General features: G+C 40.5%; 3 protein-coding genes across 6 annotated transcripts; 1 reads left to right on the forward strand and 2 right to left on the reverse strand.

Moving 5' to 3' along the window:
• Nucleotides 1–1345: 1345 nt before the first annotated feature.
• On the reverse strand, nucleotides 1346–16909 carry ACADM (acyl-CoA dehydrogenase medium chain). Its single transcript, XM_039703660.1, has 12 exons — nucleotides 16592–16909; nucleotides 13217–13316; nucleotides 12304–12401; nucleotides 12112–12181; nucleotides 10093–10193; nucleotides 9926–10006; nucleotides 8969–9099; nucleotides 7767–7875; nucleotides 6771–6911; nucleotides 6597–6692; nucleotides 5671–5919; nucleotides 1346–1647 (listed from the first exon to the last, which is right to left on the reverse strand). Exons 1-12 carry the CDS (start codon nucleotides 16892–16894, stop codon nucleotides 1576–1578), a joined length of 1551 nt encoding a protein of 516 aa, XP_039559594.1. The 5' UTR covers nucleotides 16895–16909; the 3' UTR covers nucleotides 1346–1575.
• Nucleotides 16910–27814: 10905 nt separating this feature from the next.
• Nucleotides 27815–95114, forward strand: SLC44A5 (solute carrier family 44 member 5). Of its 2 annotated transcripts, none has more exons than XM_039703665.1 (22): nucleotides 27815–28026; nucleotides 57636–57684; nucleotides 59134–59207; nucleotides 60997–61081; nucleotides 65003–65087; nucleotides 67465–67593; nucleotides 68355–68415; nucleotides 70032–70155; nucleotides 71044–71127; nucleotides 73696–73808; nucleotides 74622–74753; nucleotides 77509–77608; nucleotides 80272–80364; nucleotides 81308–81395; nucleotides 83031–83293; nucleotides 84327–84421; nucleotides 84797–84900; nucleotides 86135–86208; nucleotides 88014–88084; nucleotides 89169–89257; nucleotides 89889–89973; nucleotides 91565–95114. In XM_039703665.1, the coding sequence occupies exons 1-22, from the start codon at nucleotides 27990–27992 to the stop codon at nucleotides 91675–91677; spliced, it is 2148 nt and encodes a 715-aa protein (XP_039559599.1). In that variant the 5' UTR covers nucleotides 27815–27989; the 3' UTR covers nucleotides 91678–95114. The 2 variants fall into 2 exon arrangements, with proteins under 2 accessions (XP_039559599.1, XP_039559598.1); XM_039703664.1 differs by lacking the exon at nucleotides 27815–28026 and adding an exon at nucleotides 28037–28337.
• A 6854-nt stretch (nucleotides 95115–101968) lies between these two features.
• LHX8 (LIM homeobox 8) lies at nucleotides 101969–115067 on the reverse strand. Of its 3 annotated transcripts, none has more exons than XM_039703643.1 (9): nucleotides 114558–115067; nucleotides 112654–112815; nucleotides 112282–112440; nucleotides 109406–109527; nucleotides 107783–108003; nucleotides 107141–107244; nucleotides 104577–104672; nucleotides 103295–103478; nucleotides 101969–102566 (listed from the first exon to the last, which is right to left on the reverse strand). In XM_039703643.1, the coding sequence occupies exons 2-9, from the start codon at nucleotides 112732–112734 to the stop codon at nucleotides 102490–102492; spliced, it is 1044 nt and encodes a 347-aa protein (XP_039559577.1). In that variant the 5' UTR covers nucleotides 112735–112815; nucleotides 114558–115067; the 3' UTR covers nucleotides 101969–102489. The 3 variants fall into 3 exon arrangements, with proteins under 3 accessions (XP_039559577.1, XP_039559578.1, XP_039559576.1); XM_039703644.1 differs by lacking the exon at nucleotides 114558–115067 and adding an exon at nucleotides 113638–113669; XM_039703642.1 differs by lacking the exon at nucleotides 114558–115067 and adding an exon at nucleotides 113187–113220.
• Nucleotides 115068–144179: the final 29112 nt, after the last annotated feature.

The following is a 144179-nucleotide window of genomic DNA, read 5'->3' on the forward strand; positions in this document are numbered from 1 at the left end:
CTACTGCCTGTTGAGTTTTGAGTGTCAAATGGAGACTCTGCCATCTCTGCCAGCATATGACATCCCTCACAGTAAAAAAATAAGTTGTGTTTCACTGGAATCTCATGTATTTTAATTTGTCCCCATTGCCTCTTGTCTTGTTAATGGGTCCTGTGAGGCTGGCTCCCTCCTCTTCATTATGTCCCATCAGGTATTAATGCACATAGATAAAATTACCCAAGCTTTCTCTTGTCCAGGTTAAAAAGTTAACCTCTTCTCACATGACAGATGCTTCAGGTCCTTATATATTTGTGTGGCCATGTGCTAGATCCCCTCCTTTAAGTCCCCATCTTTCTTATACAGGGGAGCCTAGAACTGGATGCAATACAGCCTCACATAGCCAGTAATTTGTCCAAGAACTCCAGGGAATGTCCATTCTGCCAGCATTGCCAAGAAAGGTCTATCCAAGGTTAAAAAATAAATAATCTCCTAATTCCTTCTTGGCTGTTCTCGCTGCAGGCATAGTTAAGTATATACATTGATGGAAAGGAATAATAGGTTTACATATACAAGACATTAAGCTATTAGACAGCATCCAAAGGAGGTTAATGAGAATGGTGAAAGACCTTGTGGGGAAGCTGTATGAGGAGCAGCAGAGGTCACTTGGTCTGTTCAACCTGAAGAAGAGTTGGAGGGGACACTAATCACAGTCTACAACTTCCTTGTGAGGGGAAGAGGGGCAGACACTGATCTCATCTCTGGTGCTCAGTGACAGAACCTGAAGGAATGGTTGGAACTGAGTCAGGAGGTTTAGGCTTGGTATTATGGGAAGGTTTTTCCCCCAGAGGATGATCAGGCACTGAACAGGCTCACCAGGGCAATGGTCACAGCTCTAAGGCAGCCAGAGCTCAAGCAACATTTGGACCATGCTCTTGGGCACAGAGTGGGATTTTTGTGCAGGGCCAGGAGCTGGACTTAATAATTCTTGCAGGTGCCTCCCAACTTAGCATACTCTCTGATTCTGTGTTTAAATATACTGGATTTTAAATAAAAAACATATTGTAAGTCATTGTTAAGGGAAAGCTACACATTCTCACTTGAAGTGACTCATCCTCATTTAAAATGTACATGCTTCAGAGTGTAAAGGCCAGACTCTACTGCTGACTAGTATATAAATCCCCAGCACAGACGCACACAGACAACAGCAATGCAGGCCTTCCTGCTGCTCAGCTGGAATGGCTGTTCAGCTGCTTGGGGCAAGAGCATAGAGAAACTGAAATACAGCTCTTAACGTACTTCAGAAATAGTATTTTGGCTTAGTTGTCCAGTGAAAGTGATATGACAAAATTAATACAAACAAACCACACCTGTCATAAAAATATTTTATTCAAATGCAGTATTGACTGTCAAAAATTACACTCTTGATTATCTTATTTTATAATGAGAACAGAATCAGTGCTTAATAATGAACAGAATAAAAATATTTTGAAGGAATTTTTTTCATCCCTTTTTAATTCTATTCAGAAACACACTAAAATCTTCTTCTATAAGAACACAGAGCACTACAGCAGCACCAGACACACTTTATACATTTCTTTAAGCCTTAAATTTGCCAACATGTTCACGAGCTATGATCATCCTTTGAATCTGAGCAGTTCCCTCATAAATCTGAAAAGAAGAATTGCAATAATGTTACTGGGTGATTTTTAAAAAGGTTTTAACAGGTATACATTTGTACACCTCCCTGGCACTAATCCAGTGTGGATTAGGAAATGCAGGAAGACAGAAAAAAATAGAGAACATTCCAGTGTGCCAGAGTAATTACAGTGGGCTAAATTAAATGTAACTCATACAAGATATTGAGAAAGTCTTGTTCTCTCGGCTGCTCCTATCTAAAGTCAGTAGGGCTCTCATGAAAATAGGTGACAACATTCCTCTTATTCCCTATAGAAGAAAATACATTATTTAGATTTTTCAAAGCAGGATCTGAAATCATGGGTAGAAGGGAAGAGATGACTTGTCCTTAAGTGTTTTCTTTAAGTAGCCTTTCAAGGTCCTACCATATGTTGTCTTTGATCCATTTCTTTCCATTGCTTCTTGTTAACTAGTACTGTCTCCCACACAGTTTTGTTTGTGGTTTTCTTTATTCTTGTATTTTCTTCTAAAAACAGCCTGCATCATGCCTCTGTTCTGTTTGTTTGCTAGCAGCAAAGTCAAAAATAAACAAAAAAGCACCTATGAAGTTCTAATGCCAAAGCAGGATGTATGCTCCACAGGCATACTGCAATGTAATGCAGGGGCTGAGGCAACATAGTCTAGAGGTTTTTATGTTTCAGCTCCCAGTTCTGCCAGAACGTGGCTTGGCAAAACACTGAAAATCATGCAAATTCACTTATAGGAATAATCTTCCTAGGAACCTTAAAGAGCATTTTAAAATTAAGAACTCTATAAACTGTGTTCATATTAGTGTTCTGGTTCAGAACAGGCTGTTGATTCCCAAAGTGAATTCTCTGCTGCTGCTTATCCCATGTTGATCCAGTCCACAGAGCAGACTGTGTTTTGTGAGTACTAGGTGCCTTCTGAAACCAACTGAAACAGAAGCTTTGCTTTCTCTCTATACTAAACATTCATCGATCCCTAGAAAAGCCATAATGGTACAAGCCTACACCTGGACCCTGACAGTTGGATGCCTATCAGGGACATATATTCCAAGGGACTAAACAGGCTTGCTATGAACTCAGCCTGCTCAAACTGCTTAGAGTGTAGCTCTCAGAGTCTCAGCAGCCGTTCCTGAAATCTACCAAACTGCTCCTATTGCACTAAATTTGCACTTGCTGATGAACACAGCCATGGAAATCAAGTGTAAAGACATCACAACTCACAATCTCATTAAGTAATTGCAGGAAAGGTTTTGGTTTATAAGCTGATGGAAATAGTTTCAAGACTCTCTGACAATTAAAGAAAGGAAGTTTTCCAAATTTAAGAGTTTCAAAACCTAAGAGTTTCTACCAAAGTAGCCAAGATTTCTAGCCAGACAAAACTAGGGCACAGTAAGGACATGTAAAAATGTTATCAGTAAACACAATAAAAGGATTGTGGAATACCAAAAAAGATCAAACATATGAAAGATAATTTGAAAAATCAAGTTTTTCTGCATGCAACATATGGCCAAAAGTATCTACCATCTGGAATTGAACAGTAATACAGTAAAGCACAGTGAAGTGTAAGATATAATCAAGAGATATGGACAAAATAATTGCAAGACAAAACCCTCTCTTGAATTCTTTTGGGGATGAAATGGAACAGACATTTATCAAAAATTTAATACTAAATCCGATTAATTGTGGGAACTCAGTACATCACTCCGGATGTCCAGAGCTACCGAGACAACCCTTGGGGGGCTCGGAGGCCCTGGAATTTTGCCAAAAGTACCTGGTGGCTTGACTTTGATCCTTTTAAAGAAAGGACACCTGAAGGTGAGGAAATGAGAGAATTTCAGGTCTGAATGGTGAGGGGATGTTATTCACTTGTTAGAACTTAGAATGCACTGTACAGGAGGGTTTTATGTGTTGTACAGGGGGGTCTAGAATTCTGTGCATGGATCAGGAGTCCCAAGATGGAGGAATTTGGGCGTGCCCTGTCCTTCTTCTTTCTTCTCCTTGGCATCCATGTTCAGGATGATGTTGGCATGTGTGGATTGGTTCATAGAAAGAGTACACTTGCCAACAAGGGCAGAAAGTATTGGGAAGTAAAGGTAAATATCTAATACGTAATTTTCATTATAAAAGAGACAACCGCCTCGTGGGCGGGGGAGAGTGCCTTTGGCTGTCTTGCTGATCAGACCTCGGCTGGACAGACAGAAAATCTTTGGAAATAAGAAATAATAAACTCGACTGAAGACCTAAAAGCAAGAGTCCAGACTCCTTCTTCGAGAGCGCGGCCTGCCCAGAACCACTTTTTCCCGTGCTGGGGCAGAGACAAGTAACAGCCGACCCCGGCAATTAATGACAAAAACAAGCCTACTTAGCCATGCATTTGGATCACTGTAATGAAAAAACTACGTAAAGATGGAATTTTTTCAAATCAATCTCAGTTTTAACCCTTGCACCATCATTCTCTAAAAAGCATGCAGTCTGACAGGAAAAAAATCCCAATCATAAATTTCAATTAGTCATTCATTTCCTCACTCACAGAAGTGAAGTTAGTTATAGGGACCTTTAGATTCCAGCATAGAAGTTGTCTTTCCTTAAACTGAGAAAAATAAATTCTTGGCTAGTGGCAATAATAGTTTGCATTTTGAAGTCAGCTGTGAGACAAATATTAACTGCCTAGAATCTTGGATTGACAGCTATTATAGCTAACAATCATTAGAGGTCATGGTCTATGTACGTTTATTGATATCATCTACTTTGTTATGTTTTGTCTAGTCACTGTTAGTGTTAGATATCAATAAGGATTACTGGTTTTGCTGAATGAAATGAAAATATTCTTGTTGAACAAAGAACTGCAGTATAGTATATGCCAATATACTAATTACAACACAACATGGAATAATTTCTTGACAGTAACACTGCAATAAAAAACCTGGGGATATATGAGTACAAAAGGGTCTTGTTAAAAAAGTGGATAATCACTCTAGGTTGTGTCAAACTTCTGTTGATACAACACATGCAAAGTAATCATTTTACATGCCATGGTGCCAGCTAGGACAGGGTTAATAGTTTTCTTAGTAGCTGGTCCAGTGCTGTGTTTTGTGAGAATAGCGTTGGTAACACATTCATGTTTCAGACCAGGTGGTGAACAACTTTATTGTGCGTCACTTGTTCTTCCTGGGTTCTATTGCTATCTGCCTCTCTCTTTTATTATAATTTACTTTCTTTCAATTATTAAACTTATTATTATTAAACTTATTTCAATTTTCTCAATACACGAGGTTTACCTTTTTTTTCCAATTCTCTCCACCATCCCTCAGGAGCAGGGAGGAGAAGGGAGTGAGCAGCTTCCTTGTGTGGCAACTTAGTCGCCAGCTGGGTTTAAACTACAATACTGTGATACTCAATACTGTTGATACACATTCTATGCAGCTTATAATACCAAAGTTTCAAACAGAAAGTTTAATGGAGAAGTAAAACAAAAACTCCAACCAAACAAAAAACATTTCTTCCCTCATAAGTCATTGGGGTAAGAAACTGCTTTAGTGTTCAGGCTAAGAAGACAGCTGAACTATAAGCAGACATCAATCCAGGATACAGACCAATGGTCAAAAGTTTTGCATCTCTGGAGATTTTTAAGAACGGTATGATATGTAAACCACCTCTACTTACAGAATACCAAAGCAAGCATTGGTATTTTGATAAAGATTTTTTTCCTAAGAATTCAAAGACTTCAAAATTGACAATCCAAGAATTGCAATGAGTTATCACATTAGAGGGAAAAAAAACCAAAACCCACACAATATAATTTTTTTTTATTATGTGGTTTCAGTTTTTGTCAAGTGCAATGACTGTAGTATGAAGTAATTTCCTGATTTGAACTAATTTCCTGATTTGAATCCCTGTTTCTTTAAATGGAAGGATTACTGCTTTCATTCTAAAATTAGTTTTTTAATATGTGTGCATCATGATTTGAAGTAAGTAACCATTACTTCATTCTGTATAAAATCTATGCATTATCACTTTCTCTTTTACTTACCTGGTAGATTTTAGCATCTCTCATTAGTTTTTCTACAGGATATTCAGTATTAAATCCATTTCCTCCAAATATCTGTACTGCGTCTGCAGCTACTTGGTTTGCAATGTCACCAGCAAATGCCTTCGCAATGGAAGCATAGTAGGTATTCCTGCGACCAGCATCAACTTCCCAGGCAGCTCTCTGGTAAGCCATCCTAGCGAGTTCAACTTTCATTGCCATTTCAGCAAGCAAGAAAGACACTGCTTGGTGCTGTGATGAAATAAACTAGGTTAATATTGCCTGCTTAAAATTCTATGGCATGCAGGAAAGATAAAAGCTTCTTAATGCAGTGATTTTTTTCAAAAAACTCATTAAGTCGTGAGAGAGAAGTTACACAGAACATGCATTGCGCTCTCATATATGTATGTTGAATTATACTCTTTAAGTTTTCGATTTCATTTAGTCATAGGGATTAAATACTGATGAAACAATAGTTGTTCTTTCCTATTTGTTGGTATTTAGCTTGTTGCTTATTCATATTTTTTCAAAACTGATAAGCAGCATGATGGGCAATGTATTCTGTTGGTGTTAATACTATATATCTTGTTTCACATACCTCAGATGTTTTCTTCTTTCCTGAAAATCCCTCTTTATTAGCGCTGAAGAACTTAAGTATGTCCAGGTGTTATGTAAGTTCTGAGCTTTGGGACAGAGGTTTTTTTTCTGCTTTTCCTACTATCATTGATAAATTACCAAAAATTCTTGAAGATACCACACAGCTAAGTTTACTTATAGTGCACCTATATACTTGGAAACCACAAAATGTCAGAGGTATAATATAAAAACTAAGGAAATATAAATATCAAGGAATAACCTTGAAAAATCAGTACCAGTACATCTGGTGTGAAAACATAAGCTTTTATTACATTGTCTGCCCCCACACTTACTTCAACAATTGGTTTCCCAAAGGTTTTTCTCTCCAAAGCGTACCTAGTAGCTTCATCAAGGGCTCTTTTTGCTAATCCAACAGCACCAGCTGCTACCTAAATTGAATACAGGCCAGAATAAAAAAATCAGAAATTCCTGCTATATTTTATAACCTCATTTTTTCTGATACTTACGGGTGGTCTGGTCTTATCAAAAGCTCCCATTGCGATTTTAAAGCCAGCTCCTTCAGCTATCAATACATTTTCTGTTGGGACTCTCACATCTTCAAAGACAATGCCTCTTGTATCTGAGCAGCGTTGACCCATATTCATTTCCTGAAGTGGGAAATTTACAGATGTGCTACTAATTTGGATTATTCAAAGGTACATTATGTTTTCATTCTTTTGTTGACTCAAAGCATAGGTTTTTTTTCCCCAAAACACTTAATCTAAAAATTACCACATGCAAGACAAATACTAGTTTTGTATTTTCAGACCAGCATGCCCTTAACTTGTCTAAGCTGGGCAGCTTACTTTCTCCTCATATGAAATTAGTTCTATCACTGTAATCAGTCTTCTTGTGTTCTTCTAGTTCAACTATCTTTGAGATGCAAGTGGAAAAAGAAAAGCATCTAATATGCAGGAAGTACAGGTATACGATATATACAAGTGAATAAATAAATGAGATTTTCAAGTTTTCAGATTTCTTGCCTAATGTTCCACATTTAGTTTTACCTACTATTAAAAATAGTGCTTTCTGTAAAGAGAGAAGTAGCCTCAGTATCACCAAGGCCTCTTCTTTGACCAGCACTAGCTAAAATTAAAACTCACTATTGTGTGTATTTGTGGTCAAAATTATCCAGCTTGCTTCTTATTTTTTCAAGGCATACTACTTCTCATTTATTGGCACCTACCAATATAGTCGTTCTCAAAGACTCTTTCCAGATGGTCAAAGTAGTCATCTTAACTTTAGACCATTCTGAATAATTCCTTTTCTGAAGTAATAGCTTTAAAATTATGTTTCATGAATAGTTCCTCTATGTTGTGAAAATGAAAAGATGGTTGTACATAAGCATATGAAACTGTTCAATTGTGTAACAGTCTTTTTTCTTTAGTGGTACATTTGTTTTATTATTGGTTTAGAGCTGCACAACAATTCCTGGCTTGTCAAACAAGAAATACAGTCTTCACCTTTCTTCCAATTTGGATCCCTGGGCTATCTGCTTCCACAATGAATCCAGTAAAGGCTTTGCTTGCAGGAGCTTTTGGATCTGGATTTGTACGTGCTAGCAAAAAATACCTAGCATAAAACAAAGTAGATGGATGCAGTTAATCTTCACAATTAACAAGATATATTTATCTAGCACTTTAAATATTTTTATGTGCATTTCTACCATATAATAAGTTCTGTCTATGAGTTCACAACCTTTCTTTCCTGCCCATCCTGAAAATAAAATAAGAGGGAGAAAGAGAGTAGAAGTTTCAAAGATTCAAGATTTCATAAAGTTACTCAGATCAACATGCAAATATTCCCTACCTTTTCCATGTATTGTAAGTCTTTATGATATTAACAGCTTCCCAAATAGTACAAAAGAAACCTATTCATAGCATGTACATAAAAATTAATGCTTAGGACATACTTTCTTGGATGTAAAAGTTATAACCTGATTTCAAAGATCTTGATTTTATTTTTCTAAGTGTAAGTTATAACTAAGTATTTCTCTTAAAAATTAAATAGCTGTAAATCACTTCTATGGTATTCAGTAAGGTCAAAAGAAATCTGATAGATTGTCTTTGGTGGGTCTGCCTTCAACAAGAAAGTAACTAGAAAATTCAGCTTTTGGGTAAGTCTAGGAAGTTTCTTCCACTTGAATTCAGGGAAATGTTGTGTGTCTATGTTGTGAATCAGTGTGATGTAAGACATGATTTCAGAGGTTTACATTGTAAAAGCATACTCCAGACAACACAGCCATATCTGCAATCTTTGACAGATGGAAAATGTCTTCTTTTCAGAAAAGAAAAAGTAACACTACAATCTAACAGTGTTTCTAGCTTCACTAGGAGTCAGAGGTGTTTCTAGTAGAATCACATTTAATTTTGATAGCTGAAAGATTCAAGAGGCTATTATTGAGTGTGGAGTCATAATGTCATCACTCATTTTTCTTTTTAGGCTTTGCATAGCACTCAAGACTGCATTTGTATATGCTATCCTGATAGCTATCCTCATAAACTGGGCAGAGATTAAAATGTAGTCTGCTGAAACAGAGAACATTCAGATTTGTGTCTAAGAATAGGTTTTTAAAGGATTGATCTTTAAAGACTTTAACTGAGGTTGGAGGGGTGGGGTAAAGCTACTACATGACAGTATAAACCTATGACGCCAGTTAACATACCAGTTTGCTTTCCCCCCATTTGTGATCCACATCTTCTGACCATTAATAACATATTCATCTCCTTTCTTCTCAGCCTTTGTTTTTATACCAGCCACATCAGAGCCTGCTCCAGGCTCTGTTACACAGTAAGCCTAAAAGAAATTAAGATGCAAAATCTTGCAGAATAAAAGTTCTGTCTTTAGTCAACTACAAATTCATGCAGATTATGTGCATCAAACTAGTTGTTGAAGGTTTAAGTGAACTGCATGGTAATATCCAAACACCAAATAAACAAAACTCCCCAATAAAACCCCAAAACAACCCTACACATGGCCCTCTCCCCCCTGCAAACAGCTGGCCGAGTAAGGGTTAATTTTCTTTATAAATCCATAATAATACATAAAATTGACTTTTAATCAAACAGAAACATTCTATAAACATTCTATAATCCTTAAGTTAGTACTTCCAGGATTCAAAAATTCTGATGTGAAAGCTGAGGATCTTTAAAGTCTGAAAACAGGAGCACTGAGTCCTTCAATTTAGGAGGCTAAGTTGTAAATTTACATACACTGCACATGAATCTTTACTGCTTTCTATGTAACCAGTACTGTTTATGTAATATTTGAGATCACAAATAAGAGTGTCATTCCCATTTAAGTTTGTTACATAAACCTTGTATTTTTCTTAAACATCTACAACCCCTCTTGAAAGGGAAAAAACCCTATAATTTTTGGTAAGTGACTTAGGATGAGGATAATTTTCCAAGTAATATCTTCTGGTTACTTACAGGATATATCTCATTAGGTATTTGCTAACTTTCAGTAAATGTCACTGTTTACATATAAATCAAAGAGAGCTAAGTTGTGAGTACATATAAGTGTTCAGGGGAAAAAAAAATCACAAAAAAGGAAGGAAAAAAAAGGAGTAATACAATTAATGTGGTTTAGAAACATTCTGCAGTATAGCAGTTATACTTACACACATTATTGGTTCTTCTGTCATTCTTCCTAAGTATTTTTTCTGCTGATGCTCATTTCCCGCAATGATAACTGGCATTTGCTGAAAAAAAATATTTAGACCATTAATCCAGCTCTTTCAAGGGCAGAGATTGTAGTTTAAGGGATGTAAGAAAAGGCAGAACTTACCCCTAGGGAGTTGGCTTCAATGGCAGTTTGAACCCCTGTACACCCATAAGCTAACTCTTCTGTAATAAGGCACGCTTCAAAACTGCCAAGGCCAAGGCCACCTATGGTTCAAGTATTTAAGTTACTCAAGGGGATATAAATTATAATGTATTAATATTAATGATGTACACAACATAATTAACAAAAATGTATTATTCCACATACATTTAATTGTGTACTGTGTTTGGTTAGGCATTCTCAGGCAAACTTTTTAAATAAATCTTCATCAGAAGAGTAACAGGTGATTTGAAAATTACGTATCATGTGCCCAGAGTTATTGTTTGATTAATGAGAGATAACTTGCACAAAGTGGCAAGAACGTACCACTCACATTTTTTTACTACTGTACATTCAAGAATTAAGAGTTCATAGGAAGCAGAGAAAAGAGCCAAAAGCATTTGAGAACAAAAAAAGTCTGCATATTAGTAGACAGCCAACACAGTAATCTGTTTCTGACAGAAGCCAACACTATGCTTCCCAACAGTACAAGTTGTAAGTACAATAACAACTACCTCAAAAATATTTTCCTGAACTTTCAGGTGACTTTCTTGGTCAAAGAAATAATTCTCTTTGGTATCTTTGATATGCCAACCCCTGACAGACATCTATTACATGAATTTATCCGGTGTCTTTTTGAATCTGTGTCAGATTTTAGCACGTATATTGTACAGAGGCAATAAGTTGCAAATTAACTCCACAATGCATGCAGAACCATCTCATTCACTTGTTTTGAATCTAGCATCTGCTGACATAATTTGATACCTTCTAGTTATATTGAAAGGGACAGTGAACCATCAATCCCTTTTCACACTCTCTCATGACACTGACATTTTAGTAATTTCTTCTATAGAATTTACATCTCACACAGAAGATAAAACTTCTATATTCTGGGCAGGTTTTAGAAACCTTCTCTATTTCCCTAATACCCTCTTGAGATAGAAGGATCTGACTATACAATGAGTTAAAGAGGCAAGTGCAATTTGGATTCAAGAGGCAGCATAATTATGCCTTCTGCTTTCTAATTCTTTCCCTTAAGAGTCCCTCTTGACCTTAGATTTTACAGTTTTGACCACTTCTGAGCATTATGCTCATGTTCACAGGATCCAAAGATGTCTTTCCTGAGAGGCAGTATCTAGAGCATACCTTTCCTCTGTGAAGTTCAGATTGATTCTTTCCCTTCACATGTGCATCACTTTTCTTTTTGAATCACATTGCCATTTTAACTCTCGCTCTCTTCTGTGATCTTTTCCTGCAGCTCTCTGAACCAGATCATCTTTTCTATGCCAAATAACTTAGTATTATCAGCAAACTCTATCACCTTTGCATTTACGCCCTTCTCCGTTTATTTACAGACATCCCAAATAACACAAGACCTAGCAAGGCTGTGCTGCTAATTTTGCCAGTATGAAAGCTGATGATTTTTAAAACTAATTTTGGAAATTCAGACATTCTCTATCCCCTGCTCACACATTTAGTAGCTACTTCAGAGAACTTCAGTGATTTTATGAGGCATAAGTTCCTTTCATTAAAACCCTTTTCTAGCATATCATGTTTGTCTGTATCACTCATACATCTTATGAGTCAAGACTTTGCTGTACTGCACTTAATCTAAACTGAAAAACAGTCCTTCTGGGATAAGCTCTTAAATTGCTCCAGCCTGTGTCAGAGACTAGAACAAAACATGACCTTCTAATTTCTCTGCCTAATCAGCTGACACTGCACCAGGGAAACATTATCAGCTGTAATCATGGTGGAAAAATCTGGTCATAAATTACTAAACCATAATCTACGTAATTTGTCTCCTGATTACACCCACACTTAGTACCACCTGTATGTGTCAACCTGCCTACTAATTAAATTTAGATTATGCAAGTATGTGACTATTTATGCAACGGTACAGAATCCATAATTACACAGAGGATTATCATCTAATGTCTTTTTGTTGTTTCATTTTACAGATTAAAAAGAATATTTACTTACCACAGCTTTCTGGTATGTGTGAATTCATAAGACCAAGCTCCCAAGCTCTCTTTATAAGTGGAACAGGATACTGAAACAGACATGGAAAAATCACCTTCTGATGCATCACAACCAAAACTTTAAATTTTATGCAGGTTAAGATTAAAAGTCTGTTTTTTCCCAATTTTTCTCTTACACTATGGTAGAATTTACCTCTCCAGTTTTGTCATATTGTGCAGCAACAGGAATAATTTCCTCCACAGCAAATTTACGAGCAGTAGCTTGAAACTCTTTCTGTTCATCAGTAAGTTCTGTTTTAGAAAAGGAAGAGAAAAAGATCATAAATCCTCTGCTATCTTTTATTTTGCTAATTGTCAAGACTGCGATAAAAAAGAAAACAAGAGCATCCTTCCAGGACAATCCAAACCACCACTATTTGGGGCTCTCCAGGAAGCAAAAATGTTCAGGTTCCTCTTCCTCCTGGGAGAAAACTTCTATTGTTCTCTGATCAACCCCTACGTGCACTTATGTCTGATGAGATTTTCCACGAAATATTGAAAACTAAGCAGAAAGGACTGTGTAACATAAAATGTATTACCAAAAGAAATAAGAAGAATGCTGTGCTAATTAAAAGCATAAAAAGACAGAGGTTGCCCAAAGATCCTGACTCTTCAATTTCAAACATCTAGCTCTGATCCTCTCAATTTGCTTGTATATGTATATATTATATATAATATGTCAAAATGAAGACAAATTTCTTTTTTTACATTTCTTGATAACCTAGTTCAACTATGACTACATTTAGGTACTGTAACATTGAAAACAGCAATATGAGGTAAGTATTCAAAGCTAAGACACTCTGGCAATAAAAATAAAAAAAGCCAAACTTATCATAGACATGAGTTAAAAAAAGAAGAAAATCTTAAGAACACTATACAAATATCTGCCTTGTCTCAGTTACAGATAAAGTTACTTTGGTTTTCAAACTATTTTTTTACTAGAAATATATTTGGAAAAACACCTTCATTTTAAAATCATGGTGAACTACAATATAGGATATGATTTCTTTTTAACTCTACAATTTGTCCATTATTGTTACATTTCTTTCAAAAACTGTACTACTTACCAAAGCTAAAGCCAGCTCCAGGTTTGCCTACATGTAAGTTTTGAGCAGGTTTACCAGAATAGGACCTCCATCCATTCCCTGTGATGGTCTGAAGCATTTGCTAAAGAGGAAAAGAACATGAGGTGTAAGATCTTTACAGTTCAAGCCTCCTAAAGCTTGTAACCTATCTGCAGCACAACTCTAGACTCCCTCTCTGGAAACCGTGTCACATCAAGTATAATACAATTACTACAGTGATAAAAGAATTACTGGCTACATTGTGTTTTCCTCCTGTGGCAAGCAGCACTTACATGAACTGACACCTCTACCAGGAATCTCAGGCTTTAACAGGACCAAGGGCAAGTGAACTGCTGTATGCACTTTTAAGTATTGTGCAATTGAGTATTTTAAAATTATTAAGCATAATTAAAATTTATGTTCACAGAGACACAATAATATATATTTCTTTCCTTTATACACACACGCTTCAAACTTCATTTTCTGGCCCTGTAGTGAATATCCTATTACTCAATGCTTACCTACATGCAGATTTAGCAAGATTTTAAAAACAACCTACCTATTAGCCAATATATCAGAATATTCTGATAATGTCCTACACTAATCTCTGCTTTCTTTTAATAAGCTGCTGTCACTGACACTTGGTGATTATTATTGTCTTCCAATAGGAGAGACAGCAGACTATCTTGAGTTTAGTTTTCCTCCTAATACTTGCCACAAATTTATTCTTTTTCATTGTAAATACTTTCTCTGCTTTTCAAGTTTAGAGCCCCAATACTGTTGCTACAGGTATTTTCAGAATGTCTTAATACTGTGAAAAAACATGTCTGAATTTGTTTTAAGAGGATGGTTTACTCTCTTCAAGAGCTATGAATCTCTGAAATGTTTGAAAATTAGTGAAAAATATGAAATTGGATAATTTTTTAGGATGACCCAAATCAATATTGCAAAACCAAATTTGCCTGAACACTAAGGAAAGGCTTCTTCTTGATTTTCTTCTGTGAAAATGTAGACTTCTTTTTTTTAATTGTGATCAGAGCAGTCACTTAGTTCCTAGCATTAAAAAAAAATTAATTATTAATAGTAATGGAGAAAATATTACAGACATTTTACTGGGAACTCTAGAAGACAAGGACATTACAGAAAGTTACACAGCTAGGGAGGCAACAAGTACCTTCAAAAAAGTTATGGTAGATAAACTGTGATATTAATAATAATGCTACATGATAGATGGTTATAACACAGCACAAGAAGCATGATGAATACTGCCAATAATAAGTATCAACATAGTGGAAAAAGTATTTCCAGAGGATACTGAAACCATCTATAAAGTTCAAAGGTGAAGAAATGCAGAAGGACCTCTTCTAGGCAGGGAAGAGGGGCAGGTTATGACATATTTGCATACTGTGCTGGTAATGTCAATTTATTAATTGTTCATTATTGCATTTTGTTGTAGGTAATATATTATTAATTTCAAGTTTTTAGAAACAATAGACATTGCGAAAGAGTATCTTGGTAAGTTTTCTGTTACTGCTACCTCTCATATTAAAAGCCAAAACAATATCACAAAAATCTAGATAGACCTTGATTCTTCAGCATTATTTATGCCTTATTTTATCTGGAAAAAAGACAGGATGAGGTTGAAAAAAAGTCACATTACTGAATTTGGGTTTTTTTTTTCTTTTTTTAAGGACTAGCCCTTAAATAGGGCTAGACTAATATCCCTAATTAGTCTATTAGGAATAGACTAATGCATAGCTTTGCAACCAAAAGTTTTTGCCCACACTTGGAAAAGTACTGGATTCAAACTAATGCTAGAAGTGATACCCTATTTGGAAGAAGCTGTAAAATTTAAACAAGTGAAATTATGTCTATTGTGGTATAGTATGCAAGGTAACACTGAAGATTACTCTGGAAAAACTCAACAATATCCCCACAAGGAAATATGGACAGATGGGACTCATACCTGGAAGATGCATGACTGATCAGATGACATAGGATGAGGGTTTGCTACATGTAAAAATTTGGATGACCATCTATCTACTTGTCAGCTTTCCTGCTTCTTAACTCTGAGGAACAGTTGGATTCAGTGACAAACTACTGCTAGTGATGTTCAGATACAACTCCTACTGCGTTTCCTTGCACTACTGTATAAACTCTCTCGCAATTAAAAATATGACCATCAGTGTAGTGAGACTAATTCCAGGAAAAGGGTATGACAAGGCTACTCACAAAAGTGATGCGATCTCTTTATTACCTTGATGACGAAAGAACTATAGAACCTGTTTGAAAAGATGCACGTGTTGTCCCATGTTTCTGATCACAGAAAACGGTGGGACAACAATAAGCTAAGGGTTACTATCCTTGATTCTGCCTCACATATCTCAGAGCAAAAAGGAAAAGAATTATCAAGAGCATTTTGTTGCTGGGGTAACATGTCAAGAGGCTGAACTTGAAAGAATAATTTCCTCCCTATGGGCTTCCTTTGCCTAAAGCATTACTTTTGAGCCATAAGATACCAACTTCAGATGGAGACTTCTTCCCTCACTGACTTCCCTCACTCTCACAGCCACACTTAGGACCTGCGGCCAAGTTGCATCAAATTGGGGCAAACTAATACTGCTGCTAGGAGGCTGTGAAGGGCCTTTCAAATAATTCACTCATGAATGCCTCTGGAAATGGGGAATCCAGAAAAAGCCATGTGTAATGGTGGATGTGTTTTGAATAGTTTCTATTTCCTAGTTTGAAGCTGTGAGGTTATTGGTGGTTCAATACAGTAGAAAGTTTGTACTTTAGAAAAGCAACTATTATATTTTGCACATATTTTTTTTTTTAAATTCTCATAGGTAGTACAGCTACATACGCTAAAGGAAATGCATTGGATAAAATACCCTGAACACTAATCCCGGTGTTTTGAGCAGTCTCCACCATTAAAGTGAGAGGTGCCAGTCACACCTGGCACGACGCGGCCTTTGCCACATGAGGAACCCCAGGGCTGTGCATTATCTCCAGTGAAGAACATCAAATGGCGATTCCCATTCGAACCTTGAGGATTACGGCCATAAACTCAGGAAATACTGCGAGGCAGGAAAAGCAGCACGGCGGGTGGATTCCAGCCTCGCCGGCTCTCCCCACCGGGGTAGCCCCTATGCCTGCAGCTGTCCGGACGGTCACGGCAGGCGGAACGCGGGCTGGCCCTGCCTCTTCCGCCCTTCGCCCTCTGCGATCCCGCGGCCCTTCCCCGCCGCCCGGGCTCCCCCGGCCGCCAGCACCGGCAGCGCCTCGGTTCGGTTCGCTTCAGTCCGGTCTGGTCCGGTCCGTCCCGTGCCTCTCCCTGGCTCTTGTGTCCCCCAAGCGTTCACCCCCCCGGCCGCTCACCCGCGTTGCCCTCAGCGCAGCCATCTCTGCGGGAAAGCCCGGCAGGCACAGCCGCTTCAGCGGGGCGGTGCTCGGGCGCCCGGGGCGGTGCCACGCGGGCCGCCCGTTGAGCCGAGGGGCTGGGGAAGCCCTGGGTTCCACCGCCCCGCCCCGCCTTGCTCTGCTGCCGCGAGGCAGCCTCCGGCGCGCTGCTGTTCGGCCGCTGGGGCAGGCCGGCCCGTGCGCCCAACCCGGGCAGTGTGCGTGGCCGCTTCGCTGCCTGTTTGCTGAGTGTCCTAGGCTGGCTCCAGTCGCGTACACCATTCATCTGTTAGCAGAAAAGCCCGTGTAGGCAGTTCTACTGTAATTTGCGCCTCAGGGAGTCGTAAACTCATGTTTCGGAGGTGTGCCGGGAGCTGGAGAGTGACTGGGCCTGGCGCGCGGGAGTTGTAACTATCAACTGTGTTGATACTTACATAAAATGTACTTATAAGTGCTCTTAATTCCGGTTGCATTTTAAAGGAAAACAATGCTTTTGGAAATTATCTGTGGTGCATAAAATATATGCTTTTGAACAGTACTGGTTCACTGTTTCACAGCAGTGTTATTTAGGGGTTTATTAAAACAAGGATTCCAAAAAAAATGGCAGCCATTGACTTCTCTGTGAATTTGTTATTTGGTGTGAAATTTCAATAAAATTAACAAAATGAAGTATTTTTCTGGAAGCTAGATTTTGAATAACATTTTATTTTGCATAATAATACAAAATAGTATGCAACAAATCTTTTTGCATCATTATTGCCTTTTTATATTTGGCTCTTAGTTGCTTGTTTTGTTTCTGACAGTTGAGAGTATTGATTTTGTAGTTAATACCAAAGAAACAGTTTGATAGAAAATTAGCAATATAAAAGTTATTTACAGACATATTTATCAACTGTCTGAAAGGAGATGATTGTAATGTTTTATGGACTTCATACTGTTGTGATTGAAGTTGATTACCTAAGGGAGGCATGTGGGCAACTTTGATTCAGTGCATAGGCTGCTGCTTTTTCACTCTAATATTGGGAGATTTTTTTTTCCCTGTACCTTAAGGGCAATGGAGTAAAAGACATAAGCATAATTTAAAACTCTGTGCTGCTTAGGTATTTTTGAAGATTTTGTATGTTCCTGTTTCAAGTACACCATATTTTTTGAATGTAAAGCTGCAGTGAGTCTTTAAAATACCAGCACTCAAAGTCTGCATTTTGTGTTCCATTTTATATAGGGTTCTCTTCCATAGATCATGGTTCTGAATATAGTGAGGGAATTTCATTACTGAGCAGTACATTTTCTGTCTATATATTATTTAACTATTTGTGTGGTTTGTGTGTATGCAATATCTTTGCATTCCTCAGTTTATTTATCATCGCAACACTGTGTTGGGATAATATATAAGGAAATGCACTAATCTCATTTGAAAGCTTTAAAGTTTTAATTTTTTATTTGTGGCATGGATTATACTGTGTGTATTCTAAAATGGCACATATCAAAATTCTTAAGATGCATAGATGGGTTCAGAGTATGTATAAAAAACTGATGTTGTATGTAATACATCCTGTCATGTAACAAGCAACTTCAGCTGACTGATCATGATTAAACACCTGTAAGAATGCTATATACTAAACATAATTGCTAGCTGCAGGAAGTGGCTCAAATCTTACAGTGATCAGAAATGAAATATTTTTCTAGATGCTTTTGAGATGCTTTAGGATCCATAGCCCTTCAGTAGTAAATAAGGTCTTTTTTGAGGTGAAGAGACAGCTTTGAATGGGGTTGAGGACATCCCTAAGGCAGGGAGATTGAATACATTAGTACACTGAGAGAATGTTGACATCAGGAAGTAATGCAGAACAATGCTGTTTGGTTTATAAAGTGAAATGTTGTATTCAAGACCTCAAGAACATTTTACAGTGTTTTTACTTCTGGCTTGACTGAGTGTTCCCTAGTAAGGGGTTGGAATACTTTAGGTGCACTGAGACCATGTCTTCGAGTAAATTTCATCCAAAAATCAGTTCATGTGCTTTGAGATCTCTCTGAATCAAGTAAGACACTGTAAGTAGGGACAATTTGGAAACTCCCCTCAAAACTACACTCCTCACCTGAACTGAACTGTTCATGTAGACAAAGACTGAGAAGGTTGTTGTCTGAAACTGTCAAATTGAAGAAATTGAGTCATCAATACATCATGACATTTGATGTCATCCTGGTTTGCCTTACACTAGAAACATCTTTGCATATGAAATTTGCTACTTGCTTCTGAAGACAGATGTCAGTACTTCCTGGAAGCAAGCTTCTGTAGTAAAAAGCTGCTAACCATCTGTGATCTCCTGCAGGGTTGTAGACGTTAAAGAACAGAAATTGTTCTAGAAAAAGAAAGGAAAGAGTGCATAGAGCCAAGACAAAGGTATTCCAGGACATTTCCACTAAATGAAGGAACAAGTAGATTAGGGTTTTAAAATCAGCTGCTCAGTATGCAGCTTTCACTTACCCTTGCTTACCTTCCTCCTCTCCTTCTCTCCTTCTTGCTACCTCTCTTCACATCTCCTTGGATAAACAAATGAGAATTCTTTTAACAATATGTTGTCAACATAGTTTTCCCAAAGCCAATCTGGAGGAGAAAATTTAAAGCCCAGATAGTCCATGTCTACTAAGTGCTTGGGATTAGGGGGGTATGAAGGATGGCAAAGTTATTGTCAAAGCCTGAAATAGTAGAACTTTGAGGTTCAAACTTACTTACATAAGGAGTGAGAATAGATAGAAATTTCCGCAAGGTGTACTTAGAGTTTTTTGCATGTCTCTCTGAAGCAGGAAATACAGCATCTGCCTTTCATTTTTCAAATGCTTAATACTGTGTCATATTTCTTAATTAATATTCCTCTGATAACTTTTACTACAGTAAGAATTTTATACTGCGCAGTATGTTGCTTTATTAACCTAGAATACTCTCTTATATATTAACCAGCAGAATGCATGGTGCTTATTTCTGAAATGCATAACTTAGCATTTCAGTAAGTAAATGTAAGCACAGTAAGTGTTTACAGTAAACACAGTAAGATTATTACATTACAAACTACTGCTCATCATCATGGTTTGGGAATGGTATTCCCCAATATATTGCTGATGCTGAGACTCTCCAAACTATGCTGCCACTCACTAGTTCCTTCTTCCCCTCCTCCTATTGGCAGGCTGAAGAGAAGAATTCAGCATCTGTTTCATGGAAGGGTATTCAGGGCTATAAATCCAATGATGAAACGTGGAGGGAGACACATTCTTACAGGAGCAAGCTAAATGGATTATGTGCACAAGATTTGACCCTGCTTAGTTGTAATCTGAGTTTGTGCAGTCAGTTAATAACGTGATCTCTGAATTTCATTTCTGCAAATTAATATTTTTCCATGCTCCTCCACTAAACATACAAAAGTATAAATAAACATTATGTAATGTTAGATAGAGGGTTGTTTTGTAATGTTGTAGTTTAGAAATGGTACTCCCTGATTTAGAGTTCCCACTGTGACTCTTCAAATCACTCTCACTCCCCCTATAGTAGGCTGGAGAGGAGAACTGGAGACACAAAAGGTCATGAGTTGAGATAAGAACAATTTACTGGAAACAGCAATGAGATAAGAAAAAATAACCAATAACTGTAACAATAATAATAAAAGTATGCAAAAGAGAGTGATTCATATGCAAAATGCTTATTTATCCTGACTACTCCAACCAGAAGCAGCCCCTTCCTCCCACCCTAACAAAGGTGAGGTGATAAAGAATAACCTCTGGGTCCTGGCCATGTGCCTTCTGGCAACTGCAAAAATTAACCTGGTCCTGGCCAGAGCCAGGATGCTTATCCCTTAAAGTTAGCAACTGTATTCTAGGCTGAATTGTTATTTTTTATTAGTAATTTTAAGTGTTTTACAGGTTTGGGGTTTCTTAAATTGTTAACAACAAACAGGATTTTACCATTTGTTAATGAACTTTTGCTTTAGAAATGGAAAGCAAAGGAAATTTTCTGCAGTGATTTATGTATTAAGAGTTACTGAAGTTACTGCACAAAACAAACATAGTAAAATTTAGTGTGTAGGTCCTGAATTCACAATCTCTAAAGGAGAATAATTTTTGATGTAGTGCAATATAACAAGCATGGCAACTTCGTAGTAGAATTATGACCTGTTTTGCTTTTCTTTGATCCCTGATACAACAGTAACTTAAAACATTTTAAACCCAACACTTTTTTTTCTAAATTTCTGTTGCAAGCTCCTGTGATTTTTTTAGTTTGTCTTGGGTTGTCTTAGGATTTAGTTGGGGGGCTCAGGGTGGGTGGTTAGGTTTTTTTCCCAGATTTTTCATGGTTTTTAAAACAATAAATTTATTGAAAGGAAAAAAAAATAAAAAAGGAAAGCAGCATCTCTATGGAAAACTCTGAATGACTTAAAATCAAGATAATGTGATACTTGAAATAAAATATTTTCAATTATATTTTTAGATTGTTTAATTCCTGGGTATCACAAACAGTACTTAATGTCAAATTTTCAGTCTTATTTAATCACAAAGTCATAGCTGCTCTAAGTCTTGAAAATTTTTTATTTAACTATTATATGTATACAAACCAAATATTTTTTCCTTAATGGCATCAAAACACACTGGATTACATTTATGCGACTATCAAACTTGAATTGTAAGGAAGGAGAAGGGACAGATGTACAGAGCTTGAGAAAAAAAACAATCAGTGGCATCGTGTAATAATTTTGCTCTCTGTTGACTTTCTGAAGAAACAGAAAGTCAGTAGAAACCAGAGAAGAACAGTTTTGAATCTTGCCTTAATGTAAAAATCACCTGTCCTGATTTTTTTTTAAAGTATGGTGAGACTTTTTCAGGACTGTTTTAATAAACAAGTGCTTAGTTAGACAAGCATGGATTTTGCTTGCATGAAATATGAAAACAGGTTGAACATTAAGAAAGAGAGGTAGGCCTAGTCATGTGTAAAGGAAGTAACTAGGACATTTTTGCACTAAACATGCTGCAGCTGGCACTTTAGTAGCCTAAAAATCTTCAAGATATACTGTTTGGTACATTTCTTCTTGTAGAATCAGATATTAATAAAAGTCCAGTTGTAGTGAACATACCTCTCGCAAATGAATTTAACTCTTGTAGGTTAGAGCCCAGAACAGTGAAGGTACAACTCTGCTAGCCCAAGCTGACTAAAGGTGAGGTACCACATAAGCACCACCGTGATACTATGGTGGGTGGGATTTTAAGAAACATTTATATTGTAAAACTCCGTTTGTGGCTCTGCAAGACCATACCAATGCTAACATTTAATAGTATACAAGAACCTAACCATGTAAATGTGTATTGATACAATGTAGAGACTAATTTTATAGTAAGACTTTAGTAAGTGCAGCAAATGACAAAACATGAAGCAAAACATGCCTTAAATCACAAGAGTTCAGTTTTCATAACAGCTGACAGAATTTATGCCTGCGTAATAAAGACAGAATTCAATAATGATTGTAACTGTTGCTTGTTGTTGAATTGTATAAGGTAGAGTTTAGAAACACTAGCTGAGATAATAGCCCTATTGAGGCACATGCAGTGCAAAAGTAAAGAGGGGGAGACTTCTTGGGTTGGAGATTCTGGAAGAAGAATAGTGGGATTGAGAATACGAGCACAAGAAGGTGGCAATTGAGATTTTCAACTAATATTCATGTGACAGTGACGCCGTTTGCAACATGAATAGCTGAAGCTCATTTTGCCATGGGATTAACAAGACTTGTCAGGCCAAAGATCCATTTTGCATAGTATCCAGTTTATGGTAGTGCAATGTAGAATGGTAAGGAAATGGTTTCAGGTCATTTACCAATAATGTAGTGATCTTACAAATTCTTTTTCTAAATTTTTTCTACCCTCCAAAAATTTTTCGATTTATAAGTTTCCTGAGCTGGAGGTGATGCCCTTGTGTTTAATAATCCTTCATAGATGTCTCTTCCATTAACTTGACTGATTTCTTTTTGAATGCGTTGGGAACCACAGCTTAGTTTCTACAGTATGAAGAACTACTTCAAGTTGCTTCTTTTTAATCAGACATCTGATAAATTCATTTGTGGTCCCTACTACTTGAATTCAAACAGGCACATTCAAGCATAACATCTTTGGGGCAGTCATCCTCTTTGGGTCTAAGATTTGATAAAAAATGTGTTGATATCCAAAGAGCAATTCCTTTTCCAAGGTGAATAACATCTTTGAGTACTTTCCACAATGTCTTAGCTTTGTGTCAAAGAATCAGAATCATGAAGTCACTCATGTTCTTGCAAAAAGATAGAGAGTATAACTTCTGTGGTCTTTTTGTGTGATTTCCTGTTACCCTTTTTTTTAAAATTCCTCTGAACACCAAAGTGAAAAATTTCATGTATTATCTGTGATAAGAGGATGTGGAATGTAATGGTCAACTCAAAGCTCATCTTTGTATGTACCTATTTCTCTGCACCCCTTGTCCATGCCATTTTACTTTTTTTTTTTCCCTGAGCTTATCTGAAATTCTTTCAGCCCCATAACCATTGGCATCAGATTTTCCCACTTCAGTATTCCTCTCCTTTTTTAAATCTTTGACGGGTATCTGGAACAAGAGTCTCAACATACAAGCCTTCGAGAGTCTATGGGTGACCTCACCAATTAAAAATATTTTGATTAGTTTTCAGATTTAAAAAAAATATATTTTTCATAAGGTTATGTGGAAGGAAAATGTGTGCTTCTTTAAGGATATCTGGTCATGAACCTTTTCAGTGCTGAAATGGAGGAAGCCATAAACAAGAACATGAAAAACCTGACTGACAAATGGTAAGGGTGTCAGGGATGACACACAAATCAGTTGTACTAACTGATGAGGAATGTTTATTTCAGTACGACTATCTGATCAAAGGTCTTGACAAGTGAGATAACAAGAAAAGATGGAAAGCAATAAACAAAATATGTAGACACACACTTGACAGTCAAAGATAACAGTGACAAAGACAAGAAACAAACTGCCTCTCAATAAACTGCAGGCAAACTGGGACTTTGCACCTGATAAGATGCAAATGTGAGGGTCCATAATGTTGGAAATGGACATATGGAGCTATTGAAACTAATGAAGGAATGTGCAGGGGAAGTGCACCTGGAAGAACAGAGGAGAAAATAAAGAATGGACCATTAAATGGACCAGTCAATACTAAAAAGGGCAGTAGGTACACTTGTCTGACTGAGCCCAATCTCACTCTCCCATGTGTATGTGTGTTGTAAGGATAAAGTGGTAACTAAGGGTCCTCCATGAGTGGATTTAGTACCAAGGTTACATTTGGGAATGTAAGGTGCCCACTGGTGCTGCTGGTGTTGGGGAGGTCTCATTATCTGCTACTGGAGCGATTGGAGATCTTAGCTGCCAGCTGCTGAGGTGGGTACAGTGAGTGTGTGTCCTGAAAATCTTCTACTGGGAGGGACTGCTGTGGGTGAGGTGAGAGAGGGGTTCAGCACCAGTAACTGGAGCATGACCACAAGTCACAGCTTGTGTGCCTAGTGCTGGATGCTGAGGGTGCCATTATCTTCTGCGTATGTGTTCCTCATTTCCTGGCAAACTTCAAGCTGGACTTGCCAATGAGTAGGAGACATCAGGTAGGCAGGGATCCATCCTTTCCTCCATGGCAACCTGTGAGTGTTGAGTGCCTATGGGATATGTGAATGCAATATGTTTGCAGCAAGCATCAAGCTGAACTAGCCTGGAAATAGGCACTCCTGAGGCAGGTAAGGAGGCTGGGATCTGGCCAGGGGTACCAGGTGAATGTGCTTGGGCATGTGCTTGGGCATCCAGGGAGTGTGTGCCTGCACTAGTGACCTTTTGTCTCTGCCAGCCCAGGAAAAGGAGAGGACATGTCTGCCCGTGCTCTGTGCTGGAGCTGAGGGTGAGTTCTGCATGTAGGTGCTGTTGAAAACTGTGCACCACAAACAGGAAGGCAGCAGCAGCCATGTCACTCTGCCTGGCAGGGACCCTGCATTCCCAGGCACCAGCATGGGCTCCAGTGGCAGGGCAGGACAGGAAGGGTCCTGGAGCTGCAAGAAATGATAGACCATTCTAACACCCTTTAACAATTTTCAGCCATAAAAGAAGTTTTCCCTCTATGGTGGCTTATTTTGTTTAAAACTTTTTTCATGAGGAGCCTTGTGGAATGTTTTCAGAAATCCAAATAACTTGAAAATCAGCTGTATGCCCTCCTTTTCATGTTTTCTGGCTCCTTGGGAAGTCTTCAGTAGTTCTCTGAGCCTTGACTTCTCTTCACAAAAATTATACTTTCCAATATATCACATATTCCAAATCTGTCTGCATTATTGTAGTTTTCAGTATTTGCAACATTCAGAGGCAAGGTCAACAGTTTTATGGATTTTCATCGGAAGTATTTTCAAAAAATTGTGAAAATGCTTATCACCTTCAAGTCTATATGTGCATAGAAGACTTAAGGAAAATATCCTATTAACTCTACCTATTCTGTTCCTCCTCTTGGCCTTTAGACAAAATATTCTTTTTGGCATCCATTTTGCAAATTAATGGTCAAACTCTTTTTTTGGCCTGCCTTACTGTTCTTTCACACTTAACATGCCAAATTTTGTGATCCTTTATGATTTACTCACTTGAACACAATTGTTCCCTATTTTGATAGGTTATAGGAATACAGGAATATTACTCCTTGTTTGTAGCTACTGTCCTTTTCATTCTATCTAGTCCTGGTGACTTCCTTCTGCTATATCTCAGGCCCTTCAGAGAAACATGAATATACAAAAATTATCTGCTCTGTCTCAAAGTGGCCTCCTTACATGGCCTTCTATCTATCTGAATAGCTATCTTGTAGTTTTTAGCACTATTCTAACCTTTTGAATGCTTTTTAGCAAGTTTTCTCTTTCATTTTAGTGTATTTTTAAGTTGTTCCTTGGTTCTGGTAGTCAGTAGCAGTAGAAGCTCAGTAGTAGAAGTAAAAAGGTACTTCTCCTGGAGGATATAAACACTATATTATATAAACTGTATAGTATAGACACAATATAGACATTGTGTAAGCTCTGTATTATATATATTTAACATATATATATGCAATATACAATATGTGAAACTCATGTATCTTAGATATTTATTTGTAGAAGAGGCTATATTACCTATGTTTTTTATTGTTGAGATTCCAATATTCATTCTTGAATGTAGGCTATTGTTGTGGTTTGACAGTGGCCCAATGCCAGGCACACACGAGGCCATGCCAAACCAATACAGCTATAAATAGATACATTCCCCTGCACAAGGAGAACAGAAGAACACTGAAGAATAATATCTGAAACTTCCTCAAGCATGCTACTTAAGCTCTGACTATCAAATCTGGTCATGCCCTGCTACCTTTAGGTTGCCATGCCTTATCAGAATGAGCCAAAAGACATTAATACACCTCCTTCCTTCTTACAAAGCTGTCCTACGCCGCTTTTCTCATGTTTGACTCAGTCTTTGACACAAGATCTTTCTTCTGCAGGTGAGATTGTCTGAATTGTTTTCCCAGTCAACATCAGAGATGAAATAATTTCTTCTTAGATAGCAAAGTATGTCAACCCTTTTCCATATCAGGTATTTACTTGAGGTCCATTTCCTGGAACACAGACAGGCATCTCAGGTAGCTAGGCTAGGTAAATGGCCTAGAGGATAGGAAGATGAGGTTAAGAAGGAACTCTCATTAAATTTGTAGTCCATGAGCAGTGCACAGAATCATAAACCTCTGCCCAGGTTTATGATCATAAATCGGGATCATAAATCTCTGCCCACTCTGATAAAGTGGAATGACTGAAGGAAGCAAGTACTCATTTTAAAATATAATATTTAAAAGTATAAATTCTAACAATTCAATATATAGGGGGGGATGGGGGGAAGAGGAGTGACTGCCCCCAGTATTTCCACTACTACCAGACAAAACTACATATGTGAAATTCAGTAATTATTGGAGTGAGTGGCCTGAACTGAGACTGCTAGGAGGGTGGATAACATTGTAAATATGATTTAGTTTTCTTGAAACTAGCCAAGGCAGCTACCTCTACAAGACCTGATGATGCACAGACCATGTATGTAAGAGACATGTACCCTCACTAATGCACAGATGATTGGTTTACATTTCCATACAAGCAGAGCAACAGCTTCCATGATCTGTGGACATCAATTTACTCATAAATAAATGAGCCATGTGCTTTTGAGGTCTTAAGCCATTTTTTTAAAGGGTACTTTTATTTGCAATCCTTGGAAAAATACCTTTTCCTCCAAAGCTTATGTATGAAAATATAAGTAATGGCTGATAGGTGCACTTCAGTCATTTCAAAACGTTTTCTCATAGAAAATACTCTGTATCTTGGACTTAGTGACAACAGACTAATAACATCATGACATCTGTGTATAGTGGCCTTTTGCTGTAGTGATTTGTGCTGCCATGACTGTAAAAGACTCTCAGCAATCAGACTAATTGCTCGTAAGTGGCCTTTGTACCATTCAGATAAAACGCATGGAGGAGGATGTCAACTGAAGCAAATTTTATGACCAGAAATGCGTATTTCTCAGCATTGAGGACGTTTTTTGACTGAATCATGAACATGCCCCAACCCAGGACCACCACACTTCCCCCGTGGGGGACAGACGGACGGCTGTCGGTGAGCTCGTAAGAACGCTTCGCCCTCCTACAGCCCCGGGAGCCCGTGCCGGCTGCTGGGCACGAGACTGCTGCCCGAGGGCGGCCCGGCCGGCCCGGCGCTCAGCACGGGCGGCACGGACAGCTCCGCCAAGGGAAGTGCTTCCCGGCGGGCCCGGGCGGGCGGCGAGCGGCTTCAGGGCCGGCCGGCCGCTTCCCACCAGCGGCAACACCTCCGGCCTCTGCGCAGGGCACGGGCACAGACGGGCAGCGCACCCGGCTGCGGTCAGCGGCGGTTGGTGCGGGAGGATGGAAACCGCCCTGCCAGGTACGGCCCGCCGGGTCCGGCCCCGCTCTCCCCGATGCCGAAGTTGCCGCCGGGCCCACGCGAAGTTGGCGACGCGCGACCCGTCCCGGCACGCCTCGCCGGCCCTCGGCGCGGCCGCTCCGCCCGCACTCCCCCTCCTCGCGACCCGGGCACCGGCACCGCCCCCGCGGGTCGGCGCAGGCGTCGCCGCGGAGCCGGCGGGACGGGAGGGTGGGCGTGGGGTGCGGGCGGTGCTGCGGGCGGCCGCGGCTGAGCGGAGCGGGAGGCTGCCCGGCCGCCGCCGCCTCTCATGCCTTCACGACAACAAAGAACGCTCTGAGCGGCGGGGGAAGGCGCCGGGCCCCTGGCTGTACCCCGGCAGTGCCGGCGCGGAGGGCACCGAGAGACGATGGCGAGGAAGGGCGAAGCCTCCACACATCTCTACGGTGAGCGCGGGGCACGGCGGGGCGAGCGCCGGTGCTGGGGCGGGGGCGGTCGGCGCCTGTACTGCCCTCCGGCCTGCTTACAGCCCGGCCGGACAGCGGCGACCAGAGGAGACGGAGTTTGTGTCCCTTGGCGAATGTGGGGGTGCGGTGGCCGCAGGGTTCCCTGTGTCGGAGGTAGACCCCGGGACGCCGGAGCGCCTGGCTCGGCCTGGAGCAGAGCAGGACGATGGGTTCAGGGAAAGAGCCGGTGGGCGCAGAGATGGGGGCGGGCAGACCTGGAGCTTCCGCCGCCGCCCTCGCCGCGGGAGCAGGTGCGTTGTGGCCGCTTTGTCCGCGTTCTGGGGCAGAGAGGGACCGGGCGGCAGGTGCACACGCCGGGCCGAGCTGAGCCGACTCGACCGTGGGATGCCTGAAGCGTTGTGTGGGGCCGGGGGGTGCCCGGAGCGGTGTGCGGGGGCGGAGCCCGTTGAGCGGTGGTACCTATGGGCTGTCGGTGTTCGCGGCGCGTGCAGCGGGAGCTTCCCGCTGGTCCTGCTAACCGGCGCCGCGGGAAGGTCACCGGGGGCAGAGCTTCATCTGGGTATTTGGGCTCTGCTTTAACTGCTCCTTGGAAGGCGATGTATTTGCGATGGGGGACACGGGGTTTGCAAAGCTGCTTAGCTTCTTTGAAGGTGTTGCTACAAAGCTGATTTCCTCTTCCAGTGTGCGCGATATTTCCTGGGCAAAACAAACATGCAGAATGAGCAAACCCCTTTAGGACTAGTCTGCTGCTCCAGGAGCCCCGAAGGCCTCCAGCAATGAGCCGAGTTACGCAAAAGCGTAAACGTGGCTTGGTAAAGCAGCCTTTGCCTCAGTACCACAGGCATGCTGTGTGACATGTTTACACCTTGGAAAAATCTTTTTTTTTAATTCACTGCCATGGTCTGAACCTTGATCTGACTAAACGGAAATCCATGGCTTGGCTTCCTTTGAAAAGGGAAATGAAAAAAAAAAAGCCTTTAGGGAGGGAAGACAAGCCACAAAGCTAAGGTGAAATAAAAATTGGTGAGTCTGAAATAATTTAACTTAGGAGAGAACCTTTTTCTACTCCTATGGAATTCAAATGGTTTTGCAGATTACTGCAGAGAGAGTGTAGGCCTAGGATCATAGATACTCAGCACTGATGGCAGAAAGAGTGGAAGTATTATTCTGGAAGAAGAGTGGGAACACAGTATTCAGGAAGGGAAAAATAGCTTTTAAATAGAGTTCAATAAGTGCTATGTATGCTTCCTAATTTGCTGTCTGTAAGCAAGAACCCTCTAGTAAAGTCATGATGAGTGATACCAGGTGTTTTACTGTCATAATACAGTAATCTTTTAAACTTCATTTTGAAATCATGTTACATGGGTAAGAAAGGTTGAATCTTTTCATTCACCTTTAGGGAGGAAGGCAGCATTCTGAAGAATTGTAGATTTTTTGCTATTTGAGCTGTTTCCTCAGTGGGTTTACTTCGTTTTAGTTCATTTACATGTATGGATATTAATAGTAGTAATGCTTATTGTGTTACTACATTTGCATAAATTCTCAGCAATTACTATACTCTTGTGTTGGGAAGCAAGGTTCTTTCCCTTATTAGATACCATAATGTTCAGGATCTAACGGAAAGTGTAGCATTTTCAAATTGAGGATATGTAATATAGTTTTCCTTTTAAATTAGATTGCTGTAATAGTTACTCTCTTGACTTTGTTGTCTTTGTCTGCAGCTAGTTATTTATTAGCCTGCATTTGTTTCAGAGGAATAGATGTGCTAAACTTCTTTCCTTGGAATCTCAAGGATTCCTCACAGCATTTATAAATCACAAAGGCAAATATTTCTCATATAAAGTTTTTTAACTTGTGTCATCAATCTGATTCTTTAGAAGAGATTAGTCAAGTGCATGGTTTAGGAGTGAGTGGAGTTTTATTTTCTAAGGGAAGCAGTACTATTCTTTCATGTGACTGCAGTATTAAATGCTGTCATGTGACTGTTGAAATGAATGTTGAAATTATTGTTTACTTAATTGTAGAATCAGTGATTGTCCCTTAAACAATTTCCTGTATCAGTGAACTGCAGTTCAGTTTTACCTTACAAATGGACACTGAAGACCAAAGGGATGATGACATCTTTAACAAAAACTTTTATCACTATTTTAAGAAACATTGAGACGGCCAAATTTATTATTTCCATCTCAGATTCATCAAGCTTTTTTATATCTGTGTTTTTAGATCTTCCCTAGGAAGAACTACCCCTGATTTTTTTTTTGGCAGTAATGGATGCAACCAAAACTTGAGTTTTTAATTGTGATTTCCTAGTTACTGCTGTGAAGTGATCATGTTAGGTTTCTCCTGAGAAGAATTATATTTTTTATGTTTCCAAGCTGAGGAAGTTCTGTTTCACTTGGGACAGGTTTTGAGGAACTGTGACACTATCAAGATGTCATTCTTGTCACTTGGCCTGCATTTACTGTTCTTAATTTCCTCCAGTTATGTATGTGTGCCATACAGGAAGGGCATCCTCAAACTGAGGAAAATGGGCTATTTAGCCACAGCAGTGTTGTACTCTGTGGAAGCTATTGGCTGTGACACTACTGCAAATAAAGCTTCCCTAGCTACTGCTGGTAAATCCTTGTGCATGTGGTATGTAATTCATTTTGCCTTCTGAGGTTCAAATTTCATACCAGTGGGGTAGGTTCATATTAAAAATGAAACTCAATTTAATACTTTATTAATATTTTAATATACTCAGAAGTGTTGCAAATGGTGAAGTGCAGATTCATATGGCTTATACCTTTCTTCTCTGACATAAGTTTGGTTGACTTCATCTAGGCTTTGTTGTGCATGTTTTAGGTGGGATAAATCATTTACTCTTTGGGTGGATCTACTGAACGTAGTTAGAGAGCTTCAGACATACCTGATTTTGCCAGCATCCTAGCTTTACATAAAATTATTCACTGTGGAATAAACTTGGGAGGCTGGGCAGAATTTTAAGAATTTTAAACACTTTGTAGTATATTCTCTATTGTTTTTTACTGCAGACAGGTCATTTTGAGTGAAATTTCTCTCTCAGCATGCTGCTTCATTTTTTGTCTGGTTCTGTGGTAATGTTCTCCACAACATCCTTGTCCCAGGAGTTACAGTCACTAGTTCAGTATCCATGTGAGAATCAGTAATGAGTGGTGTTCATATTGAAACCAGTGCTATTCAGTATGTACATCAACGAAATAAATGAGATCAAGTGCACCCTCAGCACAGCTGCAGATGACACCAAGGTGAGTGGTTCAGTTGATACACTAAAAGGAAGGGATGCCATTTGTGGTGGGGAGCATGACAAGCTTGAGGATCTGCAAGCTGCTTGAAGTCAAGCAAGGCCAAGTGCAAGGTCCTACACCTGGGTGAGGTGATCCCCATTTTCAGCACAAGCTGGGGGATGAATGGTTTGAGAGCAAGGCTGCAGAAGAAGGACTTGGGATGCTGGACTGGCAATGTGCACCTGCAACCCAGAAAGCCAGTTGTGTCCTGGGCTGCATGAAAAGAAGTGGTACACCAGGATGAGGGAGGTAATTCTGCCCATCTACTCCACTCTGGTGAGACGCCACCTGAAGGTACTGCATCTGTCTCCAGCATTCCCAATGCAAGCAAGGCAGGGATCTTGGAGCAGGTCCATAGGTGGGCCACAAAGATGGTTAACAGGCTGGAGTACCTCTCCTATGAGGAAAGGCCAAAAGAGTTGAGATTGTTCAGTTTTTTTTAACTGAAAGAGGATTTTGGTTGGATGTAAGGAAGAAGTTTTTTATTCCAAGGGTGATTAGGTGCTGAAACAGGTTGCCTAGAAAAGCTGTGGCTGCGCCATCACTGGAAGTGTCTAAGGCCAGGTTGAAAGGGACTCTGAGTAACCTGGTCAAGTGGAAGGTGTCCATTCCCATGACAAAGGGTTGGAATGAGATGAGCTTTAAGGTCACTTCCAACTCAAACCATTTTGTGGTTCTGTGAAAATATGAAAAGTACTCCATACCAGAGATGGTTTGTTCAGTAAGTGAATAGGCAATAAAACTGGTAGGATTTAGGTAATACATTTTTTCCTCACCTAGTGGTCTAGCACTTTTTTGTATTTCTTGAGCCAAATTAATTACTGCATTTTCAAGTCCAATTAAGATTCTAGAGTATCTGAAAGTATCCAGGTTCTACACTGAGTAGAACTGAACACTTGAGCTTTGTACATCTTTTAGTTTTTTGACTTAAGCTGAGCCATTCTTGGTAGGAAGGTATTGGCTCAGCCATGAAGAAGGATGATACAATCAGAACACCTAAATTAAGGAGATTAATGGAACTGTTATGCATAGTTATACTCTATTGAATGGGTTATGTATAACTGTCACTGAACATTATCTAGAAAGGGTTTAATAAGCTAGGCTTCTTGTTGACTAATTAAACTTGGTTATATATTTTAACAACAGGATACTAATACATAGTTGAGGACAAATTCTCTCTACTACCATCCCAAGCCTGTATAGTGTATTATCATCCAATCTGGCATCTCTGCTTCTCTGTCTCTCCTGTTCTACTAGGCCTGTATTTCTCTATGCTGTATCCTTATATTAGAGTCATAAATATCTCATTCTGCAAAGGTTAATTAGTTGTTACTGTTATATAATAAGCAAAAATAAAATAAATTGGCCATAATCATCTGGTCAGAAGAAAAAATGTTGTTAGAGTTAAACACACAGAAATGTGGAGGTGATTTAGTAAATTCAGTAACTGATCTTCACTTGGATATGAGAAAATGTGTTTGCATTCACTCCTGAAATGTAAAGGCACGTCGCATTCACAGTTGCTTAACTGTGTTTATTTGAATTTCCTGTGACTAGTATCTGGCTCAGAGGCAGTCAGACTTACAAAATCTGCTAATGTGATTCCTTAGCATTTGGATATTATGTCAGGGAGTCTGACATAATATTATTGTCTAATAAAATAATACAGAAGCATCTAGGGGTAGTGTAAATTACATTAACTTAGGACTATTAAAGCACATAAATGTAAGAGCTTTCCTATGAGGTTAGGAACAAGGTGTGTTTTATGGAATAATACTCTGATTTGTTTAATACAGGGAAGATAAATACCCAAATTTGTTAACAACCTTACTTTGTTACAGTGAAGGTAAGGAAAATATGATGTCTATGCACTGTACAACATATAAGTGAACCTGAATGTTTAGATTTCCATATGTGGAACTTGTACTGAATCATTTGGGACTTTGAAGAAGGTGTTTCAGTCAGAGGTTGAAGAAACAGTGAAGAAGTACCCAAGAAATCCTGGAAGAAGACTATCAGAAGAACCTTTCAAAGTTCCTTTCAACTTTATTTTCTGTGAGCACTTACTTGGGAGGTGGTGTGATACACAGGACTCAAAGTCCATGAAGATGGTGTGGGAAAGTGGTGACAAGTCTAATAAGTAACTGCGGGGGAAAAAAAGTTTATAATAAACCTGTGTTTTATTTTTGCTAGGATGACAAGAAATAAATGCCTGGTGACTGTTAGAGTTAAGTGGATGTCTTTGATATCTAAGTATTCTTAGGCAGCAGATCCCAGCAGTGACTGAGTATAATTTTGGACAAAAGACCTGTGTAACTTAAACTTTATGTGAATGCTTCTGCTTTTTTTCCCCCCCTTTTCATATTGTCAGTCTAAATTTGTTGATACCAAGCTTTTATGGTACTGGAATTCCAGTCTCTGGAATTCAGTTCTCTCCAGGTATAGATATAAATAGCTTCATACCTGCCATTCCAAATAATAGAGCTGCAATACATATGAAGCATCAAGAGTTTTTATCAAATTAATCTGCTGTGGCACTTTGCAGCAGCTGGGATGCTATAAGCACCCAGAAATAAAAGTAGCCAGGAGGGAATCTCTCTCTTGTGGGATAATCCCACAGAGTCTACTGCTGATGTAGAAATTCAGTGCTGTCCACATGTCCATACAAATTATGGGCAACTTTTCATGGGCAGAGATGGGATACATCTGACTGTTCCTTCTAACTAAGGGATATTTGCATTTTTCCAGCCTAATTTCACCTAAATGAAATAATCCTTTCCCTCCTAGATTGTGCCGAATAGAGCTGCAGAAGTGACTGTACTCTTTGAAGGTACTCTGTTGAGCCTTCACTTTGATGTCAAAGGTCTTCTGTTTTACTAAAACCTGTAATGATGTCTTTGCTTGACCTCTGACATCTGCCAAGAAAAAGAAGTTTTGCTTAAAATGATCCTCTCCATAAAGAGCACTACTTATTAAGCTTCCCAAAAGATGTTTGGTGGGTTACTTCTTCAGCAGGAAGTCCCATGCTTGTACCTCCTTTAAATCAATAGATAATCTGTTAAAATAGATTATTTAGTGTGTACTTCTGATGTGGTAAGAGTGGGAACCCATTTGTACTTTAGGAATATGTTTCACCAGAAAGAGGAGCTCTAACATGAGTGGGTGGGGATACCACATAATTATCTCTTCTGCGCAGTTGATTGTATAGAGAAGAAAGTGAGTATCTATTGCATGCAGATGATCTGGACTTGTACATGCTGATGTGCTGTGAAATTTGGTAGCTGAGTAAGTGTCCTTTATAGTCAGTATACTTTGAAATAAATGAATATGTGGAATAATAACTCTCGTATTTATTATATAAGATTATTTTAGGGGATATTACATTAAAATTAACTTTTTTCATAATTAATATTTTTCTATAAGAGTAATGATTTCTTGGATGTGATCAGGTTGCTAAAAACTAGCTAAGTGTAGCAAAATACAGTATTTATTTTTAGATTCCCCCCGCCCCCCCTGGCAGAATGAGAAATAATTCCTATGCTGTGTTGCTTTATTCTATCAGACAAAAGGCAATAAGCTGTATCTATGAATGTGCCTTTTTGTTGGTTTCAGTACAATGCAATATCTGTGCTAGCATCTAAGCAACTGCTATAAACAGGGAAGTGATGTGCCCTGTGACCAATACTCTTGAACTCTTATAATATTTACCCCCATAAGTAATTTAAAGGTTTGTGTAGGGTTTGTGAGATAATACAGTTCTTTCACACACATATATATGTGTGTGTGTGTGTGTGTGTATTTAAGTAAATATGTATATAATATGTATATATATATTGCTAACAGAATTATTATAACTAGGAATACATAATTTCATTTGGAAAGCAAGTAACATAATGTTACATTATATTCTCTTTGTAGTTATGCAGTTCATGCAGAGCAGATCCTTTCTAATTTATACTGATAGGTTTTTCCCAAATGACTGAGTGTTGTGGCAAGAGCCATGTAACACCAGTCCACAAGCTTGAGGTTAGCCATCATTTTGGTCTCCAGTCTGAGGGAAAACAACCATCTTGGCAGCTGTCTGGAAGCTTAGTTTGGAAATGTAGAGAGGATAATAAAGAGAGCTCAGCTACTGGAAACTTGGCCTTTTCTTCCAATCCTTTTATAATGAAAGGTTTTCCTTTCAACTGAGGGAATCAAAAATCTGTTGGTAGTGAATGAGTGGTTAGGGATACTGACAAGCAGAATAGGAAGAGAAAATTTCTTAACAAAGTGAAAGTAACCCCAAATCAAGTGAATCTATAAGTGGAGATGGAAAACAAATAAACAAGTGCACTAGAATTCTGAGCCAATGACAATCAATGAAGTTGTATAGTACACCTGGAATTGTGGCTCTGCAAGCAGAAAACAATAAACCCCCCCCAACTTTTTTTCCAAGATTCCTCCCTGTTTTGTACACTGTAACCACTGGCAGAATAAGATATATGAGAAATCCTACAAATCTTGTTTATTTATGTTCTGTCTCCCTCAAAAGTGTAAGAAAAATATTGTAAGAAAGGATGGCATGATAAAGCAACTGTGTGGGGAAGTGTTTCTTTTTTTTCCCCACAGAGTGACTCTTGGGGGATGTGGATGGTCAATTAATGTATTTTTGGTCACTGTTTTTTGACTTGTTTTAAGCTGTTGGGTCAGTTCAGTTAGTGGGATCAGTTAATGATAGTATTACACTTAATGTGGGAATTAAAGTTTGTTACATTTTGACTAGTCTTAATGGGCTTGCGCTAAAATGTGTTGTCTAACCATTTTCTGTCATACTTTAAGACAAAGTATCATACTTTTATGTCTGTACCAAGGATTATCTTTAAAAGGCATCCTGCAGTGAATTTGCTTTAAAGAATTGAATTGGCCTGTATTGATTTTGCCTTTAAAATAATAAGTTGTAGTTGCTCGACCAAACAAGGGCAACTGAATGACAGTGGTCCTTAATACAGACTGCTCTGCATTTGGAAAGATTCACTTATTTATGGGTAACATTCTGCTTGTAGCCTGCATAATAAATGAAAGAGGAAGTAGCTTCTGTTCTCACTGTGTGACCCCAAGAGCACTTGGGGAAGGGTAGGACTCTAGTCGGTATAGCTGTGCTTTTTTTGACCTTTCAGAAAAGCTTGCACTGTCTTGGCCTGTCTGCTCATCCTCTCACCCAGACATGATGAGCATTTGCAAACCCTTGGCATAGCTGGGCACTATCTTAAAACATGTTTTCCTGATGGTAGGGCATTTTAACTTTGATATCAGTCATGATTAGTGTAATAAAGGGCAAAGCCATATGTGTTTGCTTTTCCTTGCCATGGTCTTGTACAGGATTTCCACTTACAGGGAAGTAAGCGGAGTAAACTGGGATTGGTTTACTTTTCACATGTCCTTACCTTTTCTTTTCCAAAGATAGATTAAAGCTAAATATTTGATCAGAAGATCAAATTATGTGCTTTTATTTTTGTGGGCTATGTTTATATTTGATGACAGCTATATATTACGTTGTCTTTCTCTGCTGCTTTGGCTGCACTACAAAAGATGTGGTAAGTTGTTATGTTGTGGCTACTCACAGCTTCCTCCTGACCATTTCACACAATCCCTCAACCAAATGCTGCTAATGTTGCTAATGTAGATGCCTCTGAGGGTAAAGAAAGTTTATGCACATTATTAGTATAGATGTCGAGTTCTTGTAGTATAGTTGTTGTCACCACATGCATCAGTTTTGACATCATCCCTGCATCTGGAGTATCTGCTTTGTCTTTCATTATTGCTGTCTTTCTCTCTGTTCTATCAATCTGTCTTCTTGTTACAAAAATACAGTTTTAGTTTATCACATGCTTCTTCATTGTTGTTCTCTGTTTTAGAGGAATTTTATGGTTTTCCTGTTCTCACTCTGTTGGTTTCAATTCTACGTCAAAATAAATATGAGTAAAAAGCAAGGAATCTGAAGCTTTTTTCTGTGTTATATTTGCAGCATATTTCACCATTGGAACTTTTTTTTTTTTTAGGTGATTGCAGATTGCCAAAATATAATCTTATGTAGAACATAAGATTTCTCTCAGGAGGAGTTTGTACTTGACTTGCAGCTGTGAATCCTCTGTAATGCATGACGGACCCCTGAAGCAAACCTGCCATTTTCTTTGACAACACCTCAGTAGAGATAAACATTGATCAATAAGTTGTTGGAGGTGATTCTGTTAATTTGTTTTGCAGGTTTTATAGAACTAGGTAGAAAGTAGTTTGCAGCAGATTTTCTGTACAGCTGAAAGTTGTTTGCAAATTTTTTCCAAATCTTATGCTGAGTTAACGTACTGAATCTGTAATAAAAGAAATATTTTGGCCATAAGAAAATCTTCTGTGGGAAGTACTGAGTAAGAAAAATGTTGCCAGGTACTATCACATTAGAAAAAGATGAGGAAATGTTAATAGGGTAAAGGAAGCATCTTGTTTGTTAGGATTTAATGCTTGTGTGTTGCTCAAGATGAGAGACTTGCAGAATGTGTGAGAAGTTGTTCATGCTTCAGGACCATTTCCCAGTAGCACTCAAAGCAATTGAAAATGTAATTGTATTGATATTGTGACAAAATGTCAGAGTATCCCAGAAATAATAGGTCTTAATACCTAATGCAAGCTCTGGTTGGCTTGATGTATTTATTCCTGGTGATGCACTGTGCCAAACAATTGAAACACTTCTATTCTGGGAATACCAGTAGGATGGAATGTGCACTGTAGAACAGTTTTTTTGTTTGAATTCTCTAGTGGGTGGGAAGTATTTGAAGAGTGGGGGGCCAATCCACTGCCATATTTTCTTTTTCTTTAAGTCTGAATGATGGCTTTTGTATGTTCTGTGAAGACACATAGCTGCTTCAGTGTTCCAGCACAAGTTGCTTATCAAAGTAGGGCTTAGTAGGGTAGGTATCCAAATCAGAGTGAGGGAAATGGGGACTTATTTTATGTCTTGGCACAAAATAATATCAAAAGCGTTTTGCAAGACTGTAGAGTCACTGGCAAACTGATTTAATTTTCAGATTTTTAGGACAGTAATCCGCAAGTCAAGCATTTTTTTACTTCTTTTCCTAGCCTGTAGTGAAGCAGGAAGAGAGGCTGAGGATAACTATTGGTATGTCAAAAAAAGCCTGGGATTGAAAAGCATTGGCTTCCATCCTTAGAATAGAATAGCAATTTGGAGCAGCCTTCTGGCATGTGAGACTAGAAAGTCAGTCTTCTGTGTCCTAGTATTCCCAACTTGTCCCATTTAATCTGTATTAATCCCTTCAGTTTTTATAGAAGCTTTGATTAGGTTTAGTGATTGAGATCTCTTACAAAAGGTACTCCAAGAAGAAAAGTATTTGTTAACCTTCATTTTGTCTATTAATAATAGGAAAACACATGGTTGTGTTTCAGGTAATTTTCTTTTGTTCAAGTTCCTTATTGCATTTCCTAAAGCATTCAGGGTATATATGTACTGTCATCTCATTCTGCACTTTACCAGTACATGCTCATTATCTTCAGGGTTTTGTCTTTGTTGTTAGCACTCAGGAATAATTTCATTAGTGTATTATCCAGAAATCAAGACCAAGTAATAACTTATTGTGACTATCAAATTCTCATTTATGCACAGTTTACTACAGTTATAGTTTGACTTAAATAGATTCAATGGACGGGAGTGTACTATTAACTAGAAAATGTTTAGGTGCATTAAAAGAAATTATTGCTGATGGTTAAGATTCAAGAAACAACTCTTTGTAAGTCATAATATTAATTATATCTTGAAAACGTGCTAGGATTTGAACTTCTTTCAGTTCACGCTTCTTAATTACAAAAGTGCTGTGCTTTAGATTCAAAATTTTGATTCAGAAATTGATTTTTTGAATAGTTTATTCAATTTTGCAGCTGTCAGGATAACCAAAGTCCCATTTTAACTCAGTGCTTTTAGATTGCCTACTAAATGCAACTTGTGGTGGACCTGTCTTCAGTGAAGGACATATGGGTAATTTGTTGCTGTTCTTGGATACTTGATCAGGCTTATAAACTCTCCTACACTTATGCTACAGATTGTTCTTCAGTTTATCCTTCTGCATCATCTTGTTCCTGTTTCCCTTGCTTACCTGATTGTTTCCATTTCCACTTGCCTTCTATTCAGTTTTTTTCATGACTTCATTTTTTCTCCTCCAGAGGATTTTTTTAATTCCACTGAATCATTAATCAAGCCCCAGTAATCACAGTTTAGATGGACATCTGGTATTGTGCCTTTTAAGCTGAAGAACAAATATTGCTATTGCTGCATTGACAGGGAAGGAAGTCTGAGAAGTTGTAAACATTAGCATTCTAAAACATTTGATCAGCCCTGTTTTAATACCCAAGACACCAAAAAAAACAGCACCAAACAAAAAAAAAAAAAAAAACCAAAAAAACACCAGTCCTGCCATCCTGGAAGTAGCACTCACAAAAAAAATAAACACTGCCATTGCACAGACCACATACTGTCTTGGCAATAACATGTCTTGTTTAGGTGACTGGGGAGTCTGAACAGGCAAACATTCGGAAGAGCTCTACTGCTGTAAAAATTTCAACAGAGTGGTTCCTGTATGAGGATGCTCTGGCTAAGAGGCCAAGGAAAGTCCTGAATAAGTTGGTTTTGGTTTTTTTTTGTTTTGTTTTGTTTGTTTGTTTGGGTTTTTGTGTGGGGTTTTTTGTTTATTTGATTGTTTTGTTTTTTCTGAGAGCTCTTTAGCATGAAGTCAGTACTCTGAGATTGGAAACCGAGCTTCTCCCACCAGGCAAGTGTATCTGTCAACCAGTCCTGTTTTCCTCTTGGCTTATTGACAGTGATCTCAACTTTTAAATTACTGTCCATGTGGTTTGCTTGTAACAGGATCCCATACAACTGCTTCTTTTCATTTTATTTACGCCTCTAGTCCAGTTTATAGATTACTCTCTTCACCTTAGGTGAGCCCAAACTGGTTTACTAGAGTAAAGAAAACCTTCTAGAAAATAGTAAAAGGGCAGTAAAAAAACTTCTGATACTTTGGCATCAGTTTCTCTGGCATGAGGTGAATGCATGAGAGAATTTCTCTGCTTAAAGCATGAGAAAACTTCAAAATTTCTTGCTATTTTTAATGCATATATTTGCTGCTTTTCTTGGAATTCTGTAGTAATTGCCACACGAATTTAGGTTGCTCTTTAAGAACCCCATCTGTCTTATAAAAAAAAAAGAGAAGGTACAATTTAGAAGCAGTAGAGAAAGATGGAGTTTCTGAACCATTATTTCAGACTAGTTCAAGTCTCATTCGACTTACAGGAAAAACATAACCTGGGCCCTTTCCTGTGGAATACATGCAGATACCTGTCTTTAATTGTGGAAGTTAAAAAAGATTTGCAAGATTTAGAATCTCAAGTTTCAAATTCGTAATGCTGTATTATACACAGGAAAGGAATGTATATCGAGTATTTTTCTTCTTGTAACATAAAGTCTTTTTTTTTTTGGCATTTCCCTTTATTGATCTCTCTGTCAACATAGGGTTCTTTCTATAAAATATCTCTTTTTTCAAATTAGTTTCTGGTTGGTTTATAATTTACAGTATTGTTGGAATGTTGATGTCACTCTTCATAGTTATTTTTTGTGACAGGCTTCAAAACACATTGATTCTTGGCTGGCAAAATGTTTTAGGGGACATGAAGAGCTGATTTTGTTTTAATGGGCAATGGTGTAGTGTAAATGACACCACTTCAGAGGAGGCTAGCCAAATGCTTCTGCTCACTGAGATATTTAATTAGTGCTATGTATTCAGATATAGAAAGCAGATATAGTATGCAGCAGTCCCTTTATTTGATTGGTCTTTATGTACCTTTTTATATGGCCTTTTGATTTTGGACCAGCTCTTCACATTAAAAATGTATAAAACATTTTTATCTCTAAGGGTGAACAGAATGGAGCAGTCTCATTTCATATATGGCAGCAGAATGGTAATAAAAATGTGGTTAGAAAGAGAAAGGAGAATAATTTGGGATTCAGGATGGAGAATTACTTAAGAATGTGAACTAGGAAATGAGGGTTGAAGGACATTGACAGAACAGAAGGAAACAGATTACAGGACCTGGAACATTGGAGGTTACAGATAGTGGAAATAGCACTTACAAATCCTTGAACGTATTCTACTTATTTTTTAGCCAGAATAATTCCAGGAAGATGTCCCTATTACAAAGGGATTGCTCTCTTAGCAGAACAGTCACTTCTGCTCAACTGGAAAGGATATGTGTAGCCTGCTGGCTAAATATAGGTGACAAAAAGTGTTATTATGCAATAGCATGTGGACACATGTCACCTTGGAGTGTTAAAATCTTGCATTTTAGAGTCACAGAGAAAAAAATCCTTCCAATTAAAATTTAAAATCTATGTATGTGTATGCTCACAGTCCACACATGGAAACAAACAGGAGGTAAAATTAAATTGTTGCAAAATTGCTAGTTAATAATTTGGGGTGTTTTAGCATCTCTAGAGATCTGGAATATTTAGTGAGTGCTCATAATAAATTCACATATTTTGCATTTATACATAATATAGTACAGCTATAATGTCTTTCTCCTCACTTTCCATTCTTTAAAGAGATGGGTGGATTAACGAAACATAGGAAAAAGTCGGGTACAAGCATGCACTGTGAGATCTTCCCTCTACAAACTGTCACTTCGGTTTTGTAATACCTTTTGTTTGCATCAACCAGAGGTTCATCACAATGAATACTATGGTGTGGTGTCTCATTGGAGAAAGAAAATTCAGACTGCAGACCATAACATTTCTGTTGATGTGCAATTCCCTCAAGGTCTCAAGAGGTGAGATTAGGTGTCCTGTGGTGATGCCTTCTGTAGGCATTACCTACATAGTTTAAGCACGGTATCTGAAGGCCATAAAAAGAGTGCTGTGACCTGCACTGGCTCCAGGTACATGGCATCCTGAGGGCATTTGCTTAGAATACCATTGGGAAAGACAGAGTAGCACCAAGAGCACTAGCCACAGAAACCTTACTGCTATAAATTCCATGTGGCAAAAGCATGTTAGCAGTACCTTCATAGCTGAGTGTTAAGCTTACGTCTTTTCAGTCCATCTCTTTAGTATCTGTGTACTAGCAACTGGCTTCATACATTGAAGAGAAAAGTGTAAGTAACTTGGGTGTTAATGTGTGCCACTTCAAAAATTGCAGTTTTAATGGAGATGTGTAACAACAACAGCAATAATAACAATGTATTAGTTGTTTATTAGTAGCATACTATTTCTTGATTATTCTTTACAGTGCCAGATGACCCTAAGAAAAAAGCACTGGAGTTGATTCAGCAATAAAATTGTAATGCTAAAAGCTCAATTTTCAAAATTTACTTTGCTTCCAGTTCCTAGGATTTCACAGTTTTCACAGGATATTGCAATCTTGTTACATACATAAGAGCAGAAACTAATTTCCAGTTAAAATTTATGTGATTATTAATATTTACCAAATATAAGACATCAATTTCTAGGAATGAGTGGGAGATTAAACCATCGATTAACTTCTAGGAATCTGGGCCTAATATTAAGCCGTTTTAGCTGAGAAAATAGTACCAGAACTTCCAGTCAGCAAGTTCTTGTATACATTATGATTTTATTGCTTACTGTTATTCTCAAGATGTTAAGGTACATCTGCAGTGCATAAAGCTGAGTCTAGGACTGTAAAATGCTCGCGTTTGTGAGACTTTATGACTTTTTGTAAGGAGGTGAGACTTGTTCTACTTCTGAGACTGGGAAGGAATTTTCTGATCTTTCATCAGAGTAAACCAAATTCTTATTCATACGGCTTCCATCTTCTCATATTTTTTCACAACTCTAATTTTTGCCTCCTATTTTGGTCTGGTTTTGATTTGTCTGAGATGTTTCTTCTACACAAGTTACTTGTCAGTCTATTAAATATTCATGTGTTAAACATTCACATTAAATGTTTGTATCTACAGTGGGCTGTGATTCTCTCCTTCCTTCCTCCCTCTCTCTCCCTCCAGCAGGTGGAATACACTTTTCATGTTGTTTATGTATAACAAGTGTGTCGTATTCTGGAGCTGCTGTGAAGTCTGTAAGAATATCTCCTCCCTCTTAGAAAACAGTGAGGGTCTGATTCAGCATCTGTATTTAACCAAATGCCCAGTTTTTAGATTCTGAGCACTTGTTAAGATGCAAAGAAGGCCCATGGTCCATTCCTATAATGAAGCAGATAGTGGGCTGGGTTATCACTGAGTACCCTTTCTTTTGAACAACAAGAAGCGTTCCCAGAGGATTTTGTCTTTTGTGGTCACATCTTCATTAATTCTGCATATAGCTGGTACACATCTAATGATTCACATATCTATGGGCTTTAGTCCTATAATAATTTCAGTCTAGACTGAGCATTCAGGACTGTTATTTATGCTACTATGTCTGTGGATTTACATCTAGGATTATACTTTCAGTTGTTTTGTTCTAAATTGATACACCAACAGCAATAGAAGACAAGTTCCAAATTAGGTTTAGGTTACCCATCACAAAATGGAAAATCTTCAAACAAGTTATAATAAATCTAGTCTTATTAAATGAGCATATAATGTATTTTTCTGTTGAAATGGAGGGGAAATCTGAGCTAGTTCTGTGCTTTAGACACTCACTTGACACCTGCTTCTGCAAGAAATGGGTTGTTTCCTAGAAAGACTTTTCTCATAATGCATAGTGCTTGGTATAGTAGCATTGCAAGTCAGTCTGTGTACAAGTTTAGAAGTCGCTGTGTATCAGTTTTTACAGATATCTAGCTAATTTGAAATTTTCCAGACTTAGTTCTCTTACATACAAAATTATTCAAACAGTTTTCAGATCAGCATTCAATTAGTAATGTCTTTGTTGTAATACCTAATAAGGAAATGTATGGAGATGTTGTTTTCTGCTTTAGTGTGTAAAAATCTCTCATTAATTGTGTATGTTGGAAATGGCAAGAAGTCCCTTTGTGGAATAAAAGCCTGTAACTTATAGTGGATTGTTTATTTGCTAACAGTCCTAGGAATAGAACCTGGCTCCAAAGATGCAGATCAACTTAGCATAATATGTTGTTCCTTTAGAAGCCTATAGAAACAGAAAACATGAATAGTCACAGTCCTCTTCTTTTGTCTAAGAACACAGTAGGCTTTGTGTAAAGTCAAGCTTTTGATTCCAGAGTATTTTCTTTATGAAGTATTATCTTTTATGAAGACAAAATAGAGAATACAGTAGAAGTCTGTTTCTATTAATAAGTGAAAAAATTGGAATAAAGGGTGGCTTCTGACCCTTTCTAAGCAACTTTATTTGCTCAAATATATTATTAAATTGCGTCTGCCTGTATTATAATTTAGAGAATATATTCACTGTTCCAGACACACAGCCATTGTTAACACTGCTAAGACTACAGAGCACATCCTACAGTAAGTGGCAGAAGTCTCAGAAATGAAGGAAAAATAAATGAAAATGTGTCTGCATGTTAAAATACTGCATCTAATTAACATAGCCTTACAAACTCTTAATTGTCAGTGCATATCTAATGGTTCAGAAACAACCAGGGAGAGCTGGTGCTTTGTTCATTATATCAGACAGTATGCTGTACAGAGACTGTACAAAAAGACAGGCATTCATAATAGTAATCCATTTTATGTACAATGTTAAATAAACATAAAATTTAACCTGTTACAGTAGCAATAGTCATGAGTCACCAAATCCCCATTTTATTTCTGTATTCTAATATCATACTGAATACTAGTAACGAAGTGCAAAAGTTGGTCACATTTGAGCAGCGGGACTTTGAGTGAAACTGTGGGTGCTTGCTTCAAAGAATGCCCTTTTTAAAGGCAAAATAAGACATTTTCAAGCTTTGGAAATGCCTTGAACTATCCACATGTCATATGTTAAATTGTGCAGCTTTATGTAGTGTAATTTACCAGACACTGCTTTGCAGACATGATCTATTGGTATTCAGTAATGTTTGGGTGAAACAACCCTTCAGCTGTTGTGGAGAATATTCTTTTGAGGTAAAATATTTTACTAATGTTAAATATGCTTGGACTTGTGTGACATTGTTGTTTAATAAATATGAATTGTTCACTCTCTATGTAACCGTCCTGCTGCCAGATCAAGGTTTGCCTTGGGAGCTAGGCCGCCAGTGCCGGGGCTGGACTGGCAGGCAGGGCCTGTCGTATGGTGCTCACCAACGCCAGCAGGTCCGAGCGAGCCCGGGGCTGCGCCAGCCCGAGGCCGGCACGCAGAGCTGGGGCTGGGCCGGTGCTGCGGGCAGAGCAGTCAGGGGCCGCGTGGGCTGAGTAGGGTCAGACGGCTCCGTGGCCTCGGAGCGCGAAGCGGCCGAGCTGCGGCTCGGGGATCAGCTCCGGCTGAGGCCTCCGCGGCGCTGCTCCGGAGCTTCTCCAGAGACGGCTAACGGAGGACGTCCCGCGGCCGTGCTGAGCCCAGGCCTGGGGCAGAACAGAGAGCTCGTAGCGCTTGGCATTAGCGCTTCTCTCACTTCGGATGTGCACCAAAAGGGGATGCCTGAGGCGTAGACCTGAACTAGGGCAGAAAATGTCTTGGTTTACTTCCAGTTTTTCAATCTCTCTAAGCAAAAGGATGGTTTTATTTCAAATACGGGATGTAAGGAGAATGGTGGTGACACCCACAGAAAACGTGTTGCAACAGCTTGTCATACAATAATGGCATCTAGGGACTTGTTAAAGAAACTGATTAAAATTTTACTAATTCGCCAAGCTATATGTGGGATATTTTCTTGATGGTTTTCTGTCTTCTCTAGTAATCAGCCATCATAGCTGGGTGCAGTTCCCATGCCAGATTCTCATAGACCATAGGGCTAAGAGTTTCTGAAAGCTGTGCATTTAAATGTTGGGACAATTTTTCCAGAGACTTTGTGCTACTTTGTAAGACCATGCTTCGTAAATTTGTGGCCCCCTTTCCCTCAGAATAAAGGACTGTGGGAGTGGATATATTGTATATTCTATTGAAAAACAAATGGTGAGAGACAGTAGTTTGTCTTGAGTGGATCAGTATGTCTGGCTTACAATTTAAAAAAAAAGTAATTTCTTAATGTTATATTTAAAACCAGAACTTTGTGTATATACTTCTTTTACAGAATACTCTCATTTAATTTTTTTTTGGTTTTGAACTGACCTATGCTACAAAGCTCATACTCAAATGCTTCTATTTCACTAGAAGGAAAAACATAATTTGTAATGCCACTTCCAGTATTCTGTTCGCATCTAAAAGAAATCTAAATTTGCAATATAAGTTTTAAATTGAAGGTTCTAAATAGATTGTTGTCTAAATAGATTGTTAGAATAGTTGTTTTCTAGTAAAAGCTTCTTAGTATAAGAATCAATAGGAAGAAAAAGAACAATTTAAAATTGTTATTTGTTTTTAGTTCTTAATGGAAAATATTGACAAATCTATGAATAGTCTGCACTTTGGAGTAATTAATGATGTAGGACCAAGAGTCCATCTTACCAAAAATTATAGTTACCAAAGGCCAAAGTCCATGAGATGTAAACTTTTTGTGGAATTTGAACCTTGTGCTAAAGGTTTAGTGGTATAAATTTTCTTAGTCCCAAAAATGAATTGTGAAAGGCTATTAATAGTCTGCTTTACCCTTAACAATAAATCATAACTGGTACTGGAGCAAAATGTTATCTTACTTATTTTACACCTTCCATTTGATTGTGGTACCAGACTCATTAAATTTTGTAATAGTAGTGATGGGGGTTTTGTTGTTGTTAATGAAAAACCAGAAGACAAGCTAGAGGACTGGACAATCACCAACCATATGAAGTTTGACAAGGGCAAGTGCCGGATTCTGCGCCAGGAATGGGCAACCCTGGGTGTAGGGACAGACTAGGGAATGAGATGCTAGAAAGCAGTGCTATGGAAAGCATCCTGGGATCCTGATTGACAGAAAGTTGAAGTATGAGTCAGCAGTGCCCTGGAGCCAGGGAGGCCAGCAGTGCCTGGGGCACATCAGGCCCAGCATCACCAGCTGAGCAAGGGAAGGGATTGTACTATTCTGCTTTGCACTTGGTCGGCTTCACCTTGACTATTGTGTGTTTAGATCACCACAATATGAGAAAGATATTAAGCTCTTAGAGAGCATACAAAGGGCATCAGAGATGGTGAAGCTGTATGAAGGGCTGCTGAGGTCACTTGGTCTGTTCAGCCTGGAGAAGAGGAGAGTGAGGGGAGATTTCATTGCAGTCTACAACTTCCTCGTGCAGGGAAGATGAGGGGCAGACACTGATCTCTTCTCTTTGATATCCAGTGACAGGATCTGAAAGAATGGTCTGAAGTCGTGTTAGGGGAGGTTTAGGGTGGGTATTAGGAAAAGGTTCACAGCACCAAGCCTGACAAAGTTCATGAAACATTTGTACAATACTCTTGGGCACGTGATATGACCCTTGGGGGTGGTGCTATGTAGGACTGGGTGTTGGACTCGATGATCCTTGAGGGTCCCTTCCAATACATTTTTTAATTGTGTACAGAATTTGAAAAATTATGTTCAAATTCCTATGTTTACCTGCAGGAATACAGTTCCTTAAAAGTGGGGTCCTAATTGTAAAAGTGAATTTGCCAGTTTCTGAATGTGCTCAGCAGGCACTTCCTGCTGAAGTAGAAGTGTCGTACATCCGTGCTACATCAGTAACAGGGTACACACCAGGCAGAGAGTCCCCGAGATATGGAGAACCATAAGGGGAAATAAAACAGAGGAAATTGTCTTTAAAATTTGGACACTTGACAATTCATTGTCTTCAAGACACAAGCTGCATTTTTAAATGTTTAAAAAGGCCGTGCAGGGAGGAGGGAAGGGAAAGAATAGAACCTTATCTTAGCATTCTGAGAATTGTGTCAGTAATACTGACTGGCAAATTTTGGAATTATGGAACAACTTGAGACATGTGACAGCTATGTTAATTTTATATTGGACATTTCACTAACATGTTGCATTAGGATTTTGATATCTAGCTTTCAAAAAAAAAAGCCAGCTCATTAAACTACTATAGGCAACCACTGACCATTCTTGGTTTAATACGCAGCTATTAGAAAAGGCCTGGTATACAGAGAAAGACACATCTTCAAAATTATGCATTGCGGTCAAGGCTCTGATTACAGCAGTTTCAACATGGCTTTTGTGAATTAGACACTAGTTTATTCATAAGGTTGTGAGTCTGGCTGTTCTCTTCCTTCCAAAGTAGTTGAATGCATTTGTACAAATAAAATAGTGGCAGATAGATGGTGTACACAAAGTCCAGAATAATCCAGCTCTTGTTTCATCCACCTGGCATTTTTATATGTAAAAAAACCATGTATAGTTGCACTTCTTTTCCCAGTAGCAACAGTGCTGTGTTGTGATTATAAATGGTAGATGCTGACGTTAACACCCTCCCTCTGAGATTATAAAAGTGCTATTTTAATGTTTTATAGAAAAAGTCTTGGTATGGTATCTGCATGCAGCATTTTACTGCATAAGAATAACTAGAAAAGTTTGCAATGATATGTCATGGTATAAAGTATTTGGGGTTAGAGACTCTGCTTGGAGAAATTATCGTAAACTGCCATCTGTCATTCTAGATCAGCTGGAGTAAAGCAGACTAGAAACAGAAAACTGGCATTTTCTGATCCTTGGTAGGAAGCATCTGATTATTTCAAAAGACTCCTTTTTCTGGGTAAAGCATCATCAAGGCTGTATTTTAGGTGCTGTTTTTTCTAAAGCATGAGAGTGTGTTGCAAGATCGAGAGCCCTTTCTAGCTGGATTAATACATCAAAGCATGGGGGAAAGGAAATATTTAACAAAACAGTTACATCAAACATAACTAACAGACAGAACTTGCTTTGTTCTAGAGTTCACCCAGTCTCCTGGGCCCAGCCTCACTTTGAAAAAAATATTTTGCAGAATAGTTGAGTTTGCAGACAAGTACTCTTCCCACACATCATACCATTTCAGAAGTATCTTGGTAGCTGTGTCTTTGCTTGGATATTCCATGAAACTTGTTGCTGCATTAGCTGCAGAACAAGAAAAAGAAATGGAAGTTGGGGAAAAAAAAACAAACAAACGGACATTTTCAGCTCCAGAGAAGAATTTGGGGGAACAGCTAATAAACACATTGAAATGGAAACCGTAATAAAACTCTGTATGTGACCCAAACTGCTGGGAATATTTTGTTTGTTGTTCAGAGAACTGTAAAAGTTCCACTAGCTGTTAGTGTTTTTGATTGCATGGCAGAATTGTAGTTCATTGATAATTTGCTTGTCATACATTAACTGTATACATTTTCAGTCCCCTTTCTGAGGATAATTGTTTGACAAGTTGTATGTTTCAATACTAGCCTAATAGTCTATGCTGTCACTAATATTAGGAGAATGTTAGATGTGGATCTTTGGCATGAGATTATATCATGCTGATGATGTTTTTTTCTAATGTTAAATGAACATGCTAACAGCATGCTAATTGTACAGTCACCATCAGGAAAAAATATTGCACAGTCTTTGGACTGATAGTCATCTGGGAATATGATGTGTTGTTGTTCACTTTGTCTTGTGCTATGACATGGAATACATCATACTTTTTCAGCTACATGGCTAATTAGGAGACTGCAGTGATAATTTTATTATTAGAGTTTGATTTTTTAGTGCTTGGTTTTTGAACCACAGTAGAAAAACGGTCAGCCTTCTCCACTGAACAGTCAAGATGCCTGAGCAATTCTCTGTATGTTGTGCACATGCCCTGAACTTCTTGGGAAACAAAGCAGTCTGAATGATGGGTAAAACTAAATAGTACACTGTGGTTTGGTCTGCTTGAAACCTTAAACCCTTGCCTTTCACTGTGTTGTGTTTTTTACCCCCTCTTCCTTTATTCTGTCGTGTGGTAAGACTTGCAAGCAGTGGCACTTGGTTTGTGAGCAGTGCTGAATGCCCTCAGCTTCTCCATAAGTCAGCAGCAGTCACTTTTGAAATTTGGACTAAGTGTGGGTGGAAACTGACTTGCACGTTGAGATCTGTGTCTTTGCAGCTTTGTAAAGAAAAGGACACCTAAGTGATGAGGTGACTTGTTTATCTTGTCTACCACTCTTCTTCCCTCTTCACCTTTCCATTTTTTGCAAGTGATGAGGCAGTATCAGTAGTATAATGGCAGTCCAGAAACTTATACTGGCATATAAAAGATATTTCAAAGGCAGCTACCATTTAGTGTGATTTGTTACACAGGAGAGGAATCATAAGTGTGTTTTTATTATAGTTGCAATTTATGTGTGCGGGATCATATGAAGCAAAGCGACGCAGGGTCCCCAGGCAGGTGCAAAGGAGTCTCTTTATTGCAAAAACCAGGCCTTTTTAAGCAGTTACCCCATTGTCAGTTACATAGTTTTCAAATGTAACAAACATAATCCAACCAACTGCTATAAACCGTGATGTGAACACATAATGGTTATATAACTTATTTTTCTACCTCCATTTCAGCTGAGTCACTTTCCTGTAGTCCTTTGTTTCTTAGCCAAAATAGCAGGCCTGAGCCATGATTTTACAAAGGTAACAGGGCCCTTATTTTATAAGGTTTTACCTATATGCAACACATGATATTATAAGAAATGTTATACCTGTATCTTTCAAAGAGGAAAAAAGCCCCAGTATGCCAGTAAATCAGGTACAAGACTTACTGAAAGAATTGGTTTTGTATTAATGTCAACCTTTTGACTTATTAGACTACTTCAATGCTTGTATGTCTTACAGTAAAAATGTATTATTTTACATTACTAGGATTATTAGGCTGTGTCTGCATAAGGAGTATTGCATTGAGCTTAAAGTGTACCTTAAGTTTGCCTTAAAAAATCTTCTAAGTACAATTAAATTGACTACCACTAAACAGCAGTACATTTCAAATATTTATTTGGATTCTTTGCAAAATTAAGACTTTGAAAATTTTAGGCTTTTATGTATGTTCAAGAAGTTTCTGCTTCTGAAAGGGATAGATCAGTTTTGCAGGAACTTGCGTTGGGATTTTTTTATAATCCTATTGAGAACAGATTGGCAGAAACATCAAAATCTTCATGTGATTTTTTTTTGGAGAAACATAAATGGGATGAACCTCTTTCAGTCCTGCTACATTCCATGCATTTGTTAGCAGCCTAATTGCTTGTCTTGTGCACTTGCATCTTTGAGCGTTCAATTAGCAGCTTGAGTACGCGGAGGTCTTACTGTTGCTGAGGCCTTTTCTAGCAATATTTTGAATTACTTGAACTGACTAATGTGCCCCAGTAGAGGGGAGCAGTGCCTACACAAGCAGATCCAACAGCTTGCTGATAAAAACACTGTTCTCTTTAAAAGTGGTAGCAATTCTAGTCACTGGCACGTGTAATTGTTGACCAAACACTAGGGAAGAAACCTGAAGAAACTAATAGTTATCAAACCAGAAATAGCATTTTATTGGAGTTGAGTAACATATTGCTGACCAAATGCATGCTAGTTAGTGTACATTTTTGCTTGCACTGAACACTGTCTGTTCAGTGCCTTCTCTTCCTTTACTATATTGAGATTTAGTGAAGCAGCCTTTCACAGAGGTGCAAACTTGAATAGGAGCACAGTAAAATCAGTCATTTAGCCTCACTTAGTTTCTTTTTTTTTTTTCTATATGCCTAAGAATGACAGGAGGTCTTGGGAAGTGGTTAAGTACCAGGGTTCAGTCAACAGTTAATATTTTGCAGGAGATCAATCTACATCTTCAGCATGTTACTGGTTATGCTAAATATCTAATTCGGTAAACATTAGAACATTGCTGCTGAGTTCTCTAATAACAAAATGGGCTTTGACTTCATATCACAGGCATCATTGGTTAAACATCATATGAGATTATTCTTTGTCATTGTGTACTATGCAGTGACAGGGCTGACTTAAAAGTGTTGTTTTTGTCGTTCCAGCATGTAGTTCAGCCGTGTCTTGTACAGTATCTTAGGAGTGCGTATACAAGAGTACACATTTCTCATTGCAAAATTCTGCAATTGGTGTTTTAATCATATTCCACAGAGAGTGGAAATTTCATTCTGCTCAGGATCACCCCATATAGATTCTGTTCCTTTGTGGCTTCAAAGGAGAGATTGCCTCAGGCTTTCAGATTCACCTACTGAGTATAATGCCTTGTGCTTCGTTTCACTATAAAAACATTACAGTATCAATGTAACAATGCTGAGACCTTCTAGCGGTACCTCTTCTGTTCTGCACTTTTGTGCTGTGCAGAAATACAAAAAGTACATTCTACTAAGAAATAATTGAGTAAATGATGACTGCTTCTCCAGATCGATTTCTACTTGACAAGATTGGAAATGCAGTATACAGCAGACAGTTTACATTTTAGACTTATATGACTTGAACTTTGGGGAGCTAGTCATATGTATAGAGGAGGAAAGATGTGGCCATCTGTTGCATGTAAAGACGATTTACTGTCACAGTAGCACAGGTTACAGAAATGCAGCTAAGAGTGTTTAACCTTATTTTCAATTCGCAAATCATCAGGAATTTTTTTTAGGTTTTATTGACTTCCATATGTTTATTTCATTAATGGTATTCAGGTGCAGCTGTTTCCCTTTCTGCATGTGCAGTGTAGGTTAATACAAGCTGATAAGAGTCATTCCTCTTTGTACAGACTGGCTTGGGTAGGTGGACAAGGCACTGAGTGATAACTTTCTATTCACAGAAAGGCCTGCCTACTTTGTGAATTTCTGTTCTGGTTGGAGAAGTCCTTGACAATCATCTTTATTTTTAATTCTATTTAGATAGTATTTTTATGTATCTTTGCTTGCTGGGGAAAGTGTGCTAGCCAGCAACACAGAAGTACACGGTTGGTATCTCACACAGACAGCTTACTCAATTCATCCAGGTACAGTAACATGGATAGAGATGAGGAAAACTACTATGGAAAACACGGTAATTTACTTGCTTTCTTAGAACAATTCAAAACACCCAATCTAAATCTCACTTATTTCAACAGTGTTATTTCAGTTGACTTAAATGGGCTTGAATGCAGACTCAAATGGTTTCCTGTAACTTCTTCAATTATTAGCAATATTATAATTATTTCCTGCATGTCATTTGCTAGTTTATTTAAACTGCACATCAAAGGTAAGTTTTACATGTGTATATTGTCGATTTTTACTTTAGGTAAGTTGCTCTTCAAAATTATTATAGTGATAAAGTGTAACAATTAACGTAATATGCTGTTTGGAGTCAGAATTTGTAAATAACTTGTCAGTTATTTCCGGTAATGATGTTTTACTTCAACATACACAAGTTTCGTATTATAAGGCAGCCTGTAAAATAGATCTGTCTCATCTGCAAAGAAAAAATATAATCCCAGTTTGTAATCTTAGCAAAAGGTGCAAGTCCCCCCTCACCACTGCTTTCTTCATTATGCCTACCAAACTCCTAAAGCTTGGAATTTGCTTTCTAAATATATTTGGGCTTTTATAGCTGAGGAAGTGGTTTGCTTTTACCAGGAGCAATGTAGATATTAGAAACATAAATAATTCCCACCTCACCCCCCAAAAAAATCTTCTGAATTTTTAAAGAATAGTAGTAATAAAGTAGGGAGTTTGAATTTAATTTAGAATTAAGTTAGAAAAATTAGATTAAACAAAAGGCATTTTTCTTTTTTTTTTTCTGTTGTTCCATAAAACTGATCACAGTTGTGATCAGCTGTAATGAGTGTTCCAGGGATCCAGACTACTTCTGACAGTGAATTCTAGTGTATTTTGAACTTAGAATGTTATTACTTTTTCTTACCATATTCTGTAATGAATTTATACCAAGAACTCAGTGACAGAGGGGGTAATTTGAGCCATGTTGCCCTGTACCGTGCCACCGTAAGCATACAGACTTCTGGTATGAGGAACAGTTCTTGGAAGTAGTTTGCAGTACTGCAATAATTTTACAGCTGTTAGAGGCTGTTACTTCTATTTCACAGCATCTGTCTTCTGGCTTGTTGGAGATGAGAGTCTCCATTTGAATTAGAGCTCCCTTTCTCTAGTGCTTTGTTTTTATCATCTTATTTATTAGATTTGTTTGGCTCTCTGTGTGCTGAGATGTTACGTTTTCCTGTTGTCTTCTCAAGTGATATTTGTATAATCTTTTCATGAAAACCTAGTGTGATGAAAATTCCAGTGTGTGTTTCAGTATATAATTGTGTCCTGAAAGATTTCCTGATGCCTAATCTAAACCATCCTTGTTGCAAATGAGGTTAGCTTATTGAACTGGGAGAGGAAACAGAACTACTGATCATTGTAAATTTTGTATGGTGATTGCAGACTCTTACTTTGTGCTCCTTTGCTTATCACAGGCATTGAAGTTGCATTCATTTATTTCTTTCTGTAAACCGTCTAGTATCTTCTTATTAATAAGTCCCTCTACTCTCTCTAATTTGTTTGTATCTTTTGAAATTCTAGTGCCATGATCTAGAAATAGTTATTCATTTGGGACCTCATGTGTCCCCAAGCACAAGGAACAGTGACTTTTTCAGTCATGCTTGTACAGCTTGAAAGAGTGGTGCTTTTTTTGCAGACATGGCTTGACTGACTCATTCTCTCTTTGTAGTGTGCTGTAATCCTTTAGGATTCTTCTCAACACTGTTTTTGAAATCAGTTGTTCTGTATGGATTCCTGAATAGAGTTTGTTTTTACAACTTTTGTTACTTTACAAAAATCACTTTGAAGTGTTTATAAAAATCCTTTTTGATAGATACTTCTATCTACAGAAGTATTTTAGCACTTGTCACCTGCACAGTTTCAAAGTGTTCATTCTACTTCATTGTACTAATTTTTAAGGAGAACATTGAATAGCTTTGGAGACTAGGCTCCTCCAATAGTGGGATTGAGCTAACTACTAAAATTCAAGAGTGAGAACTTGGGGTCTTAATGGGTGACTCAGTAAAAATGTTTGCCCATAAAAGCAAGTAGACCATTAGAATTGTTAGGAATGGACTGAAGTCAGATAGAAAGAGTCATTATGGGATTATATAAATCACGTCCAATGTTTGTGGTGAATATCCTGTGCCGTTCTGGCCCCTCCTTTCCTAGACATCTGTAGTAGCACTGTAAAGGCTAAGAAAAGGAATATAAGCATGACCAAAACGATGAAATGGCTTGTGTACAAGAAACATTTGAGCAGATGAGGACATTTGAGTATAATAATTTGTAACATTTTTGTTAGCATAACATGCTGCCATGTTACACAGTACAGTAATAAAGTGATTGATTGCAAGCTTAAAACAGATAAAAGGACGTAATACTTCAATGTTTGATTGACTTGTACTCTGTGATGTAGAGCATTGCAGATTGTTAAAGTATATGCAAGATAAATATAGATTCCTTGAATCTCAGTTTTTCAATGAATGAAAAAAATTCACTCACAGCTATTAAATGCAAAGTCAGTACTTTTAGTTAATAAAAATGCAGTTGAAAATCTCTGTAATATCAGTGTTGGGGAAATACTACAGAGTTTGCTATGGTGTTGCATTGCTCCTCAGATGTGGCCCCTTACAACATTCAGGGTGTGCATTCAGTAGATTGTTTTGTGTGATCTGGTGTGGCTGTTCTTATATGCTCAATAGGTCCTGTAAGGGCAAAGAACAGAAGTTCTGCTTCAGTGTGCCTCAAAGCCAGAACTTGTGTATAGGGCATGATGTTACATATGGTTTTGTTCTGGTGGTAAATTATTTTGTGGTAGAAATATTTATTTTGTAGGAATTTCTGTTCAAAAAGGTTCATTCATTATTCAGGGCTTGGCCCAACATTATGTATTGTGTATGGTACATTTGCTTTCCTGACCACATATCACAGCATAGCTTCTTCCCCTCCCCAGCATTGATGTCATACATCACTTCTCTAAAGATGTAATTTTTTGGTCTCTTCTGTATTAAGATATTTTTGTTGCAGGAGCTTGCTAAGGTGGATCTGAGTACCTCAGATGAAGGACAAATAGGCTTTTATTAGCTGCTGTGTTTGTTGTACTGGTATGTGTGTATTTTGATAAGGGTTTTCTGATACAAACCAAGAACAAAGTCTGGCATGTAGTTAATAAGCAAGTTCTGCTTTTGAGAAGTTGCTGAATTGTTCTCTAATTGACAAAAATAAGTATTTTTCTTTGGGGCCCAGGGGAGGAAATTTAGGCTGGTAGCACCATGTAATACCAGGGATATTCAGAGGAGGAGATCCTTAAGAAAGCAGTGAAAAAGCACTCTAAAGCAGTAATTTGTATTGTAGCTTTGACATTTGAATGAGGGAGTAATTTTTCATTGCACAGAGTTTTGTTCAGTAAATTTTCATAATCACTGAACTTTGTAAGGAAAAAGTCCCCTAAAGCTGAATAGCTAGCTTAAACAGGAAAAATCCAAATTCTGGTCTGCTGAATGAAAAGCTGCTTGTTTCTCTTCATACAGTAACCTAAACTTGAAAATTTTAATTTGACCATATTTTTTTATTACTCTTTGCCAAGTGAGATCATACTTTAATTTTTCTTATTCAGGTCCACATGGGAAGCACAGGTTGGTGGGCTAGTATTTGGTAGGCTTTTAATATAGGGGTTTTTTAATGTGTAGAGTGATTCAGTTGGAACTGTGCTAACCAGGATAGTCACATGAAAAACAGATTGCCCATAGAGGCTGTGGGTGCCCCAACCCTTGCAGTGTTGAAGGGGGGGTTGGATGAGGCTCTGAACAACCTGGTGTAGGAGGAGGTGTCTCTGCCTATGGCACTAGATTATATTTAAGGTCCCTTGTAACTTTTAACATTCTGTGATTCTGGAGAAAAATCAGAAGCACATAGTCTGTAGCTGCAGAGAGGTGGGTTCATTTACTCGCTGTCAGACACACTTAGCCTGTGACTGGGAGGCATAATCCTTGTCTCTCAAATACATTGTGAACCTGTGCATAGGCATAGTCATAGGATATACATTAAAGGTAACTTATTATGTGGTAAATGTGGGGCCCTCAATATTTTTAAGTTAGAAGAAAAAAAGCTTTAATCTCATACACAAAACCTAGGTAATTTTATTGGTGAATTACTGGTATTGCCCATATGAAATGATTTTAACAAAACTGATTAAATATGAATACATGGAAGATGCTCTTCAAAAGCTGGTGTTAACACCCCTCTCTGGACAAATTTTATTTTAAATAAGAACATGCTTTTATACTGTCTTATTTTAAATGCAGGTGAACCAAGGAAATTTGACCCGAAGTTCAGAGGACCTATTCATAACAGGTAAATATCATAACTTACTCTGTTAAATTTTTTGGTGAACAGGGGTTAAAAATTTTTGTTAGCAAAACTTGTGAATTTGATTCTGCAAGTCTTCTAAATCCAGGCCACCATCTTTGCTACCCTTGAGGATGGATGATTACTAGAGAGTATGAAGCTGTGTTCTCTTAAGTCCTTTTAGTTTGAATGCCAATTCTGTGTGCCTTGCATTGGCTAGTATCTGCCGTCTAACATGTGTAGTAGTTCTGATACACCTCTTTGCAACAGAGCCACCTAACAGAACAATCTGGCTTGACTCCACTTAGTTTTATGAAATGCAGATGAAAGCATGTTACCACTTAGAAGGTTCATTTGTTTACAAGCAGAGTGAAATTACTCAGAAAGCATCTAAGAAAATCATAGAATCATTAAGGTTGAAAAATACCTCCAAGATCATTAAGTCCAACTTTTAATCATGGACAATTTTTCAGTGTTTTTTCCAGATGTAGATAGTTAAGTTCTAAACTAGCATTTACTGCCCTTACTGAGAAGAAGCAATTAGAGAACCACAAGTTATTTCAGGTTTACCATTCTCAGGAGAAAATTCATGACCGAGAAGAGCACTGCAGACTTGTCATACTATCATTTGAACACAAACACACTATCCTTTTCTATGCAGGATGTAGTTCTTCCTCTCTGAAAGCTAATCATTTTAGAAATAAATAGAAATACTTGTTTAGGGAGTTTGTCCTAATTTGTGAAGTATCTTTATGATATTGCCAGTGTATCAAGCCAAGCTTGAGTGGTGTCAGAACTGCTTCTGAATGGAGGATGAGAAAATGAGAAGCAATGTTTTAGCATTGCTTCTTCAATTTTGAGCAATTGTGCTATCTTAGGTTACTGTCATATTGACCGTGGATCCTGTACCACCTTGGCCTCACAAAAAGTTTATTTCAGTGAGATGATAAAGCTGTTCCTCTGTAAAGAAGTGTCCACGCTTGGAAATACATTTCAAGTACTCCAGTTGTTGAAGAAATCTGCTACCTTTGTCTCTTTTATGTTAAAAATCTTTCTATGTAAGAGGAAACATAGATTGGAAAACAGAGAGAATGGCAGATGTTAAAAATAAATTCTGAGGCAGATGTCCTGTAGTATGTCTTGCCCCACTTATATGATCACTTGTATGATAAGCGATCTCATGGGTTCAGTGTTGTAAGGTATTACTTGTTTCAAAAATGTTTAAATCTGTTCCTCAATATGTTCCATTGTCTACAGTGAAAAAAAGCATACACATTTATTTGATGGTCTTGCTGCAAAACAGGACCTTACACCTCAAATGTGAGTTTGTGACTAAAACTTCTGCAAAGTGCTGGTTGTTATTATTCAGATGTTAAAATACCATATAACAGCCAGTGGTTTTGAAGGATCATATTAAACACCTTATTTTTAAAAAGAATTTCTTCTTGCCCCTAGGCACTGCACAGACATTATTTGCTGTGTGATCTTCATAGTTGTCATTCTGGGTTACATTGCATTAGGAGTTGTGGGTAAGTAAATAGAGGTATAGTAATGCCTTTTCATATAGAGGGGAAGCAGCTTTATGAATGTTAGAATTTTTGATTGAAATGTCCCTTTTGCTTATATTAGTGCAAAGCTTTCCAATCAATAAGTAATGCCTTTCATAGAAGCAAATAATGAATTCACATAACCACAGACTGGGTAAGGCTGGAAGAGACCGCAGTGGGTTATCTGGTTCAACATCCTTGCACGGAAGGGTCATCTCAGAGCATATGGCACAGGATTGTGTCCAGATGGTTCTGAATATCCCCTGTGAAGGAGACTCCACCCCTATCTGGGCAATCTGTTCAAGTGCACAATCACTGCACAGGGAAGAAGTTCTTCCTCATGTTCAGGTGGAACTTCCTAGGCTCAGTCCCTGCCCATGGCTCTGGTGCCATTGCTGGGCCCCGGAGCAGAGCCTGGTTCATCCTCTTCCCCCTCCCTGCAGATGCTGACAGACAGGGCCGAGGGGCCCTCTCAGCTGGGGCTCCTGTCCACGTTGAATAGCCCTAGCTCCTTCAGCCTTTCCTGGGCACAGAGATGCTCCAGGCCATTCCCCAGCTCCACTGACCCCGCTCCAGGAGTTCCATGTTCCTCTTGTCCTTATGAGCCCAGAGCCCGCACTCTAGAGGTGCCTCACAGGACTAAACAGAGGGGCAGGATCCCTCCCTGACCTGCTGGAAATGCTCTTCCTGATGCACCGCAGGATACCATTGGCCTCTTGGTCCCAAGGATAAACTGCTGGCTCAGGGAAAGCTTGTTGTCCCCTAGGGCCCCAAGGTCTTTCTCTGAAGAGCTGCTGTTCTGCAGGTAATTAGGGAGAAATTCAAAGCCATGTGTTTACTGATAAAAAAAAATCCTCAAAATTAAGTGTGTTCAAAAAAATTAAACTGTTTGAAAAGTTTGCAATCCTAAAGTAACTGTGATGGAAAATTTCAGGTAGCAGAAGTTAGAGAAAAACAATTTGCGTTGAGAGGAATCCTGAGGAGAAGGAATTGGCAATGTGGATTGATACGGTTTGGGCATGAGCCAGCCATGTACACTTGCAGCCCACAAAGCTAAACATATCCTCGGCTGTGTTGAAAGAAGTGTGGTCAGCAGGTCAAAGGAGGGGATTCTGCTGCTCTGCTCCGCTCTTGTCAGACCCCATCTGCACTCCTGCATCCAGCTCTGGAGCCCCTAGCACAAGAAGGACATTGACATATTGGAGTGACTCCAGAGGAGAAGTGCTCTGAGGGCTGGAGCACCTCTGCTGTGGAGGCAGGCTGACAAGTTGGGGTTCTTCAGTGTAGAGAAGGGAAGGCTCTGAGAGACCTTAGAGCTCCTTCCAGTGCCTACATGGTCTCCAAGAGAGCTGGAGAGGGACTTTGTACAAGGACCGGAATGACAGGACATGGGGAAATGGCTTCTAAACTGACAGAGGGCAGAGTTAGGTTAGAGATTAGGAAGAAATTTTTTCCTGTGAGAGTGGTGAGGCCCTGGCCCTGGTTGCCCAGAGAGGCTGTGGCTACCCCATCCCTGGGAGTGTTCAAGGTCAGGCTGGAAGGGACTTGGAGCATTGGATTGCTTTCTTACAGTTTAATCCATATCTCAGTAGAACTTACTGTGCTTTGCATTTTAATATTTCATTAGGAAATCTACTAATCAGTACTCTTCAGTGTTATCTGCAAAGTATAAAATGGTACTTTAGAAGTGATGCATTTTCATGGTAGCTAATTTTAATCATTAACTGTGATCACTTGACTAATATCTTAAGAGGTATTGTATATTTTGCAGCTTGGGTGCACGGGGACCCCAGGAAAGTGATTTATCCAACTGACAGCTATGGGCAGTTCTGTGGTCAGAGAGATACCCTCAATCAGTGAGTACTAAATCCATTCACATATCTTTATTACTGATGCACTGTGAATAAGATGTGAGGTTTCAAATCTCTGTCAAAGAGACAGTGACACTCTTACTGTATTTATTCCAAATAAAGCTCAGAAATGTATTCGTTTCCCAGTGCAAATCCAGATCCAAATTATTACTGTAATGCAGTTGTTTATGTCATGTAGAGAATGTTTTTTGTAAGGTATCAATATAACTTAAAGATTGTGTCAGCAGTTGCATAGAAAGTGACTAGCTGGCACCGCTTCTAGCTGCCAAAGTTTGGGTAGTTCATAACCTGTTGAGTAATTCTTCATCCACCTTGGGATAAGAGAAGTCTTAAGGCATTGTAGCCTGGTCTATAGTTTTTCTCAACGTGCACCACATAACAGAAAATTCTGTAGTGAAAGGCTCTTGTTTTTTTCCTGTGCCAGTAGAAAGGAGACTAAGTAGTCTGGGAGACAGGCAGCTGTAACTACATCCTCCTTGAATAAACAGGAGGTAGTGGCTCCATTTACTTGTCTCTGTTTTTCAGTCATTTTACATTTTGAATTGTAAGAGTTAAATTAGTTAGTTGATACCAACAGAGTACTTACACATGAAAATAGTTGCTCAGGGAAGAAAGATGTTGCATCTATGTTTTCTTTGAAAATCTAAATGGTTTATGAAACAGAATTTTAAAAAGGTTTGCTTTTTCACTCACCGTCTTCCTTTCAAAAGGTAAGTTTTAGGCATGCTTTATGCCCTTGTTCCTGTCAAGAAGCTGGATGCTATGCTAGTGTTTGATAACAACTCTTTGCTGCTTCTTTCTTTCTCCATTTAGTTTTCTGTGGAAAAAAAATTAGGAAGCCACTGTCCAAAGGGCAGTTCAGAAGGGGAGGAGCAGGAAATAGAGACTGGAACAGAAGTAGAGCTAGGGCTGTATATCCTCTCAAGTTTTTTTTACTGGGGAAACAGGCTAGTGAAAGAAAACCTGTTCTACCCTGTTCAGACTACTCTTCACAGCAATTGTTGGAGAGTCAAACTTCCTGAAGAGGAAAAACAAGGAGGAAAAAATTGTAGTGGCATGTGTGCTCCCCTCACTGCACCACTTCTCTGCTCCCTGCCTCACTGCCAATTTGTCCTTGTCCCCTCCGTTGCCAGTAGGAGGTAGTGGACAAATGGCTTTGGGGGTCTCAGACACACAGCTTCAATATCCTGTGTAGTGTGAAGCCAGGTGTTTCTCTCTGCTTCTTACCATTCACTCCCATTCCATCTTTCTGTTTGTTACTTGAGTCTTTAGTTATTTCTTACACTGTGATTTTCGGTTTGTAATTACAAATGACCCTCCCTATATAGGATTGCTGGAAAATAATACAGCTACCAAGACTGCATTTTGGCATTTATTTGGTACATTGAGGAGATTCTTATAAAAATATAAATCAGAAGACACATAATACAATCTACCAGAAAAGCAAGAGTGTTTATGTCAGTAGGCCAGGATACCCCTCTGAAAGAGTACCCTCTAGTCCCTGGAGTGGGGCTGAGGATGTGCTTGTGATGCTTTTGTCAATGCCATTGTTTTTCAGATTCCCTGAAAGTAAGCAGTGTGAAAGACTAACACAGAGCTGTGGTATTCCAAAGTCCCCAAGGGTTTAGTCTGAGACATTTTTCTTGGAAAGTAATCACAATCTTCGTGTTTTGAATCTTGTCCTTGTAACAAGTATTTTCAGCAATCTCACTGAGGAGTAGAAAAGGCAAGTTAGAAACAAAGCTAACACTCACAGCTTGTGCAAAAACCCATTTGAACTCCAGTGAATGCCATGCAGTCAAATAAATTCTTCTTGTATCATCATGAAGGTCTCTGTTAGACCTCTTCATGTCTTCTTGTAATCTGTCCATTAGTTGATGTGTAATCTCTGAACTTGTTTTGCATGCTACAGCTCATAATGTACTAATGGAATAAACACAGTTTCATTATACAGAATACAGACCTAATTCTCCGTGGGTGTTTTCGTGTGTTATGTATATATTTAAACTTTCTTTTCTGTCGTCAATACCAGCAAGTGGCCTAAGGAAAAAAAAAAAAATTCATTAATGTTTTTGAGCAGCTCACAGATCCTAAATATCATCAAGAAACTATTGAATGATGACATTTCAGTCCAAAATTGTATTCTACTAATTTAAAGAAAGAACAACTAGTGGTGGTGAATTGGTTTTGCCAGGATGCATCTTTTCTTAAACAGTGCATAGCAGAATATACCTCAGTGAAAACAACCTTGTAAAAAATGTCAGGCTGTTGAGTTAATCCCAGTCTTAAATGGAGTTTGAATGTGCAGTGGTGCTGTATAGTGTCTTTGGTGGTATAGCCCTATTCAGCAATTGGTGGGAGCCACATGCTGGTGGGAGAACAGAGGATACGTCCCCAGACTGGGGATACAGTGAGATGTAGAAGCGGGACTGATGTTGAAGCAGGACAGATAGAAGAGGGGCAGCCTTGTTAGCCCAACCACCCTTCATTGTTAGTATTGCCATCCTGCTCACAAGACAGAGCTCCCACTGTGCTGCAGTGCCATGGTGAAGGTCAGTGGGGGCTCAAACACTGCTTTGTGGAGTCTCTTGCACATCACAGAAGCATAGAATAGCCTGTGTTGGAAGGGACTTTAAAGCTCATCTCGTTCCAACCCTCATTCCATGGCCAGGGACACCTTCCACTAGACCAGGTTGCCCTGTTCAGCCTGGCCTTGAAGACTTCCAGGGATGGGGTAGCCACAGCTGCTCTGGGCAGCCTGTGTCAGGGCCTCACCACCCTCACAGCCAAGAATTTCTTCCCAATATTCCATATGAACCTACTCTCTGTCAGTGGGAAGCATTCCCTGTTGTCCTATCTCTCCAGGCCCTTGTAAGTAGCAACTCCATATTTTTTGTAGGTTCCCTTCAGGTTTAAGGTTTTGTAGGCTCCCTTCAGGGAAAGTCACAGTTGGGACACCACTGAAGCCTTCTCTTCTTCTCCAGGCTGGACAATCCCAAATCTCTCAGTCATTCCTCATAGGAGAGGTGCTCCATCTCTGATCAGCTTGGTAGCCCTTCATAGTGCATAGGGGGGGCACATGCACTATTTCATGGGGTGCATATGCAGGGATACTGCATAACCCTGACTAGCTGGCTTTGAAGTCTTGTTTAAAAAGAGCAGGTCTACTGCCATATTATCTTCACTAGAGCTATCTGATAATTTTCTGACATCGCAAAGACTAACATCACTTTTTGCTGTCTTCAAAACCCAAGCCTTAAAATCAAGAAATCTTGGGGTCCTAAGTTTCCAACAAATCCAGACTTAAGTGACAGCTGCCACAAGGCTCCAAGTTCCAGTAGATGTCAAATATGTGGGACTGACTGACCCTTATTTATATCAAGGGGCATCTTGTCAGTGTTACTAGTAGATGCTATTATATCCTGTTTTCTGGACAACTGCTTTTGGTTTCCAACCATAAAAAGCTTCTGATTGATTTTAGTGCCACCTTCTGATCAACAAGAATTAGGCAGCTTTTACACTGAAGCATTTGCTGATGGTGAGTTTGCATGCACTGCCTACACAGGATGTTGGTGGCACAGAGACTGATGTTTTTGCAGGGTTATTTTACAAAGCTTATCCTCTCAAGGCAGGACTACAGGTACATGGATTGTTTCAGCTTAAAATCATGCTGCGGAGAAAAACTTGTCCAAATTATCATTCTTTAGAACAAATACTTCTGGTTTCATAGATGTCTTGATGTGAAACATTCAAGGTCTACTTGGGATACTTTTTTGTCTTGTGTTTGCAATATGGATGTTCACAGTAATATAACTTAAATATCAATGTATGCTACAAATTTTGGAATGGTAGGATGTATAAGCACCTATATTTATGATTATTATTATCTAATATCCATTTCCATAGGAACAAGACCATTTTGTTTTACTTCAACATTCTGAAATGTGCCAGCCCTGCAGTGTTAATAAACCTACAGTGCCCTACAACACAGGTGAGTGTAAATGTAGAGATAAAATATTTCCCCCGCATCTTTGTCATGGTGCTTAAAAATGAGACATGTATTTGTTAGGATTTAAAAATTGTTGTTCATTTCCTTCAAAATACAACATGGTTGTTTTGTAAATGACTTGTAGCAAGCACACTCTTTGAAGTATGTGACGGTCAGAAAAATGAAATGGAAATGCATGAGATTGTATATTTTGGATAAGAGCAGACAAAAAAAGTCTGCTGACTTGAATACAACAATTTTTTTATTTATGAATTCATCACAGGCAGCTATCCAGTAGTATTCAGTGCATGCCGAAAGTACACCTAAGGTTTTCAAAGCTAAACATGTTCAAGAAACTGCATATTGCCAGTGACAGGAGTATCTGGGTGTGATTAGAGCCTATGGCAATTTCAAAAGTGAAGATTTTGAAAGCTTGTTCTTGCCTTATGTCACAGTTTGTACTCTGTTTGTTGTGCTGTGGCTCCTCATGAAGTTGTGAAATAAACCTAGTCACTGCATTTGTGTGGGTTAAGATTAACCTCCTGATCTTTCTTGCAAGACAATTTTCCTGATCTTAAAACATGGAAATCTTCAACAAGAAAGAGCAAGAACCCTCTTAACACTGGCTAGTTGCTGTCAGAATGAAAACTTGCTCCATCAGCTGCAGATTTGCTTCAGGAATCCCCATCTGTCCCCATGCAGACATTGACACTGTTCCTCTGCAGTCTTTAAAATCTTTTACTAGAACAGTTCAGTCTGTTCAGAAATATGAGGTCATTGTGTGAGATTTGACTGGTGCTGTGGTCAAATTGGCAATGGCCATGAATCAAATAGGGTGAAATACTTGTTGAAGGAGAGTTTTTGGGAGCAGAGTAGTTATTTTGTTCATTTTCAAATATGTAACAGCTCCAAAACTAAGAATGCTGGTTTTGAATTCTGTTTGTTACTGCAGATAGTTAAATAACTGGTCTTCCTGAAAAATGCTGAAGAAATTTTTTTTTATCATTCCTCTTTTGAACTGCAAACAGGGTCCTTCATTCCTGACCTATAAATAGTAGGAGAGAGAACCCCCAAGAAACTAACATGAGAAGAGCATCAATTCTTAAATAATACTGGATTTGAAAACTGTTATTACAGTCCATTGGATCCATAGACAGCACATTTCACTGCCTGTTTCATAGATAGCAAACAGTTTATAGTAAAGTGTGTACTTGCTAGTCACCTGTTGCCCCAGCAAGGACAAAACTCTTCTTTCTTTGTTCCTTGGCCTGTGGGTAGTCCATAGGACTTAAATACTCGTATAGAAAGACCCTCTTGCAGTATCTGCCATGTTCTACCAGACCTCTTCCCAAAATTATTTTTGTTGAATTTCTTATGATGGAATGCCCTTGACATGAAAGTACGTTTTGGTGCATGATGTCTCTCTGGTACTTGGACAGCAGAGCTTTGCAAAGGGTGTTTGGATAGCACAGCTTTGGAAACAAAATGCCTTCTAGAAAAGGCTGAAACTTGCTGTAAAGATGGAATTCAAACCACCTCACAGTCTTAACGCTGAGGAGTCAGAATGTCTGTCCTTAGTGTGATTCCAGGGACCAGCAGTACCTTCAGAGTCTGTTCATCGGGGCAGCCACTTCTCCATATTCTACATTTAAATCACAACTTCTCAATGGATGCATTCAATAAACCCCAGTCCTCACCTGATTTCTCACATAAATCCAGCTTATAACAGCTATACCTTGAGACATGTGAGCATCATTCTTGGCATAGGCATCCCCTGGCTTTGTAACTCCATGCTTAGTCTACAGTTAAAAGTCACTTTTGAGTGATTAACACCTAACTTGACAATATTTGTATAGATGCAATTGACTGAAGAGGTTATGTAGAAGGATGGAGTAACAGTACCAGAGACTTCGGATTTTAGTGAGACTTTCTTTAAATAAAGTTCTCCTTATACATGTAGTAGAAAGAAATTGCATGTATCCTGTGGAAGTAGCTGTCACACCACCTTACTTATATATACTGCTGCCGATAGATGTAGAGGAGGACCTGAGAGGTTTTTTTCTTGCCCCCCCCCCACAAAAAAATACTCTTTTCAACAGACTGAAAGCTCTTCTTGCCTATCAGAATGTGTAGAATACAAGAAGATACAGAGAGGGGCTTGATATGGCAGATATGAGGAGAACACACTTTGAAAGTGTTTTCTATCAAAGAATTCTAGAAGTATTCATTTAGGGAATCAAAAGGACAACATATCTTTTCTAAATCCTGCAGTAAACATTAGTGAAGGCAGTGGCATTTTTCTTTCTGTTTCATTACACCAACTATTCTTACCCTTCTCTACCCAGAGTGTGTCTTTACTTACTTTTTTCTTTTCTTGCAGCTGTGTGTCTCAAAGTGCCCAGACAGGTTTGCAACCTACATTGATGTTCAGGCTTCCTACAGATATAGACCAGATCAGTGGAATTACTTCAGACAGTTCTGCAAACCTGGTTTTAACAATCCTCGCAAGGTGTGTATGTATCTGTAGATGATAAAGTACATTTTTTCTTCAAGCAGTATTTAATATGCGTGATTTTACTGAGCCGCATCTAAGATATGAATTATTCTGATGTCAACATGTAAGGAGATGTCCCATTTATATGATTTGACAGTTGTTTAATCCAGGCTGAAGGTGTTGAATGCACACTAAACCTCCACTCTTCAAATGATTGCTGTTAGCTTAAAAGACTACCCACGGCTACTCATGCAGTTGCAGTACTGTGGCAAGCAGTATCCTTTAGTACTGAAGTACCCCACAGCAGCAGAGTGTATCAAATCAATTCTTAAGGCTCCTAAGTCATCTGTAGTTACTTGGAAAGTTAGCCAAGAAAATGAATCTATCCTTCATATAACTGACTTTGCACTCAAATGTACTGCATTACTTTTACCATCTTTAAAACATCTTGCAATTCAGCTACATTAATTGGGTTAAATTCTTACTTTTCTTTTAGAGAAAAGGTGAAGGGTAGGCAAGGAACAATTGTCCAGTCAGTTCTGTCTTAGATGCTGATCCAAAGGCCTTTTATGTCACTAGAAAAGAAAATAATAGTCTTTTCCCAAATCACAATGACAGTTTGGATTCTGACTTAGATATAAGTGTATCTTGCAGCTCCATTAGTGAAATTTGGGGAGGAGGCTACAAAGCCCAGTTTGAGGCATTCCTTCAGACTGGGTGAAAAACAAACATACTGTTATACTGTTATTCAGAGTTCCTGTTTTTCCCCTTTTTAGTCTGTTGCTCAAGTCCTACGTGATGAAGATTGTCCTTCGATGATCATTCCAAGCAGGCCTTGTGAGTGGTTCTACCTCTTATACACATTTTAGCAGATTGTGAGCATTCATATTAAAGCTCAACTCCAGTCTGAAATGTGTTTTGCAGCAACATCACGAGGAGCTGTTTGTTATCTGACATTCACATCCATTCAGTTTTAAAGTATAAATCAATTCAATTTGAAAATATAAATATTTATCAATATTTTTTCTAACAGTCATTTGGGAATATTCAGCGTGTGATCAGGTCAAGCTGAGCTCTTTCTTGCTCTTGAATCATCACTGATAGCAAAAGCTCTTCAACTTAAATTGTACCTGCCAAAACAAGAGCAAGTGATGCCATTGGCATAAAGAAAATGCTACGAATGTTGGAAGGATCATATGGTCAGGTGTTGAAATTTAAATGGGACTTCAGCCCAGTTACAATGCAGCTCTCTTTTCAGTGCAATGCTGGCTATGCAGGACATACAGAGGAATTCAGGAGCAAAACATGTCACTATGGTCAGCAAGTGTTTCTGAGTATATAACTACTGATCTCAGAGCTCATCTCAGCTGCACAAGTGTAGTATTGACCCAGAATCTTACAGAATAAGAAATTGCTGTTTATTTTTGCCATACTTTAAAGTAGGGATCCTGTAAACATTAGACATTAAAAGGAGAAGATACGGGTTAAATTTTTAAAACATAGTCTGAATTTGTATGAAAACTGAAGTACTGACCCAAAAGACATAAAATAAATAATTTGCAAAGAAGCTCTTATATTCTTTTAGACTACATCAATGGGCAAAGATTACAGCAGGAGGAAAAGATATGTTAAGATATGTTGCTTAATAATTTAGTCAGAATAATTGCTGGGGGAGATACATCAGACTGAATATTGAGCCCTGGCATCAGTATTTGTTGGAATCTGGTAAGGAAAGCACTGAATGGCTATGTGAAGTACACTTCTGAAGGAGGACTCACCTGCTCTTCTCTTTGGAATGAAACCGAGGTTGTTTTGCAGCAAAGAACAGGGCACAGTAAATGAGTATGCAAACATCTCCTTTTCTTGTTTTTTTATAATCTCCTCTTCCCTCTCTCTGACCAGTTGTTTCTGTCTTTTTTCCATTGCTTCATCTCCAAGAATATCTAGTGATAGTGGCTGGTACTGGAGCTCATCTGGCATATAAGGAAAATGACACTTGCTGTTTTATATTGGTTTGGGGCTAATATGACCAGTCAAGTTGAATCTGTCTTGGAGGCTGGTCTGATTATTACCATAAAATGGCATATTTGAGAAGCTGTAGTTTTTTATAAGCTGCCCAGATACTGAAAGCGAGTAAGTTCCACATTTATTACAAATTCTTAAACTCCTATGTATAGTACTGTTGTTATTTGGTACGACCTAGAATCTCCAGTTGAAATTTATGATCCCACCCTGCCTGAGCTTAGACAAAAAGCCTCAGAGCATAAAAATCATAATCTTGAATGCAATGGCTCTTCCAAGATTTGTCAAAGTCAACATATTGCTAGATAATCAGTTGAAAAACAATTGACTGTGAATCTGAAATTATTTAAATATGTTGCAAAACACACATGATAAAAGCAGAGCTTGACATGAGATGTAATATGCAGGCTTTGTTTTGATATTTTGAATAGTTCTGAAGAGATGCTTCCCAGACTTCTCCACGAAGAATGGTGTGTTGACCGTGGCAAATCAGACTACATTCAAAGATGGAAGAGGGAAAACAAGAAATGTAACTGATCTCAGGGAAGCTGCAAAGTAGGTTTTACCCTTCTTCAGTGTTTGTTGGATTCTGAGATTCACAATAATTTAGTAATTTTAAAAAATCAGAATCTGTTGTAGCAAATGACTGAGGGTACCCAAGCAAGACTTGGGTAGTAAATGGTCTCTCTGTGCCTGAGCACTTCCAAAGTTCCATTAAGGAAATCCAGAACTGTGATATGCAGAAAGGAGCAAAAAAGTGCAAAAAGCTTAAGTTTGATGGTCTCAGTCATTTTTTGAAATAATTCTTGTTTTTCCTAGCAAAAATAAATTTTGCGAGGAAAGTTGCATGGGGTTCTAAATGCAATCCTCATGCTGCAGGATTCAGGCTAGCCAGGAATGGCCTTGGCTGTACTGTTCTGTGATGACCTTTCTACCACCATGGGCTGGCCTAGTACTTTGGGCATCTCACCTCATCTGAGTGCTCCTGCTTCTGGTAAAAAGAATTGTATTGGGCTGGTCTTCAGAAAACTGTTATACACGCAAGCATTCTGCAGGATAGAAAAACAGTTCCATGAAGTTGCTTTACTGACCTGTTTTCTGGTTCTATGCTGTTAGCAGTTCTAGAGTCACGACCATTTGTCCCTTGGTACATTGCAGATATTCATAGTATACACTTGTCTTGTGACATAATAAGCAATTCTGATGATAAAGCCTTTTTAATTAATTTTTTTCAGGACTTGTAGAGACATTCTTATGCAAATTTTTTCTTTGCTGTAGCTGTGATTGATATTGGCTTGGTGACAGAACTGGAGCTGAAGAATTGTAATATACTCTTATCACTACCAAAGATATTTCAAATTCTTTCACTGATTGTATTTGCTGTTTAAATAAGTTCTCCTTTTCTACCTGAAGCAACCTTTTGTTTGATTTTTCTTTTCTCAGTGGCATCAATAATGTCCTGGATGCAAGATCAGTTGGAATGAAAATTTTTGAAGACTATGCCATTTCTTGGTATTGGATTTTAATGTAAGGATTTTTTTTTGTACTTTTAGTGTTTCCAAACTCATTTTGAAATGTGCGGGAAATAAAAAAAAATAGATTGTGTATGTATTTGGTACATATTCTACTTTAAAACTCAATGAGCAACTGTAATTTCCTTTCATCACACATGATATTAAGGTTGTTATGGTTCTGTGGATGAGGTAAGGACAGTACAGCATACATACATAGAGTGTCGCTTGATCTGGAATACCTTTTTAATGTCTTGCCAGTCAGAAAATCAGGAGGAGCAGTGTTCTGTTGTAGCACCCATGTGTGTAGCAATTCCAAAACTGAAAAATCTTAATTAAGTAACTTTCAAGCCAGTTGCAGTTGCCAAATGTCACTAGTACATATATAAAAGAGAGAGTTTCTAAATTTGTGCAAGCACTATACAGTTAAACCGATTATAATCCCTAAGTTCAATATAAATCCATAACTCCAATGCAGCAGGCAAAGCAACATCAAGAACAAAAATTATTGAACGGTATTAACTTTATCTTGCAATTAATATTAATTAATCACCAATTAATTAAAATGCAGCACCAAAACAAGAGAAGTAGCTACTTTGCTGAAGCAAATATGTAAGTATTTGTGAACTCCTAGCCCATTAATATTGGTTTTGATGTGTTGATCTATTTAAACAGGAGCAGAAATCATCGCCAGGTGAGAACCTTTAACATGCACATGTTAAGCATACATTAGTCAATCCTGAATGCAAATCCGCAGCATTTAATACATACTTTAGATAATAATGTGGAGATTTAGTCAGTTCAGAAATACAAGTTGTCAGCATTTAAAGGTGTTCAGTCATTGGTGGAAAGACAGGTTTCTCATACTCGGATACTCAGCTCACAATACTTAGATAACTCACAGATATTCAGCAAGCTTGGGTCTTTCTGTCTCTTACTGAAATCAGGCTTGTGGTGCACATTCTTTCAAAGGAGATACCGCTGAACACACTGGACAGAGAACTGACCATTGTTTTGAACAGAAATTCTAAATATTGGAACAAGTTTCCACATTTCAAATATGGTATTTTTTTGTAAGGAAGTGTTGCCACTTCAGAGTAGTTCGATGGAATTTTCTTTACACTTTTCTCCAAATGATAACAAAGATCAAATGATTTCTGGACAAATATATTTAAGTGCCAGAGTTTGGGTGAAGGTTTTGATAGTGAAGGCTTGACACTGAAGGGAGGCTGGATTAAAATTTAAATATGGAATTGCTGTAGTCTTTTTAGCATGCCCCAAACGAGCTACTGCTTTGAGCCTTGGTTTAACGGAACTAGTCTGCTGAAGACAGTTGCTACTGTGTACTCAGTTTTGGTGTTACTAGGACTCATGTATAGCTAAAGATAACTTTAGATAAAGGTAATTTACTGCTTTCAAAATGGAGCTCCAAAACTACAACTTTTCTTGAGGAATACATTCTGAATTTCAGTAAATCATTCAGAAAGAGAAAATACATCAGGCTAGGAAGCCATTAAAGAGGTAGGACTTAAGGTAAACTTTCAAAGGTTTAACTAAATAAGCTGATGTGATTTTTTTTTATGATCAGGCTACCCCATTTTTTAGCTTTGGTTATTGACTAAATAAGCTGGGAACATTGAGAGGAAAAGTTACTGAACACAGGCGAGAAGGGGGTTTAATTTTTTTTGAGTCTGTACTAATACAAAATTTGCATGTAACACCTACTAAAAATAATGAGACATGAAATGTTCTTTGAAGCATCTGAGCTTATTTCTTTGATGGGATTAATAACCATATTGCTTTCTTCATAATTGTTTAGAAAGCCATGCAGACTGAAAAAGCCTTTTGCAATATTTTTTTCCTTTCTGACTTTCTTTCTAGGAGTGAAATGAAAACAAATATTACATTACATGACATTACATTGCATTACATTACATTATATTATTACCTTGATGAAGAGAAGGCACTGTTGATGTCTTTCCTAGGGACTCCATAGAAAGGCTCTTAACAGTTTCTTTCTATGCATCATAGTGCCCTGATCATTTGTAGAAGCAGTGATGAGTAGAAATTATGTCCTCCTAACCTCCTGATGGTTTTTCTCCTAAATTTAATTTTTTTTTTTCCTAGGAAGCTTCTATAATGTTGTTTACTAACATTGTTTCTTTGCAAGCAGGGATTTTCTGTGGAGGACATAAACCAGCAACTTCCCCACACATAGGTATTCCTCCAATTTAACTTTCTGTACTGTAGATTAGACTGTAGCCTGAAAAAGGCAGTGAGTTTTTCAGCTGGTGTAAGTCACAAAAAAAGTGATTCTATTAATCCCGTTCAACCAGCCTGAGTACCTAATACACATAAACCTTTCAAGCTCTGCCCTGTGAGATCATCATATATAAGCCGTTTGTTTGTAATGGCAGATAACAGACATGAGAATGTATTTCATAACGAAGATTTTGAAATACTTTTTTACAAATCATGCTGTTATGCGAGATGAAGTGAACCTCATTTGGAATAACAGGAATGCAAGAAAGTGAATAGATTCTTACACTCATTTTCCCTGTGTTTCTGTTTCTTCACTTTCTAGTGGACTGTTCATTGCAATGATGCTGAGTCTGCTGTTCCTTGTGTTATTGAGGTTCACAGCTGGGGTTCTCTTCTGGATTTTCATCTTTGGTGTGATTGGAATTATAGGTTATGGTAGGTGTAATTTTCTAGCCTCTGACACTATTTTTTTCTTACTGCTTAAGTCTAGAAAATCAGTAGTTACTTCAATTAAATGGTACAGTTGGGTGAATTAATGCCTAGTTTTAGACACAATTAAGTGAGAAGGACATAAATGGCAGCAAAATGCAGTAAGAATCCAGCTGTGCTGATACTTAGCAGCAGATGTAGTAACCTGCATTACCTATGCACAGTATGCTTAGTCTGTAATCACTTGTACTGATATTTCTTTCCCATATATATGATATCATAATTGTTAGTCTCACAGTGATGCATTTTTGAGTTTTGCTTACCTGACAGGCTTATACAAAAGCAAAACATTTGGCTTGTAAGTGTAGCCATGATGTTTTATGAAAAATCCTCTGCTAGGATTTTTCCCCTCCTGAGGAGCTGAGAGCCTCAGGAAAGAAACGCAAACAATAACTATCTGCTGCTGTGGAATGCAACAGGTGCATCTTCCATTGGTCCATGTGGATTGTTTTCAATTAGTGACCAACCACAGCCACCTGTGCCAAGGCTGTGAGCAGTCACAGGATTTTGTTATGCATTCTATTCTATTCTATTCTTGTTCTTTGTAGCCTTCTGATCTTTCTTCTCTCTCTGTTCTTTAGTATAGTTTTAATGTAGTATTTTAATATAATATATAACATAATAAATCAGCCTTCTGAGAAAAATGGAGTCAAGCCTCGTGTCCCCACACTTGGATGGTCCACCTCAACAGTAAGACTCTTTGAAAAAATTTGTCTTTGCCCTTTTCAGACTACTGTTTTATTGATTGTTTTTTAAAAGGCATCTGGCATTGTTACTGGGAGTATGATCATCTTAAAGGAATACCTGGATCTGACCTCACTGTTTATGATATTGGATTCCAGACAGACTTCAAAGTGTACCTGCAACTGAGGCAAACATGGTTAGCATTTAGTAAGTGCCCTTTTACATTTGGTATCTGTTAATGGATATTCAGGAAAATCAGTCAGTGTCTTAACACACTTTCTGCCTTGTTAAATCTCCTCCTCTACACACGTTGCTCAGAGGAGAAAGCAGAATTTCCTTTCTCTGTATTGTGTAAAAATACGCTTTTTTTAAGGAGACTAGTGTATTTGTAAGGGGAGATAAAGCAATCACACTAGTGATAAGAATGAAAAAATCTTTTGTTATGAGCATTCTGCTTCCTGTGTGTTCAGTCTTCACCATGGGGAAAGCAGAAGGCAATAATTAAGTTCATCATGATGAAGTTGCGCGACGAAGGGTACTTTTCTCTCTCAAATTATTTTTTCTCCCTCTTTGAGAGTCCCACAAATGAGATTAATAAGTCACGTTAATAACTACATTTCTTTTGTGTCTCAGAATCGTAAAATATGCCGAGTTTATGGGAAGAGGCCCATCAGGGTGATCAAGTCCAGCTCCTGGCTCTGCACAGGACACTCCAACAATCCCACCCTGTGTCTGAGCATATTGTCCAAATGTACCTTGGGCTCTGGCAGCCTTGGGGCCATCACCATTCCCTGGGGAGTCTGTTCAGTGCCTGACTCCTGGGGAAGAACCTTTTCCTGATTTTCCACCTAAATCCCCTGACCCTGCTCCAACTGTTCCCTCAAGTCCTGTCACTGGTCATGAGAATTAAGAGATTGGTACCTGCCCTTACAGTTGCTCTTGTGAGGATGTTGAAGACCACAATGAGGTCTCCTGTCGGTTTACACTTATGTCACTGAATTTTCTTGGCATCTGATCTAAGACTGTGGAGTGAACTATTTTAAACAAAATCCTACTGGAACAAGACAACCTGCAGCATACATTTCACCCCGCAAGAAAGCAGGAGCAGAAGAGGGAAAAAAAACCCTCTAATATTACTTGCACTCCTGTTACTGCTCTGTTTGAAGACACACAGACTTGTAACTGATGATGAATGGATCATAACCAAAACACCGCCTCTCCCTATTGGTAGCTAAATTAATAGAACAGTAGCTTGCTGCTTAAATCTCCTGTCTCTTCTTTATGTCTTCATTTACTTCTGTATTGGATCATTGAGCTTATGAGGCATCTTCTATATATGTATTGTTAAGGCAAACCTTTTTAGTGTGCTCTCCCTAGAGAATATTAGTACTTTATTATGTGGTTTTTTTTCCTGTAACTCTTCAGGCTCTTCCCCTGCCTGATTCTTAATAGCCAGTGCATAGTTTACCTAGAGTTTAGTGTCACTTTCACAAGAGTAAATTTCAGTACTCAGGAATTAAATTGCTTTTCCAAAATCACACAGCAAAGTAAATAGTTACATATCCTTGAAGAAAACATAGTCGGAGTCCTAGTCTAGAATTCATGTACTGATGTTGCTTGCCTTTTTCACAATGTTTTGGACAAGTACATTAATCTAACAGAGCCAAATTGGAATGAGACCAACTTTAAAGAAACCTGTTTATGTATTCCTTCATGAAATTGAAATGTATTTAACAAAAACTTTGTTCTGAACAAGGTCTGTGGCTCTTACCACCACAGCAGTCACTTGCCACCTGCAGTTCTGTTGCTAGGGTAATATTTGGGATTGCAATTCAACATCATGTGTGACTATTTGGTCTGATATTCTGAGACTATGTCTAAGCTGTGGGACCTAAAGCCAAATGTCATCTTCCTTTGCAAACCTTCATATAAGTTTTTGGATACTTAAGGGTACTGTCCATTCTGTCTTCCTCTCCCTCCACAGAACTTCTTGGTTTCAGCTGGAGGACACAGGTCCTGCTGCGTACAACAGCCTGCCCCTACTGGGCTGGTTTAAGTGTTGTCTAATGATCTGAAGCACCAAAAATAAATGGATATGTGTCAGAGTCGGAGGATGTGTGCTTCAGGCATTAAAGACTCAGTCTTCTCTAGGTGAAGTTCCCAGAATTTTCTTACTTTCTACTGCAGAAGTAGGTTTAGAACCAACATGAATAGAAAGCAGACAGAAGCAGACTACTGAAATCAGAGTTATGATTCAAATACTGCTTCTAACTAAGAGCTCTCAGTTCTCTAATATCAGAGCATGGTTCTAGCAACACAATTGGAAGGTGAAAGTAATTTGACCAGGATGGTCCTATCTTAGTCTTTGTTTTGGTTTTTTTTTTGGTTTTAACTCAAATGAGGTGAAAGGAGCTCATGCCAGGTTAATACTCAAACAAACCTTTTGATTTTAGTACATCTACATTTTAGAACCATGTAGGTCAGAAATATGCGCTCTCCATGAAAAACTTGACTCTTCATCTCCTATTTTTTATTATCTAAATACTACAAATGAGCAACAGTATAGCATGAACAAATGCTTGTATTATGAGCAAATTTCTTGTTTATGGAAAGTACAATTTGTAAAGGATGAAATGAATTAAGGCTAGATACTGCAATCACATTGAAGTAATTTTTTATCTTTTTCTGAGAATTATATGTTCTATTTTTCTGTTAAAAATATAAATATCAGGGTCGTATACATTTTGACTAACTCACTGCATATAGAATTTTTTTTCAATGGGACTTAAAAACCTATGAAATGGGATTGAAGTTTGGCAGGTGCAGTTGGAGAAAGAACTGCTCAGGCAGAGAATTTTACAGAGTTCATGAACAGTAGTTCAAATTACAAGTCGAAAATTACAAAAGCAGCATATCAGTTTGGTTCTTGATAAATCTAATTTCTTTATTTGCTTGTTTACAGTGATAATACTTTGTGTTGTTGAGGTCATAATCATACTGATGCTGATCTTCCTAAGAAATCGGATTCGGATTGCTATTGCACTGTTGAAGGAAGGTAGTAGGTATGTTTGTCTGATTTTAATATATGTTGAATTTTGTTAAATGATCTCTAGAGTACACTCTTCTTGAACTCTATCTTGCACTACCAAGGGCAGAAAATTGGGGTTGAAAATACAAAAAATGCATTTTTTTAATGAAACAGGTTCAACAAGGAATTAATGGGAAGCATTCAAGCAATATCAGTTACCTTTTAATGAGGTTGTGCTTAATAGAGCTTTCTCTTTTAAAATAAGGTATTTCTTACCTTTACATTCTTGCCTTAAGAATACATACACTGTTAATGTTACCATATGCCTTTAGTGCAAAGAAGATGTCTCAGCAGAAAATCTAAGAGTGGTACACTATTTATAGGAGCCTGGGACCTGCAAGTGCCAACTTTTCTCTGTCATTTTCTCTGTCCCTGGAGTCATATACTAGTGGTAGAGGATTGGTGTTGTTTTGGCTGCGGCTTCTATTTGGGAAAGACTAGGAGATGCTACTGGGTCCAGTCGAACTTCTGTGTGGACAGGCATAAATCTGCAGACATTGTAAGAGGGTGTAGTCTAAAATATGGTTTTTTTAGCTATGAGTAAAGAAGAAAGCAAAGCAGGGTATGGGAGTTTAGGGCCTAAGGGACCTCTTCGTTGTGTGTTTCCTGAAATCTGCATAGGCTTTGTTCACAGTGGTTACTGTTTTGCATAGTTTTACACAGAACACTTAGTGGGAGTTTTTTTGGGGCTGTTTGGTGGTTTTTTGGGTTTTTTTCCCTTTTGTTTGGGTTTTTTTTGTTTGCTTGTTTGTTTTTTGTTTGGTTTGGGTTTTTTGTTTGTTTTTGGTTTAGTTTGAAATTTGGATTTTTTTGGAGTATTGGGAGTATTAGAAAGGATAAATGAACTTAAAACTGACTGACTTAAAATGTCAGGCCCTTGGGTTTCATTGCAAATAGGCTATGGTCTCATAGGTCCTGAAAGCAAGTATGTGTTCTCAGAGCACATAGCGTTAGCTCTGAGTTCATCTATATGCACTTGCTTGTGGTTTTCTGCCATCTTTATTGCCATTGTGGTTCCCAGGAGTCACGATTTGGGATTTTTTTTTCATGGGTTTAAGAAATACCGAAGTTCTGTATTTAGCCAGGTATCTGTTTCCTGTCTTATGCAATTAGAGCATAGCAATTAATTTAAGTAGCACTAAATTATACTCTTTAATTCCCATACATTAAAATCCAGGAACACTTTTAACATTCTTCAAAACCTTTGTTCACAGCCTTGACAGGTGGAAGGATTTTAGAAAGTTCATTAACTTCTTGCTGATTAGTAATAACATTCTGTAGTTTTCCAGCAGCATGGAAAGGTCACTTGAAGGTGAACTTTTTGCTCTCATGCATAATGGATGAAACACTGTATGTAATTACTAAACCTAACAGACCAGGTCATGTATTTAGGAAGATAAAAAATAAGGTGCTAATGATTGGAAATCAAATTATGTTTTTCAATACCTTTTAGGTACATTTTCAAAAATACTACAGTTATAATGCCAATAATTGACTTGAAATCCATAGTTAGAAACAAGAGTTCTTAATCAGTATTTTGGAATAATAGGGCATGTTCTTAATGGTAACTAAGAGGCCTTCCAATAACTGCTGAACACAGCTAATTTGTTGTGATTATTTCTCAGACAGCATAAGCTGTGTCCTCCTGTGTGACTCGTAATAGACTTTTTTGTCTTTGTGCTCAGACAGCAATTGATGTTTGGCTCAAAACCTCTGGATTGCACATGACAGTTTTCTTGCATTTTCCCCAGCATTTACTACTTTACCTTTAGAAACTGAGTAAATTTTTCTCCTTTTGCTGTCTGGAAACTGCATCCTATAAAACAAATAGCATCAGAGGTGCCCTAAGTTATAGGAGAAATACTGTAGGAAATAGTACTAGACAGAAAGGCTTGTGATAAAAAGAGCCAGCCTGTAAGTTTCAGTAAACAAAGCACATGCTTTCTGAATTTACATCCAGTGGGATACCCAGCTGGAGATGTTCACTTCTGGGATAGCAGCAGGTTTACCAGTAGGGCTGGTATCAACTCCCACTTCCAGAGAATGAGTCCCTGGCAGGGTGGGAGCTAGCATGCTCAAGTTCCTGCCACTAGTCACATTCTAGCCACAGGAATTAGCAGTAGAATACCAGCCTACATATGTCTTGATATTAAAAGAAGCTCTCTAAGCTGTCAGCAGGAAAAGGCAGGAAAGTTGCTGGGAACAGAGTTGTCAAATACAAAATAGAATAAGGTCTGTAGGAGTGAAGGAAGAACACAGGATGAGCAGAGTGGGATAAGGACGTAAAGGGTCTGCAGCAATTGGCAAGAAGATGTCATGGAAATCAGGTAATGGCCTGGAAAGAGACAGATCTCTGAAGCAATCAGAGAAAGTAGACAGAGAAAGTAGAAGACAGGCTGGAACATGGCAAGTGGAAAAAGTTCTCTAGTACCATTGATAAAAGAGGAGTGGTAGAAATGACAAAGTCAAGGTTTGAACACATAAGAAAAAAATTCCTGCAGTATTCTGAGATCCCAGTACTAGGTTATGCTATGAGTGTCAACAAGGTTCTCAAAGCAAAATTGCTAGAAGAGGACTGATAAAAAGCTAGTTTCTGGAATTGTTACAGCTTACTGATATATTTTGTTTCTTTTATAGGGCAATTGGCTATATAATGTCTACACTGTTCTACCCAATCATCACCTTCTTACTCATTGCCATTTGTATTTCCTACTGGGCTGTGACAGCTGTGTATCCTTCTGTCTGTGTACCTATCTGGAGCAAGTCTTCTGGTCTGCAAGACTAAATCATTTTCTGCTATTTCACGTTAATTAAACCAATATTAAGAGGGCTATTTGGTCACTTAGCACTTACTCTTCTGATGCGGTCTTCTGCACTGCACATCTACATGTGATGCACAAACCAGACAGTGATTTTATTAGAAGTAAAAAAAAAAAAAAAAAACAACAACAACAAAAAAAAAACTGGACTATTAGTCAGGCCAAGGCAGGGGGATCGTACAAAGCCTTGTGTACTGCATGAAGTTGACTCTTGGGGGTGAAAAGGGCCCTCAGTGAAGTGAATATGGTCTTTAATGTGCTGGCTTGGTGTTAATGGTTTCTTAGTTAACTGGAGGTGGAATGGGTTATGTGTGTGTTTTGTTCAGAAAAATATGAGAAAAGAGTGAGAGAATATACAGTACACTATCTCCTCTTAATTGCCTAACAGAAATCACTGTTTGTTCCTCAACAACAAGGATTTGGTAAGGATTAAAAAAGGGGAAAATTGATGATTTAAAACCAGCTGTTATTTCATATGCAAAGAAAGTCAGTTGTTGCTGTTCAGCACAGTGTTAATTCATCCTTATGCTCTGTATCTACTTCTGCCAAAATACAAGAACTACTGTGTAATCTGCCTTGTCAGAGATAGATGTGGAGGAGAGATAGGGATGGTTTTCAATGTTATGCCCCCTGCCTATTCTGGTCAGGGGTGATTACAGCTCCAGGTATGAGTTTGCAGTAGTTCTCTAAGTAATGAGAGTACTTGGTCTTGCCTGTCATCCTTCAGCTATATCTCTGCAGAGCAAGAGCAATTTTTCTGTTACCTACACAAGTTCTTTAGAGCTAGTGGTTACCCACTGCAGAATCCTAAGAACCCACAGTTCTATGATTCCTCCTTAAAATATTCCATTCAGTTTTTTGGCCACATCAGGAGAACCTGTGTATAAAGTAATGGCTAATCAAACGCTGTGCAAGTATGCAAACCTGACTTGTGATCCGGAGGTAAGTGTAACAAATATTTCCTTATAAGGAAAGCTATACTAACTGTATTTCTTAATCACTATTTAATGCACTTCTAGTAAAAAAATGTGCATATTTTAAGTAATGAGTCCTCATGTTAAATCTGAAAATATTACCTAATGTTCAGGTAACACTTTTTTATTTTACAGACATAAACTAGTTTTTCTGCTAAACTATCCTGTAAATGTTAGCATTCTAATTTACAGAGTGAGAAAGGAAGAGACAAAAATAAAATTTTATAGGAAAGATGTTCTTGAATTTGTGAGGAATCTGTTTTTTGGTCTTCTGAAGGCAGTGGTAAACTTTGAAAGCTGCACCTCAAAGTTGCTCTGGGACTAGCCATGGTTTGAAGCAGAAGCTTAGCTTCTTCTGGCACAGTAATTACCTTTATGAAGCTCCAAAAATATTTGTCTTGGGTTTTTTTAAATTTTTCCTTCAGTCAATTTTTTTTTTTACTTGGCTGTGGGCTTGAATTTAAGGATTCTTTAAAAGCTAGAAATATTTATGAAATGTTGTGCACCAGGGGAAGAATAACCCTGCACACCAGCACGGGCTGCAGGTGCCCTGCTGCTGGAGGGCAGCCCTGTGGAGAAGGACCTGGGGATCTTGGTGGGCAACAAGCTGTCCCTGAGCCAGCAGTTTGTCCTGGGTGCTAAGAGGAAGAGCATTCCCAGCAGGTCAGGGGTGATCCTGCCCCTGTGCCCAGCCCTGGAGGCACCTCTGGCTGCTGTGCCCAGCTCTGGCTCCTCAGCACAGCAGGGACAGGAGCTCCTGGAGCTGGGGAAGGGCCTGGAGCAGCTCCGTGCCCAGGAAAGGCTGAGGGAGCTGGGGCTGCTCAGCCGGGAGAGGAGCCCCAGGGAGAGGGGAACCAGCCCTGGCTGTCCCTGGGGGCAGGGAGGGTCAGAGCATGAACCAGGCTCTGCTCTGAGGGCCCAGCACTGGGACAAGAGGCAATGAGCAGAGACTGATGCATTAAATTTCATTGTATTGCAGTGGTGATGCACACCCTGCTGATGTCTAAACACTACAAAAGAAAGGAATTAGAATTGATCTGCTTTCACTTCATGTCCAAACCAAGCAAATACATGAAATGAAGACTAGAAATAGGGACAAGTAATTCAATGTTAAGATGACTCCTTTTTTTAATAGTCTGAGATACATAAGCTAAGTTGTGACTACATCCACAGTTTCTATTAAATTGTGTAGCTCCGTTTTTCATTTCAACCACAGCAATTTACCTGAACATCCAATTTTGCCTGTAGTTTTCAACTAATTCTATTTTTGTTTTAATTGAGCAGATTTTCTTCAACAAAGCATTTATATATCTTAAAAGTAGCTTCCTGAAATTCAAATTTCATTTATTCAGGTTTCAGGGATGTGGTGACTAGCCACATACCTAGTTTGCAAATACCTAGTTTGAAGTTAAGTCTTTGCTGAAGACTGCATAAATCCTTGATTTGAATCCTTCTGTATGTAAACAGGTGACGTAGTGTTGTAGTTTTGAATGAGGTAATGGAACATCAAGCAAAGTTTTGTTATTTGTATTAGCCTGCTAAACTTCAGAGGCTATGTATGTATAGAATTCATTGCTTATTATTAATTTTTCTTTCTATTTAGACTTTTAACACAACCAATGTGACTAAATTGTGCCCAGGCGCTCAGTGTACTTTTGCTTTTTATGGAGGAGAAAGCCTGTACCATAAGTACATCTTCATCTTCCAGTTAGCCAATGCCTTTGTCTTTCTCTGGCTGGTGAACTTTGCAATTGCACTGGGTCAGTGTACCCTTGCTGGTGCCTTTGCCTCGTATTACTGGGCCTATCGAAAACCAGCTGATATTCCACTGTGGCCACTCTTCTCTTCATTTGGACGAGCAATACGGTAAGACTGGAGCTGGGTAAGCCTTGTCATGTATCTGACAAATGCTCTTTTTCCATCTAGGGAAGCCAATCTCAGAATATCATCAGAAAATGATTAGTCAGCATTATGGTTTAATCTCGGTGGCTGTCAAGCCTCCCACAGCCGCCTGCTTGTTCCCCCACAGTGGGGTAGGGGAGAGAATCTGAAGGGTGAAAATGCAAAAGCACGTGGGTTGAGATGAAGACAGTCTAGTAGGTAAAAGAAAGCTGCATGCACAAGCAAAGCAAAGCAAGGAATTCATTCCCCATTTCCCACAGGCAGCCACATCCCCAGTACATAAGGGCTTCTTCATGTATAGCAGTGTCTTGGAACAATAAACTCCCTAAATTCAAATGCTCTCCTCATACCCTTCCTTCCACCAGCTGTTACTGCCAAGCACAGCACAGTATGGTGTGATGTGCCCTGGGGTCATTTGGCATCAGCTGTCCTGGCCATCTTCCTTCTCAGCTCCTCATGCATCCCCAACCTGCTTATCAGTGGGACAGGCTGAGGAGCAGAGACGTTCTTGGTGCTGTGCAAGTGCTGCTCAACAATGGCTAAAACATGGGTGTGTTACCATAATTGTCCTGGTCAGAAATCCAAAACTTAGCATAGCACAAGCTACTATGAAAAAAACTAACTCTAATCCATCCAGCCAGCACAATTGGGAAGATGTAGTTATATGGGGAAGGCTGTATCCTGTAGCTCTACAGTTCCCTGCCCCTAGATCCAACCAATTGTAATGCTGAGCAGGTACTCCCAGTAGACACACACACGGAATACATGTACGTAACACATGTACACAGATTGAGATACAGACACAGCACTCACAAACACCAACAGCACCAATGGCTTCATCCTGTTCCTCTGTGGTGGATCGGGATGAAGGTCCATTCGTTTTATGTAACTCCCACTAATAGACCTTCCTTCACTTCTGATTTTATATATGTATGCATACATATATCCATGTACCTAGGCACACGTGTGACATAACAATCAAATATTTTGTTTTTAGATACCATACAGGTTCGCTGGCATTTGGAGCCTTAATTCTTGCAATTGTCCAGCTTATTAGAGTAATACTGGAATACCTGGATCACAAACTGAAAGGTGAGATTTACTAATCTGACCTAAGTTGTTAAGACCTTCCTTGCTAAATTACTTCCTTACTTTCCCAAGCTGTTTTTTAGCAAGGAAGAGAGACTAATTCCACATTATCCATTGTAGTTTCTTTTGAGGTGGGTGAATTTGTGTTCATTTACTCAAGCTGAGTCTGTGTTCTTGGGAACCTAATGCTAAGTTCAGATGGGATCTGAGTCCGATCTAATTGAAAGCTAGTGAGTTAAATTAGATTGAGAGAGAGAGTCCATACCCAGAAATAAAAAAATAATGTCACAATTTAAGGTCTTCTTCTCAACAGTTTTCTACATTCTGAAGGCTATTAATGAGTTCTGTGTATGATGTACTCTCTCCTGCTCTTTTCAGGTACTCAGAACTCCTTCACTAGATTCCTACTCTGCTGCCTCAAGTGCTGTTTCTGGTGTTTGGAAAAATTCTTAAAATTTATAAACAGAAATGCCTACATCATGGTATGTGCCATGTCTGCATGTTTTCTCCCCTATCTAGGACATTAAAATATCCTAGACACTACTAGTTCATCAAAAGCTAGCAGTACTTGAATCTGCTGATAATGGGATTTACAGGAGTTTCAGTACATACGTGTGGTTCTACTATGAAAAAGTAAGATTTTTTTTCCCTTCTGATTTCAACCTCTTTTTTTCCCTGTCTCTGTCATCCCTTCCCACTTACTTTGTGATGGACAAAGTAAGTGGGAAGGGATGGAATAACTGGTTAACTGCCCCTGTAATTCAGTAATTGATATCCTGATTTCAACAGGAATATTAGCTTATTTCATATTGCATACTGATGACATTTATGTTTGGAGGCAATATTTGAATAAGGAGGTCAGAAGGCATGTGATGATTGTATTTCCACCTGGAAGTTAAAAGCACAAATTCTACTAGCAGAAGCAGTGATATTTCTCCCAAATAAGCCTTCTTAGCTTCCAGATAAGAGATGTTTGAAATCTTCACATAAATTAACATACACAGATTTCAGCCTAGGATATTCTGGCTGGAAGCAGTTTTGGTGATTGAGTGGTACAGTCACAGCCTTCTTGTCTCAAAGGAGGTGGCTGTAGTGGGTCCATTACAACCTGTGTTGATGCAATTGATGTTTCAAATTTTTGCCATCTTGAAGCCTTTTCGACAATCTTCTTTACAGTTCATAAACTGTCTGAGCTGAGAGCTGTTCTAGCATATCTTACCCTGGTGGACACTATTCCAGGAAGAAGTGGGTTTGTTCCTGAATAACTATAGTTGCTTTATTTTATGCAGATTTCTTCTTCAGGGAAAGCAGCATCAGGTCCAAGGAGATAACTACAGGGTTCAGCTCACTTCAGCTCTACAAGTGCCTGTTCTTTTCCACTGACTATAAATCTAGTTTAGGTAACTAGTAAAGGGAGAAGAAGCCCTTGACGAGTAACTTTTTTGCTCTGCTTGGCAAACTAAGTACTTAGTCTACTACCTGTGAAATGACAAGGGGTGTCATGCTCATCGCCAGGTGATTTGAAAGGGAAAAATGGATAATATTCTGTCTGAGCCTGATGGGAAACATTGAGAAGCAGCAGGTGACTGAGGAAAGTGTTTTATGTTCATCTGAGTTTCACAGCCACATATTAGGGAGAACTATGCAGATAGATCCTGGCATATGAGAAGTTATCCTAATTATTTAAATTACTTAACAGGCACTATTATTTTACAGATTGCCATATATGGTAAAAACTTCTGCACCTCGGCAAAGGAAGCATTTTTTTTGCTCATGCGGAATGTGGTGAGGTAAGGGACTATCTCCCAGTCCTTGGAAATGTCAGGAGTTCCTACTGTTGCACTCTGTAGGCACACTTCTTTCCTCTCCCATATCTTCTCCAAATGTTGAATGCTGCTTCTATCCTCAAACACGGCCTCACTTCTTACACTCAGTGTGTAACAGCAGGCTGGCCAGTATAGTAACCTATGCAGAGTTGTTGCAATCTCATGGTTTTGTTGTTATTGGTCCTTTAAATTCCAAATACCCGGTACATTGTCCTCTAAGAAACAAGTGGAGCCCTGAGAGGAGATCTGCAGATACATGGGAATGGGGTGCTCACCATTTGTCATGTTTGTTTTTTGAGCTTTGGTCCACATGGTATGAGAAAGGGAAAGCAGAAAAACCTAAGTCTTCAGATTCATTCAGAAATCTTATGAGGTTGTCAGAGAGTGGAAGTAAAGAAGACAGAATACTTTCCTTTCAAAAAGATTGTCTTTAACATAGCCAGATATCCTCTGATGCTTGGAAATTTCCTGGCTCTTTTCTCCACTACCGAGTGTGTTTCCAAGCTCCCTGTTCTCATCATAGTTTCCTTCATTGCTCCTGGCTCCTGCTTTGCTATTGTGAGATCAAAATGTAATGGGAGAATAACTTAGGAGCAGGCCATATTGATGCAATAGAACACAATCTAATTACCAAGCAAGAGACTCAGGAAAACTGGTTAGGTGGTTTAAAAGCATTAAGTGAAGGACTGGAGGAGGAGGGAAATGGAGGTGAAGGCTGAAAGAGGAAAGTGGAAATGACGCTTAAGAAAGACAAGGAAAGGACTGGAGTTGGGAGATGGAATATCTTCATTGTGTTACCCTGCACTAATATCAGGACAGTGATGTCCATACTGAGTAATGCGTGTGCAATAGAAAAGAGAAGCTGCCATCATTTCCTTACAGAATATCACCTCTCTGCCCTTTATGATTTTGCTCTTAATCAGTAAGAATAGTTAAAAGCTAGACATATAATTCTGTTGTTTCAAATAAAGATGTTTTTATCTTGTGTATTTTGCTAAGTCTGAATTCTGACAGGTTAATGATGATTTGTCTCTTTAGTAGTTCTTAATGTTTATTTTTTGCAATAGCCAGTACTGTGTATTACCATATCCATAATGGTAATATGGCCCTCAGTGCTGTCAAGAGGTTGATGATACAAAGTCCATTTTTCATCTCATTATTTATCTGCAGTTTCTGATAAGACAGGCTGGCAGAACATTGAGCAAAAACTCCCTGCTATGCTTCAATGAGAGCTGCAGATTTATTGTCAGCTTTTCTGTCTACCTTCTTTCATCTCTGATTATCTTCCCACTTGTGAGGTTGGCATATTATGAGGTCATGAAAGATGGCCAAATAGGACCAAGTGAAAAGGAGGCCTACCAGCAATCTACATAAAGATGGCTTTTTGTTTTGATGTGTACTTCTCCTATTCTGGCCTGGCTTATCTGCGCCCCTAGAAGTAAGGCTGAAATAAAAATATTTTGAAGTTTGGGGTTGGTTGATTTTTTTTTAAGCAACTTGAGGAATAAATAGTCTTCATGTCAGTCCTGTAGCAGCACTGCTACATTAAGGCCCTGCCCAACCAGGGCTCAGTTCTTTTTTACCTTCTGAGATTATGCTGTAGCAACACCCATCTCAGCACTGCCTGTCTGTGGTGCTGTGTTGTCAGCCTGTAAAACCAGCAGAAGACAGCTTCTGGTCATGTTTTGCAATTATCCATACTTTTAAGGAGAAAGAATACGAATGTCTGGTTTGTGATGATTATGTCTCATTTGTCCTTTGCTAAACAGGGTTGCAGTTCTGGACAAAGTTACAGACTTTCTTCTATTTCTGGGGAAAATCCTTGTCGCTGGTGGTGTAGGTAAGCTGGTTGTTTGTTTTCTAAATTGTACGCTCTATTTTCTGGTACCCACAAGCATGCCTGCCATATTCATATGGCCTTAGTTAGCAGCTGGAGGTTCTCATCAGTCTGACTATTTGGAAATCTGTTTCTGTGTTTCTAGGATTTGCTAGATTGATCTGAAACCTTTTTTTTTCCCTTTCTGGTCCCTACCCAGCACTTGGTTTGCCTTGACAATGTATTTTCCATAGTTGCTTTTACAGCTTTTGAATGTATGGCTGGTGCAAGGACTTCTGCAGCTACAGCATCATAGTTGAATCAAACCAAATTCATGTCCAATAAGTCAGCCACAGTCAGTTCTCCTTTTGTAAGAACTGAACAAAATTGTAAATGAGATTCACCTGGTGACAGACAGTTGCCTGCAAATGTGGTGGTACAGGTTTGCAGGCATGGACCTGAAGTTTTGATGTATTTGAGCCCATTATATCTATAAGCTGTAGTAAAATAAATAGGTTATTTCTAGCATCCTTATAGGGTTTTCTTTGTTACCAGTAGATATTGAGTAGATTATTCAGCAGAGTGCTTATCAAGTTGGCTATTCATGGTTTTCTGTGACAGAAAAGTGGTTTTCTATCTTTTAAATGAAGGACTTCCAGAAATTCAGGTTGGCAGTGTTCTGTTGTGGTTTTCCAAATTGTTACAGCAGTTTCAAAAACCTATTTTACAAATAGCCATATTTTACATTCTGTATACTTTCAAAGTTAACTAATTAATTATATTTTAATCAAAAGTAAAACCAGTACCAAGAGCTTATGTGAAGTATTTTGTCATCACTTAGAATTACAGTATTTATTAATTTTGCTGTTAAATTCAGTAGAATGGTGAAACCAAACAACTCATTAAAGTCTTTCTGGGCCCATTAATATCTTTATGGTAATTGATTAACTTACATATATCTTCTGTTAGATAATTATTATTGAAGAATGTATTGTTTGCAAACTTTTATTAAAACTAGCCTTGGATCTGTTGTCTGTGTTATACATTCTTTAGATCCTGGGAAATCAGAGCTAGCATGGGAATAACTAATTGCCTGTGTTTCTTGCAGGTGTTCTTGCATTCTTTTTCTTCACACAGAGAATACCAGTCTTTGCACAGGAAGTGCCAATGCTAAATTACTACTGGGTACCATTGTTGGTAAGGCAACCATTTAATTTCCTGAATGCTTGGGCTAGTTTGAGGTGCTCAGACTACTCAGGGCATGGTCTGGTAACAGCTTCTTTGGTCAGTGTCTCAGCGGCACGGTATCCACTCAAGTGAGGACTGAGCTGCTGCACTCCAGTCCTTGGGATCCTTCAGGCAGAAGTGGCACTGCAGTGACTCTGAATCTTCAGAAAAATTAGGCTTCACGTCTCCTCAGACTTCCCAGACAGCAAGACCCTGATGACAGTATGGCTTCTAACGGAAGGGACTTGGAATGCATCTCTCTCTCCTTCCGTCACCCCCCCCCTTACACTTCAGAACATCTCTAAGCTGAGTGGTTCTTGAAGGAGTTCAGAATATTCTTGGCATATATTCTCCTCACAGATTGAAATAGTTGCAGTTTGGAGCTATTTCCAGCTGGAAAACTAGAAGCTACTACATGTTAGGATGCAGTGTCTTGAACCTGTGATCCCTGTCCACAGCAGTAGTAACCTTTGGTAGAAATACAGGGCTGACATTAAATTCTTCTAAATTTGCATAGCAGACTGGGCTTCTGACTTATTTTAATACTACCACAGTGGTGCTGAAAGAAATTTGAGGGTTTATTGTGGTTTGTTTTTTGTAGACGGTCATCATTGGCTCCTACCTAGTTGCACACGGGTTCTTCAGCGTCTATGCAATGTGCGTCGACACGCTCTTCCTCTGCTTTTGTAAGTACTACATTTTCTTTCTGTAATTCCTGCAAGTCATGGAAAGAGGAGTAAGAAATCACCTTATCCATCCTTCCAGACACAGAAGTCAGGTGACATACTAGCAAACTGTATGAAAAAATAGCAGCTTCTTCTTTTCATATTGGATCTGTGATACGGTTTTCCATGCTTCAAATTTAATTACTTTAAGAAGTGTAAGGTAGCTTTATGGTTTATGGAAATATCTGGCTTTTGTTTTTCAGATGTTCCTTAAATTTCATTAAGTTTGCTTCTGGGTGCTTTGTGAAGAGACCTGTATAGTATTGATTTGCTTAAGTGTCTTAACAGTAACAAATACATTCTTTGGTATATAGGTGGTACTTTGTTTTCAGTTTAATAACTGAGCAAAGTATTATGCTGAATTACCTCAAACATTCTGTGAAATACCACTTGAAGCTAACTGTCCCTTGGACTCGCAATGGCAAACAATCATAGGCCCTGTCAAAGGGACTACTGTTCAGGCTGTCCAGTGAGAATGCTAAAATCACAAAAGAAATCTGTTGTTCTTGAATTAGGAATGATTATAAGAAGCAGATATCCTTAGCATGTAGTACTTTCCATGTGTTGTATTTTTCTGTAATGAAAGCCATTCTGGTAGGTCCAAGTATGTTGCCACGTGGCAGGACACAAGTAGAAGTTGGTTACATGGCAGTGATTGTTCTTGCAATGTGCAAATTATTTGATAATACTGAGGGAAATAGTCGCAGGCTTCATCTTTCATAAATATGCACCATGGGTTACTGAAGTGAGGCAAACATGGTAATACTGATTCTTTAAACACTCACTTTAACCTCACTTCCATAGAAACTAAGGTTAGCAGGGATTCTGAAAAACAGGGTTGCCAAAGAATCACAGGAACAAGATCAGTTAGAAAACTCAAAATTGGTATTTAGTTGAGAGCTACATCCTATTTATCTCATTTTATGGACTTTGGTTCTAAGCAAACATGATCACAGGCAGACATAGCATGAATAACACTCAACTCCTACTTTTCTGTAGGGAAAAAAGTAATGTCTGCCTTGTTGTTTTAAATTCATGTTCTCTTCTGCTTCCCATGCTCCCTTTAAGTAATGAACAATAGATCAGATAGAATATTATTAATTCACGGCAACAGGTTCTCAAATGAAGTTTATCCTAGGCAGTAAAAAATGGTCCAGTTTTAGAAAGTGCTTAACTCTATGGCTGTTTTTGTGACACATTTTCTAGCAAGAGATTTCCAAAATTCCAGGGTTCAGTGAAGGAATGAGAGTTTTTGAAAATTTCTACATATATTGACAAACCAAAGATTTGGAGAATAAAAGGGATATATTGCTATCATTAAAAAATGGCAAGATGTTTGTGTCTCTGCATCATGTAAAACCTCTTGTGGTCTAGGAAAATGGAAATTTCATAATGTCCTTCATCAACTTAATAATAAAGCTAAATTACCTTGATTGCGTTTCTTTTAATGTTGGGTCTATTGCTCTCTCCTTTTGTCAATTCTATTTGTATCTCTGTCTGTTTGGTTGTACCACTGTTTCCTTTTTTAACTGGTTTTGCTGTGTAAATTCAGGTGAAGATCTGGAAAGAAATGATGGATCTACAGCAAAACCCTACTTCATGTCAGCTAGCCTCCACCGAATTCTAGGGAAGAAGAAACTAAGCCCTAAGAAGGCATCAGGATAATGAACACTAAACCTCAACATCAAAAAGTGTCACTTTAAGCAAAACGTGTATAAAGTAGGCAAAGTAAAAACTGTAAATGATGCTTCTGGTTAATGGGTGATTCTTTTTTCCTTTTGCTTATATAAAGAAAAAGAGCAACATTGGTAACATTTAACCAGTTTAAATGTTAAACTAACAGCTGTGAAAACAAGGCCACATTTTAGTTTATAGAGTGCCTATGAAAAGGAAAATGTAAATTTGAAACTTTTATAAATGTATAATGATGTTTTAATAACTTTTGTAATACAAGTTGCTGCCTTAGATGACAGCAGTTTTGATAATGTTTCTTATAAGTGTATATTTGTAAAAGAAATTCAGGCAATTTTTTGAAAGCACTAACATATAACCTAATTAGCCATAAAAAAAGATAGTTTGAGACTCCAGTTAATGAGGAGATGGTACTAAATTTGTAAATATGGTGCTATGATTGTATTTTTTTGTACAAGCTGGTTCACAGCTATTTAAACTGTGATTATACATGCATTAATGATTCCCTACACTGAAAAATGTAGTGATATTTTAATCACATCCACAACTGCATCTTTTAAGACATGATGGTACCCTGCAGATCCCAGAGAAGGTAGTCAGAAAATGCTTAAGTTGATACTGCTTAAAGTGAAGTTTTCTGGGAGTTGTGCTTAAAAGATTATATAACTTGGAGAAGGTCCCACTGTGGCTGAAGTGATTTGTGGTTTACACAAATGAGGTTTCATCTGGTACAAGATGGTGAATGTATAATTTTTAGCTGATGTCTAAGAGAGATGCACATGTGTTAATATCCCCCTATCCCTGACAAGTCTCTGATTGCATTCTGTGTTACAAGGAAGTTGAGCTTCACTGAAAGAAAAACTAAATGCAGCCCTTTTTTTGCATTGAATGAAAGTCTTTGCTCTGTATGTGTTCACAAGGAGTTCCATTACCTCTGCCTAGCTTAGAAGGGCTCCTGCCAAGCCATTGGGAATGACTGTGCAGGTGCAGAGGGCTGCATATCCTCAATGTCTCCATGGTCCCAGTGGTTCACGCAGTAAGCTACTAGGACATTGAACTCAAATCTTCTCATGGTACAGGATGAATTATTCAGCTACTGAGAGATGCTCTGAAAGATTTAGTTTGCTTTTTAATTGTTAAATTTGCCCAGTCATTAGTACAACGTCATTAATACACGTGTTGGTAGAAAGCACATTAACAGTCGGTGTGGTTTATGACCCTCCCAGTAGTGGAACTGTCACTGCCATTAAGTAACAGCTCTGCTGATGGAAAAGGTCTTAACACTGGAGAGTTTATCAAGTCTGTTACTGCCAAGACAGAGCTAGAAAGATTTTAATTTATTAGTCTCCCGGGGGAGCCAAGGACCCAGCCATACTGCGGCCTGCCCCTGGTTTTCATGGATTCCAGTGCATTGAAGAAGTTATTCCAGCATTTTCAAGGAGTGGCATGTGCCATACATTTGCCAGTTCTGTGACAGGAGTTGAGCACCTGGAAATACTTTTCTAACCCTAGTTGTCCATTGGTGTCACAAAAAGAAGTGCAAATTCTTTTCCAGATGATTTGAAGGCAGGTTTCTGGGGAAAGTTTACTGACCATCTACATCCAAATGGGATTTTGCTCTCTAACTTACAGTTCTGGTTTGTGATGTCTGTGATCACTGCAAAGGCAGTAATACTGTCCTTCATGCCATGGGTCTGGGGTCATGTTGATGCACAAGCAACCACCATCCACCCAGTCATCTGCATGGTAAGATCTTGAAATTCAGTGACCTGAGGTGCAGGTGGGAGTATCCTTGTAAGCTTTCTGTTTGGTCCAATGTATGCTGGAGCCCTTTTCCCTGGAGCAAAAATAAGGGGTTCAGTTTAGGACTCCAATAATGTAAAATAAAGGCATATGGTTTCAAATGTAGCTACTGGTTATAGACACCTTTAGATTTTGGTAACCCCTCCTGAGATACCCTAGAGGAAACTTGGCTTTTAGAAAGGACTGAGAATCCCACCTTTGGGAAGAAAAGGACTCCTGAGAGATTAAGTTTTTCATCATCATCATCATCATCATCATCATCATCATCATCATCATCATCATCATCATCATCATTCCTTTCTCATTATGTGCATGGAATGGATTACACAATCCTCACCATGATTCTAATATTTTATGAGAATTAAGTCGTTAACTTTTGGGGGTATGTGTAACCATTCTGTGATTAAAGAAACTGTTGATCTTGTTACAATCCATGTTCTAAAGCTTTTTTTTTTTTTTTAATACTACTGACTAATTTTCAGCTAAAGAAACTGCATTACATAATCTATATTTCTACTGGACTTGAGTGTCTTACTGGGAGCTCAATTGAAAGAACATATTTCTGAATATAGCTTGCTTTTTTATCATATGAATGTAACCACAGAGTTTACTAGGAATAAAACATAATAATAGAAATAGTATACAGTTATTTGATTAGAAAACTTTTGTAACAAACCTATGCATTTACTAAAGGAATTTCTAAAAGTGAAAGTTTTAAATTGTATTATTATTTATATATGGTAAAAATTATATATATGTATAAATTTTCTCCTCTCACTATTTTGTGAAAGTATTTAGAATGTAACTGATCATGATTTCTGAGAAGAAAATTTAAAAGCCATTTTCTTACTATGTAATTATGAGAACTGTGAAAATACAAAGCAATACCATGTAGATTTTATAATCAATAAATTCAGTAAGTACTAACTATTTAATATTAAAATTGGCTTTTTAGAAATAAATTGCGAATAATTAGTCAAAATTTATGCAAATATTTACTTGGGAAAGGTTCACCTAAGATGTTTCAAGACTATCTTATTATAATGGTTCCTAATTAATCCTGTGGGCCAGAGTGTGCAGATGCGCACCACAGAGGAGGTACTAATATTGATATTTTTGGATTTGGACTTTTACTTTGTTGCTTGCTTTAGTATGAGCTTGCTTTGCTGAGCCCGCCAGGGCTGGTGACACAGTGCCCACAGTGCCACCAGTTGCACTGGGTCTGTGCTTGTGGTGCCAATGGATGCGGGGCATGGGAGACCCCAGAACCAGCAGGCTCCTGAGCTGCCCAGGGCATGCCAGGGGCAGGGGCATGACTCAGGGTCATGCCAGGCACCTTCTCCCTGGGAGGAGCTGTGGAAAAGCAGGTGGATCTGAAGAAAGACCCTTTTACATGAGTAGAAAAAAAACCAATCTCAAGATCACAAACAAGCAGAATGTAGAAACCAAGACAGTAGAAAACACTTGCTATCACATCCATGTGTTCACATTTTTTAGTTTGGTTTGGATTCATTGTATCTCCCTAAAGCATATGCTTTCATTTACATGTTTTATACCAAAGTTTTAATGTCAAGCCTTCAAATTTTGTAAAAACAAAACAAACAAACAAACAAAAAACCACAAAAAACCACTACATACACACACACACACACAACCATCAAAACAAAACAAACAAAAAAACCCATGGAAAAAAAACCACAAAAACAAGAAGATAGGATCATTTCTTCTGATGAGGACTTTTTTTTTTCCAAACAGTATTCAGCAGATGATTCTTGGGTGATCCAAGAATGCTGAATATTCTTTTAAACGTTAGTATTTTATGAAATATTTTACTATTGCATGTTCTGCTGTAGAACAGGAAAAATATTTTGGTGGATGCAATGTCAGGCTGATTCTTCAATTGTCAGTAAGTGTTCTTCCACAAGTGGGCTGTCAGAGAAGTGGTTATGAAGAATAAGCTGACTGTTTTTAGTAACCCAGAATGTCTCCCTTTGACCAGTTGCTCAGCCTGGACAGCTGTATCCTTGCAGACAAAGTGCCTTACTGGCTGTTACTTTACCTGGCATACATTTTGAAATTCATTTATACTGAGTAGACTATAAAACAGAAAAGGCTAGAGAGGAAAACCAACACTTCATTTCAAATTGACTAACAAAAAATCAACTGTAGTAAGGATATTAGATGTGTTTGCACTGTGTGATGCAGCACACTGTTGCTGTTGAGAGATTATGAAAATTGATGCTGTGGTCCAGGAGAAAATGTGACAATAGTGTTGCAAATAAATGAAAACAATGCAAGACTGTTCCATTTTTATACAGTAGATTTTAAAATTAGCTTTAATTTGTGGTATAGTGGACTTCTGAGTAGGGCCTATTCTGCTTTCTGTTTACAATGATCATGTGTATTGTACCTGTGTAACTGTGGGTAGAACTGGGCTCTTGCTACTTACAACAGAAGGAATAAAGCTAAAAATTACATATATATTACTGTAATGCATTTATTCGTGTGTTTATAAGCATAAGGTTCCTTCTCCATTTCAAGACTGATAATTTCCTATTCTGGAACCATTTTATAAATAGTTCTACATTTTTAAACTTTTGATACAGGCAATGATTTTTGGGATAATTTGTAATTTGTACTGCACTGTAAACAATTAGAAAATGAGTGTTTCATCATGTTCAAGTAACACTAGTGCTATTAGTATTAAAATTGTTACTCTATGCTACAAAATGTCCACATGCATTTGTCCCAAATAATGAGTTTTAAAGCCATAAAAATGGCTGTTTGAGGTTTGAGAAATGAAAGGTAGGTTTCATTAATATGATTCTTAAGATTGTATTGTTTTGTCAAAACCGAATTAACACGAGCATGATGTTTTGAGCTCTAAATCCTATTGCTTCTGCTATGCAGAAATAGAATCCTGTTGTTTAAATATCTTTGATAACGGAAGTGCTTAATTCTTGTTGTTACTTCACCGTTTTACAGTTCTTGGGGATTGTTCTAATAAAGATTTCGATACAAGCCGGAGTGCGTCTGCGCCGGGCTGTACGCGGGGCTGCGCGGGGCGCGGGGCGCTTTTGGTGCCGGGGGCAGGCGGGCCGAGCGCTGCCGCGGTTGGAGGGAATTCGGGTTTATTTATAAAGGATGGAGGACTGTTTGTTACCTTTTATCATTTAAATTTAATTTTTTTAAGCAATGTAATAATAAACCATACTGAGTTTTGTCTGAACCTGAATTGAGATCTATGAAGCAAGGTGTATGGCTGAAATGATACCATAGAACTCAGTAGAAAACTTCTTTGGAGTTTAGGAGGATCACAGTCGTATTTTCCCCTGTCTTTGTGAGAAATGAAGAAACCTTTACTGTACGCCATGAGCTGGCTGCGCATCATGGGCAGATGACCTGTGGCAGATGACTCCAGCTCTGGCCAGGGCCTTGTTGCATATGTTTTTCTGGAGGACAGGAAGGGAAAAAGGCCAGCAACAAACCCCGTGCAAAAGCTTTTCAGGGATGGGGATAGATTTCAGCAGACGTAGCAGTGGAACACTTATTTGGAGTGGGGGAAAGGGAAGAATTTGGACTTAAGTCATTCCACATGTGGGGAACCTTGTCTGAAGTTGCTTCTGGCATTCAGCATTCCCTGCAATGAGACCTTGAATTAGCAAAACAAGCTTTTGAGTTAGCAAAGAAAGCTGGTATGGCTGTGTGTTTGGGATTCAGTGGCCAAATAGTGAATACATGCAGACATAGACTCTGTGTACACATAGTTGCAGCATATATCATTTAAGGGAAAATGAGTGTGTATGAGGCTTACACTATATCATGCTATTTTTTAGCAAGGGTTAAATGCTATTAGCGTTGGTGGGGAGACTGGTTGGTTTGTGCTGTCCAGTCACTGGCCATGAGTAGCAGTACTTGTTCAGCCCTTGTACTTTCTGCCACAAGGGGTAGTAGGCAGCTGCTGGAAAAGAAAACTTGTTACGAAGTTGTGGGTTTGATCCCTGTATGGGCTCTCCACCTAGGAGTTAGATTTGATGATCTTTGAAGATCCTTTCCAACTCAGAATATTCTGTGATTCTGTGAAAACAAATGCTTATGGTGAGGAGAATGACACAGCCTAGGAGGTTTAGATGTGGGCCAGTTCAGTCCAAACTAGACAGTGAAAGGTGAACAAGCGAAAGTGATCTTTAGAGGAATATTGGTGTTCCCTGAGCCCAGTTTAGCAGCTAGATTGACTGAGGCCATGCTACATGGGAAGACGTACATTACAGTTGCTTGGAAGAGATAAAAGACACTACTGGTCTATGGTAAATCTCCATGAAAGCGTATTTACTTTTGTTTCCCTTTTATTTGTTCTGGGTGTTTTTTCTTTTTAACATTAAATCAGACACAAATTTGCCAAACAAAACCTGCATGCATTTTGTTCTGTAAAGCATTGCTATAAAGCTCAATTTTTTTTTTTCATGCCAGAAAGTAACGATAGCAGTAAAGCATTTTGTAGCTTAAAGAATATTGAGTTCAAGTGATTATGATAGCTTTGCAGAATCTAACATAGTGTCCCCAGACACTGGAAGGGGATTCTGGAGCACAGAGGACCTTTAGTATGTGTCTCATATGTATGTTGTTATTTTGATTAAAATCTGGACATTTTTATTTTTTGAACTAACATTAGTGTCCCCTGTTAACACATGCAGCCTGTTGGAACTGACTGCAGCTATTCCAAGCAGAGTTGTCCTCCTTCAGAAAATGTCAGGTTTACTAACCAAATTACTTTCTTGCCTCTTTTAAAATTTGTTTTCAGGCTGATGGGGTTTTTTAATCTCACATGGTTTTCTTGCTATTCACATTGCATTTAAATCTAATGTTGGCTGCATGCCATAGAAACTTTAATCCACATCCAGATTAATTCAAAGCCTACCTGGAGCTTTTTCTCATGCACCAGCAGTCTGCTCTCCAGTCTTTTCCAGGGATCCTACTTTTCCACAGTTTGTTCTTTTTGGTTAGCCAAGAGGAATGTCATATGGTGCAAGTCTCCCTGGCAGCTCCGGAACGTGGACCAGTGACCCGTGCCACCACCTGATGGAATGCAGCACGGTTACTCATTTTCAGTCAGTAGGCTTGTTTTGGGAAGCGCCTATGTTCTGAGTACCTCACTCATGGAGGTGCCTTCCTCAGCACTGGTGCCAGCTGCTCAGGGAGAGGGGAAAAGAGGCTGCCTCACTCTGCTCTGGCACCACAGGTTGTCATTGTGCTGCAGTTACTCTGGGCCACAGTAACAGTACAGCAGTGGTATGGTCTGACTGAAATTTCTGCTAAAGAAGGAAATAGTAACGTAACTGACCTGTTACAGTGAAACAGACACTGGTCATAAATACAGGATGAAAATATTTCTGGTTTTGTCTGAGCCAGCATCTGATATGTAACATCTCTGCGGTTTGACTTTGCAGATGACTGTTGCTTTTGGTGCATTTTCTGCAATAACCTGGCATGTTCCTTTGCAAATCCACACATCTGCAGATGGCTTCAAGAAGGAAAGGATTGCTTTATATGGAGCTTTGTAATGTAGTTTCTGGTTGCCATCATTTTCAACACATCTGACCAACTCAATTTCCTGTCTTGAATCAACTTCCATTAAGTCCCAGGTTCTCATTTCTGTTGGTTTGGCTGGGCTCTCTGGGCAATCTGTTTTAATTTTAGGGTCTGAAAGAGGCTAAGTTTGGAAAAGAGTCAGTCCTCCCAGGAGAAGGGTTTGTACTTATTTTGCTCCAAATGATAATGTCATAAGGGTTTTATAGCTTTTATTTTACTTTTTGTTTGTTTGTTTTCATTTACAAAGTTCCATTTTCTTACAGAAATACTGACAATTTGAACAGTTATGACATTGGTATGTTTTAATTCACAAGTGGGCTGCTTTTTTGAGAACACTAACAATGGTCCGAAATAGACAACAAGTCAAAGTATAACAGTCAGCTGTGGTGATTCTGGGTCACCAGAGCTTAAAAAAATTGTTGTTAAACTCTTGCAAGTTTTATATTAGTGGCTCTTGTATTGCGGTGGCAACTCTTTCTGAACTGATGTTGTGATAAACCTGCACTGGCATATTTGAATGGATCAGTGGAGCATATCTGAGCATCCCAGCCCACCCAGTCACCTGTACAAATACCTGCAGAGACACTGAAGATCAAAGTGCATGTTGAAAGGTAACATTTTTATGCATTTAACTATGCATAACATAGATGTACACTTCTTTGATCTTAAAATCAGATTTTGGCTAAACGCCTGTATCCATATTACAGGAATGCTAGTATTTCTGCTGATTGTTTCTGAAAATAATAAAGAAAAGTGGCTGCTATGGATTCCTGTATTCAGCATATTGCAGCTTACATAGTATTTAAATTATATTTTTATGATTAATTTACTTGAATGACCTGCTAACCTATATCAAACAAAACTCAAACTCTTCCCTGTGTGATTTTTTTTTTTAATGGAGTAGCTGTCTTAAACATACAATGGCCTAGTTTTAAAATTAAAAAATGTGTATTTGTTTATATACTAGTGTACTGTTACTTGTCCTAAGTTTCCCCTATTTTGGTAATAACCTTTGGTTTTGGGAGACTTGGAGCAGGAGATATCTTTCTCCCATGAGATTAACTTGGGAAATAATATTGGTGCAATTTGTGATGGCAGCTGTTACATCATTCAGAAAGGGGATTGGTTTCAGTTGCAGTATGGCAGAGTTTTAAAAAACCTCTGTCAGCCCAACACCAGCTGCTGATGGCACTGGCAAAGGAAGACTCAAAGACCAGATTCTCTGCTGCATTCTCCTATTTTCAATGCAGTCTGCATTTTCCCAGGCCCACCCACAAATATCTCACATGATTTTTAATAAACAAATATCTGCTCATGCACTCAACAGTAGCAAAAGATCAATGCTCCTTCTTCCCATTTTCATAGGGAAATAGGAAAATTGCTCCCCCATGTACTTCAATCCTGTTCTGACTTTGGAACTGGACAGAAAGAGATGTTTCATAAATAAGCTTAAACTTGCTTTTGTTTCAGGCAACCTGAAGCTACTCAGTTCTTCAAATGAGATTGATAATTACTTTTCCTTAAAGGGGCTCAGTGCAAGTGCCCAAGTTGCATTTCAAATTACCAATTTATATTAACATCTAAATTAACATTATTTAGCATTTAACTGGTAAAACTTCAGCATATCAGACAAATTAACAAAAAGTAGTTTGTCAACTGCTACACACATACTTTGGTAGCATGCAGATATCTGGAGCTAGCTTAGGTACTGAAAATGGCATCTGGAATTCATAATTCTACCCAGGGCATTTAACTTAGAAGTTATGTATGCTCAAATAAAATGTGAGGTCAGTCAAGTTCCACTACAGCCCCAAGATTGAGTGTTTTGTGGGAAAAAAGATTAAAAAAATGCAGGATAATAAAAGCCTTAAACCACTGGAGATTGTTTTGGCTACTCAGATTAGCTCAGACATCTATGAGCAGCACTTAAAACAGTGCCAGCATGTAACTTACAGAACTTTATTAATTCAGAGCTTGCCATCAAAGTTCTGCTCACAAAAGTAATCAACAGAGAACACTACCTTTTCCAAATTGAAATGGTTTGACCAGCACCATTAAGGAATTTCACAGAGTAGACACTAATACATGGTTGGGAGAGAAAAAAAAGGGATATGGACACATACACCCTTCCAAAGTATGGTTTTCTTCTGATGCAAATAAAGTTTGAGTGAGCAAGGGGGATGTAACGGTCTTAAGTCATTGAAGGAAACTAGTCTTTAAAGACAAAAACCTGTTGAATTTGTAGTAACCTTTGTGCATCAAATTAATATATCAAAACATGCTCCACTAGTAAGTCTTAGCACATTAACAGCTCTAAACACAGTGGACTGTAGTGCATTTGACTGACTTCCAGTCATTGTTCATATGCATTTTGGTATTGGTCAGTTAAAAGGCAAACTAGATTTTACTTTTAAAAAGCAGATTATTTAAGTATTGCCTCTCATTTATTGCCTTGCTTAACAAAATCACAAGACAAAAGCATGGAAGGAAACAAAAGCTGAAGTAAGAAAGATTCAAAATGTTAAAGCAAATGTGACTTCAGGTTCTCCGCTTGCTAAATCACAGTTTAAAATCTGTCCTACATGTCCCCAGTTTCCCTTCCCTCCCTAGGTGTGCATCCTCAGAAGCAGCACTGCTTTGCATGTACCCACTTGTATAGCAAGTGTTTCAAGATATTGAAACTTCATATTTGGAGTTTTAAAATCCATATAAGTCCATTAAATGATTTTTACTATCAATGAAAATAGATATGAGCCCTCCTGAAGGACTTCAGTGTAATTTTCCTCAGTATACCAGGGACCTTCTCTAAAAATTGAAGATTCAATTTAAGCACTTGACAAATGATCACAGTTCAGTCATAGACACAGCAACATTTTTGCTTGGCATGCTGCAGCAGAAACTTTATTCAGTTCTTTTTGAAAATATTCGCAACCAAAATTTTTGTAAACTCACAGAAATAAGTTTTAACATATAGGCTGTATACAACTCAAATACAGATAATACTTTTAGCAATAACTTACAAATACAAACCTAATGATAAGCAACAATTTCACAAAGAATTGTAAACATTTTGCACAATTGTCAGTCCTTTCTTTTAGGCAAAGTGCTCTTTTGATGACAAATAAATTAACACACACATAACTAGAGCAGACTACTTCCAGACAATACAAAAAAGTGTTTAATAAGGCTTGTAAACAACGTAATAGTTACTTAAGCAGAATCCATAAAAGTATCTTGCAGGCTAAATAGGTGTACATACCTGGGTGAAAATTTTCTTGAAAATGCTCTGGGTGTTAAATAAAAAGTTAACATTAATAGCTTTCCAATGATATTTTCAATACACTATGACATAAGGTTACATCTTTAATAGTTTAGATCCCTGATGAAAAGGAATTAGGTGTGACTTAGTGGCAGTTGTGTCATTGAATGGGGTAGCAATGGCTGAAGTCCGAGAGCTGTAGGTGAATGAGCTACAAAAACAGAAATATTTACCAGTCAATTTCATTGAAAGCAGCAAAAAATCACAAGTCAGTAAATCCACTGGGTAATGACAGTTCACTGTCCCCATCCTGCAGCATGCAGCATGTTGTGTTTTTCCTAACCCAGCATCTGCACTCCTCCACCCACAAGCTACCCTTAACACCACTGCTCAGGAGGAAAACAAGCTCAGGCCACAAATGTGGCTCAGCCTGCTTCTCCCAAAACCTTCACAGTCCCTCCTAATCACAAACTGGAGCCAAGGTTGTTGACTTGCTGGGTCATAAGACAAACAAAGACTGAAGCACTTGTGACCACCAGGCTCTCCCCCTCCCTCCATTGTGTGTTAATGAGAGGAAAACTGAAGCTTTCAGAGAATTTGCTGGATTGAGCATGCTCACAGCCCATGGGACAAAAGCCAGAAAGCAGGTGGCAAACAGATTTCATTAAAATTATTATTAAAATATGTTAAGTAGATATTTAAATAAGTATTTAATTTCTTGTTTTAATAGTCTAGAAGAAGCACAAATAGTGGTCTTCATACTCAGATCTTCAGCCATGCTATTGCAGTGAAGGGCTACTGCTTTCTTAATGAGGTGTAGATAGCAAGTACAGTATTGATATATCCATTAGGTTTCTTTAATCAGAACTTGGTAAACTGGTCTTGCTACAGTTGATAATGATTTTATGAGGAGAAAAACAGCAACACTGTTATACCTACCATCCATGTAGCTGTGCAGAGCAGTGAGCATAGTCCCATCCTGGGGTACATATGCAGAGTATGCCATTTCTTCTAACATGGGTGGAGACAACCTGGAGGGCTGAACTGCTGTGACAGGAGCAGTAGATGAGTGATTAGGACTAACATGTTTCTTATGGCGTGCTCTGCAATTCTGAAACCACACCTGAAAAAGAGGGAAACCAACATCACATTGATAGATCGCATTCAATAGCAGCAGAACAACAACCCTGGAGCTTATCTTAAGCTGAGTTTGCATAGTTAATTTGTCCTTTGATACATTGCTGACAGTGCAAATGGGGAAATACCCATTCCAAACATACAAGCATGGTCAAGTCAGGAATGTGTCTTCAGTACCCAGCAGCACCAAGGACGGGCACAGTGAGGGGCTGGGCATCTCCCAGAGCCGGTGTCCCCCCAGGCCAAGGAACATCACCTGCAGCCCCACTCTAACTTGGACCGCACCACCAGCGCGTCCCAGACACAGCCTTCTCCCTGCCTGGAACTACTGACAGCAAAGCATCTTTCACATTCCATACCCACTTGGCCTTTTCATGTGGAAAAGAACAAAAGATTCCTTTTTTTTTTTGTTTGTGGGGTTTTTTTTTGGCTTTCTTTGTTTGTTTTGTTTAGGGATTGATTGCAGCAGCCAGATACCTCATTTCTGTAGAAACACTATGTCAATTTTCCAGGCTATAATGAGCCAAGGCAGCTGAAAATTTATTTTTATTTATATTAACATATAAATATATAATTTGTATTATATTTTTAAAATCACATTTACACATAAAAATTCATCCATATATTTGCTGAGAGACATCTTCAAACAAGGATTCCAAGTTTTTGTTTCAGTTTTGGTTGGCATGGGTATATATTTTAACTCTGCTCTCTAGAACAAATGACTAGATATTCACTTGCTCCTAGTGTCATACCACAGATGCTTTCAAAAGGAGTGTAGGTCTTAATAACAGACTGCTACAGTCAAATATGTATTTGGAATAACTTAATGCCAATTTCTGTACTGCTTAGGCTGAGAAGTTTCTTCCTAGAAGACTTAATCCCTCCACACAAAGTGCAAGAGGAATACAGCAAGTTTTCCAAATGACAATGCTTGTTCTAGACCTATTCCTGACTAAGGATGTTGCCTGAAGTTAAAAGAGTTTAGGATCTTTTTCCACATTAGAATGACCTCAGAAAAAAATGTGGTTGAGCATTTCCAATGGATGAGTACCAGGCTGTGAGTCAAGTAACTTCACACTGTTACCTGTATAACACGCCTGCTCAAGCCTGTTCTTTCTGCCAGTTTCTGAAGTGTTTGTGCATCTGGATTGTTGTCCTGAGCAAACTGTGCTTGCATAACCTGAAAAGGCAAGATATGAGATTGGAGGAGCATTTGTGTAGAAAGCCACATTAGACAGTATTGTCAGACTGTGGTACTACTCCTTGCCTGTCTTCAGGAAAGTTTTTTTTTGTGATCACTAGTCTCTCGAGAGTACCCAATACATTAAAAAAAAAGCCCCCAAAAAATCCCTCAAAGCTAAAGTACACGTCCTTGCTCTGCTTGAGTGAGCTGTGACATTTAGCAGAAATTAGAGAAATCCATTCTGCTTAGCAGTAGTAAAAGCTGGAAGAAATCATCTGTAAGATTGCATTTAAAAAAACTATAGGAGAAAATTTACTGCAAAGCAACTCAAATATGCTCAATAAACACCTATAGCAGCTGACCACAGCACAAAAAAAGGCATGAGCCATGATCCACCTCTCTGAACTTGTCAATTACTATCTGCATAGATATGCAAATATATCCTATGTTGTATGGAGTAATTGATCTTTTCATCTCCATGGAGGATACAGGAATGCTCTGTGTTTCCTTTGCCTTTCACTAACCCAAGAAACAGAGGCTCCACTGTGGCTGACCTGACCTTTCTGATGGTTTGGTTACTCATCTTTTGACAGAAAACTGAAATTAGCACTTCTCTTAAGGATATAAATTACACCTTTTTTTGAGAAAGTAAATGTCAATTTGGCCTGCATCCTGAAGACTTTCACAGGATTTAAGGATTTGCCCAGTTTATGAAAGTAGGGCTTCATGGATTTCTGCAGGGTATCTTCAGCAATTTCAAATAATTTTTTTTTTTTTTTGGTTTTTGATCCATCAAACTGTGCCTGGCTTCATCTTTGGAGACTATTACTTTCCATATTCAGAAAAGTTTTACTTTTGTAATTTTTCATAGAATCAAAGACTGGTTAGGGTTGGAAGGAACCTTAAAAGCTCACCTTGTTCCAACCCTATGCCATGGCAGGGACACCTCCCACTGTCCCAGGTGCTCCAGCCCCAGTGTCCAGCCTGGCCTTGGGCACTGCCAGGGATCCAGGGGCAGGAATAGCTGCTCTGGGCACCTGTGCCAGGGACTCCCCACCCTCCCAGGGAACAATTCCTGCCCAATATCCCATGCATCCCTGCCCTCTGGCAGTGGAAGTCATTCCCCCTTGTCCTGTCACTCCAGGCCCTAGTCCAAACTGCCTGTCCAGCTCTCTTGGAGCCCTTTTAGGTCCTGGAAGGTGCTAAAGAAGCGTGGACATTCTTTTGTAGAAGGACTTCAAGAGGTAATTACATGCTGCCATTCAGTGCACTTATCCCAATGTTTCTCTTGTTGGAAGTAAAGTCTTATAGCAGCCTCGAGGATAGGTACAGGGGTGCAGCAAGCAGATAGAAAGTATCATTAAATAACACGATGCCAAAACACCTCAAACACCTGCTATAGTGTGTTACAATCTATTTTAAAATGTTACTATCTACTTTGAACAGGAAAAGAAGGCAACATGGAAGTTTCAATGGCAGCAGCTGGGAAGAAGTTCTGGACACAGTTCCCATCCTAATGGCTGGTCTTATCTCCCTTTCAGCTTCTGCTGGGGAAAAAAGTTCCGTTTTGCTGAAGTTCAAGTTCAACTTGTCCGGAGCCCTTGCCCTGCGCACTTGGCTGGATTACTGCTTACATCCTTGTTTTGTGTTAACAGCACCTCCTGTCTCCAGTCACCACTGTAATAGGAACCCAAGCTCTGAACAACTCCATGCCCCTTTTTATAGCACTGCTTTAACACCTCACATGTTATTACACCTCAAGATGAGTTTCTCAACTGCTTTCACGATAAGAGGACAGGCCAACAAAACAACTCACATTGTGACCAGAAACTCAAAGACTTGTTATAGGTAGCAAGTCACAGGTTCTTTCTCACTACAGGTTAAAATCTCTGAATCTTGTCTCACCACCCCCTCTTTCATTGGAAGCTGGCCCTGTCTTGGGAGTTTTTCCCTAGAAAGCTAATTTAAGTGGTTATCTAGAGTTTGAAATAGCTCTGGACTGTCTCAATAGGAGTTAACTCTTGTTAAGGCAACCAAAAGACAAGAAACCTGGAAAGCAGAGGAGATGCAGGCACTGCAACAATTCCAACTTCCATCCTATTAATGTCTTGAAGTCACATACAGTATCCATCTTTAGTACAACTTTTCACATTACATAATCTAAAAAATATTTTGTTTTTATTATGCTTAGTGATGTAAATGACTGATTAAATAGATGTCATCAAGCAATCAAATTAGAACCACCTTTTCTGTTTCCACTCTTCAGAATTACGACCTTTCCCCAGGGAAATAAAAAGCTTGAAGAGTACTATTTAATGTTAAACTTCCAGAAACATGCTGTGTCTTGACAGTTTATGAAATAGTTTAAAGCATTCAAGCGTTTCTTTCCCCCTGTATGCATAAAACTTTCTATTGGTTCAGCTCCCATTAACCTGTGCTACATGAGCTTTTAACACTGTCTCTACCTGGAGTTGATCTGCTGTGAAGCTGGTCCGAGCTCTTTTTGCTGGTTTTGGATGATTAATATCTTGTTCTGTTAGTAATGCTCCTTCCACACTAATCCCATTACCTGAAACATTCAAAAGAAAACAACACTGCCTTCTAAATATTCACATTGATGTTGTAAGTCAGACTGTTCTCCAACAATAACCAACAGCAGTTAGTCAGCTGAATTCCAGCTCAAAAAAACCAATCTATTCAAAATTCAATTGATCTAGCATCATAACACATTATTCCCTAAACTCCCTTGCAAGTGAGGGAAGAAATAAATCTAACATGATATTTTATCAACAGGATATGCTGTTACTTTCTTTTCCTTAGGATACAAAACAAGTTCTGCAGACTGAAAAAACAGCAACAAAAAACAACCAAACAAAAAAAACCACCCCCAAAAACCAAAAAAACTCAACCTAAAACAGCAAAACCAAAACAAGCAAATAAAATCCCCCGAATGTGAAATAATTTACCATTACTTTAATTCAAGTACCTTTGCTTCCAGTCTTAGTAAAACCAGTCATTTATCTCTCAGTATGGAAAATGAAATAAACCTCAGCAATTTAGTTAAATCGGAACCACAAACATAGTTCTTAACACAAGCAGTATGTTACCATTTTCAACTTCTCTTTTCAAATTGTCCAACATGCAGTCGTAATGTACTCTGCAAAGGACTTTCTCCTCCACCAAGGCGAACTCCTCTCCGGTCGAGAGCTGTCTTTTGCAGGAGAAGCATGCGAAGCAGGCCAGGTGGTACACGTTCCCTTTGGCCCGCCGGACCCAGTCGGTGGAGTGGATGTGCCGCCCGCAGCGGGAGCAGCGAGTGCCGTAGCGCCTGCAACGAGAGCGGCACCCGGGGGAAGCTCAGACACCGCCTCGGGCAACGCCAAGCTCCGGCAGCACTAGAGGTGACCGGCTCGTGGCAGTGCAGCTGAAGCCCACGGCATGACTGCGTCGGCGTTGCAACGAAAAGAAAATCAGCAAGTTTCTACATGATAGCTTAAGACAAGACACTACTCAAATACAGAGGTTAGTGTTGTCAGAAGGCAAAAAGCAAAACTGAAGCATTTTAACTGCTACATGAATTCATAGCTCCTCATAACTCCTTTTAAATTAATAAAGATAATTACTCCTAAAATCCGAAAGATGGAAACAGAAGACTGTTCAAAATTCTTCCAATTTTTCAAATGTATTTCACATTACTCTAGTGGTAGTCTGAACTAATATATTTAGCTAGATTACCACGTTACTAATCTTTCAGCATCTTCAACAGATGGGGAAAACCTGCACCTTCATAGTTATTTCCTCAATTCACATCACATTATGATTTTTAAATAAACCAAAAAAATCCGCATTATTACACTAGAAAATTTCTTTGAAGAGGAAAGTAGCCACCAAAATATACTGATTATTTAGATAAGACCCAAATTTTTTTTCAAGTCCCACAAAATTTAGTTTTTTCAGAAGTTTACAGCACTCAGCTTGCCCCCTCCCACTATGTGTCAGACTTGATTAGGTGGATGCAATCTATTCACTGCACAGCTGAGAATCCCAGAAATAGTTTGGTCTAGCGATCAAACTAGAGAAGTACTAGCAATTGTATCAAAATTAACAGCAGCAATTTTTGCTGCTTTCTGGATCAAGGACTCTGCATCCTAAATACTACATTGCCAACACAGATAATATTCTTCCTTGCAAGATTAGCCTGTAATTTTGAAAGAATCACATTCTAAATCAAACTGATCACAGAAAGGTATAAAAGCTTCTTTTAAATATAATAGGATTTATTCTAGGTTGATTTTGTAGCTCCTTGTGATGCCTTAAACCACACACCAGTGAAGCACTGCTCCAAACAGATCACCTCAATTTTGCATTGCATTCTCAGCCAACATTATCCAAGGACAATTCTTTGCACATACAATGGCTTTACAACCATACTGTGGCAGGGACTCTGACATTTTTTCCTCTCAGTGCATACATGAGTAAGTGGTGATATAAATACAGCAGCTATGTGCAAAAGGGGAAGGGCAAATTGGAGACTTAGCAGGCAGTCACGTTACACAGACTTAGGGTTCCCCAGGTCCCTCCTCAAGAAAAGTCAGAGTTTAAACTGCTGAAAATAAACCTAGCAAATGAAAAAGAAAAAGCCTCAAGTGAATTTCAGTTGTGGCTGAAATGAAAAAAAACCAAGCAAATATAACAAGTTATCTGATAAATTATATTCCTGGATGATATACCTGAAATAATCAAGTTTGCAGAAGATATCTTTATCTTTGATGTAGCAGCTGGTGTGCCTTCCCAGGGATGTTCTGCAAACGCTGCATGAGAGGCAGCGCACATGCCAGCAGAGGTCATTTACCTGCAAAAATCCAACAAAAAACCACCCCTCAGTGCCTGTACTACCAATATTGCATTTTATATTTACAAACCCTGTTTTTTTCCAGAAATGCACCATAAAGCCAAATGGTTTTATGCACCATGATTCACTGAAAAATTATCTTGGATGAAAAACATTTTCTTTATAGAACTGCATGTATATTTAAGGTAAACTAATTTTATTCAAGTCTTCAGAGTAAGCTTTCATGGGTTTGTAATTAAAAGCAGTAGAAGAAGCAGCACAAGATACAAGTTCCATGCAGGTGTTTTGTACCCAGTTCTGTTCTCATAGCATTAGAGAACAAGTTTTGGCCTTATGTGACCTTGGGAAGGCAACTAACTTACATACTTCTATTTCTTAGTCTGCATAAATTCCTGCCTAACAAAAACGTTGCAAAGTTATTTAAAAATTTAAAACGTGAGTATTGAAGAGAAAAAAGGTCAGACAGAAATACACCATCAACCACTCCTCCATCTGCCGCGTTTCTGTTAAAGCACAATTGGTGAATGACATGTGAGTTTCAAAACAGCAGCAGGTGTTTTAATAACAAGTTCGATATTTCTTTAATATGCCCATAGCAAAACTAAACATAGTCAAGGAATGCAGTAAAAATCAGCTTTTTTGAAAATTTACATATAATTTTGTGGCATATAAAATAAATAAGAGCAATTATTTTAATTTCTGCTTTCCTATACAAGGAACTCTTATTTGTGCTGACAGTCATTGTGCATTACCTAAATAAATCATTTTACAACCCAAGACTCCCAGTGACCACAAAAATTAAGTAATAATCCTCTGGATAATCCTGTACTGTAGAGGAGGAATTCTGAAAGCCAAAGAATTATTAAGTTCAGATTTACTTTTTTTTTTTCCCACTGAGCCAATTTCTCATCTCATACCAAACAACCCATATATTCCATATGGAAAAGCAGATTTGATGTAATCTGGAATATGCCTTTCATCAGAGCATGGCCAGACAAACCTCAGAGAAGGCAAGGCATGGACTCTAACACCCATGCTGGGATCACCCATTTTAGTGATTCTTCAGGCTGTAATATTGCAGTTTGCCCAATGCTTTCCTAACCCTTATCCTTGCTGGCAGCCACCTTCCCACATGCTGACAAGTTTACACCACAGTATATGAAACTGTTGATAGCAGTTGATAGTGTCACCAAACTCACCCTCCCAACCGTCTCTCAGAAAGGGTGCAGAGTGGAGGGGCAGCGCCGAGCCTGCCCTGCAGCAGTCCTGCTGTGCCAAGGCTCCCCGGGCCTCCCTAGGTCCACACCAAGCCCGGGCACCCAGCTCTGTGCAACGTGAGCTGACATTCCAGACACTCAGAGCCAACTACCTCTTCTTCAGAGGCCAACGCTCTTCCAAAGACTGGGACACCAGCAGCTTCCGTGGTTGTCCCATTTAATGGCATTTCTGCCTGTTCCTACTTGTCAGTTAACAGGGATGAAGTTGAAAGGTGTGCTGCTGCTGCTGGGCAGTAGCATACCAGCATCGATCCCTCTCTGCCTACACAAGAAGCAGTAACAGCTAATTTAAACTCAAGGCTAAATAATTTAGAGGTCTTTTGCTCCAAGTCCCGTTATCCTGGTTGTTCAGATAGGAGACAGCAGTGATCAGTAAACTATAAATGAGCTGCCAAAACGTCACAGGAATTAACAGAACTGAAATTGAGTTCAAGTCAGTTTCGTTCCTTCTCCACCCGCCTGTTCTGTGCCAGCCCAAGCTACTGCAAGAGGGACGGGGTCACCCGAACCAGGGATGCGTGGCAGCTCCTGCGCCAGCCCCATTTTAAGTGAACACTAGCCCCCGCAGGCATTTTTCTTAGACCTTCCCACCTCAACCAAGACCTAACCGGATGATTTAATAACACCGCAGATGTGTTTCCAGAGGTGTCACCCACTATCACTTTGCAACTATACAACAACTTTGTTTAAGATTGATGGAAGCAACCGACTTCTGCCATGATTGTAATTCTCAATTTTGAAAGGAAGGACTGCAAAAATCTGATCCAGAATAATTTTAAAGGCTATAATATGAAAGGCAAATAAACTTCCCCCTCACACCTCCCCAGGCAGTAACACTTCATGTTCAAAGCCACTTGGTTTAATTTGTTTTTAAATTATCTTACTCGTTTCTGATTGCTAAGACAAGAGAACTGCTCTGCACGCACGCAGGTCGTTTCCTTCAAATGTGTTATTTAACCACCTTTTGCAGGAATAATTTATTCCATTTCTCAAGAGGCACTTTTGGCTTTGAGACTCACCACGCTCCCCCCAGACCTACTCCAGTAACATACAGGTCGAGCCGCCGCCGTCCGACCGAGAGAGCGCCGGGGGAGCCGCGGTCGGGACCCCCCGCTCCCATTCGCTTCCCCGCTTCTCCCGGTGAGTCAGAAACACACAGCCGAGTGCAAGCAGCGTCACCCGAAACACCGACAGCAGCTAGGGTCCCCTCTCTGGCCCGAACACCGCGAACAAACGCGCTGGCACTCCGCACACCCGTGTCCGCGGCAGCTCCGCGTCGTCCGTGGAGGAGAGGGCTGAGCCATAGCGATAGGGCGACCCGGAGGGCTGTACCCTCGGATCCCACCGGGCCTGGTTCCCCGAGGCTCTCCGGGCACTGCCGGCGGCCTGGGTAGGCGCTGCCTAAGCGGGCCGCCCTACGGCTTCAGCGGTGGGGAAAGTCGCCAGACGAAGGGGGCTCCGGGTCGGGCGCCCTTACCTTGAGCAGGTATTTGTCCACAATCTCCAGGCCGCAGCTGCTGCACACGCACTTGCCGGGGGTGCAGCCTGAGCCTGAGGCCATGGACCGCGGCGACGAGGAGGGCGACAGGGCAGCGGAGGAAGAGCAGGAGTCCTCGTCAGCTGCTGCGGGGCTGGCCTGCGGGAGCGCGGGGAGACCACGGTCAGCACCCCGCCACGCCCAGGAGCCCCGCGCCGGCCCGCTCTGGCCCACCGACGCCTGTGGGTCTCGCCAGGACCCCGCTGGCGGCCGCGGCGTCCGCGGGACTCGACGGGAGCGCCACGGCAGAGGCCACCAGACCCGCCGAGCTGCACCAGGGGCCCGAGCCGCGCCGCCCCCCCGCCCGCGCACCTTCTCCGCCGGGCCCCCGAGCGCGGGCAAGTCCTTGTCCTCCAGCCTGCAGACGAACATCGGGTCACTCTTCCAATACATGGCCCTACCCTACCACATACCAGCCCCCGGCGGGCGGCGAGCCGGCTCCGGGGACCCCGCGCCGGTCTCTGCTCTCAGCGCCTGCAGGAAAAAAGTTTTGTTTTCAAGTGGGTGGACCTGCCCCGCTGGCCTCACCTCCTGCACAGAACCCGCCTTCCGGCGCGGCGGGGCCGTTATCTCCACTAGCGAGCCCGTGCGGATTTAGTGAGGGGAGGAGGCACGGAACCCCCCCAACATCAACAACAACAAAAAACAACCCCCCTGAGAACCCCCTCGCTTGTCTTAATCTTTTGCCGCAACTTCTCCCCATCACCCCAGTCTAAGCACACGTTCCAGTTACATCTCCCTATCCGCGAGGAAAACAAACACGGAGGAAAGCAAGAGCCAGCGTGGGCAATTTTCCCACACTCTTAAATCCCAAAGCCCAAGCGAATCCTATAGCTTAAACTCACAGCTTTTCCATCTATCGCACTACCTCATCTCCTGCTTGCGGCTCCCATAATAAAACCTTGCTCATTTAGCTAAAAAAGAAGCACCTGAGCTGTGGAAGCGCTCCTCCGGCTCTAAGCTCCTACAGGTGCTGCTGATTAACACCGGCGGCCCGGTGGCACCGCGAACAGAGGGTGCGAAGGCCGACTGTCCCTCACTACCTGCAGAACCAGCCGGCGTCTCTCCGTGGAGAGGCTGTGGGTTACGGGCACCCTTTCTCCACGATCACAAATATTTTCTGGAGAGTTCCCTCACACCAAGCACCATCGGGGTGCTCTCGGAACATTAGAGGAAAATAAAGCAGGAGCTTGTCCTTCTCAGGTGAGATAAATAACCGGGTATCTGCTTCTACATGTTTAAACAGCCAGCTGCTTTTAATTAAACTTGTCGTTTAGTTTCCATCTTTCCCCTCACCTCTGTGGTTCAGCCTCGCCTCACCACGGATGCAGGACGTGCTGTTGAGCCTCAGTAAGGTGACCTGAGAGAATTGCCCCTATGTTTATAAACATGATGGATTTGATAAAAGGGAATTCTGCGTTTGAGGAGCTGTGTGAAAGGAGAAGCTCCGTACTGCTCTCCCTCTAAAAAAGATGATCGTTGTTTTAAATCCCGGGACCCGACCTTGCAGAACTGTAGCTCGGCTGTGCCGAATCCCGGTAAAGCCGGGACGTCCTGTCAATTACTTGTTTGTCCAGCAGTTTTAACCGATCTAACCGTAGGCAAAATCTCTCTGACATCCAGTCTCAGTGTCCTTGACACCGCTGCCTCAGCGAGGCAAGCAGGACTTTGGGGTTCGCGATGGCCGTGACGTGGCTGGGCGCAGCGGGACTGACGCCCGGCCCGGCGTCCGGAGCACCGAGCGCCGGCAGGGAGCACGGACAACGCCGGCCCCTGGGAGAGCCGGCCCAGCCCTGACCAACACCTACGCTGATCCTGAGCAGGCTTTCTGGCCTCTCCCCCGAGGGCCCGGGGTGTGCTCGCTCAAACTCCGACCCAAATGCAGCCCCCATCCAGCCCGAGCACCCGCCCCGCAGGTGACGGGCTGCGGCCCCGCAGAGTGTCCGGAAACCGCACCTCGCCGCCGCGCTCCAGGGCCCCCCGCAGCAGGGTTCCCCCTTGGGCTCTGCTCCCTGTCCGCAGCAGTGCAGCTCGGGGCGCCAGCGGCCCCGCGGGTCGCGGCGGGGCGGAGCGGAGCGTTCGGCTCGGAGCAGGACCAGCGCGGATCCTGCCGAGCCCCCATCCTTCCCCCCACGCGGATCTCCCCATCCGTGCCTGACAGAGGCACGACAGCACTACTGTCGTCTGTCGCAGGTAACACGACAGAAAATGAGCACCTGGCGGGGGGCTCCGAGGGATGCGTTGCGGCGGGGTCGGGCCACCGTGATGAGAGCCCGTGGTGAGCCCGGTCGCGGCGGATCGGGCACGGCTGGGAGCAGTGTCAAGGCTCTTGATCTTCTCTGCTTTTCCTGCGCCTCCAACGAGATAATTAATGAGGTTGGTGCGCGCTTCGAGAAGGGCTGCGGGTTTGATTTCTATGAAACAACCCCCTTCCTAAGCGCCTTTTCTCTCTGGAAATACAGCGGTAGGAGTCAACAAAGTCAATCTGCGCTTTGTTTCCCGCGGCGATCGTGAGATTACGAGCAGCGGTAATTCATACTGCGGTGTTGGAAGAAAACCAGCGTGCGGGAGATCTCCATGTTTCGTACCGTGTCCGGAGCAGGCTCCGCCGGGTGACGAGCGGACGCGGCTGCGCTGGCCACCCGGTCTCTCCGTCAGCCCCGAAGCTTCGGAGCAGCCCCGCGCAGTGCGAGGGTCTCAGCGGAGGCGGGGCAGGGGACGCGCTGCGGGGGTGCGGTGCTTGGCGGGGCTCACCCGGGGCCTCTCCGATGGCTGAGCGGAGTGGCAGGCTGGGCCGGCCGCCCCGGGGCGCGGGAGGCTCGGGGAGTCAGGAGGAAAACGCGCCCAGAGAACCGTCCGTCGGCAGGTCCGGGTTATTGTTATAGCCAGAGGGGCTTCGCAAGAGGTGAGCGGTTTTGCCGAGCTAATTGGAGAGAGGCGTTATTTCTGAGAACCGGTCAGAAACGCGCTAACGTGTACTGGGTGGACGTGGGAAATATATGGGCTTGGTTATCCGGGATACACTTTGAGCCGTCCACCTTTACCACCCATCTCTCTGAAGCCCAGTTTTAACTTTATCGCTTAAAGTACACGCCCTCGATATTTTAGTGAATATTTCCTGCATCTTTTTCTGAAGAGATGGAAACGGGCAGACACGCAGGCTCTAGAGAATTCCCGATTCTTGCGTACCCTGCTCTCCCACTGCCTTCTCTGTGCACACTGGAAGCTTGCGTCCCCTTTTGGGGCGCCGGGTAGGACCCCTCGGCGGATCGTCGCGGTCTCGGCAGAGACGGGAGGGGAGGGGAACCTGTCAGCGGCGGGCAGGGTGGCCCTGGCCTGATCCTGCCGAGGCTGAGAGTGGAGAAGAGTGGGGGACTCCAGCCGGACCCTCCGACGGAGTCTGTATCTGGTTCTGCTTCCCTTCTCTCAAAAGTTATACCAGGATATTTGTAGGTGGGAGCGCTGACCAGTTGCACATAGGAAAGATTTCTTAAATGTTTGATGATACGATACAGCACGAAGAAAATACAACACGGAGAATTAGGGCTGTTTTAACGAAAGGGTGTTGGTACACAGACTCCTTCAGAGAGTGCACCGGGCTGCAAGTGCATGCGACTAGGTGCTTCTCTCTGGAGTCTTCCTCAGCGACACCGGTTCTACCGTTAAAACAAGTTCTGTAAGATATTAATGCCGCCGCTCTGGTCAGCTTACAAAAAGCGGGCACCGAGACCAGGGCCACGGTAAACCGGGTGCCCACCCCCGGCCGGTCCCGCTGGGCACGGCGCTGTCAGTGCCCGAGCCGCGCATCCCAGCGCGCCCCGGCGGGTCCCTCCGCGCTGCCGGCGGGACGGGCGCGTCGCAAGGCTGGGGGGACCGCGGGCACGCACCGTCCCCTCAGCGGAGAGCCACCCCATGTCCCCCAGCAGCTGGTGGCAGGAGAGCTCGGGGAGGCGGGACGGCTTAGAGAGTGAAGCCTCGGGGTAAGGTTCACTTCCCCGGAAGCTTTCCTCTCTTGTCTCAACCATCTCATTGCACTACTTAGGTGTTAGTAAACCTGCAAGTATCCAGAGGTTTTTCATCTGTAGATCGCCGTGTGGAAGAAAAAACCGAGCCAGCGCCCTCAGGCTTGCGCTCTGTGAGTTTGCACCCCCACTGATCCCAGCCAGTGGTAAAAGATGGGGTTTGGACTAGCCCTGAATAATCGACTCTGGGCTGATTTAACGGGAAGGAAACGAACCCAGTCTCTTACCATCGACTCGTTTTCCAAATCAATGCAATGCACTTTCCTTGTCTGTCTCTGGTTTGCGGGTCTAGGATTTTTCAGAGCTGCAGACATGTAGCTTTTGTTCACGGCTCTTCTAGCATAGAGCTCTGTGTTGCTTAGTTGTGAGTGGCAAGAGCAGTCAACAGGAAAAAATCCTATTCCCTAACTTGATTCTTGAGTCTGTGGTTCCCCTACCAAGACCAAGATTTTGATGCAATTTCCAATTTATTTTTTTAGCATTTTTTTCCTTCCCTTCAAGGGGGAGCTGGGACGGGGAGGCAGATGGCAAGAAAGGAATCAGTGAGATGCAGCCCTGCATGTTTTTAGAGCGCTGGCCCTTGCACTGCAACCAGAGGTGCAGGGACTAATTTTGACATACCAGTGTGGAACTTCATTTATTTCAATTCTTGGTCGCTGCGCTCTGAACATACTATCTGGATCAAATGTTGCATCTCTGCGTTCCTGAAATCGCGGTGAACACTTGATGCAGAAGTTGACTTTTTAAGCATCTATGCTAATTGTGTCACGCTGTCATTCAGTTAGGGAAAGTGCTGGGGACAGAAGAAATTAGAGCAGCCATCAGATTATGTAAAGGTACATTTTGCCCCTAACGTAATGGAAGGCAAAGACAAACTGGAAACCATAGTGGATTGCTTATACATACACAGGCACAGCATTGTAAGGATGTCCTGGTTTCGGTGAGCACGCTAACTCCACGCTGGAGGGCCCGAAAGATAGCGGGTCTGCCTGCCTTATTCCTTTCGCTTCTGTTCATGCGATGAATAACCACTCTCTGGAGGAGACCCGGGCCGTCAGGCAGGATAGCCTGTGCAGGGGAGGCCGGGGCGCGGGGGCCGCAGAAGGCTCGTAATATTTTCGGCTGCTTCGGCCGTCGTCCATACGGACAGGGCACAGCAGGAAGCCCCTCCCTGGACGGCCTTTGGGAAACACCTGAGGGGTGCGGCAGTAGGAGAGCTTCCCTAGGAGTTGTCTCAGTCCCCCTCAGGCTGTCCAGCCGCTCCAAAGCCCCCTCCACCGGAGCCGCGCCCGGCTGGGGTCAGTGCCACCGACTGCCGTGCGCACCCCTCTGCTCGTCCTGCAGCTTGCTCTGCAGGACACGGCGCGGCTCGGGGAAGGGGGGAGGCTGCGCCGGGACCCGCGCAGGTATTGTGGAAACCCTGTACTCTCCCAGCTGCCCCGCGGAACCCTTTCCCGGTGGGTCCGGGGCCGCGCCCGACGGCGGCGCGGCCAGCGTGTCCAGCTGAGCGTGATGTCCGCGGCGTGCGCTCTGCCCGGCGCCGGGAGCCGCCCGCGCCGCTGCGGACTCACCGGGCCCCGTCCCCACCGCCCACGCCCCGCGGCTCGTACAAGCCCTCTCCGGCCCCTGGGCCGCGATCGCTGTCGGGGCTGCGGCGGTGGAAGGACAGAACGTGAGAAGAGGGGGCGGCCGAGGCGGGAGTCGGCGGCCGGCAGCGGAGAACGCCGGCGAGCAGCGCCGGGCCGGGCGGCCCGGGACCCGCCGCGGCTGCGGGAGCGGCTCGAAGGGCACCTGGGCTGTGCCGGGCAGATGGGGCGGGCGGCCGCGGGGCCCGGGGGGACGAACTTGGCCGCAGCCTGCTCCTGGCCAGACTGGCGATTGTCCCCGAGAGGAGGAACTCGAGCCGGCCCGGGATTTGGCAAAGACGAGTGGCAGCCGGGCAGCGCCGCCGGCTGCAAGTCCCCTCGGAGGAGGCTGCCCTGGGCTCCGAGGCACCGTGCTGGGGGCCAGCCCCCGCCGAGGGGGCACAGGCAGCCACCGTTGTGAGGAGCGACAGCTCCCTTCCCCACAGAACAGCAAATGCTTTTCAGAGAAAAATCGGTTTCAGGGCAGATTCATCTTTCAAATTCTTCCCCAGCCAATTTGTGACTGCGTGTTTATACAGTGTTAAGTGTCTGTATTAAAGTGAAAATATCTGTTAAAAATCGAGCACATTTGGGACTAGCGAGCTAAGCTGTTTTGTTTAATAAGTGGGCAAATTAGGAAGGGAGCTGATGAAAGAAAGGTGATTCATTCATACCAGGTCTGAAAAAACCAGAGAGCCTCCAGAAACGACATTCTGGTTTGCTGGTCACAGGTTACAATTAATGAAATGTTTGCATATGTCTACAAGTAAATCAAGATTTACAGTTATGTAACTGGTGTGTACAAAGTGCTACTGTAATACTCTGAAATAAAATACATTTATTTGGTAAGTGCAGAGACTGCAGGTTTTAAGTAGCAAGAAGTGCAGTGTTCTCAGTAGAAATGAGAAATCTTATTATTCTTGGTGCTTATAACTTTTAAACTGGTATGACAACACTAACTCTTGCCTGACACAGAACTGAGTGGAGAAATTTTATCTGGTGCCAGAGGGATGTTGATCTGGAGGAGAATGAAGTGCCTGAGCAGTGTATGTTTTTGCTCAGACATCTTTTATCGAGTTTAGTGCCTGAATGCATTCCAGTGCTTTTGGGCAGGCGACAAAATGGGGAAAATGTCATGTTAAGTTTAACACAACTACATCTGTCAACCTGCTTAGTTTGAGCTGTTTTCTGAGTTTAACCTGTTCACACAGGAAAAGACACTGGTCAGGGTTTAAAATACATCTTTCATCTATGAGCACACAGTGACTGTAAGAAAAATCATTGTTTTGTGGTACCTTGGCTATAATTATGGAAATCTGGATCCAGCCCTATTCCTGCTGTCGTCAGCAGTGCCCCAGCTATCATGTCTTTGCTTTTGAAAGACATCAAGGATAAGTTTCATTCAGTGTATGTAAAAAAAGAAAGTGTAACTGAGGAGGATGATTACTTAAGCAGCATGTTAACAACAGAGCCTTGTTCACCTCACTGCTCTACACAAAACTGCTTATCACATTTTTGGGGCCCAGGAGATGCTGGGCTCTCGTTGTGCACTCTATGTACTCTTTACACTCCACAACAAAAGTCAGAAAATAAGCTTTTTTACTGGTCATCTAAAATAAGTTTCTGTTTGCTGCTTTAGCCTGAGATTGCAGAAGGACAACAGAGTGATGGAAGGAACCACTAATTTTAAAAGCAACTGTTTGTTTTTCTATATACAAGGAACAGTTGTTGAGATGAGTCACCTCTGACCGATTACCTGAAAAAAGGTTTACATACAACAGCACTTCATTGTTTAATGTTTTCCTGTTCCTGGGTACCAATCCAAATGCTGGTGCTTGAACAGGAGAAAAATTATTTCATCAACTCTTAGGGAAAGAAAGTTTGATGGATGAAAAAAAATCTTAGAATTCAGAGAAACATTGACTTGCCATTAGGGTTATACAGACTACAATATAGAGTCTACTGCTCTATTATAAATATCCAAGCACTTATATCCCCTTCAATCAGCACCTGGTGACACTGAGAGGCAGATTTACAAAACAAAATATGCAATTGGTCCATGCTCAGTGTTTTGTGTCACTTTCACAAAAGTGGAGCCCTTACATTGCTGTGCTCCTGCCCACTGAAAATCTCCCAGTGTGTGGATCCCAGTCGGGCTGGAGCCCAGGGTTTTGGCAAGTGGAAAGACAACTCTGTAAATGCCTGCTGGCTTTGTGCTTGTCACAGCAGCAGCTGTGAGGTCATCAGGGTCTAACTTGTTTTTGCCTCCTAGGTGGCTGCAAGCAGAGTGGGAGACATGGCCCCTCTCTGCCTTGTTTACTGGTTATATTCTGCAATGTGTTTTGCTATATTTCTACTTTTACTGTAGAAACCTTCACTTTCTGGTGAGATTCACAGAGAGTTCAGAAATGGAAATTACATTTATCCTGTCTTCACTGCAGCTCATACCAGTGTTTTGGTGGATTTTCATACTGATATTTGATTGTTCCCCACATTCTCATGATGCTGCTTTATGTCTGAAAGTTGGTGTAAAATGGGATATGAATGATCCCATAGGAAGTATTTCAGACTGCTAAATCTCTGCAGGGGTACAAGAGGAGAACATATGGATTCTATTCAGTGCTAGAGGCTACGAATGTGCTATTCAGCTATGATATGTGTGACTAGATGATATATACAAGAAGAATGGAGTTCGACTAGACAGCAATTACGTCTAAAGACCAAAGAAGGTGTTAGTACAGTGAAAGACTCCTTCCCATATTGAATGAATGTAGGTTAAGATTGTTGATTGGTACAGCAGAAAAATGAAAATGCCAAATGTCCAGTGCCCGTATAACCACAAATACGTCTACTGGAGCAGACAGAGGCATCAGTTAGGACTCATCCCTGCAACAACAGGATAATTGGTGTGGTCTATGATGACACTTCTTGAGGGGACACAGCTCACTGATATGCTTGCCAAACTGACAGATAGGTGCCTTCCTCATTGTCTGATGCCCTGGGAATAGTTAAGAGCTCTTTCTGCAATGTTTAATTTATGCTGGTTTTTGCTGTGTGGAGAATTTGTGGTTAGCATTGGTTGTATAATCGGTGCATTACAAGGGAGCAACGCTTTCTCTCTGGTGCTCAGGCTGCCTGAAAATCAGCAGCTATGTTGATTCCCTTTCTTGAACTTCTCATTTGTTGCAGCCTCTGGCTCTCATCAGGTTTTAGGAGCAGCCCAGCAGTGCAAGGTCACATTTGCCATCTTCAGGGGAAAGGTTTGTCCACCCATGCAGGGGAGAAATCTGGGCATGACTTGGAGAAAAATGAGATGAGATGGGGACCCACAAACTGCATCAAGGTGGTGGGAGAGCAGCTGGACCATCCAACAAATCATCTGCTTCATGTAATATTTATTTTCTGATTTATGCCAGGGTTACCAACTTCTTTGTGTGGACTTACCCCATGAGTGTCAGTGGGCATTGGTGGGACAGGTGTACCTCTGTGGTGAGGTAGTTAGTGTGTCTGTGTGTGCACAGGTGGGCTAATTTAGAACACCCAAAATGGCCCAATAACTCTTGGACCTCTGCTTGTCACATGCACCTGATATGGTATGTGGGATGGGAAGAAATGTGAGGCTCTGTCCTCCGGTGCAGTCACATTGCCAGCAGCTCAGGTGTCCCCGCGGCGCTGGGCACGTGCACACCTTTGGCTTGTTTCTGCTGGTGCTGCAGCCCTGTGGCAGAGCCTGTGCGAGTGCAGCCAGCAGCCCTTGCTGTGGCAGTGCTGGGCACCGTGCCCCAGCCCCGCTGCACAGCCTCTGCTCACATCTGTCTGTGCCTGCTGTCAGCTGAGGGAGTGTTTTGACCCTCAAATGGGGTCTGTGGGCCATGCGTCTGAACTTTACCTGGGCGTGTGCAATGCCTTAGCTAGAGACATAAGTCTGGGTTCTATCTGGGTGCTCCAAAAAGAACAAAGCAGGCTGCCTGGGGGTGAGGTGCCTGCAGAAATGTCAGTAGACAACATGGGGGAGATATCAGTGCAAGTCTACAAACCATTCCTCTCTTTATTTAAGCAAGTGTCAGACCTTCTCCATCCTCAGGCTAATGTCTGTCTGTATATTCCACAGTGTACTTAAAACTTTCTTGCACTAATTATTCCAAGTAGTAGATTCTGTGTAATCATCTTTGCACAGTCCTGAAATTAAGTAGTTTTTTAGCCAGAAATACTAAGAAGCAGTGGAAGTATCTATCTTGGAGTCAGGGGGGACTGCGCACTTTACATTCTTCTCAGTTCATAACAGATGAAAAGCTTTGTTTCAGTTTGGCTTTATCTAGATGTGGCAATTTCTGACTGGATTTAAAGAGAAGACTTAAAATTACTTAATTGTGTTTTGTGTACCTCTTATTTAACACTGCAAGCAAAATAAATCAGAATGGGATTAATTCATTTTAATTTGTTGTTGTTACTAATTATATAATTAACACCTCAAATACAGAAACAGTTTTATTTGAGTAGAAATAACCCCCATGTTTTAAAATAGGTATGTAAGAGAAATATAATTTATTTTCAGGATCAATTGTAATAAATCATATTAAGTATATTTCTGGGTCCTCCTTTCTCTGAAGTTCATATTACTAAAGAGTTCTGCTTGGTGTAGCTGAAGCATCCCTTCTTTCTAACTCTGCTGTTTTCAGGGTTTGTAGAAACTCTGGTTTTACTGTAAAAGAAAATTAAGAACAAAGTATGTTTTCACCAGTTTGATTTGGCAAATGAACTTACTTTACTCACTCTGTGTAAGCACCAGTTTCATTTTGATACCAAGAGTAGTTAAGATAGGGCAGCCTGCTCTCCGAGTGCATTTTTGTGGTTTCAATGGCCACAACATCTCTCATTTTCTCACAGGGGGTGAGGAAAGATATTCCTTCTGCCTCACTTTCAGAGAACAATTAAACACCTTCTGCCAACAAAAAGTTCATAATTTTGAAGCTCAGTTGAGGTCATCTGCTCCCACAAAATGCATTCTTCAGGGTTTGTGTCAGTCTTTAGCCAGGTGCACCTCACAGTGTACCAGGAGGCTCCTTCCAGCTTGGTCCAGCAGAGAGAACAGCTCTCACCTTCTTCAGAGTCACCCGAAGGACTGTCCTTCTATGCTGAGTGCCCGTGGGTCACAGTGGTGCAGGATTTGTCTGCTTACAACTCTCTCTCACTTTTGGTGTGTCATGGATCTGATGCAAATGGCTTTAAAGTCCATTGTCAGGAACGAAGAGGGAAAGAGAATTGGACCAGCTTAGTGCATAGAAATGATGATTCAAATATATTCTGCACTACATAAGTATGCCTCCTTCCATTTAAGTTCCCAAATAAAAACAATTATTTTAGGAAAGCACTGGAAGAATCATGGATGCAGTTAGGGGTGTAATATCTTCCTCTGCAAATGGGATACTGGAGGAAGCTTAACATTCTGTAAAAGTAACATATTGTTTCCCTAAATAGTTTCACTTGTGGCAAACTGATTTTTAAAGTACTTGTCCATCAGAAACTTTTTGACCAGGGCTGGTGAAAGTCACAATTGTTTTGTTGTGTTGAGATGAAGCTGATGTTCCCTAACCAGTTAACTGAATTTTGCCTGTGTCAAGTCCCATGTTTCTCAAGAGGTGTGGAAGCCAGCTGTGTTGTGGGGGAAGGGGTGGGATGTCTGTGCCGATGCAGGAGAGGATTGTGAGCAGGACACTGTCCCCAGGCATCGCTGCCTCGGCAGATGGCCAGGTCAGAGCTGCATGCCAGCTGGGCTGTTCCTGCACTGCCACAGTGAGACACACACTGAACAAATTTTATCAGATATTTTCAAGATAAGTGCTTCTGGAGGGATTATCAGATTAAGTGCCAGTCATTTTAGCTTTAGCTAATTTCATCTGTTACACCGTCAAAATATTTTGCTGCAAAAGATCAGGGATCAGACTGCCTTGCTTCTGAAATCAAGGGCATTTTTCTGTTGGGCTGAGTAGATAAGTTGTCCCACTGTTCTTCTCAGAAGAGGAGGAAATTCACATTTTCTCAAATCTGCTGCCAATGTGCAGGCCAGCACCTCAAGGTCAGAGAGCAGGTGTGGGCCAAAGTGTTGAACACCCAGCGTGTGCAGTATATTGGGGTCAAAACAGCTGGTGGTTGCAGGGCTGGCAGGGCTGCACATACGATGGTGCCCCGTGGGCACTGGCTGCTCACCCCATGGACAGCCCTGTGTCGTGGTGCCTCCTCCTGCCTGTGCCACAAGGGACTCACTCCAGACCCGAGGAAGCACAGAGGAGGGGAGTGCTAGGTGCTAAATCCTGTGTGTAGCTCAGGTGCTTTGCAGGGATAGCAGTGCTTGTTTTCAGCAGATGATGCTGCCCTTCAGCAACTGAAGGCATTATCAGTCTTGATTCAAAGCCTTAACAGCCTCTGGAACAAGCACTTACAGAAGTATAGTGTCTTATTTATTTGCTTTCTTGATATGAGTGCACATGAATGACAGTTGCTCAAATGCCTCTAAATTACTGGCTCTTGAGCACCAATATACCATCTCCCTTTGGTATTTTTGTTTTTCCTTGGGGGGCTGCATTTTGGAAGGAAGCATGTATTTTGACTTTGACGTGAAAACTCAGACTTTAAGGCTGACATACGCCAAAGAAGGGCATTTGAAATCCCTGAGAGCTTTCCAACCATTCACCAAAAGAGATGCTCTCCCACTCAGAAAACCCAGCCTACAGTCCTTCTTCCTGCAGAAAGAGCCCCTCACACTGCTCCCCTCAGACTTTAATGAGTTTAGTCTGCAGGATTTCCTCTTCCAGTGACATTATCAGGAGAAATTACCCTATAACATTACCTGTGGCCAATGAAGGCTGACAGGCCTCTCCCAGGCTGTGTCTGATGCCCCCAGGACAGGAAAGTATTGTCTGGACTTAACCCTTTGAGGCTGCTCTCACCTCCACCTTCCAGCTTTCCGCAGTGGCAGCGCTGGGGTTCCCTGGCCCGTGTTCCTGGGGCTGTGGGTGTGCCATTGTTTTTACAGTTGGGTGCTATGCTGCCTATGGGGGGCCTTCTCCATGGGAGCCCAGGGGAGATGCTCTAGGGAATTTGTGTTGTCGTGTGACATCCAGGTACACAGGATTACAGCCAAGGAGCATTTTTTAATTGAATCTTTTCCTTCCCCTCTGATGTTGCTTTGCAACATTTATTGCATGGATATATCATCCATTATGACAATCTGGGAAGGGTGCACCTCAGGAGTGTTCAGAACTCTGATGGCTTCACTTTACATCTTTTGGCTATGCCCACAGCCAGGTTCTGTCCAGCCTATGTTATGTGACTCAGAACAGTGTTAGTTTACATCCGCTCTGTCGTTCTATATCTACTACAAAATTACTACTCACAGAAATTCAGGCCTCTCTGTCTATACTACTAGAGTAAGCAATGATCCTCTCAAGGGTACTGTGAGTGCCAAACCCTTGATTAAAAACACTTATCTAGCAAAAGACAGGGAAACATTTTTGTGAGATGGCTTTCCTCAGTTCTTGTCTGACAATTTGGGGTAACAAAAGGTGATGCTCTGTGGTGTCAGCCTGGGAAGGATGAAACAAGCTTCAGGAAAGCATTCACATTCTGTGCCTTGTGGCTTGAATGCTGGGTTCACAAGACTACAGGGAGGACTCCTGCGTAAAAGGCAGTGTTGGTCTTCTTGGAGGGTACCCAGGAGAAACATCCTTTTTCCCAATCCCACCTTCAGCCCACTTTGCTGACCCTCTGAGGGAATACAGTCTGCAGGGAATGATTTGTCACGGGTATTAGCAGCAGGAATTCTGTCTAGTGTCACTTTCCTCTCTGGCCCAAGTGCTGGATTGCTGGGGAGCTCTCTGTGCCCATGTTGGCCCAGTGCTGAGCTGCTCTGTGGGGAGGTAACCTGGTACAGAGCTGCAACTTGGACACAGAGGATGGAAGGGGGATTAGCGCTTCTTGAGGATCATTTTGGTTTGTGACTGCCTTCTTTCTTGAGGAATAGAGGGTCTTTGCTGCTCTTATGAGGCAGCAAGTGTTAAACCCTGCCTGGGGGCCCTGCTAAGGATTTGCATTTCTATCTCTGCTTCTGATTCTTCAGTTTTTCAGGGGCTTCATTAGCCCAGTCACTAGTTTCACTGCTTGGAGAATTATTCTGGTTTTTTTTTTGTTAGTGGCAGACCTTCATGTAAAGCTTGAACTTGGCTTCACAGTCAGTTTGGTAATTTTTATTGGGCCTCAAAAGTATTCCATGGCTAGAGGACATGCTCTGTGTAAAACTCACAGCTTCATCTGGTAGTGATTTGTCATTTACCAGGCTTTGGGCTTGCTGCCAGCTCATCTGTTGCCAAACAAAATGAAGACAGGGGAATAAAATGATTATCAGAAAAGGGCTTAGAAATGTTTCAAATGAAATAAACTAAGAATAGCTTAAAGCTAAGATGAGGATATCAATCACAAAAATCATGGCGACAGGCAGAAAGGGAATTCAGGTTTCCCCTAGACTAGAGTTCTCTTCACACGGAAAACATTTCAGTATTGCCCCTCAATATATGGGATTTAGTGGACCACCAAGACAAAATTTCCTGTGAGCCTGGAAAAATGGGCCTGTCTCTGTTTTGTGTCCTTTGCCTACAGGACAGGTGGAAGTCTATTTTCAAATGGATTGCCTAAATCCATAGAAACTTGGGAAAAATTTCAGTTTATGAAATTTTTGGGTTGAAGGACAGGTCACAACAGGTGAAAGATTTTGTGTTACATACATCAACTTCAAATAATCATATTTAATTTGTATAAGGCCTTATTGTTCCTTTCCCCTACCACTACCGGGTTTTTGTTTAATATGCATATTTAGGCAGAAGTTGTAACTTGAGGTTACAAATAAGAGGTCAAAAGATAGTGCTCATTCAACAAATACTTTATTCAAATAACAGGCACTAATAGGGCTTGTAAATTGTTTAGGATACACTTCCATGACTCTGGCAGCAGACAGTGGTGAAGGGAGTTCTCCACAACTTTTAATATGCTAATTTAATAATTGTTTCTCTCAGCTGTGCAAGGTAAGTCAGTAAAATTTAATGGAGGCAGAAACAGAGGTGTAGGGAGATTAGTGACTTGCCTGGGGTCCTAGAGGATTGGGCTCTGCTAGCATGTGGTGCTGTGGATAGACGAGTGGTGTGGTGTGAACATCCTCTCATCAGCTGAGCACCGCTCTGCAGAACTCTGCCTGGGCAAGGAGGAGGTGGCCCAGTGTGGAAGAGGTTGTGCCAAACACGGGTCGGAAGGGTGGACAGACAATCAGGGAGGCAGCTTCATCTGGGCTGGGTTTGGGGACAAACATGCTGGGCCAGAAGCAGTGCCTGTTTATTCACCCTAGAAAGGCATTCACAGTTGAGTGATGAAGTCAGCACTCAGTGAGAGCCATAGCTCTTCAAGCCTGCTGCAAGATACCTGACATGTCAGTATTGGCTTCTTAATTGGTTTTTTACCTTTTGGTAGAAAGCAGCTGAACAAAGGAACAGCTGTTCTTGTAAACTTGCACTTGTCTAGGCTCCAACTCTAGTTTTGTCCCAGTTTTCTCAGTCCAGGTATCCTACACACTAAAAAACTGCCAGGACTAAATTTTCTCCACTTTATCCACTGCTCTTATCCTTCCCACAACTAGTGCTTCTGCTTTCATCCCTTACTCTCCTTTCCAAAGCCAGTCTTCCTCTTCCTGCCTTAAATTTTTCTTCTGCTTTGAGATGCATATTGCCTGAGCTACTTTTCTCCTGCTGTGCTAAATTGGCCCTTGAGGAAGGCAATGCCTTCCATCATCACATATCATTGCTGATTTTCCCTTACAGAGAGGAATGACTGCTGTCGAGGGTGTCCTGGCCTTGATGATAGGTGGCTTGATGTCTGTTATGGTTGTAGTCTTCAAATACATGAGCAGCAAAAATTTCCTTCTCTTATGGCCTTTTTATTCTTTCTTGAATGTGCACTGAGAATAAGGAACTTAAAACGAGCTGGCAGTGGCTGAATAGCAGCACAGTGGAATACATTGCTGTCTGGTTCAGAGGAGGCAGAATGCTGCTGCTCTTGGTTTGAGATGCACTCCTACCTCCCATGTACCCCCACCCAGAGCCTCCACTGGTGTTCAGGACTTGTATGATTTTAATGGTGGTGAAAAAATGAGTGTCTATCTCCCTGATATAGTTAATGAAGCTATTAAATAGTAAGCTGAATGGAAAACTAAGATCAAAGAAATGTTCTTTTATTACAAACTTTAAGATTGATTACCTTGGTAGTGCTGTAAGCTGTGCTATATACAAACCTAACTTCAGAAGTGTTAATGTGAAGTGATACCTGTAGGGACAGCACACTCAAACGAGTGTCTGCTTATTGTGCCTGACCCATTGCGTAGTGAAAGACAGAATCCATTTAGAGAAGAAGATGGGTAAAGGAAGACAGCTGAGATGCTAAATAGACATAGGAAGGCAATGATAGTTTAGAAATTGATTTATATTATTTATCTGTGGAACAGTGACATATATACTTTTTGATATTTGGGAAATGTAAATTTCTTTTCCATGCTGTGTTCTAATAAAAGCATGGATCTAGTTTTCCTAACCATGAAATATAGATGGTCATCATACTGAAAGTTCTTCTTTTACATGTTTTGGTCCATTCTTCTTCTACATGTTTGGGTCCTATTTCCAACTATTTGGGATCATTCGAATTAAGCAAAGTAAATGTGATAGACTTATGGCAACTGTTTGAGCAGTTTGGAAGATAGGTTGATTCTGAACTCTGAAAAGATTTTTGGTATGTCTTGATGCATTGTTTGAGAGTGTGTAAGAAGTAAAAAAGACGACGTGGCTCATCCTGGTTTGTTCTACACTGGGGTGCAGCATGATCGCTGTGGTTTGATCTTGGTAGCAGCCAAGACCCCCACAGCCACTTGCTGAGAGGCTGAGATGTTCTCAGTGTGCCCCACTGTTTCCCTCCCACAGGGGCTGGCTGGTCAGCAGCTTATGCCAGCCATTAATGAGTATGTGTGTTTACCTCTTGTTTGGTTTGTTGCTGACATTTTGTGCAACTACGGGTCACAGAGGTTCACACAGATGCTTTGTTGGAAAGATGCAGCAGTGCAGGTAAATACTGTGGTGGCTCCTGCCATCTTTGGAGACATTCAAACCTGATCTGCTTTCAAAGTGTCCCTGCATTGAGTACAGGTCCCAAGATCACCTTTAAGGTTCCTTCCAATCAAAATTATTTAATGACTTGTGATATGAGGAATTTGCAAAAAAATCTGGCTTACTCGTTTATCATGTCTAGGTATTTCTTCAGCATATCCTTGTTTCCTACTACACTTCTCTGAGCATGCCCCATTTTGATTAATTCTCTGGACATATTTTTGATCATTTAATGACATGCTTATTACTTATTCATGCTTCCCCCAAATGAGAGTCAAAATCCAGGCTAGGTGGCTGGCTGTGAGTTACACACATAGTCTGAAAATGAATATTAATTCATTTTTTTAATCTGAGCCATGAGATCTATCTAATACTTTTTTCCTCTCAAAACAAATGACAATGAGTGTCTTCACAGTCTCTCTGGGCAGTGTGCCCCAATGCCAAATATTCTACAAACTTTCTCCTCTAAGACGATGTCCAACTTTACCTCAGATACGTTGACTTCATTAAAACTGGATTTGTGAGACCCCAGGAGGTTTTAGAGGGCCCAGTGTGTCCAGCTGGCCATGTTCACTGCCAGCAGCTCCTGGTGACCTGAGCTCTGGAGCACAGAGCAGAGGATGAGGGCTCTGGCACAGCCCTGGCAGGGCTGAGTGGCTGCAGGGGTCTCCACTTTGGGGGTGTTTCTGCACAGACCTCCGTGCCAACCTCCCTCCTGGGCTGGTTTCTCCTCTGCTGCCAGCCAGCAGAATTGCCCAGTTCAACTGTCTTGGACGTGTTTAGGACACAGGAGATCTAAAACCTCAGATTCCTAAGCTTTACTCGAAAGTTTGACAATCAGAGGGAAGCTGATCCAGACTGTAGCTGAGGATATGATCCAGCTGGTTTTGTAGTGTAGTGAACTGGGAGGCAAGTGAGCTCAGATCAATCAGCACATGGAGCATCTGTGGGCATATAGGTGATCTCTTTATGGATAAAACTAGTTGTGAATTAAAACTGATTAGAAAAGATAGATTAGAAAAAATAGAGAGCCACAAAATGAGAGTCTGATGACAGGATCAGCTTCTATTAAGCTATCTACAGTTTAGAGTTCACCGACTTAAGATGCAAAAAGCAATCTTGATTTAAAACAAACAAATAAATCTCCATTTTTTCTGGTTTTCCCATGCTGTTATTCCCACTGTGTAATCTGAGCATAAAGGAAAGACCGCTGCTGAACTTTTTGAAGCCTTCATTTAGCATCTGTATGAAGAACATTAAAAGAAATAATACAAACAAGTTGAATTATACAAGTTGGTATATAAGGAGTCTTAGAAGATTGTATCACAGATAAGGAAAATGCTTAGAATTTTCTTTTTGAATGTGTAATGCCTTTGCAACCTACTCACAACATTGTTCCCTGCACGAGGGCCCCCTAATTATTTCATCATGCAGCAGGAAATTCTGGTAGGTTATATATAAACAGCCCGAGGCAGAGACCTCTTCATCAGATAGAGCGTGACATCTGACATCTGTGCAGCCTGCTGCTCGCATGACACAATCACCCGGGCAGCGCGAGCGCCGAGGAGCGCGGCAGCGACCGGGAGCACGGGGCTGACTGGAGGTGCCAAAGGGTTCCTCCAACCCAAAGCTAATACTTCATCCCTTCCCAGTCTGGTAGCACATCCCAGCTCTGTGCAGCAGGCGCGGTGCCGGTGCGATATCAGCTGCAGTAGGGTGCATTCCCAGCGCTGCTGTCCCCAGAGCAGGGGTGACGCCACTGTCCCCTCCGCGCGTGGCCCTGCGAGGAGCTGTGCCCTGCAGTGGCAGGGCCACCCACAGGCTGCAGGTCCCAGCTTCAGCTCAGGGCACCTCCTGGCGTGGGGGGCATTCTCAGAGCACCTCCTGGCAGCCCTACACCCTGCAGAAAGGCACCAGCTCCCCGTGCTGCCTGTGGGAGCCTGAGATGCCACGGTGAGGAGTGGTTGCAGGTTGGAGACAGCCAAACCCCAAGTGATGGTTATGGATTAGGGCTTTGTGTCAGGCATGATGTCTGACTGCCTTCTTTTTTCTCATTGCACTTATTTTTATGGTTCCCAACAAAAAGGCAGATTATTTCCCCCTGAATGGGTAAGTGGTGTTTCTACTTGGCCAGTAGTGTTTCCTTACTACAGAAAATGGCTTCTCAGGGAAGTTTTTGGAAGTAGCAGGCTAGGAGGAGTTTGAAAGCAAGTGCCAGTAGCCCCCACTTCTGCCCTCCAGCATTTCCAGCCTGAAGTTCCGTGCACTGCCACACTCCCTTCCTGCGATGGATTGCCCAGGCCATGCTGTGTGTCCAGAGCAGCACCGCTTGCTCTGACACTTGGCAAGCTTGTCTCTGTCTTACATGAAAGAAACAGACTGCCTGAAAAGCGACACTGAAGGAGTGTTTTAGGGAAGCAGCAGCTCCCTGTTGTGACATGTATTTTTCCCTCTAGTGTATATTTTCACTGTCTTCAAATATACAAGTCTGTTTCATTAATAATGTTGATGTTTGGACTACTGCTTTCTGCTCTCACGTGTCATGGCTGTTTTGAATTAAACAGGGAAGTTTTTTTATAAATTTTTTTACTTTGGCTTTAACCTTAAGCCAAGTCCCAGAAAAACCTGTGTTCGGCAGTTTTCTGAACTCAGTCCAAATACGTTTACACAGGAAAATATTCTTTCCATTGCTGCATCTAAGGCCACGATAACTTCCACAAGTTTTAGGAAACTGAGGATAGTAACAGTATTTGGAGGCAGACTTTTGATCTTAATTCCAGACTACTGAGGCTTGAACTCTGCTGAATCTCCCACTACATCTTCTTCAAATGCTCTTTCATCAGTCCTTTTAGAAATTTCAGTAAATCAGTAATGCTAAGGTTTTCCTGAAAAGACAACTTTTTTCCCTCCTTTGGTAAGTAACTGAATCAGGTTGAGTTTTCTTGCTGAAATGAGCTATTTTAAAATCAAAATGTGTCAGAAACTGGAATAGTTTCCTATTTTCTTTACATTAGTTACATTTGTAATCAGATAATTCCTTATTAACCTTTTCTCTAATCTACCATTCCTTTATTGCATCCTCATAAACATCAGTATGCACCCATTCACTTTAAATTTGAAGACTAACATACAACCTTTTTTCTTTTGCTTAGTAGAAGTTTAAAATTTAGTCTCTGAAGTGTGCTGTCTTCAAGCTCCATCCACATTTTTAATATTTCTCAGATGATCCTGGCTTTGCGTACTTGTGTTTATTCCTGACTTGTGTGGTACTTCTTATCAGCCCTTTGTTTCAGGGTGAATAATATGAAATGTCTGTCCTTAAGGGTAAACTTAAGGCTTTTAGTATTTCTGACAAATGTACGTCCTGTTTAAAACTGTTCTTGTCCTTATAGGGGATTTGAATTTCCCAGATGTTTAGCCTGATTTGTTAAAAAACAGAGCTGAAATCTGGGTCCATTTTTTTCCCAACTAACTTTGCAGAGAGAATATTTTCCATTTCCTGTGTGAGTGAAATTCAGGAGATGGACAATGCTAAAAACATTTTTTATTTTCCTGCTGTTTCAGGTTCTACCTGGTGCCTTTTGAAAACCATACATTTGGTCATACATTTGTACCTGCTGATACTTGAGACACTTTGCCACAAAATGGAACAGACTTTTGGGGATCTTGAGGAAGAATCAGGGCTCTGGCTATAGCTAAGCATAATCATGCAACTTCAGGTAAGGGAAATGCAGACCCAGGCTAGAAGTGAACACAGCAGACTGTGTGGTGTCACCCTTTCCGATTCCAGTCTGGAAAGCCTCTATGGAAAGGTTACCAAGATGCATACTTGGTAACACTGAGCTCCTTGAATCCAAGTGCCCAGTAAATCTTGGCCCAATTACTGCTGGAGTTCATAGCATGCTGGGGGGATTTCAGGGCTGGCAGTTTGGCCACACGTTTTATACATGAGTATTTATTAGTACATGCTCTACTCTGAGGTTCTGCCTACTCTAGGTTCAGAGGACTTTTTTTCTCCACAAGGCAGCATGAAATTTTAATTAAATTTTACTAGTTCTTTACAGTATATAGGCAATTAGCTGTGTCTGAGGCCAAATTCTGTCCTGGGTTCCTAGGGGGAAAAAAGGTATTCCCCAGGATATTTGGCTAGCAAGTCTTGCTACACATTGGTTTCTCTCACAGTCAGCAGTTGAGTGGTCTTTTCTAAAACAGAACCTTTTGTGTAGTTTTTCATCAACTTTTACATCCCTTGATCCCTTGGTGTCTGAAATCTGCTGTGTGAGTCTCTTGTATCAATGTCCAGCAAATGTCAATGTGTCTGGCTCAGGTGGCTTGGTCTCCTTGACTCTCTCTTATTAGCATGTGGTTCTGTTTGTGAAAAAAGACAGAAACACGTGTCTTACATGAAGTCTTGATTGATGTAGCTCACATAGATGGTACATTTTTTGGCATGTATATGATGGAGTAAAAGGATGATTATTTATCACTCTGTCTCTGGTCTTTAGGAACCTCTGAAATCCAGCAGCCTGTGAAATCTATGATACCCAGTATCAAAACAGTGCAGTGGGTGGAAGTGAAATTTGGTGTCATGGCATCTGGGCAGTCCCGGTGAAGATTTCACTCTGGGCTTGATCCTGCTAACCTGTGCCTTTAAGAGCCTTCACTAATAAACGTTAAAATTGAATCACTAGTAATTATGTCATCAGCTCCATCTATTTGAAATAGCTGAGACTTAAGAGGCTGAAGACTTTTAAGTAATTCTGCCCTTCTGCACCAGAAAGTATGTGCAATAAATACCTTTGGTTGTCTTAAAGATCTTTATGTACTCTTAATATTTCTTCTTCATGTCTGCATTGAAGTTCTATATTTACTTCTACAGAGGAATGAGAATTCTTTGCTCTTTAATAGATATTACAAAGACATTACATGAAAGAGAATGGTAGAGGAAGAGACTGTAGGCCTGTCTAAAAGCTCTAAAGATACGTAAATTTGAAGTAAATCCTAAAATAAAGGACTTTGATATGGATGGAAATTTCATGAATGAATTCCTTTTCCTTTTTCCCTCTACTTAATGAAGAACACAAGTAAAATTGCAGATTCAAACACTTGAGTACTGAGGCAGGCAGGGGGTTGATTAGAGTTCTCTAATTATAACTAATGACAGAAATAACATGGGCTCCTGTTTTGCCTGGATGGCATAGGAATTGAGCCACTCATAAAAATACAGCACGGCTCCCCTTATTTTCTTTATGGCATATGGTGCAAAAGTGACTCAGTAAATCAAACTGCTGTTTGAGGTTGTCAAGAACAGGACCCTCAGTGTGTCCCAGCTCTGTTCAGCAGGTTCCTGGTGAACGTGGACTGGCATTGACAGGAAAGGAGCAGCAGGCACTGGGGATCACAGAGGTTCTGCTGTACCTGCTCTCGTTTTGCCAGTTATGGGCTGAGACTGACATCTTGCTTAGGGCTCCAGTAGTTCTGACTTGGGCACTGTGCTTCTTCCATATGTTGTGCTGTTAGCAGTGAAATTCCTCTGGCTGGCTTGGGAATGGTGCTGCTCTGGTGCTATGCTGAGGATCCCAGTGTGCATTTCAATCTTTACTCACACTCCAGTCTGTGTGGAATCTCCTACGAAGGACAGGCCAGGAAAAATGGCTTTTTGCTTAAATATAGTCAGAATTAGATACTTAGGAATGCATTTATTGCCCTGCAATTTATCTGCCCCAACAGCCTCCCACCAAGCTTCACTCAGTCAGCAGAGCTGTCAGTTCCTCCAGTGCAGTGCTGCCCAGAGCAGGGAGCCGGGCACTGCCTGCTCCCCCAGGGCAGGGACTGTGTTCTGCTAAAGGACTCCTTGGGCTTCGGTGTCAGTGGGACAGTTTCTAAATCAGGGTGTGCATCACTGATCCTGTTTAAAAAAATAGATCTTCTAATCCTGTTTGTTTTGTCTACTAATGAGCAGTTTCACTGAAACAGGCACCTCATATCCTGAAGCAAACTTTCAGTGCCGAATGAAACAGAAATGATAAATATTTTTGTTATGTATATTTCTTTGTCAATATTTATATAACCTGATCCCCGGGGTTACTGTGGGTGAAATTACAGAGGGGAAAAAAAGAATTCTCGAGCTTCTACCTGACTCCAAGGGAAGCAGACCGTGTGCACTTGTATCAAAGGGAAGCAGGCGAGGAGGGCCGGGAGCGTGCAGGGCTTGGGGGCTCTGTCTGTGGCAGCTGTTCCTGTGCTGTTGTCAAGCCCTGTCTGGTGTGAAGGGGCTGCTGGGGCAGAGCCCACCCTGGCTCTCAGCCCTGGCCCAGCACCCCAAGCTGGCCCTGGCACTGGGCAGTGCAGTGGGAGGGCTGGGAAGGCTCCCCTGTGTGCCTTGGCTCTGCTGGCTGGGTGTGGGGCACCCCATGGGCTCAGCTGTCCCTGCCAAGCAGCACCTGGTGCTGTCCCCGAGTGGTCCTGTGGCTGCTGCCCCTGTGGGAGCTGCTGAAGCCAGCGGGAGACACAGCATTCAGCTGCAGAGAGGTGCAGAAGAGCTGCCCATTTATTCCAGTAAACACAGTGGGAACAGAGAGATGGAGTAATCGAGCAGGAGCACAGAAACAATCTGGCATGCAGACCACAATGACACCTCTCTTTTTAAATTTTTTATTTCTCCAGGGAATCACATGTTTATTAAAGTGGTAAAATTTATTGTCTCACACTTCCTTTAGGCTAATCCCAGAATTTGCTAGAAAAATCCCTTCTTGTAGAGCATACATTGTAAATCTGTTTTGTTTAAACAGGGTTCACAGTAGAACTTCGTGAATGTCAACATTTAAGCTTAGCATTTTTGGGTCTGTATGAATAATATGGTTTTGCTCAAAGTGAGAGTATCCACACACACATGCTGTGTACTTCCTTAAAGCTCAGGAGAAAATGAGTATGTACAATATATGTGGTTAAGTGTGACTGTGGAAGTGTGGCCTGATAGCTGGCTAAAGTGACATCCTCTAATAAACTGCAGTTACCTGAGTGGTCTCCTTTCCTGTGATTAGAGAGTAGATTTAATACATTAAAGCAAATAGTGAGACAGTCCAGGTAGAGGACATACTGACAAGGGCAAGAGCAACTGAATTTTAGAAGAGTCTCATTCTTGCAAGAAGCTTAGAACATGAAATGTACCTTTAATTCAATTCTTCAGTCTCTTTCACATTAAGAAAATACAGAATCAGCTCACTCATTATGGTCAAAGTATTTGAGCTCCATACCTTTTCTGGGTCCTTTGCTTAGGCTGTAAATACAGATGATTTAGATAATAAGGACTATGAAATGGCTGTGGTGTTCAATGAAATAGTTGGGTTTTTTTTAAAAGATCCTGATTAGACTATCAAGATGGGATACATTACATTTCTGCTTCAGTGGTCAGAGGACTTTCAGAGGCATGCATCTTCATTAAAAATTATTTCTTTGTAATATTTCTATCAAAGAGATATATTTATTTACAATTTTTATTGATGATTTGTATTTACTTTTATTATTTTTATAACTTTTTAAATAATAGACCAGTCTATCAAATAACCTAGTGCGCTTTTTGGTCTTCTTGCAATATAAAATATCGCATCACTGACTCTGAGGATGTGACACATTTCACTCCTGCAATCCCTACAATTTAAATAAATGATACATCGGATACATTTGGTCCAAAATGTTTCAGTTTGCTGCCAATGAAACAAAGCATATCTCCAGTGTTTTCACCCGCAGCATCTTTTTCCATTTCCATATTATGATTTCAGGGCTCCTGTCTGCAACAAACCAGAATATTTTCATATTAGGGGAACTTTGTAAGTAGAGATAATACAGGAAGAAAACCTCTGCCAGACACTGAAGAGATCCCAAGCCTGTTCACAGTCCCATAAGCAGGGACCTTGAGTGTTTAGCACAGGTGTGATTTGGCCAGCACTGATGTTTCAGTGCCAGCTGGTGGGAAGTATCATCTCGGGCAGGGGTTCCCTCCCGTTCATCCACTCCTTGTATTCTCTCCTGGAGCCTGGTCTTGAAGCCAGTAGTTTGCAGTGGTTGGGAGAGCAGCAGATGACTCCAGCAGAGCCTGGGGGCAGCAGGCAGGGGCCGTGGGATGGTGCGTAGCAGGTTCCCTTCCCTGGAGAGTGTGCATGTGTCTGAGGGGACAGGCTGCACACAAGTGGCCTGGCCACAATGGCTCATGTGTACAGAGCTAGTCTGAGCTGAAATAACTTTGAGAAAGGATGGTACAAGGGGCTTTAGCTGGGTAGTGCAAGTATCTACTGTAGTCATTCAGGGATGGATTTGGAAGTGAAGAGAGATAAAAATGATTTTGGGAGGGAAATTTCTCTTTTCTGTTTTTTTTTCTCTGTTGAAGTGCAAGTTTGCACAGGGACAGTCACTTACAATTAAGTTCTGGGGATGTTACCACTGAGTGTAAAATGATTTCTCAAATGATTGAAAGATGCAATGCCTTCTTCTTGCATATTTCACAGAGAACCACAAAACTATTGATGAAAAATACTTAAAAACAATAAAAACATGTTACTTTTGTTATTTCCCCCTACCTGGGATTGCAAACAGCATCTAGGTAAATATGGGTCCCTGCTCTGGCACAAAACTGCCAGGTCTTCCCAGGAGCATAGCCTTGAGCAGCACAGTTACAGAATTGTCCAAAACCAGATGGTGACATTGGAGCCGAAATTGCTCACAACTGAAATACTTTAGTCCTAAATTCCTCCCTGATGTTGCTCCATCAAAGCCAATTACTTTGGCCTCCTCAGCCAGCATCCTTCTGAATTTTGCCAAACCTTTTTGGCTTGTTTTGTTGCTTGCAAATGGTTTTAGAACAAGTCCACTTACTATCCCACAGTCAGAGAGCATGGTCAGTGGGCAAAGACATGTTACTAGGAAAAGAGCTGTCCCTGCCTACAGATTTGCACTTAACCTGAAGAGATTATGTATGATGTATTAACAGTGGTCTAATAAAGCTGGAAGGTTTTTAGAATTTGTTATTTTTTGCTTGCATCAAATTCTGCCAGCTGTTATAGATGCTCTCTTCTCCAGAAATGTAAAGTCATACAAGGTAAAAACTAATAATCTCACTCATTGGAGTCCTCAAACACTTGGCAGCTGAGCTACTGCTCAGCTTAAGAAGCACTGGCTTGGCTCAACAGACAGAATCTTGATAAGATTCCTTCTTTCCTGGTCACTGGTTCAGATCCAGAGCCAGATCCAGATAACCTCCCTGCTCTCCCTGGGGGATGTGATGGAGCTGCCCAGTGTAAGCCAAGGGCTGCTGGAGAATGAGTAGTCCTTCCTCTTTCAGCCGCCCCTGCTGCTACACTGGTTTTCAGCCATGAAGGCGAGGTGGTGTGTTGGAAAGGGAGTGGGCTGAGAAAAATGTGGGGGGGGGGAGACATATCAGGGTAGGGCTGGAAACTCTCCCTCTCAGTGTCACAATCTGAGTTTATTATTTCCTTGTAGATGCTTTGGTATGTGCCAGTTTCCCATAGTCAGTGTGATGTACAGTGTTGTCTTACAGCAGAGGCAAGAACACAGAAACTGGTTTTCCCCCCTTTCTCGCTTCCCACCCAGATGTAACTAGAGTGAATTTCCCGGAGCTACTCCAGTTAAAAAATGGAGAAATGGGGGAGTGTTTGCTTAACACAGTTCTTCAGAAATGGTGTTTGCTGTGTCTTATGTCATCTCACAGTGCCACATGGATCATGGCACAATGCTGCAGTACTCTGTTGGTTGGGAATGTTTCCAACACTGCAGTGCTAGCCATGGTGAAGGGGAAGAGAACACAGATGTCTGGACTCTCAATTTGTCTTTGGCCAGGCATGTATGGAATGGGAGTGTTTGTCTTTGAGCTGAATGTTTCTTTCCACAGGCTTCAGTCTGATTGTATTTATGATTTAAGGGGCTTCAGTTCCCTGCCAGGCATTTCAGGTACTTTTCCCTGTATTCCAGGAACACACAGCATCAGTGATGAAATAAACGGAGGACCAAAATGTTTTGTCAAGAGTCATCCTTCCGCTGGGAGAACCAGGGTTCATGGTGGGGGGTCAGGTCTCTGTTGACCATGGTGCTCCTCATGCTGATCTGTAATGCAATGCTGCATTTTCCTTGTGGAGGGGGAAATACAACTACATCTGGTAATGATGTTATTCTTATTGCATTCGTGTGTTGCACTGCTGCACGGACCTTGGAAGCATGCAGCCAGCCATCTGATCCAGCTTTTTCTTGACTCCACACATTCACTTACTCATCAGCTCCGAGGCATATTGACTTAATTCCCTCTGTTTTCTAATGCTGTGTGTGGTTTAATCACATCCCCAGGAAGAGGTGTAATTATTAAACCACAGGAAAGTTAATGACTGGTATTTGCTTTTCAGCATAACCCATTTTGGTGTCTGGGGTTTGGCATGTCATCCAATGGGAAAACCAGCTCCAAGACATAATCCTCAAAGCACACATGATTTTCCAGTGATTTATGCATCTTTTTTTTTTTCACATCTCAGTTTTAACAATAGTTTTGCTGGTTGTTTCAGAAAACTGTGTTTTCTTGATCAAGCTTACTGTGCTGAAAATTCTTCCTTGAAATTATACCATGTTTTATTTGGGGGATGGGTATTACACATATGCAAACTATATTTTACATAAAATTTGCATACATGTGAAATGTTGCCTACAATACTTGTCCTTACGCAAATGCATAATTCAGGGGGTTTTGTTAAATCAAGAGCTCATAATGTACTTTGCTTATTATGTATAAAATCCCTAGGAAACTGGCCAACAAATGCTCAACATTTTCTTTACTGAAGGGAGTTCTTGGTAGTCTCTCCATAGCAATTGTATATAAGTAGCTCTCTGTATGTCATATGAATTCTGTTTGACTAATGATCCACGAAACTATAGCAAAATTTCTTTTGGTAAGAAGGAAGGGACTAGAACCCATCAGAAAATAACATTTCTGCATTTGGTTAGTACTTTATTTAGGAAATTATGATCTGAAATAAAATTTCTGCTTTTTTGTCAATGAGATTAATAAAAAGATGATAAAAATAATAAAAGCTTAGAAACAGGGCTAGTTTAATCATCTTTGTAATCTCCAGACAAAGTTTGTAAACCAAACAAGTAATTTGTCAGTCACGGGCAGTTTTGGAGTTGCCATTCTCAGAGGAATTTAAAAGCCATGTGAATGTGGCATTTGGGGACGTGGGTTAGTGGCCTTGGCAGTTCTGGGGAATGCTTGGACTCAGTGGTCTTGGAGAGCTTTTCCAACCCAAATGATTCTGTGATTACCTGAGGAGCTGCTGCATGCATCCCTTGCTGTTTGCACACGCCTGCCTCTTCCTTTGCTGTTACCCAGACATCCCTAAATCAGACACCAGAGAGAATTTATTATGGACTTTGTCAGGGAATAGTCAGTTTGGTCTAGGGGTGAAGGAGAATGGTGCAGGGACTGTGCTTTGTTTATTATGTTTGAAGTCCTAAGGTGGAATAGAATATCAGTGATAGATAGTTCAGGAAAGAATTGTGTGATATCAGGGAAAACACCCATGGCATAGGATGATACTTTATATGAGCAAAGGCATCAGAACTGCAATGAGTAAACTTGAAATAACCATCTCTGTTTACATTAACTGGTTAATAGCTCTGGAAATTGGGGATTAGCAATATTTTCTGGAGTGGAGATGGTAATGGTTTGCTTTGAGAGGAATAAATCAAAATTGAATATTACTCAATTGCACTTTGATAGTTTTTCTTCTCAAACATTTGTGAGACTTCTAGTCTTACCACGCAGAAAATCAACATTCTCCCCTTTTTAGATGTTTAGTCTGAGCTTTATTTGGGGCTGCTCTTAAAAACTACAAAACCCATGAAGGGTTGGTTCTAGTTTTTTGCTCAAACTCAACACCGTGGGGTTTTACTACATTCACTTTAAAGACTGTTTCTGATTTTATATATTTCAGTTCAAGAATGTCAGGATTCCTAATTTAAACTGCCTTTGAGGTAAAAAACAGACTTTAAGCTTTTGTTTAGGAATTTACAGTCATTTGCACATCAAACTGGATATAAAGGCCTCCCACAGCACTGCAGCCCACTCTGCCTCGGTCTAAGGATTATACATGGTCGGGACCCAGAGAGTCAAGCTTGGGCATAGAAATTCATCATCCCTCATCTGAAATGCCTTGGCTAGCTCCTCAACCTGGCAGCTCAGTGAAGACAGGAAAAGTGTCCCCATCACCAACAAAATTTCCCTGCTCTGTAGGTACAGGTGAGCTGCACCAGTGAAGGTGACCCTCAGAGAAGGTCCTTTCTGCACGACCCCTTTGGCACCCTGCTGGAAGGGGTGGCACATGGGGAAGCTGGCTGCCTGCTGACATAGCTGTGTGGCTATGCAGAATCTTAACTGGAGAAAATCAGATGATTTCTCAGTGAAAATGCCCACGGCATGGGAACTGTTTTCATGTTTCAATAAAAATAAAATCTAGGAAAGTGCTTTTTTTTTTTTTTTTTTTTTTTTTTGTGCAAGTGCAGGTCAAAAAAGAAGAATATCACTAGGGAGAAGGGAAGCAGTTGCTCACTTAGAAAGTTTGAAACTTGTTTTTGAAGCAAGAGAACATATTGCTATTTTTTTCCCCCACTCTATAAATAACTCTTGGCAGGCAGAAACAACCTTGATTGCATGAGATGAAGTAGAGCAACCAGCAGGCTCTACAGCAGAATAAATGGCACAGTGCCAAGAGCTTCATCAAATGAATAATAGCTTCCACTTGACAATCAGTAAAGTGCCTCTTCTCCTGTGGATTTAGTTTTTAATGATGATTAGAGAGGATGGGCCCCTAAAATTTCTCTGGTAGGAATGACCTCCTATTAATTTCTGTTACTTGAAATGCTGAATTCAAAGCTATTTTACAGCTGCAAAACCAAAGGCACTGACATAAAGGAACTATTATCTTTGTAATTGTAGCAACAAGTACTAAATTTGTCATTGATTAAGAGAGACTTTTAAACTTTATGATTCTTCTGTTGTCGATGTCCCTTATATAATGTTCTGGGCTACCCAGATTGCTGTCCTTTGGAAGTAAAATGTTTGCTTAAGTGTCAAAGCTTACCTTGTGTATTAGGGACCCGTTCTATAGTACTGCCTTTGTTTAATTTAATTCCTTCACGTGTTTTTTTCTGACATTTGGTACTGATGGTTGTGGGAAGCCAAGGGCATGTTTCCCTACGTGAAGCGTGGGAGAGCCCTTTCCAGGTGCGTGGTCAGGGTGGGAGGAGTGCTTTGGCAGTGGGGTGCCTCACAATGAGAACAAATAAGTGAATCCCAGTCATCACTTTCCCCATGAACAGAGAGATTTTCTCTGCTCTGCTGAGTAAAAAACCTGGGGATTTTGAAGCAGAAGGATTTAATTGCCTTGAAAACCGAGACCTGCAGCACATATCCCATGCAAATTTCATTTTTTGTTTTGTTTTGTTTAAAATAAAATTGTAGAAAGAAACTTTGGAGAATGCTGTTAGACCCTCCATGGGGTTGTTTTAATTGGGAGTGACAGGAAAGGCTGATTAGGAGTTAATTCTTTATTAAAATGTAGAAGCAAAATGTAGTCTAGTCTAGGCTTCTGTCCTTGGGCTGCTGCTGCTGCCGGTGGCACAGGACAGCACACACCACACAGTGTTTAATAACTGGGTGTAATTTTACAGAGCTATAAATTACTTTGTGTGATCAGCTCTGAAGGTCCCAGAGGTGCCTGTGTCCCTGCTAGCGAGCCCTGAAGGGCAGCAAAAGGCTGTGCTGATGGGGAGGCTCACAGGGGCTGGCTGCCCACTGCCCTCGTCCCGGGGACCACCGCGGTGGCAAGGAGTCTCTTTCAGCCCTGCCGCCAGCTCTCAGCCACCACGGCCACTGCAGGGGCCACCCCAGGACAGAGAGGCTTCCTGGGAGCCCTGTGTGCTCCTGCAGGAAGGAGAGAAATGGTAAAGGAAAGCAAGAAAGGAGACAGTATTCATCAATCATTGCAGGCATGCGGCTGTAACTAATGAACAAAATGATTGCTTGGGGTAAGTAAAATAGGCTCCTAAATGAATTTTAGAGCCAAAGGTGGTTTCAGAAGGCTGCCCCAGCATGCCACGCTGTGATGGAGCGGTAGCAGAGGGTGAGTAAGGAACGCTCTAATGAGAAATGTTTGTCAAAGCAGGTCCTCAGACTTGTTACTTACAGGGCTGTGGCTGCCACAGTGTGTTGGACTTGACTCCCTACAAAGTAAGCCCTCTGCATCAGTCTGAATCATGCTGATAGAAAGCTCTGGCATCTATGGATCGTACTTAGAGGGATGCTGAAGGGAAAAAATAATGAGAAAAGACTTAAGACCACTGTCCATATTACTGCATGTACCATTAAGATGTGAGGAAGAACTGAAAATACAAAAATTGAGTCAGTTGTAACTGCTTGCTTTGAATATTTTAAAATATTATGTTCTCAATTGCTTTTTTTATTGTTTCTTATTATATTTTTAAAATTTGAAAAAAAAGATTAGTTTTTCATAGTAAAACACTGACTTTGAATAAAAACTTGGAACTGTTATTTTAGATTTCTAAAATTGGATTTTGGATTGGATATTGAAACTATCAGTTTCTCATAACTGACCTTTTCCCCTACATACAAAATTACTGCTGATGAATCAGCACATTTTTTTGTATAAACGTTTCTCTAAAACCACTTGGCAGGCAATAGAAATATAGACAGCATATGCACAGTGATAGAAATTTATTTCTGGACCTGGTATGTGTATTGTGGGAGTTGGGATTTTCTTCAGTTTTGCCATGAGTGAAAATTATCTTGCGAATCTTTTCTGTAGATGCATCCTTTGGCTTCCTTAGCGTGTTGCGTTGTATTGTGGTTTTTTGCCATGTCAACAAAACCTGAAATAAGCGTTTTGGAGTGAGACTGTGTGTGTAGGTTCAGCTGCTGGGTGCTG

The sequence above is a fragment of the Passer montanus genome, unplaced genomic scaffold, assembly GCF_014805655.1.
Source record: "Passer montanus isolate IOZ18808 unplaced genomic scaffold, ASM1480565v1 scaffold166, whole genome shotgun sequence".
Classification (NCBI taxonomy): domain Eukaryota; kingdom Metazoa; phylum Chordata; class Aves; order Passeriformes; family Passeridae; genus Passer; species Passer montanus.

Bases quoted from the DNA above. Each gene is read 5' to 3' on its own strand.
- ACADM (XM_039703660.1), bottom strand. From the start codon at position 16,894: ATGGTGTACGCGACTGGAGCCAGCCTAGGACACTCAGCAAACAGGCAG. The intron at 12,402-13,216 runs GTAAGTAGTACA...TTTCTAAAACAG, and splicing joins TGGAGCTGGCTTTAGCTTTG to AACTTACTGATGAACAGAAA. The intron at 6,912-7,766 runs GTGAAGACTGTA...TTCCCACTTCAG, and splicing joins GGATCCAAATTGGAAGAAAG to GAAATGAATATGGGTCAACG.
- LHX8 (XM_039703643.1), bottom strand. From the start codon at position 112,734: ATGTATTGGAAGAGTGACCCGATGTTCGTCTGCAGGCTGGAGGACAAG. The intron at 109,528-112,281 runs GTAAGGGCGCCC...GGATTTTTGCAG, and splicing joins TGGACAAATACCTGCTCAAG to GTAAATGACCTCTGCTGGCA. The intron at 107,245-107,782 runs GTAACATACTGC...TGAATGTTTCAG, and splicing joins GAAAAGAGAAGTTGAAAATG to GTAATGGGATTAGTGTGGAA.
- SLC44A5 (XM_039703664.1), top strand. From the start codon at position 28,253: ATGGGTTCAGGGAAAGAGCCGGTGGGCGCAGAGATGGGGGCGGGCAGA. The intron at 67,594-68,354 runs GTGTGTATGTAT...TCCCCTTTTTAG, and splicing joins GTTTTAACAATCCTCGCAAG to TCTGTTGCTCAAGTCCTACG. The intron at 71,128-73,695 runs GTAAGGATTTTT...TTCACTTTCTAG, and splicing joins TCTTGGTATTGGATTTTAAT to TGGACTGTTCATTGCAATGA.